This window comes from Bradysia coprophila, assembly GCF_014529535.1.
Source record: "Bradysia coprophila strain Holo2 chromosome X unlocalized genomic scaffold, BU_Bcop_v1 contig_20, whole genome shotgun sequence".
In the NCBI taxonomy this organism is placed as follows: domain Eukaryota; kingdom Metazoa; phylum Arthropoda; class Insecta; order Diptera; family Sciaridae; genus Bradysia; species Bradysia coprophila.
The window spans coordinates 2,807,044-2,951,222 of NW_023503307.1; the positions used below are offsets into that span (position 1 = coordinate 2,807,044).

General features: G+C 34.7%; 4 protein-coding genes across 7 annotated transcripts; 2 read left to right on the plus strand and 2 right to left on the minus strand.

The window, feature by feature from the left end:
- Positions 1 to 41,167: 41,167 nt before the first annotated feature.
- LOC119068650 (protein yellow) lies at positions 41,168 to 53,028 on the plus strand. Its single transcript, XM_037172325.1, has 2 exons — positions 41,168 to 41,564; positions 51,519 to 53,028. Exons 1-2 carry the CDS (start codon positions 41,336 to 41,338, stop codon positions 52,829 to 52,831), a joined length of 1,542 nt encoding a protein of 513 aa, XP_037028220.1. The 5' UTR covers positions 41,168 to 41,335; the 3' UTR covers positions 52,832 to 53,028.
- Positions 53,029 to 54,687: 1,659 nt separating this feature from the next.
- LOC119068937 lies at positions 54,688 to 65,915 on the plus strand. Its single transcript, XM_037172802.1, has 2 exons — positions 54,688 to 54,806; positions 62,348 to 65,915. Exons 1-2 carry the CDS (start codon positions 54,688 to 54,690, stop codon positions 65,913 to 65,915), a joined length of 3,687 nt encoding a protein of 1,228 aa, XP_037028697.1.
- A 7,024-nt stretch (positions 65,916 to 72,939) lies between these two features.
- LOC119068645 (proton channel OtopLc) lies at positions 72,940 to 114,065 on the minus strand. Of its 4 annotated transcripts, none has more exons than XM_037172319.1 (12): positions 112,944 to 114,065; positions 101,413 to 101,590; positions 98,188 to 98,324; positions 97,579 to 97,617; positions 85,803 to 85,987; positions 84,592 to 84,749; positions 82,567 to 82,678; positions 82,341 to 82,501; positions 80,358 to 81,295; positions 80,017 to 80,295; positions 79,587 to 79,935; positions 72,940 to 78,472 (listed from the first exon to the last, which is right to left on the minus strand). In XM_037172319.1, the coding sequence occupies exons 2-12, from the start codon at positions 101,548 to 101,550 to the stop codon at positions 78,332 to 78,334; spliced, it is 2,637 nt and encodes an 878-aa protein (XP_037028214.1). In that variant the 5' UTR covers positions 101,551 to 101,590; positions 112,944 to 114,065; the 3' UTR covers positions 72,940 to 78,331. The 4 variants fall into 4 exon arrangements, with proteins under 4 accessions (XP_037028214.1, XP_037028213.1, XP_037028215.1 ...); XM_037172318.1 differs by having other exon boundaries at positions 101,395 to 101,590; XM_037172320.1 differs by lacking the exon at positions 97,579 to 97,617.
- Positions 114,066 to 131,575: 17,510 nt separating this feature from the next.
- On the minus strand, positions 131,576 to 143,332 carry LOC119068646. The gene is made up of 8 exons (XM_037172322.1): positions 143,224 to 143,332; positions 142,706 to 142,852; positions 137,814 to 138,008; positions 137,556 to 137,729; positions 136,754 to 136,891; positions 136,128 to 136,257; positions 135,877 to 136,062; positions 131,576 to 133,822 (listed from the first exon to the last, which is right to left on the minus strand). The coding sequence occupies exons 4-8, from the start codon at positions 137,595 to 137,597 to the stop codon at positions 131,799 to 131,801; spliced, it is 2,520 nt and encodes an 839-aa protein (XP_037028217.1). The 5' UTR covers positions 137,598 to 137,729; positions 137,814 to 138,008; positions 142,706 to 142,852; positions 143,224 to 143,332; the 3' UTR covers positions 131,576 to 131,798.
- Between the last annotated feature and the right edge of the window lie 847 nt (positions 143,333 to 144,179).

The following is a 144,179-nucleotide window of genomic DNA, read 5'->3' on the forward strand; positions in this document are numbered from 1 at the left end:
AATACCACACCATGTGCCAAACTTTATAGCCATCACGATCATAATCTGACTGACCATCGGTCACTCTTAAAAATTATGATTTTTTTATTCTGTTTATATAAAATACGATGTCCCATCAGCATCAAATCGATTACATCTTGAAAAAATAAATTTTCTTATACCCATCCGATGTGTACATTAAGTAGCTTTTCGGACAGAAGTTTACATAATATTAAATTGAGAGTGCACACATTGAGTAAACACAGTTTTCGGATGGACTTTTTTTTCTTTTTGCATAAAACTGTAAGATACCAAAGCCTCGTATTAAATGATAATGAAATTCCGTCAATTCACCTGTCTGGATTATTATTTATAAACAAATGTAATTTTCACTCAAAACTGTTTCCGCATTTTCTGGATATTTGATTAATTGGTCCTTGAGTTTTAAGCAATCTGAATAGGATCTATATCCAATTTACACATTCCACTTTCACACAGGTACTGGCCCGCAATGAAAGTCCTAAAAACAAATATTGTTGTTGCTGCAAACATATAAAAACGTAAACTATCTCGCCTCGAACAGTTCATGTATAAATACAAAAATTGGCCATATCATTTATCAAACTGCCAAAAAAAGCACCGAAGTAATAATCCATATTTGAAATCCTACATAAAGATGATCAAGATCACTCCACTATACACCGTACCTATGTTATTTTTACCAGTTTTGATAAATACGACGGCCTAATTTCTGGTCTTGCTCTGGAATGATGATTAAGTTATCACAGAAAGAAATTAGTGAATAATGTAATGGTTTGCTATTTATCTTATGCATTAGGCCCCGTGTATCATTAGTTGTACGAGAAATAATTTATCAAAACAAATATTAGGTTTTCGTGTATGTGAATGATGCAGTTGGTTTGAATTAAAAGTGAAATTTATGAATGAAGTTGTTGATGCTGAATAGTAATTAAGGTAATTTGGATGTTTAGAATTTGGTTTAAACGAGATTCGGTTAAAATAGCAATTATCCGATTGAGTGAAGTCAATTTTCTAGTGAGTGTAAGAATATCGTATATAGGGTTTCGGTAAGGATTCTGGGAACGTTTTAAAATTGACGATTCAATTTGGCTTGGATATTGAAATCATTAAATAATCTCTCAGATAACTCGCTCCATACTTTTCAGCACTAGGACACACTTCGAAACCAGCTTTAGTTCTGGAAACAAACTGTTTTGGGAACAAGCTGTTAATTGGTACGACTGATTTGTTGCAAAAATTTGGTTCCAGAGCAAAAGTTGAAGAGTAATCTACTAATTTAGACTGGTTTTGACATGCTGATAGTGAAGAAAAAAAAATCGAGGATGCGCTTTTTTGCTTCACTTACTCATCAACAGTACATTCACGATTCACCGTATCATTTATCAACGCATGTTCGGTATCGTTAGACACTTGAGATGTCTAGAAACTTAATTTAGGGGTAAAATGTTTTCAAATGATCGACTTACAGGGCTTACAGCACTAAAATTGTCACAGGTCTTGAAAAAAATGCATAAAAACCGAATTTTTAAAATACTTCCTAGTCCTTTTTCTCTGTAGTAATTTGTAAGATGTTTAATATTAACCTGTTGCAGACAGCAAGCATATGACCAGTATTATTATCTGGTCTATTACTTCCATCGATGAAAGCATCTTTAATCTGTTGATTTGAAATCTCGTACTTCAATTTTTTCAACATGCATGTTACTATATCAAGGTACCTAGAGCTCGTCATTATTTTTGTCGTAGTTATCGATAACAGATGAATAGCCTTATATGACAAGTTAGCAATAAAGATGTTTTCTATAGGGGTGAGGCCAGCTAAACACCACATAGTCACGGTAGAGCCATGTTGCTAGTGAGGCGGATTCTCTGAACATTTACCATATGTTTGGTCTTATCTCCCTATTGTTCGCCTACACCGAATGGTGCCGTTAGACGAATCGACACAACGCTAAATTGTAGCCTAAATTTGTGCGATTTTTTTTTTTTTTTTTTTCGATGATAACTTCGTATTCTGTCTGGGAAAAGTGGGACCATCGTTTTGTGACAAGAATTGTTGGCTTTGAGTAACAATCATATATGTCTGCGGTGGTCTAGCCCACGAGAAAACTCAGAATTTGTGGCAATTTAAGTAAGGCGCGGATCCACCTATGTGCGGTCGAGGCGGTCGCCGAGAATCAGAAGATTTTTATATGAAAAAAAAAAAATTCAAAACGAAAATCGCCCAGGCTAAAATTTATTGTCTTCCCCTGATTTAAGTAAACTATTGCGTTTTCTTGTAGCATGTTGCACCACCACAAACATATATCATAGTTACTCAAAGCCAACACTTCTTGACACAAAACAATGCTCTCACTTACAGAAAGGACGTGACTACGAACTAATCATCGAAAATATATCATTTTTTCGCACAAATTTAGGCCACAATTTTGCGTTGTGTCGATTCGTCTTAATTCCATTTTTAGTTCTATCAGCGCCAAACATTCGTATAATATTCCAATATTTAAAAATACTTTGACCTTGAGTAACAGTAAACGTCAGTGAAATCTGGACATGAATTTGCTTCAGCTGTTTTCCACTCATACAATCAAAACTGTTTCATACGTCTTTATACTCTTTTGCCGCAACTACGGGCGTGCGTGCAAGTATTTCATCCGTATAATGACGAATAAGAATTTTTTTCATTCAATTAAATCGGCGAACCTTTGTTCCCCAATCACCTGTAGAATTAGCGTTATCACTGTTAAGTGCTAAATTCAGTATGAACAATTAGTACTCTCTCCCAGCAGCACTTTATTTTAGCCTTTATAATAAATTAATGAATAAAAACGTTACCTTTAGCCTTTTATGTCCTTTAATGTTTACGTTTTATTTTCCTTCGTATCGTTCCATTACGTCCCTGTCTGCAGGTGGTTTAGTTGACCCATTTTCTTTGGCGGTTTTCCTTACATTTTCCTGGTGGCAATTATTATTGTCTCTTCTCCATAATACTTTGTATTCGTTGTCATGTCGTGTTCTCGGTGGCTTGTTTTAGTCGATTTTCTTTTTATATTTATTTCTGCTTTATAGTTCACACATAAAAAAACTGGATCAATTACTTAATTTCTTATTTAAGGTTTACGTGAAGGTTTATTAACCTTTTATTTGTTGACCGTTCAACGGTATTTGCATGTTTTGTGGTTTGGAAATTGCAACTGAAATGAACAACAAAAAATAAGAAACATTTCAGACACTTAAATCATCTCTTCTGTCCAGAAATCGTTGTCGGGAGCTACATAAGTGTGGTTTTTTGATTAAATACAAATTTCTGTAATTGATGCAACTGTCAATTAACCTTGATATGTTGATGATATAGAGATGGTGACTCTTGCTTACTTCATTGATATATACAAAATGGCAAAATTAAATCAAATCTACCTGAATTCATCAAAACGAAATATTTGCGGTCACGCAAACATGTGAGTAGGAAAAAAATTTACTGCAAATAAGACATGTAATGAAACTTAAAAACAACATCAAATTTTGACTGACAAGCATAATTTAGATCCACACACAGGACATTTTATTTTGCGCCGTTTTGTAATTACATTTCCCATTACCAATTGTCAATTGATCGTAAAATCAATTGAGAATAGCTTTGTCCTAAAACTTAATGACAATTTTAATGTTCGATCGTTTCATAAATTTGTTACTCCAGGAGTCCCCATTGAGTGTGCGAACATAATTCAGTAAAACCATCAATCTTGAATTACATTGTTGAAATAGCAAAAAAATTACCGTAACGGGTCAGTGTACAAAACTCCTTATGTCGCTACGCATCATAAATACGATTTAATAGACTTTCGAGTTTCGACTGCGTTTCGTCGATTCATTGTTTACCAAAGTTCATTACTTTTATTGTATTCTCGGACACTCTCTTTTGTTGTATTGTATATCCCATTGAAACAAGATGAATAGAGAAAAAAAATTCGTTCATTCAAAACGGCATAGAATATTGTTTGCACTTGAATAGACCGATGATGAGAGTCCTTTAAGGACTTGTTGTGTAGTTTTTTTCTTTCATTATTTTTTCAAGATTTGATTTTTTCCTTCTAATTTTTAACGATCAATTTTTATTCCATTTTAAATTTCGAACTGTAACTTATTTTCGGGTGCAATCAGTGAGCGTGTATAGAAGTGGAAACCATTTTCGGAACAATTTTGTTTTGTAATTTAATGGATTTTCATTGTGTAATATTGGCTGTAGATGAAATTTGCAAGAAATTGCACCAAAAAGGCCTAAGAATAATCTCCATTATTCTGCATAATTCCATTGATTACCGAAGAAAATCGGTAGAGGCATTTTTCCTTTCTGTCAGAATGTCAGAATATAAGTGACAATCGACGATCCGATTTTGCTGGGCATTCTTTTTTAAGAAAAACATCGATACAATCAACAGTTTACTTTTAAGAAAGTTGTACTCCTCCGTGCCAGTAAACATATTTACGCTTCTGTAACACATAAAATGTTTAATCTAAAGTGTTCTCTGAATTATCTCGAATAACAATGCAAAATAAATTTGATGCAACACAAAACCGACAACGAGTATGTGAACGAAGGGAAATAAAATTATGCACTTCTTTGCATGCAGTTTTTTTTTTACTTCGTTTTGAGAAATTTTTTTGGCAGGACAATCAAAAATCTTGTTATATTGTTGTGGGAGTGAACAACTTATTTATTTACTTGCCTTTAAGTGTTTGGCGGTTTGTATAACAGATGTAATAAAAATGGCATATCACGAATAAATAATGCACATTTTGTGTTTGGTTTTATGATATCTTTATCAGAAATAATTTTTTTTCTTCGTTTTCGGTTGTTTATTGTTGGTTAGTTGGTTTCATTTTTCCATACAAGAATTACATTTGATTCATTCACTATACAATATACTTGGCATAGGAGTTAACAAAAAACGGAAAATGTATATTATGCACATACGCCGGATATTGTGAATGAAATTTCATGTTTGAGAAACATATATTTTAAGGGATTTTTATTGTTCGCCGAGGAATCTTTTCCTTATGACATTTTTTCCTCAATTTATATAAAAATGCACATTTGCGGTGGGAACAGTGTCATAACATGGCCAAAACGCAAAATCTCGACACATTAATTTGTTTCAAATATCTGAAAGCCTAAATCCACATTTTATCTCTTTCGATGCAGTGATCATGTCTGGGGAGCTGGTACTAAATAATTGAAGTGAAAAATGTTGTTCTTAAGGCCCGTCATTGGGAAATGACAGGACAGTTTCCCGAAAATGTATGTAAAATTTTATCACAAAAATTCACCGAAAAAATTCAAAGAAACTCACCTATTATGCTTTCCATTGTATTCGGGCATAGTCTCTTTAGGTCGCCAAGGCATATTTGAACACTAAAACAGTTTTTACCCGATGCAAAAACAAAAAGTTTTTTTTGTTTTGTCGCGACAAAAACACAGAAAATATTTCGACACAACTGTGACACTCCGCTACTATAAGTACTAGAATCAATGTTTGCTGTGTTCACATCGGCGGTAAAATATTTTCATTCAAAAAAGTGTCGGACATTTAAAAACAATCATCAAACGGTTGACAAAGGTTAGCGTATACATTTAATAATGCTCATCGACCATTTTTTTAAACTGTACGAGAGCTCAGCGGACATTCTTTCAACGATGGGAGAGCATTTATTAAAAATGTAGCCTCTCGTAAGACTGCGCTGAGCGTAAATAAATGTTCGTTCCTTTTTAGTAAGCTAAGAAGACTTCGCGAAGTCTAATTATGCCACCTCTTTGAATAAAAATATCGGCTGAGTTCTAATAATTCTTCGCTGAGCTTTAACAAACCTCCGCTGAGCTCTAATAATTCTCCGCTGACTAAGGTCTGACGGCCTCTTACTGAAGCCTAGCGGAGAATTATTAGAGCTCATTAGAGGTTTGTCAAAGCTCAGCGGAGAATTATTAGAGCTCAGCGGAGGTTTGTTAAAGCTCAGCGGAGAATTATTCGACCTCAGCCGTTATTTTTGTTCAAAGAGGTGGCATAATTAGACTCAGCGAAGTCTTGTTAGATTACTAAAGAAGTGGGAGAGGTTACAATTTTAATAATTGTCTACCATCGTTGAAGTGTCGGGCACTTTTTTGAATGAAAATATTTTACCGCCGAAGTGAACACAGCAAACATTCATTCTAGTCCTTATAATAGCGGAGTGTCACAGTTGTGTCGAAATATTTTCTGTGTTTTGTCGCGACAAAACAAAAAACAAAATTTTGTTTTTGCATCGAGTAAAAAGAGTTTTAGTGTTTAAATATGCCTTGGGGACCTAAAGAGACGGTGCACGAATACAATGGAAAGCATCATGGGTGAGCTTCTTTGAATCTTTTCGGTGAATTTTTGTGATAAAATTTTCCATACATTTTCGGGAAACTGTCCTGTCATTTCCCAATGACGGGCCTTAACGTTTAAATTAAATTAATACGATGACCGATGACGGAGTAAAAGTCGAAACAATCACTACACACGCGGAACTTTGAAAACCAACACATTTTTCTTTTGTATTGTGGTGAGCTTGAAAATGTCCATACCTGATATGTCTGGCACATGATTTTTTTTGTTATTGATATATTATGTAAAATAGAATTTCAGTCGAGCGAAGTATACTTTTATATCATTTGTTACAGATAGCGACAAAACAAGCGACGAGCTATGTCCAATGTGGTCTTATGTATCCAAATACATGTTTAAACTAATGAAGTAGTAGATTTTGTATTAATCTGTAGAAAATTCTACTAATAGAAATATCAGTCTCGGTAATTATTCTGGTGATATAGTTGCTGTCTTTTATGACAAAGTACATTATCGCTAAGCTGAATCTTAAAACGTTTTTTGGCGTGGGAATAAATATTTGCAGACATTTTGGTTATAAGTAATCAAAGACTCAGTTTGCAAATATGGAATTATCGAATTTGTTAGAACGGTGGACCTTCCCATCGTATAAGGATATTTTATAAATGGTGTATATAATGACGTTCAAAGCATAAACGGTCGTGATTGAATAAAATATGACATGGAAATTGTTTCTGTGACGCTCTGGTATGAAATTCCTTTTTATAATCCATATATATATATATATATATATATATATATATATATATATATATATATATATATATATATAACTAACTACAACAATACTCCTACCGCTTAAAATCTTTTGTCGAAATGATACGTAAATAATATATCACCCGAATAGAAGGGGAAAAAATGATTAATTTTATTCGAACTGCCAAGAAATGTTTTAAAATAAATATTTTTCTTATACAGACATTTTTGTATAAAAATTGATATTTCGCATTGATTTCCATTCCCAAAGAATATTTTAAAATTCTCACCAAATTATCGAACCCTTTCCTCTTTTTATATCAAAAGATTTCGATAACAAAAGGGAACTCTCTTTTTTATATAAAAACCTGTCACCTTTGTATTTTGCTAAAAATTCAATTGTTATTTGTATCCTCTGTCAGTTCTTATATGCGTTATTATTTTATGGATAATGTCGTGTGTATATTTGTACATTTGTACATTTGCAGACAGCATTCAATGCATTCGACCGGCTAAATAGTGGGCACAAATGTGTTAATTTTTTTTTTCGCTTTCAGAATATAAAGCTGGGATGCTCATAATTTTTTCATATTTTGATTTTAAAATTCGTTTAGATTTTTTTTTGCACAAAGAAGAAAGTTGAAGCCATTTGTATAATTCAGTGACAATATATCCATATGTGAGGAAGGGTGAGAGCACATATTTTGATTTTGCGAAAACACACAGGCATCAAATATTTTTCAACCTGGTATTGCGTTCTTCTATCGCTTTATAAGGGCAATTGAACTTGCTATTTAAAAAAAAAATATGAAAAAAATGAAGTTGAAGATTTTGTATCAAACTCTTTGAAAAAGTATCGTTTCTTTCTGTTTTTTCCACTGTTTATTGAACTCACTTTGTTAAGTGAAATAAAACAAAAGTCATTTATTCTATCTCACAAAACTCTGTATATATTTCGATTGCTAAAACATCACAATCATCCTCAGCAGAACATCTGAGACTAAAATTTTGCAACAAATACATCCGAATCAAGAGCAAAGTTAACCAAATCATGTACAGAAAATTTTTATATCACATCCACAGAGGGTAGAATGAGATAGACACATCAACACCATCAACACCACTCTTTGAAAAAGGTTATTTAAACAATGGAAGTAACAGATTTCGTCTAGCTTCACTTTATGCGTGGGTGGAAGAGTTAACAGAAAAGTGTCCATCTCTATCTCTGCCTACCTGTTATATCTGAATCTTCGAGAAGGAGGAATTTTTTAGAGTTAGGGCACTGGCCTTTTTTTTTATTCTTACGTTAGTCCACGTTATTAACATTTGGATCATAAGGTTCATAAAGAGGGATTCTTTTGAATTTCGACTGACCGAAATCGGCGCTATTTATTCCGGAACTTTTTTATATATGCCTAGTTAGGTCTTGGTGCCTAGACCCCAAAACCAGTCTGAGATATTTTTGATCTTCCATACCTGGCTGGTAGTAAGTGGCCAAAAGTCGAAAAATGGGGTTTCGTAGTCCGGATTTCATTTCCGTAAGGTGGCGAGGACACGGGCGTGTATGGGTTCGTTGGAAAGCTGATGTCGAGTACTACCGGGCAAATATTAACTTCAAAAATTTGATGATAAACGGCCGAGAATATGACCTCCAGAAAATTTCTCGGAACCTAGAAAACCTCGGTGAACTTTGATGAGAGCTGTGACTTCACTAATGCAATTATTTGATTAAATTATTACTTATTATGAATATGGAGTACATCAGCTTTACACCGATACCAATATTTAGTAGTTTAGCACGTCACTATGTAACAGTTGAAAACTGTGTGTTTCACTCTGCCAAAATACTACTAAATAGGCGTATCGCTGTAATGCTGGGGTCCTCCACATTCATAACAAGTAATAATTTAATCAAATAATTGCATTAGTGAGGTCACAGCACTCATCAAAGTTAACCGAGTTTACATCGATTTTGAGAAATTTTCCGGAAGTTATATTTTCTGCCGTTTGCCCCAAAAGTATTCGACCTCAGCTTTTCAACGAAACATACACGCTCGTGTCCTCGCCACCTTAAGAAAAAAAAAATTCGGACTACGAAACCTAGTTTTTTGACTTTTGGCCACTTACAACCAGTCAGGTATGGAAGATCAACAATATCTTAGACTGGTTTTGGGACCTAGGCACCAAGGTCTAACTTGATATATATAAAAAAGTCCCGGAATAAATAGCGCCGATTTCGGTCAGTCGAAATTAAAAACAATCCCTCAAAGCAATTTAATATATAGGCACCATTACATGGTCTGCGTAAATGAAATTACCAGATTAACATTTAGATGTGCAAGCAAACTTCAAAGGTGAAAATTTACATGGAGTTTTCATAAATTGTTGACCTTTTACACAGTTTACCTTGTGTCGAAATTATTGTCAATCTAAATATAACTGAACTTATTTAAATTATGATAGAAATCTATCCCGAACTTCAATAAATCTACCAAAACTTCACGAAATTAAAATTGTTGAAACTTAATGTCATTAACATAGGCTCTGATCTTGAGACAGCAATATCTATATCTTCTTAAGGGTAACCAATGCTCCGCTAAAATATCTACATTTGGGCGTTTCTTCACGGACTGCACTTTTGATTATTTTTTTGCTATTATCTTATTACAAAAATCGTTTTTGAAAACTGTAAAAGTGCCTCTTGAGAAAAATGATATGACTAAAATCGAAGAAGAAAAAAACGTATACTACTTCTGCGGCAATCGACTACTACACGCTACATTGTTTTTTTAAAACTGACAACGTGTATCCTGTAAAAGTGTCGAAAGTTGCGGAATCAGTGTGTGTGGTGTCCCGTAATATTACCATTCGAACCGCCTATAGGGTTCGCAAATTACTCATGTAATTAATTTGAACGAAAATTGGAGTATATTTATCGCAATTAAGAAAATGAAATTATTTTACAAAGTCGTATACAAGGAAATGGAAAGAATATTTTTTTTTCTTTAAATAAATTTAAGTAAAATCGGCTTTATTTGATTTAGCAATAAAAAAGAAGCTAAAGCACCAAAGTATTTAATTAAATAATTTCATGACAAAACGAGTTTCCCTTTTCACTTTGTATACAAAATGTCTTGAAGAGTCTTCAAAGGTAAATGAGCTCTATATTATCATTACATCACATATCAAGTCAAAGATTAAACGCTTACAAATTAAAATTATTCCAAAATGTAAATAAGTGTGCTCACTGCTCAAGTGCGCTCACTGCCTTATACATTATACCATATATATAAGATGTTCGTCGATAAAATTCGTTTTGATTATACATATGTGTAACAAGTCATTTTATCGCTGGGCATGTAGCAAAGGAGTTGTAATTACGAAACAACCGAAAAAAAACTGTTATTATCCGAAAAATACACGGAATGCGTTTGCTTATACACGTTCCCAACGCATCGGATGCGTGTTGTTGTAATTTTTCTTTAAAAAAATATATTCTGATCTCCAGCATCCTTGGTAATGAAATTTTTGTCCCCATGTAAATTAAATAGCTCTCATTAAATTTTGTACTCGTCGATCTTTCGTCGTTTACTTCTTATGTTCCATTGAACGACATCGTAATAAAATTATACAAATTTTGTACCTTCCGTGAATTTAGATATGGAAACGCTTATTATTACAGTAGCCATAAGTGTGCACGTGTCTTTGAATCGTTTGCTGGATTTATCTGATTAATATTTATACACAAAGGTACTAAGGACCGAGTAAAATCAATTATTTAAATTACGGTTGACTTCGAGATATAATTTATTGCTCTGCAATTATTACTGATTCGAAATCTTTGCAAGCTGATTTGTGAATTACAACGATAAAAAAAAGCAACAAAGAAGTTGCAGAAGCGCAATGTCCATACATCTTAGCATCTACAATAATGCCAATGATGCAATTAGTTCAATTTTATTTTAATTTAATAATCCTAAGAATTTCTATCGTTACATAATGATGATAAAGTGTTTAGCTTACGCAGACACAGATAGAAGGTCGAAGGATAGAAAAAAGATTTTTTTTAAAGAATTTCAAAGGTTTTTTTTTATTACCAAACATGAATTTCTACCTGTCCATCTAATAGTTTTGGTAATTTTTTTGTTACCTACTTAACGTGTCTTAAATTGAAAATCAATAAAATACATTTTTGCTCTTTAAAAAAATCTTGGTTCTCGAGTGGATTGATTTTTCGAGTTCATTCTTTCAAAGTAATATGACTCAAATTATCTCATTTCATTTGAACCATCATTGTATTGGATGGACATTTCGATTCATTGGTCGAAAATTAGTTTTTTGAAATAAATTACGAAAGTCACTTCTACACAAATAGACATGAATGAAGACCAAAATTAATCCAATAATTTTTTAATCTCAACGAAATGCAGCTAATTTCAAATTTCTCGCAATTTATTGTCTAATTAAATGTTCAATCGAATTCCTTTTGAGAATATGTTCGTATCGAGAGACAACAGACACATTTTTGATCAGAACATTACTCTTATGAACATTGTAACAAGAAAATTTCTGCTCCATCTTTGAGCAAACGATAAAAGTACTCGTGAATTTGTGTCTTTGCTTATTGCTGTTATAAAATGTAATAGTATAATATTATACGAACCGCCGGCAGCTATACAACCGCGGTTGTTATTATACGTATTGAATTTTAATTTAATTTAAATGTCGCAGACTTCAACGATCATTACCAGACTGGTTCAATAAGAAGAATATGTTGACTGTATAATTTTATGGGCTTATTTTATTGGGTAAGTGAGTCTACAGACTTTTATGCCATTAACGCGTTTAATTGGTGAAATGTATTAACTTGCCAATAAAATCTTTTTTTAATGACACCAATAATAGCGCAATTTCTATCTGTTTTGACTGTTGGAATGCTGTGTGTAGCTTTTCGATTTGTTTTCCTCAATTTTGCATTAACGACAAATAATCGTCACATTGATTTAGTTTTCACTCAACACCGGAAATTCTTTCTCGATCGTGCGATTCATATCTAATATTATTAAATTGTTGTATTTAAACTAATGTCAGGTGTAATTAATGAACGATGTGGCCCTACACATATGAATCACAGGTAATTTTTAATTTCTGGTGTTATTATGCCATGAAAAGACATAACCAGATGCTAATTGTACTTTAACACAACATTAGGCCAAAACCGCAATAGATATATATTTCCATGATTCATTCTTCAAGATGTAACTAAAACTGAAATTTTCGGTAGCTGATGATGAATAACAAAATACATGATGGAAGAGCCTATTGCATCTTTGAAATCTTTAGAGGATCAAATCAAAGAGACAATAATTCTGCTCGTACGGTTAATTTGCTTCAGTCCAAAAACGTTGTTGCCAACTCTTTCCTAATTAATTGTTTTTTCGCACTTTGCTACGCCTCGAACCGACAATTTTTATATTATCTACGCAAATATTTCCATTTATACATTTATTAACAAAGGAATATGCTAGTAGCGCCCGCTATATTACGGCGAATATTCAAAATTCGATTTTATTGTGAATACTATTCGTACCCAGGTAGTATATTTTTGACATTCGGCACCTGAACGAATCATTTATTCGATAATAGATAAAATTTCGAATAATAATCTGTTAAATATTCGATAGATATTGTATCGATTATTTGGAAATTTTATCAGTGAACATGCTTAGAACCTAGAACGATTACTTTTTTTAACAAAAGTTCTTCTTTATAGTTCCTTAAAGTTCTTTTATGACATCGACTCCGAAGTACTTTATTAGCCTCTAGATGTGCAATTCATATCATAATTCACATCGTGAGCCTGATCAAGTTCTTCGCACCTAGAGCGATTTAAAGTTCGCAGTTTTGGAACATTATGATCTCGAGTTGCATAAATAACTATTATTCATTTCGCGTGCGAACATATTCATTCGATAGAAGTGTAAATTTGCTGCAGTACATAAAATTTTGCGATGTGTTGTCAACCTTGGCTTCGCCTCGGGTTGACAATTTTCACATTTCTTGCGCATTTCCATTTAGGCACATGTTAGCAAAATAGCTATATAGGGACCGGGTGGTTAAAAAAGCTGACCGGTATTTTTCTTAGAATTATTAAAATATTCATGTACAAATGGATCGCCACAGATATTTTGTATTTTACTATGACATCTCTATATGGCCAGTTCTGTAAAGAAAAGGGAAAAAAATCTATTTTACATTTTAATATTTTCGTCACCATAAGTCATTTTATCGAACAATTTCCTTTTATAAACTATATTTTGTAAACCTAATGTTGACATAAAAAATGACGTTTAAATGACAGTTAGCTAGTCTCCTTATCAGCATAATGTTTCCTTATGTTTTTTTCAAATGTTAAATTTGTTAAATTCGGTTTAAAAACGATGTGGAATTCTTCATATAGGTAAAATATATGTTGGCATTGGTGATACTTAGAAAATGCACACTGTAAACTAATGGTGATATAATCAGCATAAGCAGAGATTTTTAACAATGTGGTATTTTAACGTTAAGTTGCTGTTAACACTAAAATACCACAGAGTCTCAAGAAAATTAATTTTTAATTAGGCCCCAGTGCCGAGTGCTATTGAATGCACAGCCATATGTAATGAAATGAGTTATAAATAAGTAAAAAAATATTTTATAAATTGTGTTAAATGTTTGCAGTATCAAACACATCGGACATGTAAAAATGTAGTCTATGCCCGAAACAGTTTAATTTGTGACAGTTTCGAATTTTGAAAATTTTACTTTTTTTCGTCGAATATGCAATCCATCGTTCGTTACTGTGAACTGTGTACTGTGTACTGTGAACAGTCGCCTGATTTTCCATACTATCTTTTAACCACAACATTGTTTCATTAATAAAATTGTTACACACGTATACGTCGCTTACTCGGGTGACAAATTATTATTTAATACTTTACATTAATGTGATGGTGATTATAATATTATAATTATAGTAATTTTACATTTAAAACAAACCAAATAGAGTGGACGCATAAAAGTCCGTATCAACCACAAGAATTTAAAATGTGACATTATGCATTAGCTTATATATGTTGCCGTAAAGGTATCCAATATTATTGAAAAGATATTTCTTAATTAATAAATAAAAATCCTATAGCTGCAACAAATAGTTGCGTGACGCAAGTCTTATACGACTTTAAACATTTGAAAATCTTCATTTCCGTTTACTTCAAAAATGGTCTTGATCAGGTGGGAAATATTGAACCAACAAAATTTCTGGTTTATCAATGGAATTTTGTCACTTACAAATATTTTTCAGCACTTTACCGTTATGTGACTAAACTTTGACCAATATCTACAAACATCTGGAAAATATAACGGTAACTCTACCAAATATAATGTTAAACATAAAACAGCTTTCGAATATTACCATCTGTTTTCAAAAACTGCTAATGAGTGCTTGTGTGGGAACTACTGGTCATACAACGGAAAGTTTCAGTGACCAGAAATGGGTAGTAAATTTAAGCAGATGAACAGGAAGTAACTGTACATTAAATACTTTTTCTGAGAAACGTCCCCACTTTTTGGCTATACCAATTTCAATCTTTCCACTTGTAATGTAATTTTATAATTTAGAGGATCACATCAAATGATTTCAGAAGAAGGTGCAGCGACTTGCGTCACATTTTCTCACTCAAACAACTTTGATTGATACTCAAGCTCTCTGCGAAAACGATACAAAGTGTAATGGTAATTTCAAAACGAAATTCAAACTCTAATTAAATAACAGAATTTTACAGAATATTACATTTCTTGAACTGGACTACCTACAACTGAATCGGTGGTTATTTTCGATGTTTTCGTACAGAATTTCAATGAACAGGTATCTGCCGATTTCACAACTGATTCTGTTCAACAAAACTATTGAAATTCTAGTGCGGTGTCAGCATTCATTTTGTAGACACACCGTGAACAGACATTGGTGGTTGACTAGAAAAACATATCACGGAATTTAATTGCCGTTGTTTTTTCTGTCGCATTTTCAATATTGCAATTAACATAACAAAGTTCAGCAGATATTTGGTTAGATTCAACGAAATCATTCAATTTTTCGTTTCGATGACTTGCTTCGTATTTTATCATCAGTATTCCATCGGGCTGGTCGACCACCCATATATACTACGAATCCGCTTCGTTTTATTTCATTTATAAAATCGAAACTGTTATACCGCTGAAATATGAGATTTGGTTCTAAATTTTGCCTCCATAAAATTTGTTTTTTTCCCATTTTTGCTGAACAACATAATTTATAATGCTAATGGAAAATTCATAGCAATATCGTAGGTTAAATTTGTCTGGCGCAGTTAAAATTTATTAGAGATAGAGAACATATTGTCGTTGATATTCGTTGTTCAATATTCTTAACATAAAGGTAACATAAAAGTGATTGAAGTGTGACCGTACATGACGTGGTCTCTTATACATATAATATTCATTTTAAAAGAAATATATGCACACATTATAGCTCTTATATTACACTTGAGTGATTCATATCACACGTTAATATGACATGACATGAAATGGACCATTGGCAAAGGAAAACAAAAAGAACTCTGTGCAGGAATTTTGATTGTTCACAAGTGTTATTTATGATTATTCATAGAATTTGATGTATTAGGTAATATTGTTATACATGCACACAACGTTGCCCTCAAATGACATTTATTAATTTGATGTATGCAAAAATATGAAACTGTACAAATTAAGGTTTAACGATTTTATTTGTCATAAATATGGATAAATGTTTCATACAGAACAAATTCATTTCACTAAAATGTCAATTGTTATTCACCGCAACTTAGAATGTGGCTATAAATGGCTTTGACTGGCAATATGGATAAGTTCCGGATTCTTACTAGATTTTTCTGCAATAAGCGGGAGTATGGCGCTGGATCGGAAATTCAAACGTTTTTTTTTTGAACTCATTTCGGACGCCGAAGATATAATTACTGACCGTTAGACACCAAGGCCTTGGTAATTTTAACATTTGTTTATCTAGAGCAGTGCGATCTAAGTAGTGCATAAAAGGATTTTCATATATATATTACCGCACTAGTGCGTAAATTGGCGTCTGTAAAAAATGAGGACCTCACTGCTATTCATAAGATCTTGTTGCTCACGGTGCGGTTGAATGAACTTGTAACTGTCACATACGGCTATTCATCTGTTTTCGATAATGTCGACAAAAATAATAACAAGCTCTAGGTAATGTGGTCCTTCATATAGTAAAATGCATGTACAAAAATATGAAGATCAAGATTTTAAATCAACCGATTAAAAATACTTTGATCGATGGAAGTATTAGACCCAATAATACTGGTCAAATGTTTGCAGTCTGTAACAGGTTGACTAATTAAAGCAACATGTCGAAAGACATATTTAATTTTCTCACAGATCGAAACAGTGGTCAAACGTACCTTCACACATTTATCATTAATTTGTTTCACTCGTTTTCCATCTAGGAAATAATGCAGATAATAATCTTAAAGGCTGAAATAACACAGCTTCCAAACGACGTATGACAGGACTATAAGATTTTGTCTGAAGAGTAAGACTTTGACTTTCTATGTGATGTAAGATTTCGTATTCCACCACTAGTTAACAAAGTACTGAAAGAAAGTCAGAAATAACTGACTATTTGCACCCCCACGTGCAATCTAGTATTCGTACCAAATTGTTTGAACCAAACCAAACTGCAGAAATAAAACGTAGAATTGGTCTCGCATGGGCAGCGTTCGGAAAACTCAGGCTAATTTTCAAAACCAAAATAAACAATAGTCTGAAACGTAAAGTGTTCGATACGAGTGTCGTTTCATAGTGTTCACATAAGGAGCGTAAACGTTACTGTTAACAAAAGCTTCCGCAAATAAATTAAGAGTGGCCCAATGAGTCATGGAACGGAGTATGCTTGGAATTAAGCTCAGAGACAGAATGACGAATCAATACATCCAACAGCAAACAAAAGTCGTTAATGTCATGGAAAGAATAGCATCTTTAAAGTGGAGCTGGATGGGACATACTGCAAGAAGGACGGACGAACGTTGGACCAAAAAGATCATGAACGGGCGACCATCTAAAACACAACCTAGAGAGACGGAATAATGGTATAAATAGAATTGCAGGCACAAATTGGCAACAAGTGGCAACAGATCCTTCGGGAAAATTGGGGAGACCTACGTCCAGCAGTGGATAGAAACAGGCTGAAAAAGAAGAAGAAGAAGGTTGAATCGTTATATGGGTTCGAATAGTACACTCCGGTGCAAACAACTAAGATGCAATTAGTGTTTTTGAGGCTATTTACACCCGGTGGCAAATAGTTACTTTGTTTTTAAATACCTTTCTGAACTACAGCAAAAGACGATAGGAGAATGCGAGAAGATTATAATGTAAGCAAACTGCATTCATAACGATAAACCTTTTTTGTTATGGTGCTCGTAATACGGCAAACGTTTTTTTTCTCCACAACAATCACTTTATGCGTACGGCCTAAAATCAATGTTCATTTAATGTTACAATAATTAATTTTTATGTCATATTAGGTTGGTGTATTGTATAGTGTAGATTTTCGAGATAATTTTTTTTTCGGTAAATAAACGTACCAGTACGTGTAGTTTCAATTATTTGAGAAAAAAAGTCTGGTTTACACGGCCACATAACGCGTAATAACGATTGAGTGTTGTGACAGTTTAGTGTCCGGCTTTTTTTTAATTAGAAAAATCAAAAAGTTTTCGCGAACTTATGATTGAGAAATTCACGGCCTTGCTATTTTTATTGCTTGATCGAAAATATGAATTATAAAAATAAAATTGTAAATAATATTCTTACATTCATTTTTACATTCAGCGGGTTTATTACTGTTTTAAAACATTTTCTTGGGTCACATAATTGTTGTCGATAAAATGCGATTTATTCAATTAATTTGAAAGTATATGAAGACGGCGGAAACCGGGTATATACAAAAGAAAGGAACAATTGCAAGAAATTTAGAAATCGCGTCGCGTGAGATCCACACATTACATTCATTAGGTTTTCAATGTTTTAAAAATGGAATTCGGAAAATTGTCAAAATTATGTTCACTGATTGATACAATATCATTATCACCTTGTTCTTCTTCACTTCTTTGCATCCATTTATGGGATGTAGGTCTCCCCTCTCTCCTTCTATTCGTGGTTGTCAAAATGAATTTATCGAAAACGAAAAACCTGACAAACATCGGCGACGACGGAGACATCAAAATTGGAGATACCACCATAGTTGACAGCATAGAGGTTGACAGTTTTGCATACCTGGATCACAAACTCAAATTGAGTATCGATAATCAAACTGCAGAAATTAGGCGTAGATTAGGCGCAATAATTGGCAACAAGTGGCAATGAAGAATTGTATCCCACACACCCTAGGTTAAGGGATGATAATAAATTGAATTATTTAAAAAGAAGAAGAAGGAGATAGGGGAGGCCTACATCCAGCAGTGGATAAAAGCAGGCTGAAAAAGAAGAAGTAGAAGAATCACAGCAATTCACAAGTACTAATACAACACAAAAATTCTGTCGATAGAATGAAAGAAAATTTTGAGTAGTACTCTACATAGTACTGTTTCTGGTAATTTGGCAGTTTTAAAGTTGATAGTTGATGGTCGTGCCAGAATCTTTCGTTTAGCTAAAAAATGACCCATTTACCACCCCCTTGAAAATCTTGAGTTGTACACTTCCCCTGAATAAGTTGAAAAAAAAGATATTTACGAGGGGGAAACTACTTTGAAAAACTCTGTACCATGATTTTGTGACTTTGTATGAAGCCATGGAACCATGACTTTCCGGAGCAGTTTACCCCCTCTGTCATGCAACAAGAATTTGCTTGCAAGTAACCTCAATTTTTTTTAGATTTTTTCGAATCTTATTGATTTCCTTCCAGCTCCTTCTTTGGGAATTTTTTTTTAGTGTGCAGGTAGGAGGCACTGAGACCTATGGAAACCCGTATAGTCTTGTTCTATTTCAATAACAAAAAATCTTATTGCTCCAAATTGTTTCAGCCCATCAGAACCGGCCTACTCTAAATATAAAAGTTTATTGTTGAGATATCAAAGAAAAACATTTCTTATAGCAGATGGACATAATAGAAAATGAATGCGCGAATCAGTTAGTCAAAAAGTAAATAATGTGAGCAAGTTCGTAATGTGATTTTTTTCTTCATTACTAACCTGTATTCTGTGCAATTGAATTCGAATCCAATTCATTTGAAATTATTTAATAGTTAAAACCAGAATTATGCAGAGCAATTTGCATAACATTTCATTATAATAAATCTCGAAACGAACATACGGAATTTTTTTAATGTTGACATCGAGATCATGGTTATGTTATGGCGGGTGCTGAAAAAAAAAAGTTCAAATAGAATGTTGATTTGATACGTTTTGTTAAAAACATTTTTGGCAACTGGTCCGTTTATTGGCTGGTTTACGAAATGGATAGAAAGTGATATAACTTGGGTATGCAAGTTGTTGATTTATTGAATACTTTTGACAGTCCGCATTGCTCTCTGTCTAGAAGGCATTATCTGAATAATTAATTTGTAATTTTTTTTCCTTCATCGTAAAGAGTTAATGCACTGCACATATTGACATAGTTCAACTAAATTTTGCGCATGTTTTGAGTTTTATTCAAATTATTATCGACTCACTGGACAACCATACTTTTTGTGTGAAAACAAAAAACGTCTGGTCGATCGATTTCAAATACAATCTATCTAGCTAGAGATACACATTTTTATGGTAAGTGAACCACTGCATTCATCTTTTTAATAAGTCATGAAGAATGTTTTATGAAATTTAATTGTTGAGAAACGAGTCGGTTTGATTGAGAATGGATACCTATACCAACAGCAGTATACCAACAAGTATCGGGTATATTTATTTGTTTTTCCATTTGCAGCAACAAGGTAATTCCACATTTCAATAATGAGACTAATGTGACTGTTCGGGTGAAATTTTATAATCTAATTTCTTGCTGCACTTTTTTTTAATAAATTCGAATGTTATTTATCGTACTCCTTCTGTGTATAGTGAGTGAATGTTTGAAACTAGTATTATAAGGAGAGATGTGCAATCATGATCTAACATTGCAATTTGGTTCATTTTTTGCCACGAATATATTTGGCAATGCGACAAAAAAGATAAACTCTCTAAGATCTACATGAAATACCAGGTGGGCGGCTAAATAAATAACAGGAGGAACGCGTGTAAAAACGTGTCGTATGGAACCATTCCTTTTGTTTTAAGAATCATTAAATTAATTCATTGTTTCGTAAACCATAAAGAACAATTCCCACTAACATTCATATTGTTATAGCTACTGTTGTCACTGAATTTAAATTATTGCAACTGTTAGGAAATCGTCGAATCGGAGGTGTATTTTTGAGATCAGCTTTTATCGAAATGTCGTAATTTGTTGAGACATTTAACAGACTCATTGCTTGCTAGTCACAAAGAATTGTTGGGAACAATTTGTTCCTTCTTTTTACAGATTTTAGACAACATAAGACATTCGACCACTGTTTCGATCTGAGAGAAAATTTAAATACGTCTTTCGACGTTTTGCATTAATATGCAGTTCAAAACTACCATTTCTCATCAGGCCATGGCGACAGTGGTACTCGATACAATGCTCTAAGAACACTATGAAATGTGCAATCTATTACTTGATTTTCTTAATTGACCTGAAGCGACTCTGTGATATATGTAGACTAACGTTAAGACAAAATTGTGAAAAAAATTCTTACATTAGGAATAAGGATTGCGGTGACTAGAACTTTTTAGACCAAATTTTCATCGAAAATGTGTTTTACTTTTTATAAGCTTTAATGTTCTTTGTGTATTTATATTGTTTTATTAAATTTTCCCATGTTTTTTAGTATTCCAGACATTATAACAATGGAATGATAATGAATAAATGATTTAAAAAAACACTATACCGATTTGCACACGAACAATCTAGCGAATCATAGTTGAAATGAAGTTTCAACTCATCACCAAACTTGCTAACTCGTGACCAGTCAGTGGTTTCTTTACCAAAAGCCCCCACATATGGGCACGAACCAAAGCAAAGTTTGCACATATGTTTGAACGTGAACAAATGAAAGTTTTTTCAAATCTTCATTAGCCACACACATGCGACTATGGTTGATTCTTCTATAGATACGAGGTGCAATGTATCTACATTTGTTGAATTTTCAACCACCAGATGACTAAGTCATCAATTATATGTGGTTGAATCGAATGCTAAGCATTCAGCACATCAACAACGAATCCGTGCCATTAGACAGCTGAATGCTTAGCATTCGATTCAACCACATATAATTGATGACTTAGTCATCTGGTGGTTGAAAATTCAACAAATGTAGATACATTGCACCTCGTATCTATAGAAGAATCAACCATAGTCGCATGTATGTGGCTAATGAAGGTTTGAAAAAACTTTCATTTGTTCACGTTCAAACATATGTGCGAACTCAGATTTTAGACCTTTTATAATTCTGTACTTCAGACCACGCTGGCCAGTGACCAGTGACCGAGCAATTCTGTCTCCCAAATTCACTTTACGTGACCCGTGGAAGAGTGTGGTGCCCTCGGTCGCATAAAACCTACAACACAACCATCGAACGCACTCATCCAATCATCAAATTAATTCCAATCACCAGCTGCGCCAGATGATTAACTGAATTGTCATTACGTTGTCAAACTCAATTTTGTTTTTGTTGTTAAAACAACTAAATTACGTTTTCTAGTTCAAACCAAACCGTGTATAAATAGCTGGAATTAGTAAATAAATTATTCATTCTCCATTTGGATTCAATCCTAACCACAAGTCTTTCACTTGTAAAGTAGCAGGATCCCATATTGGTGACCCCAAAAACGAACACAAGTTCCTTCGGGTATTTAGTATAAGCAACGAGCTTTCGTACTACAACACAGAAATTCAGTCGACCATCGTCAACTTTACAATTTCTGCTCTCTTAATCACTACTAATTATGGCAAACGAAGACGAACTTCCTTTCCAAAACGCTCAAGATAACGTTCAGCAAAACGGTGAGGCTCAGCAAGATGCTCAGCAAAATGCCCAGCAAAATGTTCAGCCCAACGCTCAGCAAAACAACGCAGTCAATCGCATCCAGGTTAGAGTTCCTCCCTTCTGGAAGCAAAACCCCCAGCTGTGGTTCCGCCAGTTGGAAGCGCAATTTGCGAACTCTAATATAGTCAGTGACCTGACCAAATTTAATACGATTGTCGGCGTTGTTGAGAGCGACATTCTCACCTCGGTTAGCGATATAGTCCTCAACCCACCTGTTGGAAATCTCTACGAAACAATAAAACAGCGGTTGATAAAGGAATTCGAAGACACCGAAAATAAAAAGCTGAAAAATCTTTTCAGTGAAATTGCCATCGGTGAGATGAAACCGTCCAGCTTACTTCGTCGAATGAGGGAACTGTCTTGCGGAAAAGTGGGTGATGACCTATTGAAAACCCTCTGGTTACAAAGATTACCCGTCAATATACAAACAGTTCTTGCCACCAGTAGCGATAATCTAACGCAGTTGTCCGTAACTGCTGACATTATGTTTGATATAACTGAGGCAGCTTCCATTCAGGCCGTCAGTAATAATCAAGTTAATCAAATCAGCGATTTAGTAAACGTCGTTGATCGGCTAGAAGGTAAGATCGAAAGTCTGAAAGAAGAATTTCTCAAACCTGGTAAAAGCAATCAACGATCAGCACGAAATCGCCAAACAACGCCCGTTCGGGCACCTTCTGAAGCGAACAAAGACTTTTGTTTCTACCACAAATCTTTCGGTAACAAAGCAAGGAAGTGCAAAGAACCTTGCTCGTATAACGATTCGAAAACAAACCAAGAATATAGGCCAAATTGCTCAGTGATTAGCCAGGCACCAAACATAAGTCGTTTGTTCGTTTCAGATAGGCACTCTGGGAGAGATTTCCTTATTGACACTGGGGCAGATTTAAGCGTCCTCCCTCCCACTTCTCGTGAAAAAGGTAACGTCCCTTGTCTCTTCAAGTTATATGCCGCAAACGGCTCGCTTATTAAGACATACGGAAGCAAAACAGTCACGTTGAACCTCGGCTTACGCCGCCCCATTCGTTGGGTTTTCATTATCGCAGACGTGCGATCGCCCATCATCGGTTCTGACTTGTTAAAAAAATACGACCTTTTAATCGACGTCAAAAACAACAAATTGGTTGATAACCTGACTAGCATCTCAATCCACGGAAAAATTCCTCAAAACAACTCTGGCACACAGATCAAATCTCTGTCAGGGGAAACTCAGTATCATCAGTTGATTCAGGAATTTCCCGATTTGTTAGATCAATCGGCTATTAAAAAAGTGTCGAAAAAACACAACGTCCAACACAGAATTATAACTAATTGCCAACCAATTTTCTCTAAACCAAGGAGTCTTAACGCCGAAAAACTTAAGCTAGCTAAAGCTGAGTTTGACAAAATGCTCGAACTGGGCATCTGTCGACCATCTGATAGTCCATGGGCTTCTCCTTTACACATAGCACCTAAGCCAAAGGGCGGCTGGAGACCCTGTGGCGACTACAGACGTCTAAACGCTAACACCTTACCAGACCGTTACCCGGTTTCTCACATTCAAGATTTTAACCATTTTTTGGAAGGTCAATCCATCTTCAGCGTGATCGACTTGGTAAGGGCGTATAATCAAATTCCAGTAGCGGAAGAAGACATTCAGAAAACGGCCATCATCACACCCTTCGGTTTATTCGAATTCCCTTCTATGACTTTTGGTTTATGCAACGCTGCACAATCATTCCAGCGTTTTGTTAACTCGATTATCCAGGGACTGGAGTTTTGTTTCGCCTACCTGGATGACATTTTGATAGCATCTAAAAACAAAGAGGAGCATATTGAACACCTTCGCATCCTATTGCAACGCTTGAACGACTACGGCGTCGTAATACAACCAAATAAATGCTCTTTTGGTAAGTCTCAAGTTGAATTTTTAGGCTATCAAATTTCGAAGGATGGCACGAAACCATTGGAATCCAAAGTCATTGCTATTAAGGAATTTAAAGTTCCCGAGACAGTTGACCAGTTAAAACGATTTTTGGGAATGATTAATTACTATCGTCGCTTCATGCCCCATGCAATCGAAACTCAAATTCCTTTGCTAGACTGTACTAAAGGCAACAAGAAGAAAGACAAGTCTCCAATAGATTGGACTCCAGAGAGACTTGATGCCTTTAACAAATGCAAAGAGGCACTGGCCAACGCAACTCTCTTGTCTCATCCATCAGACAACGCCAAAATCTGTCTCATGGTTGATGCGTCAGACACTGCAATAGGCGGAGTAGTTAATCAACTTAAAGATAACGCTTGGCAACCCTTAGCTTTCTTTTCAAAAAGATTATCTTCCGCCGAAAGCAAGTATTCGACATACGACAGGGAACTCTTGTCAATTTACGCTTCAATTAAACACTTCCGTCCGATGCTCGAAGCCAGAGATTTTACCATCTTTACGGATCACAAGCCTCTCGTTTTTGCTTTCAACCAAAAGAACGAAAAAGCTTCTCCTAGGCAACTCCGACATCTCGATTTTATAAGTCAATTTACCACAGATATTCAGCATATCTCGGGCATTGACAATGTAGTCGCTGATACACTATCTAGAATAAATAGTATTTCGCTCTCTAGCTCAGTTGACTATAATCTTATCGCTCAGTCTCAAAAGACGGATAAGGAACTTAAACAACTAAAAAAACAGCGAACAGGACTCAAACTAGTCGAAATAATGTTTCACGAAGTCCTAATAACGTGCGATGTCTCCACTGAAACACCACGACCATTCATTCCTTCGGAATTAAGGAAGACAATCTTTGAACAAGTTCACAATCTCGCTCATGCCGGAACAAAAGCTACGTCCAAACTCATTAAAAAGTCATTCGTTTGGCCCAGCATCGACAAAGACGTTCAGATATTTTGTAAAAGTTGCGTGCCATGCCAAAAAGCTAAAGTCTTCCGGCATAATAAATCCGCTTTCGAACAAATTAAGGCACCTAGTACGCGATTCGAACATGTTCACATAGATTTAGTTGGACCACTCCCAACCTCTGAAGGTTACACTTACTGCCTGACATGCATTGATAGGTTTACTCGCTGGCCTGAAGCCATTCCGATAACCGACATTAAAGCCGAAACAGTGGCAAAGGCATTCTTTCTTAACTGGATCGCTCGTTTTGGTCCAGCTATTCACCTGACGACCGACCAAGGTGTGCAATTCGAATCGGAACTCTTTACCGAACTAAACAAATTAATGGGAACCCGTAGGCTACGTACCACACCTTATCACCCTCAGGCAAATGGCATGATTGAACGTTGGCATCGAACTTTTAAAAATGCCATCAAAGCGCATGCCAACAACCGTTGGACAGAAACTCTTCCGTTAATTCTCCTCGGTTTAAGATCCATAATCTCGGACAACCTCAATGCTTCACCAGCAGAAATGGTGTACGGTACAAACCTACGTTTACCTTATCATTTCTTCAATGAATCTAAACCTAAGCGTAACCAAACCAATCCATCATCCTTCGTTGAACGATTAAAAGAAAACATGAACAAACTACTGCCAATCCCTGCATCTAACCATCACAAACAACAAATTTTCATTCATAAAGGATTAAATTCCTGTACACATGCTTTCGTGCGAACAGATGCCGTAAAAAAATCGCTTCAAAACCCATACGAAGGCCCGTTTGAAATCATTTCTAAACATAAAAAATACTTCACACTGAAAATAAAAGGAAAATTCAAGCAAATCTCAATCGACCGTTTGAAACCAATGTTTACAACCGTAAACGCTGGCAACACCGACGCTGCAATCAGCAAAACGAAAAAACAACTTCGTTTCGCTGAGCAAAAAAATCATTAAACTCATCCGACATGCTTCGTTCTCCATTTTGTTGAAACACCAAAATTCCCGGAATTTTTGCCTATTTAAGGAGAACTAAATGTCAACATCTTTCTTTCTAATCAACGAGTTCAAGCGTAAGCAAGCTCAACAAGAGTTTTTACATTTTCAATCAACCATTTTCTTATAAAAACAAAATGGCACCAAGATCTACGTTTCCAGTACAACCACCGGCATGGTTAGTTGAACTACTGCAGCAAGTGAACCGGATGCTTTCCGACTTAAACCAACAAGACGCAGCAATCCGGGAGCTACGCTCAATTTCACTGGAAACCCAGCATTTACTACGTTCACGATTGAATTCAACGGTAAACTGTTCGGCCGAATCGACAAACAATGTTTCGATCAGGCGTACGCAACACGCCGCATCAATGCCTACCGCACCAATTGCAACTCGACCGGCCAATACCATGCCAACGGCAACATTCACAACCTGTCCGGATAGAATTAATCAACCGCGTGCGCAAAATGGATTTAAAATCAATCGTATGTACAAATTGGCGTTAAACCAGGCTGTTCGAAAGGCAGCAGTCCCGTTACCCAGACCAACATCATCAACCATCAATCGAATCTGTTGGTATCACCGCCAATTTGGCGTGACTTCGGCTAATTGCATCGCACCGTGTTCATTCTCTCCGCCACCGATTCTACAATCCACATCGTCTAATCACACGGTCAACATCAACGGCTCGGCAAACCCGGCAGCACGACGACAAAGAATTCCCGTTAGCCAATCTTCAAACAACCAACCGCTTGCAACAAACAGCTTGGCGGTAAACCAAACAACTTCGGTTCCGGAATTGCTCAATCAACAAAACATCACACCGCAACGGGACATTGCTTCCAACCCTAAACCAATGGTCGAAGACTGGTCAGCAGAAGACGAACTGGACGTTCAATATCCGCAACTGTCAGATTCATCATCATCTTCTGGTTCGGACTCCGAAGACGAAAATCCAAACTGTAACACTTCATCAAAGGGGGAGTAATGTGGTGCCCTCGGTCGCATAAAACCTACAACACAACCATCGAACGCACTCATCCAATCATCAAATTAATTCCAATCACCAGCTGCGCCAGATGATTAACTGAATTGTCATTACGTTGTCAAACTCAATTTTGTTTTTGTTGTTAAAACAACTAAATTACGTTTTCTAGTTCAAACCAAACCGTGTATAAATAGCTGGAATTAGTAAATAAATTATTCATTCTCCATTTGGATTCAATCCTAACCACAAGTCTTTCACTTGTAAAGTAGCAGGATCCCATAAGAGATTTGATTTCTCTGTTTGTTTTTCCTTTTTTCTTTTTCAATTTTCATTTTTGTAATTTTCTATACGCATTTCAGCTGGGAGGTTTTTTAAGGGATTCCAAACGTCCTGTCTAAGAACGCAGCGTTTGAACTACACTGGATCTTCAATCAACTGTTGTTCGAGTTGTTTTTTTTAATTGACTTTTTTACTCTAATAGCCTTGCGCTGCTAGTGAGTTCTACTGTTGCATTCAATCCGTTGCCAGATCGCAACGTTAAAAAACTCGCAATAAATGTCCTTTCGAGTAAAAGAACCTACTATTTCTATTCGCATCACCAGTGTATGTTTTGGAACTTGTGATGCAAGCTGGTATCACCATTCAGCAAATACCACGATACGCCAAAAATATATGGAAAAATGAGAGACATGACAACTCGTGATCTTTGCTCATATCCTAGTTGTATAATATTGCCGGGGTTATTTGAATCGTGATTCATATTCAGTACGAACTAATGTTTAATACGAGCCATCTATCGTAAATTATATGTATTAATTGTATGGACCTTTGAACTGTAACCGAAATTAGAATCATGAATCATTCTGTGTTAAGCAACTAAAGAAACAACAACCAACCAACCAACCTATCTTAACCATCCAACCAAACAATTGTAAAACCGATCAAACCGTTATAATAAAGAAATTTAAAACAAATATTAAAATTCTAGGATTTTAAACATGGTCCTTCGAGCACAAAATTGATAGCCAGTGAATTAAACTAAAACCTAAATACAGTCCACTAATTAAAATAAATCACACAATTCGAACGATAAAATTCAAGAGTTCATTGACCCAAAGTGCAAAGTGTATCAAGCGCGCCAAAGTATATATACGACGCAGTTACAATGGAAGGAAAAATCAAAGTTCAACGAACCAACATCGCTCAATTTTTATCTTATTGTGAGTCCGTAATGCAAGTCGATACACCAACGAAAGGATATTTCGAAGCCAAAATCTCAATAATCGGAAAATTATGGTCTAAAATTGACACAACCAACGATCATATCATGGAAAATGTTACGGGAGAAGATAAAATTACTAATTGTCCAGATTTCATTGCTATTCTTCAATCAGTTCAGCACGATTATGAGCAGGCGTTCATTATGCTCGACAAGGTCACAATTCAAATTTATACTGCAATGGAACGGGCAGACAAATCATCAACGGTAGTGCAGCCTCTACAACTTCCAGAAAATTTGGTCATTCATACGAATAATTCATCTAATATCAAACTCAAACCGATCGAAATACAGCAATTTTCTGGTGATTACGACAAATGGATCACCTTTAAAAATATGTTCGATTCACTCGTACATAACAGCGCAGAATTCAGCAATTTACAGAAAATGCATTATCTGAAGTCATGTTTAACCGGCGAAGCTGAACGATTAATTTCAAAGTTTGACGTAACGGAAGATTCTTACAAATCAGCATACGATGCTTTGACTGAACGGTTTCAGAATGAAGTTATTTTAATCGACACTCACATAATAAATATGTTGTCACAACCGAATCTAACATCTGAAACAGGCGAAGGGGTAAAGGAATTGATGGATGTTACGACGGAAAATTTGAGAGCTCTCGAGAGTCTCAAGGTCAATACAAGCACTTGGGACCCGCTGCTATTGTTATTGCTTGTTCAAAAATTGGATTTCGACACTAGACACTTGTGGGAACAGAAACTGAAACCGAAGATTAGACCAACACTTAAGCAGTTTCTGGAATTTCTCAACGTAAGGTTCCACGCTTTAGTTTGCCAGAAGAAATTCAATTTTTCGATCGAGTCCTTGTCAACTCAAATACGGCACCGCACACATGATGATAACACACAAAATTCATCGCAACGATTATGTCCAATATGTAAGGAAAACCATTCAATTTTTTCTTGTGAACGTTTTCGCAGAGCAAATCAATCTACTCGCATGGGAATGGTGAACGAAACGGGACTTTGCAAAAAATGTTTAAGGCAACACACATCCGAATTCAATCAACAGGAAGGCTGTCGAGTATGTAATGACGACCACCACACATTTCTTCACATCAATTGATATAAAATTAACCAGCCATTGACAGAATCTGAATTAATACACCGAAAATGCAAAGCTTTACCGCAGATAAATCCACGGTTTCGGCACCAAAAAACAAAAAAAAAAAAGAAGAAAATTTCATAATCACATCACTCGAGATGAATTTGTTTAGATCAGAATTCGCAATGTCATTCAATATCGAATCAGCTGATGGTAGTCGATTCGTATCATCGATAATTTTTTGGCGGTTTCGATCCCAGTAAACAAAATTTATAATCGAGTCATTTCAAATAATTTGTTTGAAATATTGAAATATTTCAAGGGTGGCAGTGTATAATATTGCCGGGGTTATTTGAATCGTGATTCATATTCAGTACGAACTAATGTTTAATACGAGCCATCTATCGTAAATTATATGTATTAATTGTATGGACCTTTGAACTGTAACCGAAATTAGAATCATGAATCATTCTGTGTTAAGCAACTAAAGAAACAACAACCAACCAACCAACCTATCTTAACCATCCAACCAAACAATTGTAAAACCGATCAAACCGTTATAATAAAGAAATTTAAAACAAATATTAAAATTCTAGGATTTTAAACACTAGTTTTAATAGAAAAGTGCAGCCCAAGTGCCAATATTATCCACAATCCACAATAAAGTATCGCAATTCGTCTTGCTTTGAGTTCCTCTGAAATCTTTCACTGTTTCAATGGAATTCAAAAGAAGCTTGCAATAACTCTTTACTTTAGGTAAAATAAAAATTTTATGTAAGTCTCATTTTTGTTTAAAATACAAGTTTTTCGCAGAGAGGCGCATGCTCCGCGGCTTCAACATTCTGATAAACGCTGACATTTAATAAAATTTAATTGCCGATATTAAAAATAAAAAATTAAATTTCCATTTTTCATTTATTCAATAAAATCATGATTTAATAAGATGTTAATTGAACGAAAAAGTGCAGTATGAATAATAATTGCAATCATCTGACACAAACCACAAAATAAGAAAATGTGGCATGTGACTAAAACTCCATATAAAAATAAAATTAAGAGGAAATCAACATTCGATCATCTTTCTTTATAAGTAAAATAAATCGCTTCCACGTTGTTAACTGAATAAATTGAAGACGAACTCAGCGAAATTGATACCGGTGAAACGGGTAAGTATAGTGACAAGCTTAAAAATACCAACAAATTAAAACGTCATGTGAATTAATCAAAACAAAATAAAACCGTTTTTACATTAACGAGGAAATTGATGTTTAAGAAAAACAAGCAAATTTTCTTTCACATGAAAGAGAAAAGTCATCCAACTAATATTACAGACAGTTTTGCCTCTATCTTAAATTAATTATTTCACTCTAATTAGTCTATGTACATCCCATGAAATACAATAAATTCGGTGATCAACTGAATCAGTCCGCCTGCTCGCAGATCTAATAATCTATAATGGATACTTTCCATAATTTTTTAAAGAAATTGTTACAATATGGTATTGTTATATCAGGCTTGATAGGGTCGACTCACGTCAGGTTGTATGTGTCAGACATAGTATTTATCGTACCAAGTCAGGAAATGACGATCTTTTTGGGACGTGTGCTGAATAAATCCATTTCCTGTCGAGGTACGAACAACGTTTTGTGCACAGGACAACTGAAATAGACAAAACACATTCGTTTACTTGAAAAAATTCAAAGTTCACATTCACATATTGTTCAATCATACAGTCATGGAAAAATTTATTCAAAACCGTTCTCACGCGATAAATCGTAAAGAAATGAATTTTTTACCGCACGATATATCGTTCGGGAAAAAGTGACATTTCATAACAAAAATTCATTGCAAAATATGTCGTATTTCAGTTGTCCGGTGCACAAAATGTCTTCTTTAGCCTATTTTCGTGGAAATATTTTCTTGAATTTTCGTGAATTTTATCGAAATTCTTTTTGAATTCATCGAAAACCCATGGTAAACAAAATGTTTTAAAGAATGTATCGCCGAAAAAACGAGCCATCAGAACAGTCGGAGCGTTTGCTGCGACTGACCCCCTAAAAACCTGTATATCTATTGCGTACGTGACCCTAGTGCGTCTGTCACCCTACTTTGACCGTAAGCCTATGCGCCGGTTAAAGTAGTTAAAGTAAAATTATTATGTAATGTGTACATCTTAGAAATTGCGCATAGCGCAATTACGAAGCCCCGTACGACGTTCCTTTCAAATAAAACAAAAATTTCAAATAGCCCTAAAATTTTAATTTCTTGAGTATAAATACACATAGGGCCTAGTATCGGCCTCAGTCCGAGGATCCAAATTTAATTTTTTTCAACTACATTCTATTCGGCCTTTGATTACCTTCCAAATGAAACAAAAAATACGGAAAACGGATGAAATTTACTCGAGTTATATGTAAAATACACATAGGGCCCTAGTAGCGGCCTTAGTCCGAGGACCCAAATTTAATTTTTTTTCAACAACATTCTATTCGGCCTTTGATTACCTTCCAAATGAAACAAAAATTACGAAAAACGGATGAAATTTGCTCGAGTTATATGTAAAATACACATAGGGCCCTAGTAGCTTTTCACTTCTAAGGCCATAACTCACGGTCCACTCACCCGATTTTAAAAAACTTTTTTTTTCCTGGATTGGTATTGACAATACCTATCATTTGCCGTGTCATTTACATTTCCATCGTTTATTTTGCCATAAATATCACCAAAAGACCTTAAATCACTTAGGTGGCCCTAACTCACGAAGGGCCGACCCGAATATGCCCATCTTCGAACTTAGCCTCACTATTTTGACTATCTTTCAGGAAAATTTTTTTTTTTTGAAATCGGATTTGATTTACTCAAGATATCGACGTGACAGACAGACGGACAGACGGCCCAAATTTTTTGGCGGATTCGTCATCTATGAACATAGGCAAACACTTTGCCCTTACCGTCTGCTTCGAATTCCATCAATTACACACGGCATCGTAATCCTATAAGCCCCTTCGTACTTCGTACGGGGCTAAAAAGTCCCTAAGTTCTATGGGTCATTCGAGAAAATATTTACTTGGAAATAGGCCCTGTTAATAAGATCAAATTCCATCTCGTCTCAAATAACAGTGTTAAACATCGTGTAACACACAACTAATAAATTCAGTTCATAATCCTTCGTCGATTTAATTACGGGCTCTCTTAAATATCAATTGAATTGAAACTTACAAAATCATACAAAATTTATCAAAACTGTCTCTATTTATGGTTCGATAGCTTTATTATATACGATATTATGTGTTAAATGCATCGACAACATGAAGAGAATATATTTGTTCGGTAGATGCATCAACCATGAGAATGTGCATCAGTTGAACAATTTCTAAATCAAATAAGCGCGCATATGAATTAATTGCCGTGATGAACGGTATTATGTGTTAAATAAATTTATTGTTTGATGGCAGACAGCATGACAGCCATACTAAAGCAGGGGAATGTAAGTAAAGAAAATCATGTTCAGCTTAGTTGGAATTATAATACTTTGGAGATTTATTTTGCGACTCCGCTATCGATCGTTATTAACCCCTTGATCATGATCTTAAATTATAGTTTTAATTAGTGAGGTAGGTACTTGGTGACATTATGTTGCAAGTAGCAGGTGAGTTAGTAGAGCGTTCTGATTCAATGGGCAGAACTGATGTTGGACGACGGTGACGAAATAGGGCAAATTATATTCTTCAGTTTTATTGTACACATAACTGAAGGTGGTGTCAAGTGGTTCGTTTAGCTCTTTCACACTACGCAAAAAAGCATTTCGTACTTTGATGTCGAAAGACAAGTATTTCGAAAAACGCTAGAACTCACTATTGTGGAAAATAGGTATTTCAGCCATCGCGTGATAAATGCTTTTGAGGCCGCTGGCCGTGTCTGAGAGTCCAGATAAGTCGCACTAGTGCGAAAGATCGGTTCATTTCGACGTTTGAAAGGCTGATGTTGCGATATTAAAGTTCAAATAGTTGTTTATTGCAATACACATCATGTGTCTAAAAAAAAGTATTTATCACCGAGTTGCATACAACGTTTATCTCAAGGCAACACAAGTTTCACTTTTCGTCACTTAGTTGAGAAAAAGTTTTTAACGGTAAACAAAAAGTAAAATTAGTGTGGAAAGTGGTCAAGAAAGGAATAAATAAATCGTTTTCGGAATTGAGAGTTGTCAGTTTTTTCTTTCTTGTTATTCGGACTGTGGATATAAAATTCACTGAATTGTTAGAATTTTATTAAATTAGCTGTGCTGAGCAGAATCTGCTCGCTTGCTAAATATACACATCAAAATAATAATGATGTACGATGCGATAAATATATCCAATAACATTTATAAAAGTTTTTTTTTATTTCCTCTCAACTCACGGTGATGATGGTATTACAATAATTAAATTTAATTTGAAGAAAGCTTACTTGTTATGGATGTTATGGATGTCGTTGAAGCTTTGGATTTCCGCAAGCTAAATATAATATTTGAAAAAAGATGATGTGAGTGATAAGGCATGTTTTCATGACTCATAATTGATAGACGGATATATACACTTGGTACAAAGAGTATCTGCGAATTGTATCTAATTTTCCTACCATTTATGAACAATTTCGACTAGTAATGTGCGCACATCTAAAACTCTCTGTGGCGGCTAGCCCAGTGTGGTCCTGTAGCTCCTTTTCGGTCAATTTCGTTCAATATTTTGTTTTTCGAAATTTCATAAAAATTTAAAGTTGACACAGGAATTTTAAGAAACAGTGTCTTCCATCTCTTTACAATAAAAAGATGAAAAGTAGAGTTTTCGTATGAGGCGTAGCCGTGGTCAATAAACAAAAGAAAACGAGACTCTTTCTTTTTAATCAGGGTGTTAGTAATAAGTTAAAATTGTATTACGAGAGCTTATAGGCTGTAGAAACAAGTCCTTACTTACTTACTTAACTGCGGCCATTAACACAAGCGAGTTTTGGCTGACTCCAAGAGGGAATTTCGCAATCTCTAAAAATCCGCGGAAACAACTTTTCAATTACGAATCGCCAGCTCTCGTAGGACCGCTCCAACAATGCAGTCTGGACCGCGGATCATGTACCATCAGATTGGCACATGGTTCATGCGAATCACATGACCGGACCAGCTCATTTTAGTAGCAATGTTTTATTTTTCTTTCAAAACTTTTCAGCCGCTTTCTTAAGGTTTTGATGGTGTAAGTATCAACGCTTCTATAACCAAGGATTTTGTATAGTATATTCCTCCTGAACAGGTGCTCAAATAAAACCTTTCACCGTTCGTTAAGCTTTTCATCCAGATTGTTTGCAGCGTTGATAGACGTGGGTCATGTTTTTTTTTCATTTCTGGATCCCTTATTGGCAGTGGATTGATTCTAATAAAGCGACTGTACTGATCGAGATATTAATTCAGAATAAATTAGATTCACAAAAATGAATTTAGCCGCCTACATGACTCAAAAACATTTAATTGAGAATTCAATGAAACATTGACTCTAACACAACCCCTCAATGGTATCATTGAATTCTTATACAACCCCTCAATGATGACATTGACTAAAAAAGATATTCATATCCGTCATCCTCTTCCTCGGTTGTAATTGAGTTTTCGGATTCAATTATCTTCGGATTCTGAGGTTCTGTTTTCGGTTTATGATTCTTTGCAGCTTCAACAGTTTATTCTCAGATGACCAGATTTCTGACAATAGCTGCAAGTTCTCTGAGCTTGACGTCCGCCATTCGAAATCTTTAGAATTGAACTTTCAGATTCGGAATACCTGAGATGGCTCCATTTCGATTCCGTTTTCTTTTTGTATTCATCGTTCAACTTTCCAACAACGTAAGTAATTGTGAGCTCTTCTTCCGGTCTAGTTTCAAGTGCGGTTATGAGTGAGTCGTATGAGTCTGGCAGACTACGTAGAATCATAGCAACGATTAAATTTTCAGCCAATTCTTGACCTAAACATGCCAGTTGTTCAACCAGATCATTCATCTTGTTTACATGTTCCTCTAAATTATCGTCTTCGTTCATTTTCAGACCGCAAATTCTTTTCAAGAGCGAAATTTTGTTTGTCAGCGTTGGCTTTTCATGTCGATTTTTCAAAATTGATCATGATTCGTTCGATGTTTTCGCCTTTTTGATATGAATAAATTCGCTGTCTTCGACTTGCAAACCAATTATTGCCCTTGCCTTATCGTCTTTTCCTCTCCAAGCTGCAGTAAGGTTTGCGGGTATGTTTTCGTTCACTACATCCCACACTTGGTCCTTGATCAATACCAATTCGATTTTGTATTTCCATAGTTGATAATTTGAGCCGTTTAGTTTTTCAATAGATATCTTGCTTGTATCCATACTTCGACAAATTAGTACTTCTAACCGAGCACTTACGACGTTTGAATTTCGGTAAATTTCTGTGTTAATTTCCAGAGATTCTAACTGATCCCTTATGTGGATATCTGTCTGTATCCGTAAATGATTGTAGTTCTGACTGACCACATAAAATTGTTGGTGTAAATAGTTCTGTCCGACCAAATAGTTCTATCTGACCAATTTGATTCTGCTTGACCAAAATGATTCTGTCTGACTAAATAGTTCTGTCTGACTATTTACTTGTGATGGATGCCCATACCCTATTGGCAGTGGATTGATTCTAATAAAGCGACTGTACTGATCGAGATATTTATTCAGAGTAAATTAGATTCACAAAAATGAATTTAGCCGCCTACATGACTCAAAAACATTTAATTGAGAATTCAATGAAACATTGACTCTAACATCCCTGACTCCTATCGATTTGCTCAGATTTGAATAGACTTTTCACATTATCATTTCAAGCAAATGAAGTTAGCTTTTTCTCATCAGCGCACATCTCTAGTTTCGACGGAAAAAACAAAACAGTGTGGTTTGTATTGATTGCATTAAGATGTCACAACTTATAATGCAAAATGCGTTGCATTTATGGATGTTTTTTTCTTCTTTTTTTAAAAATAAAATCATGGAGAAAACGAAAACGTAAATAAAATAATAAAATATTAAAATGTGGTGTCTATTACAAATTAAATTAATTTCAGTTTAATGCAGATATTATGTGAAATTCATTTTTGATTGGAAATAATTTATTTTACACGTAAATTCATTTTTTAATAAGCATACCGAGCTTCAACTTATAAGGTCAATAAATCAGCTAATTAATTATTATGAACTAAGCTCAAGTGAAATCCATTGCTATTTACCGAAACGAAAAGTATGAATTTCGTCGACTGTGGATCATATTCGAAGTATGTGTGGTGTGTGTGTTAAATGTATTATGCAAATTTTGATTTTAATTGAACTTATTTTTATGCTTCGTAAAACTTGTAGGTTCTATTTAGTCGTTTGCGATAGAATTAGGAAATATCGGTGCATTTTCAACGGTAACGAATAAAACGTGCGTAAATATGATATCGAATGTCACACATTTATTCAGCACAGCTGTAGCCTTACTATTGCTACAAGACAAGCTGTATAAGTAGTATTATGTAATACAAATTAGAACAGCCGTTCATTTAGTTATTAAAATTATTTTTAATTCATATCCACATTCTTCAATCAGAATTTATACCAATTCAAAGTCATACACTCAACACTTTTTATGTTTTTATTACAAACATAAGACTCGGAAGAGGTCGACCTGAAAAGATTCAAAAGACTTACCTGAACCTGGCCTGATTTACCCTTGACCCGATGTGACCTTATCTAAACTGACTTGACTTAAGGTAAATTTTAATTAGACAGTCTGCCGAGTTCTTCAAACGCGAACTCCTCGAAGTCAAATGACTCGATCTTCGATGAATCAGAAGAAGAAGATGATTCAGGATTTAATGGTCCAAAAGAAGAAATGAACTCCGAGAGTGAATCTGCATATGAGATAGTCGATGAAGTCGGCTCTGTAGAAATGACTCAATTCAGAGGAGCTATTCGTGGTGCCTTCAATTGAGTCGTACGTCGCGTCTCGATTCGTGAACGCCTGGAATTCTGTTTGTGAACACCAGAATTTAGGTTTACGTTTCGCAGCCGTCGACGCTTGGGTCATATGTGAAATGGAAAAATTTTACATCAAAAATCTGGTAACCTGAAAACCTGCCGGGTCAGGCTATTATTTTTCAGGTTAAATCAGATTTCAGATTACTTCAGGTCTGGTTAAAATAAGACCAATCAGGTTCAGGTAACAACCTGACCTGATTCGGACACTTTCACATTTTACTTAGAAATATTCTCACATCCCGTAACTGTGGCCTAATGCATCATAACGTTATTTTCTGTACTGGCGGCATGTCCCACGCATCTACCATCCATGCGAATGGATTTAACTTTTTGTTTCTCATTGTTCGATGCGTCAGCTTTGGTAACTAGTAGCTTCAGTAGCTTTTGGTTTAAATAAAAAACAATTGAGCAATCCGAGAAGTTTTTCCAATCCCACGTAAATTTCGTTACATGCTCAGACGCAAGTCAAAAATCTTAAAAAATTATTAGTCATGAATGCAATCACAGGAAGTAATTTAACACCCAATGTGTTAATATCGAACTCTTTGTTTTCATAATTATTATTGTAATTTTTAGCATAAAATTTCCGATTATAAAAATTAGGTGAGATTCGACGAGGAATTTGAAGTCAATAAATTTAAATTACAGTCAAACTTTGTGTTACTAGCTGCCAGAATAATTTAGGGGCAATGATTGATTAATGTTCAAAGCAATAAATCTGTATCAGTCTATCAGTGGATAACGTTAGCTATCCATTTAACTAATAAATTATTTAGATTCGTGTGGCGTTAAATTGTTCAGCCATATAAAACGTGTTGGATAATATTTTAAAGCTCTACATTGTATTTAATGCTTTAAAACAAACGTGCAATATCGAAAACTATAAAACCTAAAATCAAATCAAAGCTAAGGCCACGAACGTAATTACGTTATTGTTTCACTTATAAATGAGCTTGTTCGCCAACATAATGATTTTTATGTTATACTTTTTTGCGCTGCCATATAGACAAACCACCCGAGATCAATTTCATGTGTAATTATAATTTGACAAAACATGAGTTTGTTAAAAAATATTATAAAATGTATACGCAATATCGGTTTAATCGAAATGCTGTCATGACCAACTTATTGAAAATATTGAGACTTGGTTATACAAATTTTTTTTGTCCAATAGAGTAATTATTATCTGGAAAGGCCCTTGACACTCACGATCACTTAAATTCGTACATATATATTGATTTTGGCGAATTGTGTTCATCGATAGTCGCATAGAATTTCGATGTATTGGAAATTTGTTGTTTTTTTTTGCTGGCCTAAGGTGTTTTTTTAATGAACTTTATTATATCTGTGAAAAGTGATCATGAATTTACATACGGAACAATAAAACCCGCTGTTGACCATGTCTAAAAAATTTATTTTCTTTAAAATAAATTTATTAGTGAGAATAACAATAATGCAACCCGAGCCGTGTGTAGCCGCTTAGTCATTTAGAAATGAAGGCATAATATACTTAAACAATTTATACTTTTATAATTCACCTACTGTGCGTTGACGAGAAATGGATATATTATTATTGTGGAGGCATTACATTATTTTCATTCATCAGATAAAATCATTAAGAATATGGCGTTCACGAAATATGGAAAATATATAACAAGTTTTTCGGTCAATAATAGTCTTCGGCTATGTTTGTTTTTCTGTGGCGGGTACATATACATTATTGGTGATTAATGACATTTTTATCCCTAGTTTAATTGAATTCAATTTTATTAAATTATGTCCAATAAATGTTTTGAACCTGTTTGATGTTATTTTCACAATTTGAAATATTAAATTAAACTTGTTGGATTATTATGAAATATAAACGATTTCAATTGCGTTGATGTTGATACATGCAGATATCCACCGGTGAACAAAAAAAAACGAAATACACAGAACCACAGGAGCTTTTCAAATTTTTACTGCTTGGCAGGGCCTATATTAATGAAAATGTTTTCAGGAATTTTGGCGAAAATTCACTTTGTGAAATTTGAAAGTTACGTAAAATTTCACAGATTCGTAAAATATCTCGAAAATTCGCGAAAATATTTTCATTAATATAGGCCCTGCTGCTGGCAATACAATATTAAAACTTAAAAACGACAAAACAACAAATTGTCTACGCAATCGAACGTTTAATCAGGTAAAACATGTAGTTTTTCGTTTGTACCGTTTCAAGCTTTCAGCCATAAAGTCATGAGCCAATATACACTCGCATAAAGATCATTTCCCGTTGTGTGATGCTGTTACAATATTTTATGCTGGCAACTGGCAACTTAAAATTTCTCGATGAGTGTAAATTGAAGCTCTGGATGTAATTGTTGTTTGGGAAACGGTCTGTATGGAAACTGAAAAACGATGAACGACTCGAATGACAGCTGTCAAATAGAGTACCATTTCCTATGAAAAATGTTTCCAGATTGTTTGATACATTTGATGTGTTGTGTTGTTTGATGTGTATTGTTTGACTGAAGTATTGATGTGATCTACACAACCGCCAAACTGTCATCATGTGAGAATGTGAGAAAAAGAAAAATGTTTCTGACTTTTCTCAATTTTCTTTTAAGGAGTCCTATAGTCCAATGATCTTTTATAGTGACACTGGATATTTTACATTTTTCTGTCTTAGATCGTTCATTTGACGTAGGTATGTGAGAATAAACCATCACAAAACCTCTTTCAGATCATTGATTTCGTAATTGTGCTGATAATATTTGTTGACATAAATACACTTAATTACCAGCGAACGATTAAAAAATAATAATTCCTATCGTCGATATCATTGGTATGTTATACCTTGCAAACACATTAAAAATGTTACATTTCTAACTTGTTAAAAATAAAAACTTAATTGTAGATTGTGTTTTCCTACATCGAGCGTCCACAATCCTAACAAGTTTTCTCTTTCATTTTGTGTCCATCAGACGACAGACGATCAAAGAAATTCCAATGCATTTAACAATAACATTGTATAATCGAGAACGTGTATCAATTGTTTAAACGGTACTTGCCAAGCGATAAAGTTTACATAAAAAAAAGTGCAACGGATTTCCAGTTAATAATCGTGTTGAGTTGAGATTCGATACAAAATATAATAAGAAATGATACGAACGTCCATCAACGAGTCTTTGTAATGCACTAAATGAGCAAAATGAGGAAAAAAATGGCATTGCAGCAAAAGAAGTTCAATTCCTCTGTAATACCTTACATTACTTAACCGCTTTACTTGTCTGATTTTGTTTGTTAATGAATATTTTGTTTACATTGGCTATAATAGGAGTAGCTGGTTTTATACAGTGTATGTTGTATATACTCGTAATATTCATAAACGCACAGATTTTGCTACGGTTTTAATACCCGCATTGCTTTGCTTCGGTTTAATACCCAAACTAAGTGGTTTTTGTGTATATAAATTTTGACGTCACTAACAAGAATTAAAATTTTTATTTTGATATTTTTTTCAATCGGTGGTAGGTAACATTCAGGTGGGGACTTAATATAACATGTAGCAGATGCTAATGGCGTGAACAGTCTTATATGTGGTGTCAACTTAGGGATACCGAAGTGAATATTTGATCATAAAAGTTTTAAAAATTAAAATTTCGTCTGTGATCGACGACTAAACAAATAAATAAATCAAAAAACTTAGCGAATTGAAGGAAATAAATTTAGAAACAAAAAAAATGAAGTGCGTATTTATAGTGCTAAGTGTGGCACTATTTGGACTTGCCCATGGAGCGTACAAACTGCAGGAACGTTACAGTTGGACGCAAATGGATTTTGCATTCCCCAGTCTGCAAATGAAGCAACAAGCTATTGCCGCTGGTGACTATATCCCAACCAATGCACTGCCGGTTGGTGTCGAACATTGGGGAAACAAATTGTTCGTAACTGTGCCCCGTTGGAAGGATGGTACGTTCATTTAAATTTATTTTTGTTTTATTTTTTTTCGGCAAATATTATAATTCTGAAATGACGGCATACTGTCTATGATGTCGCTACAATACCAGTTACGGGGCTTGTTAACCGAAACTGTACGGTTGGTCGTTGTGTTATTAATTTTAATAAAATACACTAAGTACACGATAGTAAATCACCACTGAATTAGTGCATCAGATCAGATATGCAAACTGCAAGCTAAATTCGTCATTTATTTAATGGACATAAATAATTTATAATGTCGGTGAAGCATATCATTATTTGCCGTTACGCATTTTAAACTGGTAATTAATCAAAATGGTAAACAATTTTACCATTGAAGATTTTTCATAATTAAGTCGTTCGCTGTGATCACATGTCTTGCATTATTTCTGCTAGTTTATTGTAATTAATTGCAACATTGTAAAACCGAGTGCATTCAGTATTAATATGCGCCAATTTTTCAAGTAGAATCTGGTTTATGCTTTATTCAGTTTAGAATCACTGGCCATAACGACGGAATTATGACAAATTTACCTGAATTCAGACTGTATATATGCGATACATGAAGGACTATTGCAAAAATAGCAGCAATTGTGTACGTTAATTCGATGAAAATTAAATGTTGTGATGCATGTGGTGTGTATTAAGCACTTATGTCATAAGAGTGATTTTCATTTTATTGTTCGTGCTTAACGCATTAAATGGTTAGGCTTTGTAAATTGTCACAATCGTTGTGGATTGATCGACTTAGCAACAAATTCAATTAATGAAATGCGGAAATCTTAGTTCTCACCAAAATTTAATTGCAAATCGATCTCCGTCGCATCAGAAGTCGTGCTTCAGTATATGATCTACTTTCTACTTCAATCTTATCAAAGAACGACATGCTGATGTAACCGACAGAGAATATTTCATTCAGATTTTCCGTTAAAGAATGAATTCTTTACCAAGAAATCACGCGATAAAAATCGTCATAATCTAAAAATATTCCCATCGAATGTGTCGTATTTAAATAATGCGATCTTAAGAACAACAACGTCACTGAAAAAAGAGGCAAAAATGCAGAACAAAACACGTATTTCTTCTGAACGCTTTCAACAAAAAAAACTCGTTTTTTCACCGTAAAGAATCGATACGATAACAATAACCTATTATCATTTCCCTTTCATATCAAAAATGACATTGACGAGGATGTTAATAAAATTCAGTGAAACATTGGAAACAATCAGACCGGTGTATCAATTATGAAAAATTGCATAAACGAAAATTATGAATTTAAGTGCAGTGCCCATAATATTATGTCGTTGTGCATTCTGCATGGGTAGCGAGACGGGCAAGTATACGGTAAATGATGTAATTTCTGATCACTTGAGGAGATACTGACCGGTGAGACGTTATTAAAGGAGTGAAAAGTGAGTTTTAAATCGGCAATCGGTTGTGTTAGCTTAACTTAATTTTTTTTTTGTTTTTGCATTTTCAAAATTTAGCCATTTGTTGAGTTAGTGGTAGCGGATGTGTTAGACAAAATTATTTTTTTTTCCTTTTCAAACTTGTGTTTTTTAAAGTGGTCAGATTTTGCAACAAAAGTAGTAATTGAAAGTGTTTAATAAAATGAAGTGTTGACTGTCCGAGGTAAAATGAGACAACTTATTTTTTTATGGTAATTATATTAAACAATGAACAGTGCAAAAACTTCACAAAGTATTTAATGTGCACCTCTATTTTCGGGCAATTGTATGTAAACCGTTCAGTGTTCGACCTGCAAAAATGTTAAAGAATCTTAAGAATTAGTGAATCGTAAGAATTAGTGACTTTTTTGGCCAAGACATTCTTTAAATCTCATTGTGAAGCCATAATGGCACATTTCTGGCCAATGTAGTAGACAACATGAACTAGATACATTTTTCATTATTAGGCCAAAAATGTGCCATCATGGCTTCACAGTGAAATGTCGATTTAAAGAATGTCTTGCTCAAAACTAAGTCATTCTTAATCAAAAAAAAGTTGGATTAATCGAAATGTTACAACTCCACTTAGTGACCACGTAGTCAGACGCTACATCATTTACCCTATTCGCCAAGTTATTAATTTTCTTCTTCCACCAAAAAAAAACAATTTTCGTCTGCAATAAAATTCATAATTCGAAATGAACAAATTAAATTGATACATTTGTTTAATTGAATGTAGGTATATTGCTTGAATTTCGACTAATTACAGCATACCTACGTGCACATTGGTGTCAAATGAACACCGACATTGAAAATTATATTTATTTGTACGATTCCGTTCTATGATTTTTGGGTCTGGGTGAGATGGTGATAATGTATACTTAACCAATTAACACTGACAAGTGTGGCGCACTGTAATTCGATACACTTTAAATTATGTTTATTTATACGAGGTGGAAAAAAAACGGAATTATTTTTTTTTTTTGCTCACAATATACCGTGAACAGAAGAAAAAAGACAATTTGATTGATAATTCAATTTAATATTTTGTATGGCAACTGGTGAACGCGCATTAGTCGAACAATGGATTCGGTGATTTGACATTTAACAACAATATTTATTCAGATTATGCATAACAATTATACTGGCCTTTAATGCCCTTATTGTTATACATATTGAGAAATCGTCCGGTTTATTGTATTTCCTGTTTGATGAAGAAAAAAAAAACTTATTACAACGAAATTGAAAAAAAGACATAACTCTATAGCACGTCTATAACGAAAGAGTTCAACGCAACTTCAGACGGCGAACCTTTTTTAGCATTACACACACATAATTTCAACACGGAAAGTGAATACAAAAACGTCGTGAATTTAATGCTGTTTTATCTGCATTCTGTATTGCGGTACAAGAATTTACTCTCTTGTGCGCACAAAACGTTAAGGCATTGTGAACGAATACAGAAAAAAATGAAAAATGTTGAAAAATAATTAACGACAAAGCCTTTAAAGTTTTAATTCATAAAACACGATGTGGGCTTTGTTTTACATGATAAATCATTAATCACCGCGTTTAGAGTTCAATGTATACAGTTGAATTAAGGTCTAAATTGAACCGAACCAAATAATTAAAGTCTGCAAGAGTACAACTTATACAATATACATATATATATATTCAGTTGTGTCACAAATTCGATGTTATGGTCAAGGTTGGTAAGAATAATAAATCGTTGAATTGTAATACAACTTGTATGTACAACAACATTAAATTGTTCTATATCTTCGTCTTGGTACAGGTCTATGCGTAATCGGCTAGACGTGATTAATTTTCTTGTTACATGCGGTGTAGATACGGTAGCATTGTTGGCATTGTTTGATTGTTTTTTTTTTGTCTACTTTATTCTATTGCAGGTTTACACCTGAACTTGAACTTTGTGGAAATAGACAAAGCAAAAATTCGAATTAGGAACAATTCTGGCGATTTGCATGCTGTGATCATTCACATGCTGTGAAGTTAATGAAATAATTGTATTGAACTGAGTTCGAACTATAAGTTCGGTCTTATTTTCAATATACTCTATTGGCTAACCAAATTAATCTAATCTACGACACTAATCTTGATTTGAAAAAGTAAAATCGGGTTAGTCTTCCCTTGGCAAGTGGCAAGTGAATTGCATAATCTGCTACTTCACTTGTTTAAAATAACGCACATTATTTGATATGAGATCTTTTTTGAAGTTATTAACAAATCGAGAATTGAAAGACTAGGTGACAAGTCTTCCTTAAAGTATGTGCAATCACACTAAGAGCTAGATAAAATTTTGATATATCAAATCCGATCGATCTGCTCAACATCAACCTTTTAGAAACAGCAAGCGTAATGCCATATATTGCGATCAAATCTGTCTTACTTTCTTTGCGTATCCTCCAGTGTTTGATACAAAATCTTTTACTTCACTGTATAAACAACCAGCGTTACAATAGTACCACTCTTTTAGTTTCACTTTTTTCGTAAATAGATGCATATATGCAGCGTTACAATAGTTTCACTTTTTTCCCTTTAACGGAAAAAAGTGGAACTAAAAGAGTGGTACTATTGTAATGCTGGTGTATAAACACTTCAACTGTAGGTCATCGCTGATTTTCGTCGTATCTGAAAGGCTTACAATACTTTTCTACGTCGAGGAATTTGCAAAGCGTGTAAGTGTGCAGGTACCAAACATGACATGCATTGAGATAAATTCCTACTTCCCTGTAAGACAATGCCTTCGAGTCGACTCAGTAGTGTCTATTTAATCTGTTTGCGTTCTTTTAAATTATTACTTTGTGATGCGGGTGGTATTGAAATGAAGTCATAATTACTGGCTGCAATTTCAATCAAATTTTACTGAACAAGGATACAAACGAGGATACAGATGAGGATACGGAAATTTGTTAATTTAAAATTTTACGGTTAAGATATAATTACATGGACAATTCAAAAGAATTTCATCATGCTGACACATTATTAGACAAGTTTCAGAAGAAGGTGATCAACCTTCAATAGACTTAAAGTAGATTGAAAAATTTCCACTATAAATTCGACCATGAAATGGACAATTTGAAAACTGTCAATCTAACTGAATATCTGTTCCAAAGAATTATTAATCGAAATAATTACCTTTATGTGTTGTATACACGGATTGCGTTGACTCAAAATATTTTTTTTAATTCATTTACTAGACGACACATATAAAAGTGAATTAGATTAATATTTTCGAATAAAATAAATTTGTTGTGTGTACCAAGTACCAATTCATCATATTAATCGATCAAGGTAAACCAAAATATTTTAAATAAATTAATAATTAGATGTAGACATTATATGCGATTTACCGATCCGAATATGCCAACCTTCGAATTATAAAAATTAGAAATATTAGGCACACCATACAAAACAATTAAAATCGACTAAATCAGCCAAATTGAACCACTACTGTGTCGTGGTACTTTCTTCTCAAATATTATTTATAAAAAAAAATTCAATCGAATAACCCGCACAAATCGTGACTCAACAAAAATCAAAGCCGATCCGCCAAAAATGTAAATTTATATTGAACAATACACCACGGTGTCTCATGAAACATTGATATACCCATTTAGCATTAGACGATTTTTTTTACTCGGTTATTGTGTGGTTCGATTTGTCTATTGTCCATTCAAACTGTATCAAAACATTTACTGACAGTTTGGTAGGTATCATTAACCGGTATAATCGTTGGAGAGAAAAAAATATTAAAATTAAAATTAAAAAAAGAAAAACTGCAATTAAACGTCTGGTCAGTAATCTCGTGTTATGAGTTGGTGCAGTAAACAGAATCGAGCAATAAAAGTTGTGTACATGTCATTCAGCTGTGTCATTAATCATATTGTTAAAAAATTATTGATTTGTGAAAAATGGCATAGCAGAAAGATCGGGTGATTAGGTTTTTACGCAATATATGGACATGGACAAAAGTTATGACTTTAATTGAGTAAATTTTACATTGATCTGATCTGGTTGTGGTGATGCATAAATACATGCGAGATCATTTAGCGAGTCAGTTTAACCTGCGCATTAACGGACTTCGTTTTCCACGGTGTCTGTTCATGGTTTTGGTGTAACTTGATTGAAACATATTTTTTTTGCAGATTGTTTGTATGGCCTGAATTATTGTAGGCAGAAAAATGTTTCTTTTATGATTTCATTTAATTTTTTTTTCAATTGCAAAATTCAATTAATGTCTAAGTGACTAATTTACTTTTCTTAAGTCTTTGACAGGAGACAATTTAATTATTTCGTTGTTTTCGTTATACGAATTCTTTTCAACTATCGAACTTCAGATGACCGTATTAGCCACCTCAATTAATTTCAAAGATATTTCGGTCATTTTTCGGCGATTTTTTTATTTAAGTTACGCAACACTTTGTGCACGGGCAATTTTTCTTTCGTTGTACCGCTTACAAAGATATTACCAGATCTAGATCAAGTCGTGTGCCATATTAATAAAGGTTTTCATTTCAAGGTATATTTACCTTTAAGTGGTGCAATTTGAACATATAATTGACAAACGATTTTAAAATACTGATGAAATGGCGAGGTCTACAACATTTCACCTGAAGTCATAATTAGTGTCAATCTAATTTATTATCGATTTTAACAAAAAATTTGAATGAGAGATTTAAATCAAATTACACCGTTAAAACAATATTGATATTGAACTGGCAACCAGATGGTCCGTTGCATTGTCCACTGCATTGTCAGTGTGAAATGCATATTGTGCATTAATCGGTTTGTATTCGTCACACCCACACGCATTCATATAAGGAGCGTAGTTCGATAGACACAAAATTTTATTTTTAAATAATTTGAATAGTTGTTCTGGTAAAATACCATGCAGCCGCCATTTCCAATCAACTTCATTTTGCAATTATCTTCACAAAAGTATCACTTTTTCATGTTTTCCAATTTTATATTACTTTCATTTCACATCGGTTTGGCTATTTTTATACACATGTCCTACCTTATGGATTGGGAAGGTCTCTTGACTGCCGAAGTTATCATAAGATATTGAAACGTTCTTTCATTTTTCTGCAAGACTAAATTCTCTAAATTATTTTTACTGAACTCCTGTGTGTGACGCTGACGCCATTAGAGTTAATACTACTGTTGTACTAGTCTGACCTCGAAAGTTATACAGACAAATTACGATGCTATCAAGCCATCTATCGAATTTGAGGTCGATTTTGTTCATCTGTTAACCAGTTCTCATGAATTTGAATCTTCAATACGGGAAACAATCGAAAATCGGTTCAGAACCACTCGATTTATCGTCCCATCAAAAAAAGACAACAATTCTTTTGGGAGTAACTTCTCCATCACTAGGTCGATACTTCCCATCTACGAACTTGACCCCAAAAATGTATTGCTCATCGATTCTGAATCAAAATTTTGAGAATTGGTTTAAATCCAAATTGCTCAAGTTATCGTATTATCAAAAATCCCTTTGACTCCCATATCATTAGGACGAAGTTGAGCTTAGGACTTCACCGTCAAGGAAATATGGTTCTAACTGGTACATGATGCGAACTATTAGGAGATTTCAAATTGATTATGGAAAAAAATCTTCTCAACGGAAACAACAGTTAACACAACATTTTCTCCCTGTTAAACATGTCGACGATGACGATAAAAATGAAGATGTTTCTATGGAAATTGTTTGAAACAACATAAGTTTCACTTTTTCCCATGCCGCTGTCTGTTTCACTAATATAATTGGTCATAATTACTATTAAGTACACAAATCAATTATGTGAATTACATAATTATTTGCAAGCCGTGCAGAGTGCATTCTTACCTTCGTATACATGTGTATTAAACTGATATGCAATCTGATGTGTAAATTTTCAGTTTGTAAAATCAGAAAATATTTTATGTACGAAATTCCATTCATTGGTCGAATTTTACATAAAATATTTATCATAAATAGAGCAAAATTGTATTGGTGAATAAATATAAAGTAAAAACAAAAAAATAATAAAGTTTCAGATATAGAAAACAATATTACATTCATAAAACAACCGTGATGGTGTAAAATTATTTGTTGTTAAAGACTGTTCAAAGCATCATGTCTTTAATAATCATATTAAAATATGCACGCAACACCATTTTTGCATTCTTTTATTACATTATTTATTTAACATGAGGTACATTTTTCCATCCCAATTTCGGTTTCTGTTTTTATATTATTTCCTTTAAGTCCAATAATAACACGATGTTAAAATGATGAAATATGACATTCGAATCTGATTTATGGTTTTATAAATATTTTTATATGGGTAAACCGGAGTGAGCCCCTCGTACACAATATATTGTACATATATATATAATATATACGTCTAAGTCGGTGCAGTGTTCGGTTGTGTCTTGACTTTATTTACACGTTTTGGAAAGAAAAATCACACCGTCCGATCGAAAATGATTATCGGTGAATCAAGATTTGCGTGCAAGCGCATTGTGTGGGTTTCTGTAAAAGCAAAACGTTTAAATGCTATCAAAATACATCACCAAGACCCGTTATTATTGAATGAGGTGTGAAATTTTGGCACACACTGTGTGTGGTATGTAATTGCATATCGAGAGTTTATTTTTAGTAATTATACCTTCTAAAACACGGAGTAGATCTTTATAATATGTTTGTTAGACAGGAGCAATGATTACGTGTAACCGCAGAAAAGGAACCACCTCTCTATTTCAACAAAATAAAAATAAAATATTTCCAATTTTACAGCAAAAATGAAGTTTGATGAATGTTCAATCGAATTTTTTTATGATTGATAAGTAATCAGAATTGTGCAACACTGTTTTTCCCCATCTATAAAAACTATCAAATTCATTGAGGTCTTTACTTGCACGGAATAATCTTCCGTTACCTGTTATATGCCGTTGTTGTTGGATTTACCTTTTTAGTTTTGCAACATTTAAGAAAACTATGAAACCGTCTTATGAATCGTTATGAATTGGAAATATCGCATTGTTTAGTCACAAGACAAGATTTAAGGACCAAATGACTTAAGAAATATTGTAGTTTGACAGAGCCTATTTTAGTGGAATTTTTCTTACATAACAATAAAGCGAGGTGCCTCCGGTGTTTTTATATGCCTTTTTGGTCGTTTTTTTATGTCTTTGAGCTAAAACGATTACATTTGGATAGTGTCGAAGAGACACCAAAATTCTGAAATTTTAAGCTATTTTTGGGAAACTATTTCCCTTAAACTTGGATAGACTATTTTACTTATTTGTGCAGCATTCGAACAAAGTCCCTTAAATAGGTGAGTTTGAAGCATTAGCAAACTGAGATACTTTGTCTTGGAAAGGTATTTATACAAACAGAGGTCAGCAGCATTTTGAGTTTTGCTTGTTCTAGCAAAGAATGCGAGAAAACCATTTTCGATTGGCGGTATCGGATTGATTGATTGGATCTGTTCAAACCGAATTCCATCCGTTGTTTCCAAAAATCATGTAGCACAAAAGAGGGCACATTTTTTTTGTTTTCGTTTGCTTTAACAATCTTCCCAGACTGGCTTTTGATTTAATTGGACAAGGACAATACTCATGCTCAACCGACTTTTTTTTAATAAAATCCTCAAGTGGTCTTTCATCGATATGATGTGACAATGTGATTGTACTTCAGCAATTGCGATCAACAAATTTCCTTTGAACCGAAGTGAAAAATGATTTAAATTTTTTATCATTCTCAGATTGCCAAAGAAACGAACGAAACATATAAATCGATTTCTTAAAGATCTGGTACCTTTCGATCGTTTATCGTTTCATATCGGTATAAGAGCTAACAGATCGTAAGGAATCAGACCACATTACGTTTCAAGCTGCAGTTTCGTCATTCAGTATCTCGCTTTCAGACCCTAATTTGAATTTTTGATAGCCAGATTTCGTGCACACGTTTAATAGCGAAATTTCCAAAAACGTGTAAGGGTGAAAGGCCCTGAATTACACCTTAGAGCACCGTGCCTTAATAGTTATGAATGAAAAATAAATTTTCTGGCAAAAGATAAAAAACGACTCAATTCATTAAAATCAATTACCTGAAGAGCGGGTCGCCTTTAAAGTATTTATTTTCACACGATTCAAAAACCAGTATGAATATTATGTGTAGAGTATTTTCAAGTAAATAATTTTCAATTGACACTGAAACCGGTGCAGTAGTGCCTGGGGTAATACTGTGCGATCACACAAAGTTATTAGTCGGATTTAATAATAATTGAGATAAATCGTTTAATGAATGAATAAATTCTTGAATGAATCTTTTACTCGATAAGTAAATGGACAGTGTGCATTGAACACTCACTATATTGCGCATTCGATTGACAGACAATGAAATGTCGAGTAGAATTACTTTTAATAGATTTTTAATTTAATGAGATAACGAATGAAAATGTTTTTTTCTAATGTCTTATAGGCATCCCAGCAACATTGACTTACATTAACACCGATCAAACACTCTCCGGTTCACCCGAACTGATTCCATATCCCGATTGGAAAAGCAATGCTGTCGGTGATTGCGAAAATGGTTTGAACACCGTCTACCGTATTAAAGCAGATAAATGTGGCCGCTTGTGGGTTCTTGATACCGGTACCATTGGTATTGGAAACACAACCCAAAACGTTTGCCCATATGCCATCAATGTCTTCGATCTGGCCACAAACACGAAAATCCGTCGCTATGAATTCAGACCGGAAGATACAAACCCTAATACATTCATTGCCAACACAGTCATCGACATTGGAAAATCCTGTGAAGATACATTCGCCTACTTTTCGGACGAATTGGGCTACGGATTGATTGCTTATTCATTCGAACAAAATAAATCGTGGCGTTTCGCTCACAGTTTCTTCTTCCCCGATCCTCTACGTGGCGATTTCAACATTGCCGGTTTGAACTTCCAATGGGGTGAAGAAGGTATCTTTGGAATGGCTCTGTCAGCTATCAAATCAGATGGTTATCGTACAATGTACTTCAGTCCATTGGCTAGCCACAGAGAATTCACTGTGTCCACCCGGATCCTTCGTGACGAATCCCGAGTCGAAGATAGTTTCCACGATTTTGCATACTTGGATGAACGTAGCGCAAATAGTCATACCACTTCTCGTGTATTGAGCGAAGACGGTATTATGCTTTTCAATTTAATCGATCAAAACGCTGTTGGCTGCTGGCATTCGTCTATGCCTTATGGTCCTCAATACCATGGAGTCGTTGATCGCGATGATGTTGGACTCGTGTTTCCTGCCGATGTCAAGATTGACGAAAACAAAGATGTGTGGGTATTGTCCGATCGTATGCCCGTCTTTTTGATCGCCGAATTGGACTACAACGATGTCAACTTCCGAATTTACACAGCACCATTGGCTGACCTTGTTGCCGGTACTGTATGCGATTTATCGGCCAAAACTTACAATCCATACGGTTATACACCAATTGTTACACGACCAACAAAGGCTAAACTTAATACAATTCCAACCGGTCTTGGCGCGTATAAAACAATCAACCGAGCTCCAACAACCAATGGAATCGAACACGCTCAACCCTTAATTCACTACAAAGTACATGAGCACCAATCAACTCCGTATACTACTACCAGAGTTCCTAAAACATTCGTTTATAACAACAACAACGGCATTTCTTATCACTCAAATTCACCACACGATTTCACTAGCAGCGTTCAAGGTGTTCCAAAGGCTTCGGCTTCGTGGTGGTCAAGGCAATTGTGGTAATTCGATTAGAGCATAGCTATAACAATGCTAGGCAAAAGGGTGCTTTTAAGCTTAAATCCAGTGCAATTATAAGCAAAGCAAATTTTAAAAACATAGCAAAAAGATAATTTAAACCAGCACGTAGGAAATTTTGCTCATCTACAATTATTTATTAAAAATCATTCGTTTGTAAATTCAAAGAAAATATAAATAAAATTTGAAAAATAATCACCTGTCTTTGTTATGAAAAAATGAAATGAATGTAAAGGAAACACTTTGGCTGTCTGAAAAGCAAAAAAAAAAGAAACCTGGGAAATTAGTGGTTGTCAATGCCATCGATAATAACTAGGTAGTTACCATATGATTACCATCGATAATAATAATCGAACTAAGACAAATGGATTGGTAAGCGTAAAACAAAAGTAAAGTTCGTTGAGTGTTGGACTATAAAACAACATGATCGTCAAAACACCATTATTCTTCAGTGAAGTTCAAGTGAGCTAATTTCCTCGCCTTTTGTTACGAAATCGAATACACACGATTTATGACATATCGTCCCGTGGGGTTAATATCAACTCAAAATTCTGTCACATAGTTTCTGAAATCAACAGCGATCGATCTTAGTATAGTATACTATGAAATCAAAGTCTTTGCTCTATAGTTTTAGCGTCATTATAAAATCAGACAATCATGCCAATCAATTTAAGACGTCACATAACTTCCGCCTTCCACCAAAATGACCTGTGTTCGATTCTAGAGGAATTTTTCTACCGATTATACAGTTAGAGACACTGAAGTTTCAGTACGAATTTGCTGTTACACACAATCAAAACTGTTTATACGTCATTACTAAGAAGGTTACAACTAAGACGTGCGTATGCGTACGTGTAGCAGCTTAAACCGTTTAAACAGTTTTGATTGTATGTGGGTATCAGCTGAAAAACCACTGAAGCAAATTCATGCTAAAATTTCACTGCCTCTGACCTCTGACTATGCGATACAGTCAGAGGTACCGTTTTAAAGTTCACTCAAGCTTCATAATTTGGATAGTTGCAGAGTGTTTGGTGGCTGCAACGAGTTTACAGACTGAATGAATACTATGACGTAGCCCAAACACAATGAATTTGTGTAAATATATCTAGCTTACATTTAGGCGAGATATCAATTAAGCACCTGGATTTCCTCAGAGGATATCTGTATCTGCATACTTCGGAAGTCAAGTCAGGTCGGTCTCTAAATAAGCAAATCAAACAAACAAAATCCAATTTATGTAAGCTTTCCCGACTTCCTTTATAGCACAGGAGTCAAGTCAAGTCAATAAATTTCTTGAGAGCCTTCTAGTAGGGTTGTGTTAGCTAGGACAATATTTTAGGCTGAGAAGAACTATGAATCAGGTGGTTAACTCGCCGCGATATCAATACCATTTGTGGTATCAATAAAGTATGGTTCATCAGTACGATTTGGTGTTATCAAAATTATCAAAATTATTGAGTACAGTCTGGAAGACCCATGCAGCAGTACTAATTCAGCTTTAAAATTAAATGGTACTCGTCAAAATTGTAATAGTATCCCTGAATAAAAAATCAATTAGTTTGAGTTACGTTAGCGTCCTTTAATACAACAAAAATATTCAGATGGCTCGGGATTTGTTTCCCTATTTGTGTTAGATTTACCTTTAAAAGATTGTTTACTCTATGGTTCAAGAGTTTCTTACTTAACTTCTACCGGAAACGGTAAGGACATGCAGAAAGGATACTTAAACACTGTAATGAAGCCGCATGATGAAGACAACGATAACTTTACATGGAAATGTTACGCCAAAAATGCTTAAAGCCCTGATTTCAGTGCAAAAAATAATAACTCCAATCACTGCATAAATGAGGATATACTTCAAGGCGATGCACAACTACAATCAACTTTCAAGTAATTTCGATTGCATGAAACCAATTTCAATTGATATAATTCGATGTACGACAAGTGTCAGCCAACAACCAAGGTAAGAATGATTGATAAATATCGGTTCCTTAAAACGAACGAGTACATTAAATCGGACAGTAATTGAGTGCAAGTCATGCAAATTCATGTAATTACGGTATTATTTAGTAATGCTATATAAACGAAACACATCGTAAAAATGATATTCTTCAATTATCCTGCTGCAAGACCTGAAAATCGCTTGACCGTCTATAAATAAGTAGCAATTTTAATTTGAAATTTCAATGCTAATTTTGCGCAGACATTAAAAAAACAACAACAACACTGAAACGCTTCTGGTGCAGTTCTGTATCAAATTACCTTTAAATTGTTTTAAATTATTGCTTTTATCCTTCAAAATATGTGGTTGGTATGTTATTGCTGTCTGAATAATTTTTGACAATAAATATCCATAACCATAAAGACCTCCAATTTTAGTCAATTTCTAATACAGCACAACGAATTCAACTTCAGACAAACGCATAACAACCGAAAATATGTTCGTTTATTTAAAACGTAGTAAGTACCCCCGATGGCATTTTATTTCGGAAACAATTGCCCATCATCCATCTCTTCAATATAACCAGCCATGCACCCCAAAACCGAATCCATAAACCATATCTAGTTGCTCGCTTTTATTATTTTCTTATTTTTCAGCTAAACGATTGTTAATCACTATGATTAGCTATATTTAACACTAATTTGAAATCAATTGGCTTGAGGCGTGGCACACACATGTTTTCGTTGGCAATTTTATATGGAAATTAACGCGGTGTTGTCTATTAATTTAGATACATATGTTGGTAAACATGTAGAGTAAAATCTTCTTATTATTAAGCAGATGAACCGACTGTAGACATGGTACTTAAATTATAGTTTCAATTTTTGATTGATTTATCGGCCTTCACAGTCGAAGTGGTCGTGCGCGTTTCTTCTCTTTACAAATAACTCTATCATTTTTATGTGCAGACGAGATGCGTGATTTAAGGGAGTACACTTACAAGGAAATATGTTTGCGCGTAAAAAGATCAAAAATATCAACAGTGGGTTCACCGTCAATAAAGTTTTTTCAGGTTTTCCAGGTTATGATAACAAAGACCCATAATATGTGATTTTGAGCGTGACTTCATTTCAAGTCGATTAAAACCGCCATGTATCGCCTCGCCATGTAACACTTCAATCACATTTTGTAGTATTTAGTCCGGGTTCTTACTTATGTGGGTCTATATTGAGTCAAATTGAGACTATATTCATATATATTCATATTCATTAGTCAAATTTTCATCCAGACCGATCGTACTAGATGAAAATTTAACTAAGCGGCTTGTGAATAAAGGCTCACGCGGGAATGTAGTCAGGAATAATAAAATCAGACAAAAACCTCTTAGAAGAGGAAGGGTGACGCAAGTCCTTTACTTACAAAAGTATTGATATCAGAAAGGGTGACACTCAAGGCTCCGATACGCAAAAATTTAACTTTAACACTAATTCTTTATATTAAAAAAATTACGTCACAAATGGCAGTACCTAGTCCTACCTGTGATACCTAAGTTAAGTCCGCTTGTATTAAGTCGACTGAAAATGAACAATAAATGAATGAATGAATGAAACACTTTTCCAGTTTTGGTCATTTTGCTCGTATTCTACTCCCAAAACTCTGAGACTCTGCCGAAGACCACAATTCTCCATCTTCAACACATTTCGAAAAAAGTCAAAAAACATAAACTTGAAACACTTTTCCAGTTTTGGTCATTTCGCCCGTATTCTACTCCCAAAACTCTGAGACTTTGCCGAAGACACCAATTCTCCATCTGCCACTGTTCCCGAGATAAGTCTAAAAACTGATAGTGACCAAATTTTTCCACTTTTTGTACATACTGCCCTATTCTACTCCCAAAACTCTAAGACTTTGCCGAAGAAACCAACCCTCCATCTGCCACAGTTCCCTAGATCAGTCTAAAAATTGATAATGACCAAATTTTTCCACTTTTTGTACATACTGCCCTATTCTACTCCCAAAACTCTGAGACTTTGCCGACGAAACCAACCTTCCACCTGCCATAGTTCCTGACATAAATCTAAAAACTGATAGTGACCAAATTTTTGCAGTTTTTGCACATACGGCCATTTACTACTCCAAAACTGAAAGTAAATAACCTTCATATCATAACATATCGAGAAACACGTTCATTTTACATGTAAATATATGGGGCTTGTAAGGGAACTTCCGAAAGCCCTAGCTCCTAAACGAGATCATGTCGACCCAAAAGTCTTAGAATCATGCCCAGAAACTACTCCCAAAATTTCAACAAAATCGTAGGCGCCGTTCTCGAGATAAATTCCACAAGCAAGCAAACCTACAAAGGTTGGTAAAATTCATAATTTCAGAATGGGTCAAATCTGACCATTCCCATAGAAAAATGTAGATTTTGAATAGCAATATCTCGGCCAAATCTTAACCTTATGTAACGTGCGTTAGCTCGTTGAACTCGTATTGACGCCCAGAATACGATTATCATACTTTAAGAGTCGTGGGAGCCAAGGGGAAAAGTCAAAAAGTTGCTGTATATATGTTCCTTAGTCCCTAATTTTTTAGCCCCGTACGAAGTACTGGGGGCTTATAAGATTAATATGCCGTTTGTAACACGTTGAATTGGAAGCAGACAGTAAGGGCAAAGCATTTGATTATGTTCATAGATGACGAATCCGCAATAAAACAAGGCATCAGAACAGTCGGAGCGTTTGCTGCGACTTAGCCCCGTACAACCCGTAATCCTATTTCGTCCGCAACCATAATACGTCCGTAGCCCTAATAAGCCCGGAACCCTAATACGTCTACAACCCTCTAATGCGTCTGTTACCAAAATGCATGTCAAGTTGAGCATGGTCAAATTTACTGAAAGTGTTCATTTTTAAAATTGCGCATAGCGCAATTACGAAAGCCCGTACGAAGTACCTTTCAAATAAAACCAACAATTTACGACATTATTTTAGAAACCCAAAATTTTTTGCCATCATTCTATTCGGTATTCAATTATCTCTCAAATGAAACAAAAACTAGCAAAATCGGTTGAGATTTACTCGATTTATGTGCAAAAAACACTTAGGGCCGAGTAACGACCTTTGAGCCCTCCCAACAAGCCCACGTTGCATCTTACCCAAAAACAATGTTCAGCAACTTTGTTCTACTCGTCAATACCTTTCTTACCAAAATGCAAGTCAAGTTGGGCATGGTCAAATTTACTGAAAGTGTTCGTTTTTAAAATTGCGCATAGCGCAATTACGAATGCCCGTACGAAGTACCTCTCAAACAAAACCAACAATTTACGACATTATTTTAGAAACCCAAAATTTTTTGCCAACTTTCCATTGGGTATTCAATTACCTCTCAAATAAAACAAAAATTAGCAAAATCGGATGAGATTTACTCGATTTATGTGCAAAAAACACTTAGGGCCGAGTAGCGGCCTTAGACCATGGGCCCAAATTTAAAACTTTTTTTTCCACCATTCTATTCGGCATTCAATTATCTCTCAAATGAAACAAAAACTAGCAAAATCGGATGAGATTTACTCGATTTATGTGCAAAAAACACTTAGGGCCTAGTAGCGGCCTTAGTCCAAGGGACCAAATTTGAAACGTTTTTCGACACGTTCTTTTCGGTATTCAATTACCTTCCATAAAAAACTAAATCTTGCAAAATCGGATGAGATTTACTCGATTTATGTGCAAAAAGCACTTAGGGCCGAGTAACGACCTTTGAGCCCTCCCAACAAGCCCGCGTTGCATCTTACCCAAAAAAAAAGTTCAGCAACTTTGTTCTACTCGTCAATACCTTTCATTTGATATATCACAAGCAGCTATTGATTGCGTATTTCAGTAGATATCGTCGAAAGACTGAAAAACACCTATAGGGCCCTAGCTCTGGAGGGGCCGACCCTACCATGCCCATTTTCGAACTTGACCTTACTTTTGTCGATACCAATCGGGGAAAAAAGAATTTTGAAAAAAGGTTGTGATTTACTCAAGCTAGAGGGGTCACGGACGGACGGACGGATGGACGGACGGACGGACGGACGGACGGACGGACGGACGGACGGACGGACGGACGGACGGATGGACGGACGGACATTTTTTTTATTGCGGATTCGTCATCTATGAACATAACCAAATGCTTTGCCCTTACTGTCTGCTTCCAATTCGACGTGTTACAAACGGCATATTAATCTTATAAGCCCCCAGTACTTCGTACGGGGCTAAAAAATGTCCGTCCGTCCGTCCGTCCGTCTGTGACCCCTCTAGCTTGAGTAAATCACAACCTTTTTTCAAAATTCTTTTTTTCCCCGATTGGTATCGACAAAAGTAAGGTCAAGTTCGAAAATGGACATGGTAGGGTCGGCCCTTCCAGAGCTAGGGCCCTATAGGTGTTTTTCAATCTTTCGACGATATCTACCGAAATACGCACGCAATAGCTGCTTGTGATATATCAAATGAAAGGTATTGACGAGTAGAACAAAGTTGCTGAACTTTTTTTTTGGGTAAGATGCAACGCGGGCTTGTTGGGAGGGCTCAAAGGTCGTTACTCGGCCCTAAGTGCTTTTTGCACATAAATCGAGTAAATCTCATCCGATTTTGCAAGATTTAGTTTTTTATGGAAGGTAATTGAATACCGAAAAGAACGTGTCGAAAAACGTTTCAAATTTGGTCCCTTGGACTAAGGCCGCTACTAGGCCCTAAGTGTTTTTTGCACATAAATCGAGTAAATCTCATCCGATTTTGCTAGTTTTTGTTTCATTTGAGAGATAATTGAATGCCGAATAGAATGGTGGAAAAAAAAGTTTTAAATTTGGGCCCATGGTCTAAGGCCGCTACTCGGCCCTAAGTGTTTTTTGCACATAAATCGAGTAAATCTCATCCGATTTTGCTAATTTTTGTTTTATTTGAGAGGTAATTGAATACCCAATGGAAAGTTGGCAAAAAATTTTGGGTTTCTAAAATAATGTCGTAAATTGTTGGTTTTGTTTGAGAGGTACTTCGTACGGGCATTCGTAATTGCGCTATGCGCAATTTTAAAAACGAACACTTTCAGTAAATTTGACCATGCCCAACTTGACTTGCATTTTGGTAACATACGCATTAGAGGGTTGTAGACGTATTAGGGTTCCGGGCTTATTAGGGCTACGGACGTATTATGGTTGCGGACAAAATAGGATTACGGGTCGTACGGGGCTAGGTCGCAGCAAACGCTCCGACTATTCTGATGCATTGTTTTATAAATTTTTTGTAGTGTGGACTTGCGTCACGCCTGCTTACTAACGTGCAGGCATGATCTTTGATTTCAGTTATACCTAGTTCTTTCAGAAAATGTCCGATGAATAGGACGCATTTCTTACAATTTTTCAATATTTCCAGTCGTAAACTGGTTTCATTACTTCACAAAATTATTGGTTCGTGGTTACTGATTTCTTGAACTTCGCAATCGAATTTCCATCTATGTGCAAACAAAACGCAAACTTTACAAGTTTTCGAAATGTTCATCTAAATCCTAAAAAGTAAATTTCTTGCGTCAAACAATAAGTGAAACTGGTTATCTGAGGATTCAAGTGCAAAACGATTGCAAAATTTTCCTTATCTAATGTATGTCTACGGTGTACAATGAAAATCGACAAGCAATTTAGGCACGGGAAACGGTTTGCCATGAAGTCATTCTGCAAATCTTCTACGTCGTTCTTCCTTGAATGAAAATTGATAATGCTATGTATGAAAAGCGGAGTCGATTATTTGATTAGCGCTAGCTCCTCGGTTCAATTCGCATGGCATTAAATTATCAACACTTCATAATCGCAAACAGATTGGACATGTGTAAGTTTATCAGTTCAGCTTTTATCAGCGTTTGATAATTTGATAATTTCAAGAGAATAAGAAATACTGTTGCGTTCAACAGATGATACGTGTTTCTGGACGTACAGTAAAATTTGAGTAAAACGAACCCAATTTTGATATATCTTTTTTTTCGTTTTTTAATCACAAATGCTAACGGCATAGTAAACCCAGGCAGGAACAGTTGATTTTGCTAATGTCAAAATGAGGGACATATGAAAATGAATTCGAATGAACACCGACGTAAGTTCTTCATTTTACTTCAAAAAAACATTCGACAACTAGATCAGTCAAGTCACTCGTCGAATCAAGCGCTACTGCCTGGGTTTACTATGACGTGACCATAGATAATGAAAACTACAGGAAAAGAAAAAAATGGTCAAAATCGGATAACGAGATCGAAAGTTAGGATTCACAGAGTAAAGGCAGACTAGGTTACCATACCGTACCACACGATATCGCACATTATTAATGAGTTTAAAAATAATTCCTACGCATTTATTAATTTTTTTCCCGCAATTTGGTTCAGGATTATCCAATTGATGTATGAAAAATAAAAACAATCGTTCAACATTCAGTCATTACGAGAAAACTAAAACTCAATCCCAAAAAACTGCTTTTTAGTGTGGTATCGTGTGGTACGGTATGGTAACCTAGTCTGCCCTGTTAAAAGTTTTTTCCCGTCATAACATTCTAGGAGCAGTTGACTTCAAAGAATGAATTCAAATGAAATTAAAGTGAGAGCAAATTCGGCGCAAAACCGATTTTCAATTGATGACGTAAGTGTTGGAAATGATTCAGGCATTCATTTATGGACTGGAATTTTAATATTGCTGTAAGCAATTTTAGGAAATAGTTTTGAGATGAGTTTTCAGTGCATTATCAAACTTTTTACAAAAAGTCAGCTATTTTATGAATACTATTCGTACGGGGCCCCTTTACATTCTTTTTACTTTAGAAAAGCTGATTAGACTGAGCTCACCAATATTTTATCAATCAAAATGTGTAATTTCTGCGCAACGCATACGAAGAGTGGAATCGAATCATTTTTTTTCGTTTCTCGCCACTACTTTTATTTCTTGGATAAATAATGTGCTGAAAGAATATGGAAAATTATTTTAAAAATCAGGGAAGTGTTGTTGTTGCCGGAACTATCGGAGGAAACGTGACCAACATTAATTAGTGAGTTTTTATTTCAATTCAATTTAATTCAACGAAATCGTTAATCATTTTTATCAATGTGTCGATTTTCACGTGACTTTAACAACCTTTTGAAATGACGGACGGCGGTAATGAGCAAACTTCTGGAAAAATACGAAATTCGTTTGTACTCGATCAGTGAGATCTCAAAGTAAACTCTACACCTAAAATTCGAGTATCTATCGGTGTTTTTTCGTTCTGATCTATTCCTATTGTAAGTTAAATGGAAATGCACTGATGCAAGTGAGACATAAATGTGTGGCATCGTTTCATCTCTCTCGCTCCAATGTTAGTCCCATTTACACTTAAATTGTGAACAGCTCCGGATCCCGACGTCCTAAAAATTGATTTACTAGTGATTTCGAAAAAATGAGGATAGGTTCTCGAACTGCTACATTCAATGTGTACCCCTTGGTCGAATGATAAACACTCACACTTTTTCAAACGGTTGTTTCGGAAGTACAATTTTACTCTCTATTGCAGTGTACATTCTACTACTGAACAAGGACCGCTTTGTTTCGGATATGAGAAACCAGTCGCAGATTTTGTTGGACGACGAACTGAACTAGACCTGCTGAAAAGAGAAACAGTTGAATGTGAACGCGGCAAATCAGCCATAGTTGTCGTTTCGGGATTGGGTGGCATCGGAAAGACTCAACTTGTGAAAAAATTTATTGAGCTAAACCAAAAGTTCTACCACAACGTAATTTGCATCAACTCACAAGATCGCGGTTCAATTGAGACTGAATTAAAAAAATTGGCAGTAAATTTCCTCAACATATCGGCGGTGAACATCAATCGAAAAGAAAAGGATTTCAATTCGTTAACTCACGAAGTGTTCAGTAAGCTGGCCAAGTCGTCAACTTTGATTGTTTTCGATAATGTTGACCGCAGTGAAAACACCACAGAGGTTTTACGGATGGGAACATTAGGCGTTGCACCGCACATTGTGATAACGTCACGTATTCAAGATTGGGGTGATTCAATAAAGCTCATTAAATTGGACTTATTTAGCATGGAAGATGCTCTCGAATATGTTTCCTACAAATTGAATAACTCAGAACAAAATGATTCACTGGAAGATAAGAAAAAGTTGGTGGTAATGTTGCAAAACTTCCCCATAGCTTTGCGACAGGCCACCTCCCATATAAAATACCATAGAAAACAAGAAAATTTCGAGATCATCGACTACATAAACGAGTATAACTCTCGTCGAGAGCAAATTTTGAACTCCACATTCTTCCAAAAAGATGTCTTGAATGAATACACAGAAACAACGTTGACAACTTGGGAAGTCACAATGAACGCAATTGAAAAATGTGGAACAGATGGAAATATCGCAATAAAGATTCTACGCATAATCGCCTACTTCGACCCGGTTCGTATTCTCAGAGAAATCTTCTTCAACCTCAAACATTCGACAAACGGACAGAACATAAGTCAGAGTGACGTGAAATCAGCTGTAGGACTCCTTATCAACTACTCGATGATCGACAGTTATGAAAGACAGAGTGTCTTGAGCATCCACAGATTAGTGCAGCATGTAATTCAGATCCAATTGGAGAAAGTTACATGTGTGGAAGAAGCAACTCTGCGAGAAGCTCTGCAACTAATTGCAGATATGAATGCAAGCGAAAAACCTCACAAATGTTGTAACGAGCACGGCGCATCCGTTTTTGTTTGGGCATTGAAGTTCGACCTGCTCATCAGAGAATTCAGCGCATTTCCCGTTGCGATTTTTGAAAGTTTGAACGATGTTGGGAACTACCTTCGAGCTGAAACCTTTGGAATTGAAACGTTACCATCGTTGACGAAAATATTGGGAGATGAACACTTGCACACGATAAGTGCTAAATCCATGTGTGCCAAATCCTACAGCAATCTGGGTAAATATTCTGAAGCACTTGAAATGTTTGCGGAAGCTTTGGATAAAGGAAAAATCATTCTGGGTGAGAGCCATCCGAACACACTTTTTATTAAGTCTAGCCTAGGTATTGTGTACAGAAATTTGGGAAAATACTCTGAGGCAATTGAGTTGTTTGAAGAGGTCATGGAAAAACAGAAACTAGTTGCAGAAGTAGATCATCCAGATATACTAACACTCAAGTACGAAATAGCGGAATCGTTCAGCCAATCAGGTAAACATTCAGAGGCATTAAAAATGTTCGAAGAAGTTTTGGAGAAACGCGAGACCAGTTTAGGTGTTGATCATCCAGATACTCTCAATACGAAGTACAATTTGGCTAATTTGTACAGAAATTTAGGTGACTATTCTGGAGCACTCGAAGTGTTTGAAGAAGTTTATGAAAAGCAAAAAGTCGTTTTGGTCGAACATCATCCAAACACACTTTCCACTAGGTACGAAATAGCAAATTTGAAAATCAATTTAGGTTCATACTCTGATGCACTCGTAATATTTGAAGATGTGCTAGAAAAAGAGAAATCCATTTTAGGAGCAGACCATCCGAACACACTTAACAGTAGATCGAAAATAGCCAGTTGTTACAGTAGTCTCGGTAAATATGCTGAAGCATTGGAAATGTTTGAAGATGTCTTAGATACACAAAAGATCGTTTTGGGTGAGAGTCATCGTAACACGCTCTTCACTCAGTCGGAAATAGCTAAATTGTGTAGTAATCTGGGGAAATACTCTGACGCACTCAGAGCTTTCGAAGAGATTTTCGAAAAACAAAAGGTCGTGTTAGGGGACGATCATCCGAACACACTTTTTACTAAGTCGGAGATAGCTAACTCGTACAATAATCTTGGCAAATATGCGGAAGGACTTGAAATACTTGGTGAAGTTTTAGACAAAAGTAAAATTGTCTTAGGAGTAGATCATCCAGATACGGTCATTACTAAGTACAACATAGCTGATTTGTATAATAAATGCGGCAAATATTCCGAGTCACTCAAAATGTTTGAAGAAGTTTTGGATAAACTGAGGCTCAGTTTCAGCGAGGATCATGATCACATATTTTTTACCAAATGCAACATAGCTAATTTGTACAATCAATCTGGCAAATATTCTGAGGCATTGAAGATGCTCGAAGAAGTCTTTCAACAATGCAAATCAAATTTAGGTGATGATCATCCAGATACACTCACTATTAAGAACAATATAGGGAATTCATACCGACAATTGGGGAAATATGCTGAGGCACTCGCCATATTTGTTGAAGTTTTCGAGATACGTGACAACATCCTAGGATCTGATCACCCAGATACACTTTCCAGTAAGACGAAAATAGCTGGTTCATACAGTGATCTGGGTAAATATTCTGAAGCCCTGAAAATGTTTGAGGAAATTTTAGAAAAACACATAGCCATTTTGGGTGAAGATCATCCAAGCACATTTTCCACCAAGTCTAACATAGCCATTTCATATATCGAGTTAGGCAGACATTCTGATGCAATCGAAATATTGCAAGAAATTTTAAGGAAACGTGAACACACTTTAGGTGTTGATCATCCAGACACACTAACTACTAAGTACGAAATAGCTATATCGTACAATAAACTGGGCAAGTATTCCGAGGCACTCGAAATGCTGGAGGAAATTTTGACGAAAAGTACCGACTTGGGCAAGTATCATTTGGATACTCTTACTGTCGAGTGCGAAAAAGCCAAAACGTACAATCATTTAAAGAATTATTCTGAGGCATTGGCAATACTTCAAGAAATTTTACTAAAAGAAGTAGACATTTTGGGTGAGGAACACCCGAACACACTCATTACCAAGTCTGACATTTGCGATTCTCTCAGCAGTTTAGGCAAGCATACTGAGGCACTGAAATTATTTGAAGAAATTTTTGAGAAACGCAAAGTCATTTTAGGAGCAGATCATCCCAAAACACTCACTACAAAGTATAAAATAGCGAGCTTATACAGCCGTCTGGGCAAATATTATGAAGCCATTCAAATGTTAGAAGAAGTTTTCGAAAAACAAAAATTCGTGCTGGGCGAAGATCATCCAGACACACTTTGTACGAAGACCACACTTGAATCGTTACTTAAACTGGAGCCTGGATTCTGGGCAAATGTATTTTAGCTCACTTTCAGCGTAATCACAATTTACTTCCTCTCGGAAAACTTCGAATGCTAAACAATTGTAGGTCTGTTGAGTACGTTTATATTATACACAGCGATTTGTGAGCTTAATGAACTTTCATTGTAAGTGTGGTATGATAAGAACTCAATGAAAATGTTATTTGTATAAAGTTAAAAGAAAAATTTGTAAACACCTGTCTTGGAAATCAATAAAGAAAATTGATCAAAGACTGATTGAAGTGTGACGTAATCAGTGTAACATTGTACACAAATTGTACTCCTAATTTTACACAAATCTATCATTTGGGCAGCCATGAAATACGGGGCAATTTCCAGTTATGTCGTAGAACATTTTTCCTTACTCACGTGAGCACACTCATTAACTGCATCGAATATGATTGGAAATTGGAAGAACGAAGCGAACGGGGCAATCGAAAAATCAGCCGCTCAAATGATAAGAACAACAATAAATTGATGTGATTTTTAGGTAAAATTCTGTAGTAACGTAAAATTTTTGAATTGTTCGTTTTATTGACTGCAATTTTTTGTATTTCAATATTATTTATAGCCTGAAGAAGAGGTCAAACAAAGCCTCGAAATATAGCAATCAGAAAGGGTGACGCTCACGGCTCCGATACGCAAAAATGTAACTTTAACACCAATTCTTTATATTAAAAAAATTGCGTCAAATCTGACCATTCCCATAGAAAAATGTAGATTTTGAATAGCAATATCTCGGCCAAATCTTAACCTTATGTAACGTGTGATAGCTCGTTGAACTCGTCTTGACGCCCAGAATACGATTATTATACTTTAAGAGTCGTGGGAGCCAAGGGGAAAAGTCAAAAAGTTGCTGTATATATGTTCCTTAGTCCCTAATTTTTTTTTTTTACATTTTTTGTAGTGTGGACTTGCGTCACGCCTGCTTACTAACGTGCAGGCATGATTTGACGAAATGATTTTATCTCGAAACTGTTTCATATAAAACAGAAAATCAAATAAGAAAACTGCGTGAAAGTGATCGGAGTATACGAGTTTTAGGATAAGTAAAAGGTTGGAGAACTTTGAAATAATAAAAAATCTACCTCGCAGGGATTCCACGCACTCACTTTTTTCAACTATTTTCAACATCTGAAAAAGTGAGAAACTATTTGCTTGATTTCTCACTTTTTTCAACTATTTTCAGACCCTTTACTCACTTTTTCTAAAATCAATTAAAATATAGTAGAAAACATGTTAGCATTGTAAAATTTCGCCTTCGGCTCTAGGAAATTTCTACGTAAAGTTTCTAGAGTAAGATATAGTCCATAGCAAAGACATTTTACCAGTGTATTCTCCGACTTTGGTATTCTCTGAGATGAACGTACGTGTCACCGCTGAGTTATCGCCTTGTATGAATATTTGGAACTAAGGTTTCATCCTTTATGCTTTGAATGCGAAAAATATAGCTCCCAATTGGTCAACCGGCTCAACAGCGTTCAAATCTGTACAGGTAAACGACCTAGGAAAAAGAACCTGACCTGAATAGAGTATGGTTTCGTTCAAACTTCAGGTCAAACTTCAGGTAAACTGAAACATCCATACAAGTTTTCCAGGTAACCTTGAAAAACATCAAGTGAAAGTTAAAGTTCGGGCACCAAAACTCGACTATAAAAACTACCTGAGCTCTGAAAATGGTTAGTTTATTTAAATTTCTTTTAATATGCCGTTTTCGAATCCTTATCAAGTAGGATGAAAATCTTCTATGCAATACATAGGAGAATAGAGAAATCCCTGAAAGAGTTGAAAACTATATAGTGCATCTCTTTTTAATTTTATTAAAAGGATTGCACAAATGACTTAGTCGAAGTTATAAGTTAGCCGCCTATAAGTTTTAAGTCAGGCTCTTAGAAGTTATAGGTAAATTTAAAAAACATCCAAAAACTTTGATCAACATTTTTGATATTTTTTAAAGAGGTTCTGAGGTTTAAAAAGATTCTGAAAACGAAAATTCCGTCGACCTAGCCTCGCACGTGGCGTCTGCACATGTTCTACGATTTCCGCCAGAAATTTTAAATCTACTACGTATTTAAGACAGTAACAAAAATGCAAGAAAAATCAGTCAATTCTATGTACCGATCTGTGTTCAATATTAACCGAATTTGTAGTCTTTGAGTAACGAATTTTTCTGCTTCACATTTTTGTAAACGCTGATCTGTCAGCATATGAGTTGGACGTATCCTCCTGCCTCATCTCCGACGCTTGATAAAAGTCTGAAATTCATTGGATTTCTTTACTCGAAAATATTTTGCCAAGTCGGTAACACTTATTGCGTTAAAATAAAGTTATCTGCAATTCTAATCAGTTATTGTTTCATCCAGGAAAAACTTACTAGTAAAATTATCTTTGACTTCGCGTAAAATAGGGTTCAAACTTTCATAAAAACTCACTTTTTTTACCAGAAACTCAACTATTTCTAGCAACTATTTTCGTTATTTTTACTCACTTTTCCACTTTTTTATTTGAAATTTTGCGTGGAATCCCTGAACCTGCAATCACATCAAAAATACTATAAATTCAGTAAAAATCAGAACAACTTTAATGGAAGTGAGGACCTGCTTCAGCTCTATAATCGGGAGTGAGATGGAGAATAAGAAACGATTGTATTTTATGAACTTACATCAACGCTCCTTAAGAACCTTGTAAATTCCGCAGAAAATAAAACAATGGAATAATACATTGTCATCAGCGAGTTATAAGATTTGGATTGAGATTGGGTCTTTCTCAATGAGGCTCTGAGCGTTCAGTTCAGACACACTACCAAAAAATGAAGAAAAATAGGCCATGTTTAGGTACATACGCCAAACCAAGGAATGAAAACATAAACTCACGTCACGAATAATTGATTTGAACCTTAACTATCAGAACTTTGCTTTCACATTTAGTAATTTAATTGATTTCGACATTGATTTTTCGCGTTTAATTTACTTCTGCAAGGCAAAACAAAATTTCACGATATGTACACTTTCTGTTAATGCAACAACAGTGACGCACAATTAGCTATGTTTAAACGAATGATCACACTATTATAATACAAATTTGGTCTCACTACTTCGAAGTTAGGTTTTGTTTTGTTAAAAACACAATTTTTCTAACACGACGGATATTTTGTTTTGGCTATATTTCTATAGTGGCTAACTGCGATGTTCGAATTTCTATTGCCGTTAAGGATAACATAATAATATTAAGAATAACCACAAGCGTTTCATTCGAATGAAATGAGATGGCGCCATACTATTTGGTTTGTATCAAAGCTGAAGACTCGGAACCTCTGACTTATTTACTCTTTTTGGATGTTTGCTTTCTGCAGTGTTATGCCGTCAATTATTGTACTCTTTATTTTCACACTCGTTTTTAACAAAGTACAGTATGGGCTTATGCAGTTATGTTATATTGGCATCACTTTTGTAGAAATATTCTGTTTTATAAAGGGATTTAAAAATACAATTATTTTTGGATGTTTGTCCACTTCCTACGGTATTATCTCCGAATCTATGCCTTCGACTGTATTGTTTCTTTTAACAGTCATTTTTAACACACGGCACGTCTGGGCTTTTTATTTAATTTGATAAACCCATATTAGTAGGTATAATGCAAAGGCTTGGTATCAGCGTCAAATCTTAGTTAATTCTTAAAAAACAATATTCTGAAGATTTTAATAACTAACTATGTGATAAACTGCTTGCTCTGGTTGTTGTTAGTCCAATGTCTTTTTATCACCTTCTGAATCTCATATATGCCCACTGGTGGCCACTTTAACAATGCATTACATTATTCTAAGCTACGACGCTTCTTTCCATTTCAAAATCAATTTCCCTTCATCGTAATCATATTTCAATTGAACTTGTGCTCCACGATTAATAAAAAGAAGCAATGTTCGTAACCGTCCGTCATCACACTTTAAAATCTTCAGTAAATTTCGCATATGTCACTGTCTGTTATCGATGAAAAACTTTATAAAATAAATCAGTTTCACCTCAGGGTTCTCTCTCTCACTCTACACAGCGCTTAATAATTTCATAAATTACTTTCTTGGACCGTTTGGTTGCAAATAACGCACATTTAATTATAAATATTCATGCAGTTATCCATATGCAATGCAGGTCTACCAAGTCCACCATACGAACGTGCGATATATCTGCCTGTTCGTATAGTGGTAGTCATTACAATGAGTAACAAGAAGTCATCGTATTATTCGTGCAATTTGAAATGACTACGTAAACTGTTATGCACTATATATCCAGAAGTGATGAAGATACAGCATAATGTAAAGTGTGAAAATATCAATTAGCGTGATTACATCTTGATCATTTAACGATTTAACTCTTTATACCCTATCGTTTTATTGAATTTTATTTTTGCATTTTGTTAGTAGGGACTGTGACAGCAGATAATCTTCTTTTGCAAGATGGTCATAGATGTCAGTCAGCAGTCAGTTTTTTTTTGATGGATGAATACGTTCGACCAATTTTATGCAAAATCTTCTACTTCAATTATTTTAACAATCTCTCTATACAGGGATGATTGTGGCAAAGTGACTATCTATGGTCTAGAAGTTCAAGTTGAAGAATCCTAACTTGACCTTGCTTCAATAGAATTGGCTGGGCATCCATTAGTTCCAGCGATTTCTATAACTTTAAAATCCATACCCAGCCCCATTTGCAGTTTCATAAATTCATCACCGACTAATTTTGAGTACCGCGTAGCTTTTCGAACAAATTTTCGGCATATCGTGAACTGTTAAGAGTTGCTCCAACAAACCATCTAAAATTAATGAGAGATATATGTAGTAGACGCATTTTTTCGGATGCCCAACTTTCGCGAATCTTTTCTACGCCATCCATACATCTTTCCCGGAGGCTACATCTCGCTCTATAGGGTCGAAGCTGCTCGGAACAAATCACATTGAGGAAGGCTTGATGAAAGTGGTTATCACAGTGCCATATACGACTTCAATTCACCTCAGAACATCGACATAGAATTTTCTATTTCTCGTAAGACAATACGAAATTTAAACCGTCTGAGAACCGGCCATGGAAAATGGTACGACATGATGTTCAAGTGGAACCAAACTGACGATCCAAGCTGTATCTGTGGAAATCCGCAACAAACAACTGACCACATCCTCGCCGATTGCCCAATATTATCGTACCGAGGTCAGCTCAGAGAAATAAAAAAATTTAAAGATCAATCTCTTGTTTGGCTGGCTGGTTTAGATCTTTGATAATTTGTAAATTTTTTCTCCTTCATTTCGTTTCTATTTTCTGTTTTGTATTTTCTTCTCTTTTTCACCAATCTTTAACTACCTGACTTGTGAAATTTGTGTAAGAAATAAAAACAAGAACAAAACAAAAATAACCCCAACCGACTGTACTTCAAAGGCAATAATTTTATGTCACGAAAATATCATTAAAAAGGAGACTAAAATCAGGGGCGGAGATCAATTTACATTATTATTGGAGGGATTTGAAGGGAATATTTCATCGTATACCGTTGGCATCAAAATTCCGAGAAAAATGAGACCCGATTATTGTTTAACGTATTTTAGCATATATTTTAAGTACTTTTTATTTTTGTACAATAAATATACCGGTACAATGAATTCACAATTTAATATTTTTTTTAAAGTTATTTCAAATTTTAGTGTTTTTTTTGTTTGATATTTAAATTTTTTTAGTTTTTATCTTTTTTTATTTCTTGTAAGTATATATATATAATTTTTAAATATAGTTTTAGTTCAATTATTAATCTTTTGTTTTTGTTAATAATCCATATTTTGTTGTAATTTTTTTTATAAACACACAGTTATACAAAGAATTTATGATTAAAGTTTTCTTATCTTTCTTTTATTCTTTCCATTCTTTTTTTGTTTTGTTGGATTTAAAAATAAACTTAGTTGTAATACTAAAGAAAATAAATAATTTTTTATTGCAAATTTATAAATTATTAATAATATTTTTTTTGTTATTTATGATAATTAAGTAACTCTATTTTATTATTAACTTTAATTAAATCGTCGATTTCTGCAAAGAAACACGTTTCTAAGTTTAGAAAACAAAGAATGAACGAAATGCGTAATTATATATGTTATATCAAACCATTCTAGTATAGATAAAGTACAATATGTACGTATCGTGGTAACTATATTTCGATTGAAAATAAAATGGTTTTGTTTCTGCGATTAAACATCTAGAGCTGTTGGGTGTATATAATAATCGAGAATGTGAGAAAGTGTATCTGAAGAAAAACAAAACATTTCGGTTCTAATCGTAGACCATGTTGATATTGACAAATTGGCGGTTGATTCGATAAAAAAAAACCAATGTCGATCATCATCAACATGGTTCTAAAACAGAATTTACGTTCCTTTTTGCAAATAATTTTCTCGATGGTGTGGTTAAGGGGCCATTCACAAAGCATAGAATATCGAAAATTTCGGAAATGTAAAGGTCGAGTGTCTTCCTTTGTCATGTACATGTAATTTGTGAATCTCCCCCCAAAATTTGTAGTGTTTTACACATGTCCTTTATCTAATTAATCTCTAACGAGAAACACCGATGTGAATTAAGGTGACAAATTAACGACATTGGTGCTAGGTAGTAAAAAAAAATACATTCATAGCGATGGTAAATGTTAAATAACCTCCATACAAACTGCACACACACTCTACGGGGAATAATGATCGAGATGTACGTCAACGTTTTTTTCATTTCATGCGTTAAGGACCACTGTCATATTTTGACGCGCGAAAAATTTGAAGTTTATGTTGGTACTTACTTTTGTTTCGTTAGATTTTTAATTGTATTTGATAAATTGACATGATAAAATAGCTAAATTAGATTTTTAATCTTGGATTTATTTTAAAGTAGATATTCAATTTCTATTATTGCTTTTATGTCATCTTTTCGCGTCCAGTTTTGGGAAATCAATAGCAAATTCAGTAAGAGGGATTTTTTTTGAAAGTGAACCAGGCTCCGTCGGAGCTATTAGCGACGCTTTGTTTACATGCCCAGATTGCCCTTGGCCCCAATAGTCGAAAATCGCAGTCGTTTAATTTTAATATTCTTTATTGGCTGTGGAACTTCCACCAAAAGTCGAAAAAGGGTGTTTTTTGCACGTGATTTACTGACGCTACAGGCTACAAGCCTCATTCGATAGGTACTGTCCAGTAAATATGGGGCAAGCACTTTGTACCCAAAAAAGTATCCTGAACCTGTGACTGAAACATTATTTTTGTCATTTTCTAACAATGGTACAGGAGATGTAAGATATCTGGGCCCACATACATGTATGTCCATAGCCTGTAGCGGCAGTAAATCACGTACAAATCATTTAATAAGAAGTCCGGTCCGCATGAAAACAAAAATAAAATTAGATCCGCAGATACAAAATCACAATTTCTTTATTTTAATGACAGATCGATTATTATTTTAGCGCAGAAACCGATAAATGCGTAAAACATTGAAATGATGACCAGTATATTGATACAATTTAGAATTTTCAGTGACCGGCGTACCGACTTATGCTTTTCTATATATTCCATGTCTTCGAATTCTCCACCGTTATTGCTGGTGTCAATGTTCAATAAACAATTGAAATTACATAAAATTGCAAGAAACATCGAAACAAACAGTACGCTTTAAGAAAATGTGTACCACAAAACTTTACGTTGCAAACATAAACAAAATGTGACACTACAAATTTTACGCAAGTATTGGTCCTTATAAAATATCACAACGCAACGCAACGGACATCTCGATCATTATTCCCCGTAGAGTGTGTGTGCAGTTTGTATGGAGGTTATTTAGTAAATGTATATCGACAAACATGTTTCGAAAAATAAATTGTACAAGTGAAGTTCGGCAGTGTTGTTTCAGATTTATTATTTTTCTCACTTAATTTCCTTAAATTTCTTCTTCAAATTGTTAAAACTTTTTAATCATTTTCGTTTCTCTTTTTCTTTTGTTTTACTAATTTTACAGTAAAAGCCATGTTCTATCTTAAAAGTTAAATAGAAATGTGATCGGTGGAACATTGAAACAATAAATATGGTCTTCATTTACGGACGATAATATTGTTTCTGGTATACAGTTCCAGCGATAATGGATATGAAATGGGAAAGCGTTTCTTTCCGATTTCGTAATGATTAATGAAGAGAGGTTTTCCGATAGAAAATTAATCGGAACAAAGAAAAATCATTCTTTGATTTCGTCGTATGATAAAATGATTTTCATTGTCGAAAAAATGGTCCACAATACGAAAATGATTTTTTTTTCTCTAATAGTTTTGAGTAAATTGGTGGGATTCCAATTTCCATTTTCTAAATTGGTTTCAATTTTTTTTCTATGTTTTTTCGTTTTTAATAATTGGTTTCTTATGACTCTCCAATTTATACAATTTATCATAAAAAAATGGTATTAACAAAAGAAAAAGAAAAGATTTTTTTTACGTTTTGAATAAAGCGATTGAAATTTCAACTATATTTTTGATGCAGTAAAATATTATTCATTTTTTAAACTTTTCCTTTTATTCAAAAATACAAAATGTTGTATACAGGTCACATAAATGTTTGATTCTTCATTTTTAAATTTAAGTTGCATTTTTCTATTACATTTTTTTCGTCTTGTAAATTGAATTTTGAAATTGGAAGTTTAGTCACTAAAATTTATTTTCTATTTGTTTTTATTTAGTAATTTTTTTATTCTTTTTTCGGTTTACTTTTTATTTAACTCATCTCTACCTTTTTCTGGTTCTTTAATAAATATTTGTTTCTGTTTTATTTAAATCTTCATATAGCCATTTAATTTTACTTTTAAGATTATAATATTCTCATCAAAATCGTTTCTTTTTCTTTTAAATTTTAAATTTCTTTTATTTCATTTTAAATTTCGCAATTAATTTTTTTTACCGTCTGTTTGAAATTTTTTTTATTTTCATTTTGTCCCTTAAAATTGGTTTATAAAAATATTACAAAAGTAGATAAAAAGTACAAAATTGCAGTCCAAGGAAAAGCAACTTTTGCTTTAAAATGAGCATCATTTCGGAAATATAAAATTTAAATATTGTGTGATGATGATGTGTATGTGTGTCTAATGTGTGTCGTCATGGATGGTTTTTGTTTTGTTTTGTGTGTGACATAATAATATAAGTTGATGTACGATTCGGTAATGTTGGCCCTTACGATCGAAATGATAGTATAACGAAACAACCACTAATTACTTCCCAGGTGCTGCTGATCTTAGAATTTCTAGAACGGTAACTACGTTCGAAAATAAATAAAAATCGCTACAATAGAGGGAATCTTGATCGGTGATAGTATTTGGTAACAGGAAAGGTTTCAACACACTGACTGATATACTTTCAATATTCAATAAGATATAATGTATCGTGTCAAACCAATAATTTACTTCAACGGATGGGTACTATTATTTATTAATTATTTCTGTAACATCTTAGAAACATTCATCCCGTTACTGAACACAACTTCATTGGTACTGATTACTCCCTAACGTAGCAACAATTTACTATATATCGTTCATTGTCACCGACAGAAAGTCGTTTTACCTAAAATGTAATTCATTTACCCACACTCTTAACCATTCAAATATTATCATCGAATCGTCAAAACGAGATCAAGATTATACAAAGTAATTGCAGAACTGAACTTGATCGATTTGACTTGATTGCAGTGATTCTAAATTGGTCATTTTCTCTATTTATAAAAAAAGGAGTCGAGAAAAATGTTTCGAATTTTGGTAAGACCAGATACAATGAAGATAAACCAAAAATAAAAACGAAATTCCTGATGTTTTGTCGGCGAGTATAGCCACTAATTTGAATAATTATTTAAGGTAAAACAGTGTCGACTCAACAAGTGAATTTCCAATATTATAAAATTGTTAGTCATGCTTCACGTCTAAAAACCATATTAAATGTATATATGAACATGCCAACACGCGAGCATTTAATATTTTATCTATCGGTTTCTCGTTATAAATTCGAATAAACCCAGTCAACGCAACAGTTTTAACCTTATATATGTGTGTAGTTAGTATTTATATTGGTTGTGGTTGCAATATTTGCGGTTTTCATACTCATGGTTGTTTACGTGAAAATGCAAGTCTATTTCACCATTGTAAAATTTTTGTTAATTTTTTTTGTTTATGAGGTGTAAATCCATTCAGGTCATGTTTTGTGTATTTTTTAATTATAGTTGTGTGCGCGTTTACTAGAAAAATTAGTCGTTTTTTATATCGAAAATGAACATGTCGGTTTTTCACTGATTGTGTTTGTTTTTGTAAATTAAATTTGTAATTTTTTTTTCAATTTTTCTTTTTAATTATTCTGAGTTCATAATTACCTCTTAAAATTGTGATGTTTTTTTCTTTCTTATTTAATTTTTTTTTTTCTAGAATTTATCGTATTATCCCGTTTTGTCTTATAATGCATCATTTCTGTTAATATTTTTTTTAATATATAAATTATGTCCTCTACAAACTAACACCTACACATAGATGAGAATAAGAGTTGAATTTGAAATGACGATTTTTTTCCCTTAAACTTTTACTTTTCTCCAATAAATGTTCATTTCGCTTGGATATCTAAGTGGCATCACTGGTATTCCTCTTTCGTAATGCAACACGTAGCAGAATAAGAAACGTTCTCGTTTAGATATTTGTATATTGACGAGAAGGAAGTTTCTCACAATGACCAAATAATTTGAACGGCGTAAAGTGAAAACGGTAAACATACTCAGGTAATCAATTACTTCCGTGTTGTACTCAGAAAAAATACTTATGTTGTTAGTAACACCACCTTCGACAGACTACAATGGGGAGGGCGAAGTTCTATCGATAAAAATGAATATAATCAAGTTGCACATACAGCTAGTATTGACATGAAAACGCGATTTTTCTTTTGTGATTCAGTAAGAAGTCTTTCAGTTTTGATTAATTTTTTTTTCATTCGAGATAGTGAGTTCGAGTCTATCATTAAAAACCGTTTCAGACGTCATTCCGATGATATTCCGAGCAAAATGTTCAATGCAACTTATGATTAGTTAAAATTGAAAGACTTTCTCCTTATCATTTTGTGTGCCAATCAGACTCTTTCGGATGAATGGTCTGTTCATGATATTGATGCAAACGTTTCGCAACCCGAATATCTAATTTTCCGACATTGTTAAAAGTGTTATGGTCACTTGATTACCATGCCACCCTTCGCTAACCCATTGATTGCCTATAGTGATCCACTAATTGCAGGATTTTCTCTGTTTTTAGTGAAACAGGTCCAAGGTCCGTATGATGATAAATATTATGCATCGATTATTATAAATCTTTGTAATAAATAACCTACCAGTAGTGAGTTTTATCTTCCTTCATTTTGAATTTTTTTTTAAATTTAATTTTTTTCATTTACTTCATAAACCATTCATAAAATTGTGTTTTCTTTTTCATCCACATTTATAATATCTGTTCTGCTTTTCCGTTCTTTTGTTTCTTTATATTACTACTATATTATCGCTGTAATCATTTTTCTTCATTTAATTTTTTTGTTTTATTTATAATTATATCTGAAAACTGTTTTTATTATACCTTTTTATCATTTAAATTTAAAAATTTCACAATAATTTGATCATGTCACTCCCGCTATGCGAGTCGAACGACTAATGAACGTTTTCTTTTTATTATTCACTAAACATCTTAACGTCAGAAGTTAGAACACGGGGCTGGAGAAATAGAAGCGCGAAAAAACAATTATTCAAAATTTCATTTGAATTATCCGAATCAAGAAATTCCGACCATCCATCGATTTAGACAGACAAAATTTGTCACCACATTAAATTGTTGAGTTAAATATCATTCACGGTCTGGTAACACCTAATCTGGCATTATATATATGGCAACAGTATAAATAATCATTTGCGATTGTAATCCTAATTTTCCAATGACTTAAAACACTACATCGAGTACTACAATCAGACAAAATGTGCATTTTGCTATGATTTTAATGTGGTGATCTTCCGGTCATCTGTCGAAATTTCTTAAATAAATCAATGGTTATGATAGTAAATGCATGTAAAGCACGTCTACCTGATTTCTTGGTTCAGTGAATCAAATGGGACTTTGATTTTCATTTTTCTCTTTGTTTTGTTCTATTTCTTTCGTTTCAAAAAAAAATTGGGTTCTCATTTGTGCTTTATTCCAACGAATTAAACTGATACGCCGTAATGTAGACATCTTACACAATAAATGAATATTGTATTGGTAGATATATTAGATTGGATTTTATACGTTTTCATTCAAAATATACATTTTTTTTGTGTGTTTGGTTTTTTTGGTTTTCGTTTGGTTGATGCACTTACTTAAATGTATAAATTTATTCTAAACGTGGTTTGTATGTTGTCTTCCATATTTCGGCTAGAGTAACAGCGCTGTGGAATCGATGGAAAATGCATAATGGCAGAGTGACGCGTTGAATGAGAGACCAGGCAATGTTTCCGTAGAAATCAAGTTGAACCTGAGATTTTTTTACAGTAAAGAAAGTTTTATAAATTAACAATTCGACAGGCGAACCAAACGCTTTTCAAAATTTCCAGAATTTAATTCTGTAAAATTCGATAAATTGCTTAAAAGGTTCCTAAAATTTCTTAATTTGTGAAGCTGGAAATTTTGGAATTGTAAGGAGTTTTTACGAAATAGATTCCTAAAAATATGGCATGCTCAACACAAGAATGCCTCCTGGGTTTAGAGTCGCTGAACGTTTTGTATCTCATAACAGTAATCTGACTTTATTGCACTCTTCTCTGTCTCTAAAAAGGAGACGTACCCTATGAACGTCACTTTAAAAATGGTAAATTTGTTCCTTACAAGACTTGCTTGTATACCGACATATTGGTGGAGTTATACACAAGTCTAGGACACTTTGATAGAGAAAACAAATCAGCGAAGCTCACAACCAAATTTACAAAAATACAATGAAGAAACTCAGATATTCATTTCAATCTCTTTCTAGTCTACTTTCAGGCAATAACATAATATGATCTATACTTTCGATTGTGTAGTTTCCCATAATGCCACTTTAATACGATAGAGCTCCTGCATTATGATGAGGGCACCGGTGCAAACAGTTGTAATAAGATTGTACTGATTTCACAGTAGAAATTTAAAGTAAAATGAGACTGATGCTGGTAGTGGTCCAATACTCATTAACCTGTCACATAGGCTGTTCATCTGTTATCGATAACGACAATAAAAGTAATGACAAGTTCCGGGTAATATGGTCCTTTATATGGTAAAATGCATGTTAAAAAAATTGAAGTACAAGATTTAAAATAATTTCATCGATGGAAGTGATAGACCCGATATTAATACTGGTTTTATGTTTGTCGTCTGTAACAGGTTAATACTTCTCTTTTCGACCGATTTTTCATTTTCACAAATTGAAATCAATGAGTTCATTAGGCGGAAACACACGGACTATTTTGCGTTGATGGGATCGACAATTAAGCTGCGTTTTAAATAATCAGATATTCAACACAGGCTAAACAATGGAAAATGCAGAATAATTGTCGATCATGGATCAGGCTTTTACGACACTTTGATCGGACTATCTGTAGAATGATTTTACTTACCGGATTAGCCGAAACTTTCTGCGCCTCAAATGTGTAAATGGCGAACATAGCAATGTTGGAGATCAGCAAGAATGTAACGATTTGTCGTCCCGGTTTACTGCGGTCATGCTCCGGCAAATGAACTCGACGCCGTGACACATCAGCAATGAACAGTAATTGCAATACCACCTGAACCACTGCCAAGATACCGGTGACCATAACCAATAAGTTTGGTTCACTTTCAAACGATTTCAGGCTGCCAGCAATAACGCTAAACACTGAATAGATGAACAAACCGAATGCTGAGATACGTAGAAGGATGTCGTTCAAGTTGCTTTGTTCTTCACAGCGGAATTTCAAAGTCTGAACCCTGTTTTGGATAAACGAACAAAATTTAGAAGGAATGAAGAACAAAAATTCGTAAAAACGTAGCTAGGACAAAAATGTGTACCTTATAAATCCTATGAAAATTGCAAAAACAGCAAATGCCATTATAGCACAGTGCGAAGCGTCAGCTAGATAATATGCCAGTAGTTCAAACTGATCATGACGAACTAATACGAAGAATAGGATCAAACAGATCAAAGATCCAACCAGAAGCAGTAGCCCGAAGAACAATCCTTTCGATGCGCCTACACAATCGACTCGGCCGGAATGTGCCTGAGCCATAGCAACCGCTCGACGAGACAGCATCACTTCCAAACGATGTTCCAAATCTTCTTCGGTGAACCTACAAAAGAAGTTGTTTAGTGAAGTATTCGATAATTGCGGTTGTCATGGCGTCAATATTACTTTGGATATCGTCCGATATGTTTCCACATTACGTAAATGACAACAGCTCCGATCAACGAATATTCGATAATGAATGGATACAGATATGGAGCTGAGTCCTGAACAATTGTGCCCATAATATTATTCTTGCCGCAGCTGTTATTTGCTGTACTAGCTGTGGCGATGAGTGCTTGTGGTATCAATGCATCCAAACTCTCAAACGTACGATCGTTTGGCGCAGTATCATTATGTGCCAAGCCTGAATGTTGATAAGCATTTTCCATGCCTGCGAAAATGTTGTTAAAGATTGATTCTTGGGTGGTTGTTGATGGTGTTGGTGTTGGTGTGGATGAAGCAAAGGTTGAAAATATATCGGCAATAGAACTTGATGGACTCGTTGTTTCGTATCGATCAGCTGTAGATGATTCTACAGTTGATGGAAGAATTGTTGTACTTGTGGTGCTTGAGATAAATTTCTTTAGTTTTGCCCATGGCGTAACTGTGGTTGGGTCTTCAGTGGTGGTGCTGGTTGATGTACTCGGTGTGACTGGCATACGGTATGGAGTCGAAGTAGTGGTCGTTTCAACAGATGCAGCCGTTGTAATTGCTTCAACCACCGCCCGAGTTGTGCTATGAACCATTCGTGACAGAATATTTCCCGGCTTGTGATCTTGTTCCAAGAGTTCATGTGAATTTCCTCGAATGTTCAAATTAAGTGGCTCCCAGTCAGTTTCCGGACCATAATGAGTTCCTAATACTAATCCTGCGTGACGTTGTGAATGTGTACGAATGGTTTCCAGAATTGCACCGTCTTCGGGATTTGGTCCACGTCCTTGGTTGTAGAGGGTGATTTCTTTCAGTGATTCCAGAACCAGTGTACGGATCCAAACACAGATGTTCGTAGCACAAATGTGCATCAAACCGAATCGAGCCAGTACTTTGAAGCGATGAATGTTCAGCTGGAAACAAAATAAATTTCGAAATTTCGTTGTAAGTTTTCAGCGTTGAACGGGAAAAGTTTTAAAGATAAATTCGCAAAATTTATAGAATTCCTTCATGACTACCGCATGAGTGCATGACTGAGGCGAAAAAATGGAAAATATTTTGTTTTTGTTTTGTTGCGGCTTTATTGTTCACCTACCTTTATAATTTCAAGATTCAGCGCAATCCCTGATGTCTGCACAGCCCATACATACATATATATATAATTGACCGAATCACACAGTATCAAACGAACAAAACAAACACAAGACAAACAAAAAAGAAGGAAACAAATGAAAATGTTGTGGAAAAGTTATGCGATTTAACTGAATCCATGAACTTTTATTTTGTTGCAGTACAGTGAAGGGTTGGGAGGGAGAGAGTTTATAATTTTGCATTTTAGCTGCAATTTTTGATGGGTTGTGTCATGAAAAACGTGTACAATGCTTCAATCAAACTTTCGGAAATTTTCATATTTCATGTACGGAGTACAATGTGCACCTACCTTGGTGCGGTAATATATTATGCTGACACAGTGTGAGTGTCTGTGAACCAACGAAAATAGACATTTCAAGAAAAGAAAAATATTTTCCACATCCATCATGTATACGCTCTAGATTGAGGGATTTGGAAATAAAACCATGGCACCACACATTTTACACACAGCATCATATAGCATTTAAATCTAATAAAACTTTCAAAGTAATTACGGTGTGCAGCAGCAAAACTTTATGTGCAATTTAATGATAGCAGGTTGGATACTGAACCTCATTTTAGCCTAATAGTAAACTAATAAAGTTTGCTCATTTATTCAAAATGATGATTTAGATGAATGTTAATAATGCCAATAGTATTGTTATTACAGAAGGAAGTCAATAAAGTACAAAGAGTTTATGACTCCAACGAACTAAGGTTGGGAATATAAGATAAATATAAACAAGGCTAACGCAAACCTACTCATCAAAATCAAACGAAATTATACGGAGAAAATGAAGGAAACCATAAACAATCGAATCGACTTACTCTTGAGTTCATGAAGATGAAATACATTTGCATGAATGTGAAGATCATTTGCAACAATGGATTGACTCCGCGCAGTATTTGATGGCATGGCGATGTGAATGGCGTTTCAAAGAATGTACCGAATTCCAGTCCAACGTAGATCATTGTTCCCAAACCGAATGCTAAAATTTTTGCGATAATTTTTTGACGATTTATTTTTTAATGTCTAAAATTGAGCATAACATACCGATAGCACCAACTCTTAAGAAGAAACTACCATGACTTGGATCGGTATGTGTAGTTTTTCGTTTTCGTATCGTTTTCGGTGTTGCTGCAGTTTCAGCTTCAACCGTCGAATCCTTGAATAATAAGAAATTTACTTTTATTAGACGCAAATTGCAGATATTAACATTTGAACTTTTATTTAACAGCCACGACCGCAGTTAATGGTATAACCTAGCATTCATGAAATTGTTACTCATTCGAGTCAGTACAACAAACATACAAAACGTACACACAAATCAAACCAATCCATTCGCAACAACTCTATCTACAAGATTAGGTCAAGATATAAAATCGAACGATTAATCAACTATTGGGACCGATAAAGTAAGAAAAGGAAAAACACTCCACCCGAAATAAAATTGTCGATTTCTACGACAAGTTTAATAACCAAAACCCATTGCTAATCAAATAGTGTGTACACTAAAAAAAATTAAAATGTATGGAGTGTACCAACGCAAGCAAAAGTGTTTTAAATGACAGCTGCCAAATAACTATTTTATATGAACACATTTTCCAAACTTTTTTACAGTGCCAAAATTTGTTCGATACACTGTCCAGTTTCATCACTCTATTTAGAGTACCAATCATGCTTGAAGTGCAAGACAGCAAACGCACTATTTGAATGACGCCTAATAGTCTTGGCATTAATTTAGAGACGTCAAAACTTGCTACATTAAATTCAATTTTTCAGGGTACTAAACAGGGGCTATTTTCGGTAAAACTTTTTCCTGAAATTTCCAACTTTCAAATCTGACATTATTTCTGTCACCGTTACTATGGTTACGTTTGACTTTTCGAAGCATCGTATTGCTACTATCATAGCACTGCTACTAAAACTCGTATGTCAAACGTCAAAAAGTGTCTGTTTTAAGCGTCTTATATCAAGAAAGTATGTCTCTTGTCTCAACAAAAGAAATACACAGTCCATTATGATATAATCAACCTCGGTTGCCTCAGCATATACTCTTAATAGAATTTTCAATTTCAGTTTTAAAATGCTAGGTTTCTGACTCCATTTACATAAGAACCAGTATTGCTTAGACATCTGCAGTTTTCCCAGGCCTTACAAAATTCCAATCACACACTTTTCTTGCACTCGCCAATTAAACACACAGTCCGGTCTTATGAATTGCGCACATTTATAGTGTGGAACAATCATAATCTTGTACTGTTTTACAAACGTAAAAAATCCCACTTTCGTATCTAAGCTGTTCGTCTTGATTTCTCTGATTTCTCTCATTTTCCATTTGAAATAGCACGGGAAATTAGAGTACCTAGTCAGAGAAACGGAGAGGAACATCAGTAACAGCTTAAATACGAAAGTGCGATTTTTTACGTGGGCAAAGCAGTAAAATCGTATAAAGAATGTCCTCTTGATCAACTTGAGTCAGTTAATTGAGATAATCTTTTGCTCGTTAGTAGTTAGTAAATATCAGCATATTTCACACTCGTTTGTTAGTGTTAATCTGTTTTAAAACAAGCCAAGTGAAATCATAACAAATAAATAAAAGGAAAAAAAATCGAAAAAATTACTCACACTCAAAACGTTTTTTTAAAAATAAATTGAACAGTTAATTGTTTATAATATGTGAAATGTGTGTTTTTATTATGCGATCATCTCAATCTCACCTTCAGCAGTAATTGCTCTCGCACAAGGTCACGTTTCTTTTTAGGTAAAACCTCCTGGAGGGGCATATTGTTAACATGGTGATGGGTTTTTGTATGATTTTTGTTTTGTGGATGTGTGATAGGATGAAATCAAAAATTGAATTAGCAAAATAAAAGCGAAAAAATAAAAATTTTGGTAAAAAAAAATAAACATTAAAAGGGTTACAAAGCTTTAATAGTTCTCGTTACATTTCAATGTACAAAGTATTACGTGTGATGTTGGGACAACATTTAAAAACACTGACTATCCGTAATCATATATTTGTTTTCCTATTTTTATCATTTTTAAATGTTTTAGTATTAATTTATTTGTCCTTACCTGGAAAGGACTTGGTTTTCCACCTTTAGCAACTTCTTTGCCTCCTTTATTATCCTTGCTGTCAGGTTGGTCCGACTTCTTTGGTTTCTTTTCCTTCTTTGGCTTTTTCTCTTTTGGTGGCTTCGGTTGTTTCTTTTCCCCATTGCAACATGTGCTTTCTGAAAAAGAATAGAAACGATCTTTCGTTTAGTCCGAATTTAATCTGATTCAAATATCTGGAATGAATTTTGGCCGACCCGTTCTTATTATTTTGAGAACATAAATTTACGTTCGACTTCTTAGAACCTTTTACAAACAGCCATCGTAACACCACCATTCAATCTGGCATTTAGTCTATAGGCGCAACATCCTAGTCGAAATGTGGAAAAATTATATGAGATAGGCGCCAATATAACCAAAAGGCGCTATCGGGCTTGGCCAGTTCGGGCTTGCCTAGTATGATTAACTCGTTGCTTACAATATCATAATGAACTATTCGCGCCAAAAGGGTTGTTGAAGCTTTTTGTTCTTTGTCTTATTGCGCGACCATATTTTTCAATTTAGTTTTTCGAACGACAAAATATCCTAGAATCGGATTGGATTTGAAGTAAATTTTTTTAGGTACGAACAAGGGTGAGACACGAGCTCACAGCCTTCAACTTGTCGGGCTAATGTTCTACCGATGAGCTACAACGAACACTTTCCTTTCAAATATATGTTGACTGTTGTCTAACAATCAAATTTGAATCTTAATTGAAGTCCCAATATGACCCTGAATGGTTTGACTTATGAGTTTCTACCTAGCCAGCGGAAATTGATTTTTAATATAACCCCCATGAAGAAATGCATTCTCAATGACATAAGAACCCCTGTAGTTATTAAAATGAACACTGCAAGAACACACCAATACGATCAAGATGATGAACTCACAAATTTTCCACCACAAGTCAGTTTCGTTCACTTTTGATTTTTTTTTTAAGTACATGAGACGTCAGTGAAATTAGGACATGAATTTGCTTCAGCTGGGTTTATAGAAATAAAAATGCTGAACTTGTTTGTACGGATGAAACACGCATGCGCGTGGTACTTTGTAAGTAGGAAGTCGTATTAGAAGTTGTGTTTGTATAAGTGGATCAGCTGAAAAACAGCTGAAGCAAGTTCATGGCTAAATATCACTGACGTCTACTGTAACCAAAGGAAAACAAATTTGAATTCAATATCTAAAATCTTACCTTGCAATAAAAAGCAGAACACGTACAGCAAGAATAATATACTGGCCCCGTACAAATAAGTGAAAAATCCTTCGTAATACATAATCGGCAATTGATGCGTGCTGACATCGCTTATTACATATGCTACGCATACAACTATCAGCAGCATTGCATACACCAAACTTGTGATGATAAATAATGATGTTCTGAAATGGTAAACGGTTTGAAATTAATGCACGAATCTTGTTTGGTCTTTGACTCCTTTTCTTAAAACCGATATAACGAAAAACGATTAATTTATTTTTAAATAGAAACTTGTTTATTCTCTAGCGAATATATAAGTGTTTCATCAATCAGTCATTCCACCCAACGACAGGCGAAAAGTATGCATTCATAAAATCAGCCGATGCGAAGTTGACACAGTAACATAATAATTCGTATGTTTCACAAATAAAAAAGTGATTGTAGAACAGTAAGTTGGTATACATTACGTATAGAGATATGTAACAACGACATACAAATGGAATCTATAATGTTAACGATGCATCAATAAAGTTTAACATCATTTAAGTGCTCCATTATAGGTGGATACTCTTTCTATTTTGTTATTGTGCGACATTGATAATGATGTTTTGAATCATATTGGCGATGTTTGGCAAGCACTAAAATAGGATCGTAAAAATCAAAAACAATGAGATGACTACAGAAAATTAATGAGGGTAGTGCGATATTAAAGAGATGCTTTATCCTCCACAATAAACCAAAAATAGACAGGCTTTACTCAAGTGGAATAAACAAGGTTTCGATTGATGTAGCATAGCTGAGTAAACTAAACAAGAAAGTTTATGTTAACATTATTCATGATGAGCCAAACATAATTTCTTCATTGAGGCAGTTAAATCAATAAACAATAAGAATTGAAACACCTACAGCATATCAGGGTCAGAGTTAATGTGACCCAATAGAGTGTTCACTGTTCAATATTGATAAACGAAAATGAATGAAATATTGAAGGAATGAGTACTGGTGGAAATAGATCTTTGTGCATTACATTAGCAGATAGATTACTGAAATACGTATCAATGAATCGTTAAACTGTAGGATAGCGTTAGCAATGTTTGAACAATTTGTGGTTAGGAAAAAAACGAGCCCCAATCAACCACGATTTAAAATTCAAAATACATCCAGCCACACGAAGTTGTCACACGAATCATTGTGTATTTTAGTCTCATGGTAAAAATGAACGGCATGGATTCGGTGTACATAGCACAGCATTCGAGTCTGGAATTTAAATTCATGGGGGGAGAACAATGGAAATGCATTCAATATACCAATTTTTGTGGGATTTTATGCTTACGATTTTTTTTTGTTCGTTTATGCTGAGTGCAGAAGTCAAATAATAATAAAAAAAACCTTTTCTATAAACTCTATTGAATGTACCTCAGCCGAAAAAATAATTCTAATAAAAGAAAAATATTTACTAATGAGTTCCGTCCGCGTGTAATAACTCATTGTGCTAAAATGTGAAGTGTTTGTAAAGCAGATCGAATTATGTTTGGAAAAAACCCCATTCATATTTTTGGAAGAAGGAAGCGTTTTGTGTTATCCAATTTCCAGAAAAGTACGTAAATTAGCTAGCAAATTTAACATTGAAGTAAAATTGTATTCCGATAATGTTTGAATGACAACAATTTTTGTATATTCGAGAGTAATAATCATTCATTCAAAAACTTGAGGTAAAGTTTTGGCTCCGTGTAGTAAAGTTAACTTTACCTCACGTTTTTGAATAAAATAATAAAATTCCTTACTTGACAATGATGGAAATGGTACTTCTTGTGTGTTTGTCAAATTTCACACAAGAAGTACCATTTCCATAATTTGTCCCATTGTTAATTAATGTACTATTAACGATTGATCTAGGTCATGATAACCCCTTCTGAGTAGCGCTGCAATCATGATTATCTGCTGGTAGTGCTGTTTTCAGAGTTAAATATTGACTCTATAATAACTCCCCATAAGAGGGGAAATTAGGAGGTCAGAACATAATTTCGACTTCGTAGAGTTCGTATTTTTGGAGTTAATTAAGATTCAATTGTGATGACAGCCCTGAAAAAGTGTCGAGTAATTTGTAAATGATCACATTGGTTGGGTTGGGTAAATGGTTGAAGTGAATTCTTCATTTACGACACGATTGTGTATCGAAACAAATCTTCGAGTTACAACGTTTATGTCTATAACTAATTACAGAGAATGTAAAAGGTAAAATCTGACCATATAGGCCAGAAATAATTCTAATCAAATGAATATGAAAAAAAAAACTCGCGAACGGGAACATCCGTAAAGGACTGAATCGCGGACGTCCTTCATGAATGTTACCTTCTAATTTTGTTGTTGCATAACACCAGTGTTAAAACTCATAAGAGGCCATCTGACTAATATGTAAGTTGCAAATTCAATTATTGGAAACAAAATTCAACAAAAAATACAAAGCAACAGCTAAATATAACTGACAAAGTACTGTGTCATATTTTCAAAGAACTTCGCTTTAAAAAGCCAATGGCCAAAAGCCAATAGCGACCAATACGTCTGAAATCTAGTACAAATCAACTGTTATCGATAGCGATGACAAAATAATCACAAACTCTATCCCCCACGGTCGTTTATACTATAATATATGTTAAAACAAATGAAGTAATAGATTTGGTTCCACTTTATCGCAAAAACTTCGAAGTAACAGAAATCTGGTGATATGCTTGCACTTCGAAAGAGATAAATAAAGGAAAATTGTATTCCAATAAATATGTTTTAATGAACTGTCTTTCAGTTCGATAACGTTATCTCCAAATTAATGTATGCGATAATCCTTCTCAGCAAAGTCGATTATCTGCTGGTAGTTTATCACCGTTTTCAATGGTCGAAGAGATTTTTTTATTGAAAAACTGCGACAAGGTGCTGGATCAAAAGAAATCAATTATTTAATCACATGAAAAACATTAATGACGATGAGTCTCATTTCAAATGCAATTTGTTTTCTAATTTTCTAAGTCGGAATGTCCTTAAATTATCTCTTCTTAATTTACTTATTTCGTTTGTATTTGATACAATCATAAAACATAGATAGACAGTGACTCAAGGCTTCTTCTGATTGGAAAATTATTTGTACATAGGTCGTCTTATTCAAATTATTTAATTACATTGGATAGCGAATTGTAAGCAATACACTGCCTTATCCAGAAGTCATAATAACTCAATATTGAATTTACACTTATAATGAGAACCGAGGAATCTAGCGGGCATCATTTTTATAACCTTTGATGTTAAGGTACTCATCTCGTATAGTTTACGAGAACTTAAAGAAAATTTACTGCACACCATCAATTTATAAATTGATGTTATTTTATGGACGTTGCGACAATAAAAATTGAACTGAAATGGAAGCCAGTGATTTTATTATCAGATATTTGTGAACGAAGAAATCTTGAACCGAATGCAAACAACAAATTACGAGCCACGCATCCTCAAATACAGCTGACACATTTGTTCTAATTAGTGAAAACACTTCTAAATATAGTTCAACGTCGATGCTAATTGAAATAAAAGGTTCAAATAAAAAGAAAGAAAAACCAATTCTTTACAATGAAATTTTCAAGAGAATATTCACACCTCTCTAACGGTTTGGGCATAACATTTTTTAACTCCATCTCTTTGTTAGCCGCATTATTTTTTTCAGCCGTATCTCCACTGCTACCCGTATGAGCACGAGATACGGGCAAGGTAGCCATATTGTCGCCACTTTCGACATCAACAGTGGAAACTTTTACGTCTGGCCCACCAACCATTGTAATCCGTTATGTGAAGGTGTTTTAAAATGAGTTTTTATTTTTGGTAATTAATTTTATTTGTTCGGTTTTTGAATTATCGAAGATTTTATCACAAATTTAATTTTTAAATTAATTTTTATTAAATTTTGATTTTATTTTTTTTCGTTAAAATTTGTTCACGATTACATTTTCTTAAATTTTAACTAAAACTTTGTCTAAATGTTTCTTTCTCTTTATTTTGTTTGTATTACTTTTGGTCACAACTCTACGATTTTTATGAGTTTAATTGAACATTATGGATTTTCGGACGAATTTTCGTTGTCTGAAACTATAAATAAACATTGCAAAATTCGGCTTAAAATGTCGTGAATAGTTTTGGTTTAATGTTATTGACGAATTATAGCACTTTTTGTTTATCGACTTGGTAAAAAAAAATTATTATTTTCGGATAAATTTGCCGAAGAAAACTGCGCAACGAAATGGTTTTTTGAAAGAAAATTTATAGGGGTGGGGCCGTAGCTGTACGAGAGATGATTGGCCGCCCGGGCGACCTAGTGACCTGCGGCACACATATATAAATACATAAAAATCTTCGTAAGATTAATAATAAAAATGAAAATAAAAACAATTTCGTATAAATAGTTAAATACCGATGAACAAAATAACAAGAAATTTGTTTATAAATCCAATCTAGGTCATGTGACGGTACTTGTTCGTATGAAAATCACATTGGTGTGAAAATGTTTCATACTTGAACGACATGAAAGGATGATTCGGTTTTATTTGAACCGTGTTTTCCATATACATGGCATTTATAAACTGAGGACACTTTAAATTCAAAATCAATAACAAAGCCGAAAATAGCGACTGAATTGTGAATCCAAAAATATTCAACGGCACTTTGTACTGATAGCTAACTCATGCACACAAAATTTTTATCACAAAAAGAGCTGGTGACGCTTCCACCATTAAACATTCTAGCAATAATTAACGTAGTAATCCCGTATCAAATTCATAAAAAAAAAACATTTTTCCGAATTTTACACCCCGCTTTCTCGGATACGTTTAAATTTTATCACCGAACACAACAGAATGTGAACGGATATTGTTTGAAATTCTTTTGATGTTAGCGCTTTGTATCCTTTTTTTGTAACAAAGATTTACACGGACACTACATACAATTTTGCTTGATTCCACCATGGACGGTTGTACGTTTTTCGTTCTAGCAATCGAATTTTACAAAATATACTGAAGAAAATGTTGTATTGCGCGCCCTCAACATTTATAACACTCCGATTTCGATATCGTTTTCAGAGTATACTTTCAGAGAAAATCTCGCTTTTCTCAAATGTACCAACATTCAGCTATATATGTGTGTTTGCGGGACAACAGATGAGTGTAAATGCAAAACAGAGACAACCTAAATTTCAAATATCAAAACACCAACCGAAGGTACACGTTAAATCGAGAATGGTGTACAAAGTCAAGCAAATGGGGGAGTGAAATAGAAATAAAACACAGACCGCTGTAATGGTACTTTTGTATGTGAATAGAATAGGGGATGCTGTATGATCACTGCATCCAGCAATGTAATGAAATAATTTCCTTTGAAAGCACGCAAAACAGGAAACCACTCTTTCGTTTTTGTACATCATACGGTACTGCATGTATTATAACTTCGTGTTGCACCCCTCGTTCGACGAATTCAAATTGCTCTTTATTAAGAGTTTTATTGATCGGATTCAGAAGAGTTCGGAGCACAGACAATTTCGTATGAAACACATACACAATCGTAATTGAGTTCTTATTTGTATTCTATACACTGCAATGTCGTGTTTGTAATTTTTTCATTACACCAACTACGAAAGTTGTAATTTTCGCTTCCCGAATGAGATGCGAAAGTATAAAAATTCAACTCTCAGTTAGCCACGACATCACAAGAGGTGCGAAAATACTTTCGCCTCCCAACAGAGGAGCGAAAGTACTTTCGCCCCTCAAACGAGGATGCGAAAGTAAATGACAGCAACAACATGTGTTCCGTCTGGTGTCGTTGTGATCACTGTGATTGTTGTGATAGAAAAGAACGTTGCCAATAATTTATAAATTTTTCTTTTAACAGGGGGCTGCCGCCCCCTGGACCCCCGCATATTTCAGCTTATTTCGGTAAATTTCATCAGTGGGAAGCTCAAATTACAATTTTCGTAGTTGTTGTAATGAAAAGTTGTGTGGATCACATGGCACGACGTAAAAAAATTCAACCTGTGCGATTGCCGCCCTGGCCTTCGGCCACGGGCTGCAAACTTCGCACACGGTTGAATTTTTTTACTTTCGTCCCTTGTGATCCAAATAACCATTGCACAGTTATTCCCTTTTTTTCCCAGTTTTAGGAAGCAGAGGACATTGTTTTTGCTTTATTGTTGGGGTAACATTTTTTGTGTGATATACACATCAGCAAGCGTGTGCGTGCTTCAATGATGTAATAACGTGTGTTTTGACGCTGCAATTGCTGCATCACTGTAAAGTGCAATGGGAGAGCATTTTGTTTCTCTTTAACATTATAAGTAAATGTGTGAGTGAGTGAATGAACGTAGAATGCTGCAAAAGTGATTACATATGGACCAGATGGGACAGATACACGATACACCATTGTTTGATTAAAATTGTTACACAATTTTGCAATGGACAATAATGGTTAATGCGTATCATAGTATCATACATGAAAGCTAAGAAGTTGCAAATACAACTTTGGTCTGGCATTGCATTTAAGATAGCTTGATTGAGCATTTCATTGAAGGGTTAATGAGAATGGTTTTGGGGGATAAACATAAAACCGAAACCCAGAAGAGCTAGTTGAGTTTCTCGTTTCGTTTAGTTCGTCGTATTTGTGGCCTACATGTTGTTGGTAATTTTTTTTCCGTCAGATCGAAGTTTATTTCTTACATGACGTGTTTGTACTGAATATAGGAGGTTTAATAGACAAGGTCAATCGAATATGACTGCGATATGGTATCAGACAGTTAACTACTTTTGATGATTGTCCAATTGGGAATTAAAAATGGTAGAAATGACCTTTTACGAAGCAAACCCGAGCGAGAAAAAGTGTTCTTGTGAGGGTAGACGTGCCATCAGTTTTTGTATGACAACTTAACGTAGTCTCCATTTGTATGTACGTTAGTCGAAATAAGGGAAAGTATAACCCGACTTTAGAGGGTGTTTAACATGTACCTTCATTTTTATGCATTATTGGAAATTGGTCGAGATGAGGATACGATTAAACTTCATTTGTTTCAGCTCATTCATCCTCATTTGACAATACTTTTTCGCTCAGGAACTATTAGAGATTTCAAAAAGAAAATTCAAGAGATTAGATGTTTAAGATAATATAATTTGAAGTGATAAGATAATGCATGAGTTCGGAGTTACGTGTTTATTACCGCCCTGTGATAGCAACAAAATGAATGAGACACATCAGGTTGTATTCAACCTGAAGCCAGGTTAGCTGAAGTTGACTTGACCGGGACCTGATTCAATCAATTTTGATCTGACCTGATTCAACCTGAAATCTGATTTTACATTTAAATTTCTAATTAAAAAGTTATTCAGGTGAAGTCAAGTTATATCAGGTCGCGTTAGGTTAACGGTAAATCAGGTCAGTTTCAAGTAATTTCATTGAATAAACTTTTCAGATCTACCGTTTCAGGTTCAGGTTCAGGTCATTGTCAACGAGTAGGTTAGCAGGGCTTTATATTGAGCAACGTAACTAAAAAAAACATAGCTAACGCCGACCCGTACGAAACGCCTGATCGTATCAAAAGCCTTTAATGTGAAACTATTCATTTCTCTTAATTCATTTTCTTCTCTACTGAAAGGCCCTTTAAAATCACTTACATTATCCACTCTTTGCCTTGTTATCATATACAAATAAATTTTTGGAGGCAATATAGACAGCCCCGTACGAAGTCAACTTTCATAAATTCCTATTTAAACAGCTTTATACCTCTATATTTACCTATAAATAAACATTTCACAGATAAATATGCTATATCTATATGCCTGTATATAGCTCTATATGCCTGTATATAGCTCTATATGCCTGTATATAGCTCAATATAGCTGTATATAGTTATATATAGATGTCCATATATTAGGGCGTATCGAATTTTGCAAATTTTAAGGACCGCGATAGCCTGTGTGCGGAAAACGTAGATCATCGAAAACTGTGTCCCGGCATGTGGTTGATGAATCCGATGGAGCCATGGAAGAAGTCCCCCCGGGCGGCTTTAAGTTTCCGATGGTCATAATTCGGAAAGTTGAGAGTATTTTTGAAAACAATGTTCTAGCGGGATGTAGAGCTTTGAAAACTGTACAAATCTACCGAAGAAACCGATGGTCCAAAAGGTGCCATTGCCAAGATTGATTAACATCGAAAATGTGACCTTTTGGTTTTTGACTTATATTTCCTGAGAGACAAATGATTTTTTTTAGCCTGTGGTATGAGGTGGTAGAGGAGGTCGAGCACTTCCAGTACACTAGGCATGTCCCGATCGGATATACTCTTGAAATCACTTTTATAACATTTGTGAATGGAATTTTTAAGACACTTTGTACTACAAAATCTGAATAAATTAAATTTATGAGAAAAACGAGAAATAATCGATTTAATTAGTTATTTCACCCACGAATAGTAGTAAGAAGTCGATTTCGTTGCAAATACACAGATTATACATATTTTTCGATATATTTACGAAAAATTGAAGTTCGTAGTATAGTTTTTCAATTCATGTGCCACATCGAAATAACAAATATTTTGTTAAAGAGTTCAGCTACTGTCATGGAATATTATGCATACTTACTGGCCAAGGTGTCCTCGACTCACCAGTACCGGTTGCAGTGTCTGCACTTGCTTCGTGGGCGACGTGGCCACTCTTAAAAATTCCATTCACAAATGTTATAAAAGTGATTTCAAGAGTATATCCGATCGGGACATTCCTAGTGTACTGGTAGTGCTCGACCTCCTCTACCACCTCATACCACAGGCTAAACAAAATCATTTGTCTCTCAGGAAATATAAGTCAAAAACCAAAAGGTCACATTTTCGATGTTAGGCAATCTTGGCAGTGACACCTTTTGGACCATCGGTTTCTTCGGTAGTTTTGTAGAGTTTTCAAAGCTCTACATTCCGCTAGAAAATTGTTTTCAAAAATACTCTCAACTTTCCGAATTATGACATTCGGAAACTTAAAGTCTTCTTCCATGGCTCCATTGGATCCATCAACCACATGCCCGGACACAGTTTTCGATGATATACGTTTTCCGCACACAGGCTATCGCGGTCCTTAAAATTTGCAAAATTCGATATACGCCCTACCATATATGGAATGTCTGCAACACCACACACACATAACCAATTACTTCTACGTTAACAGAAACTATCTAAGTACCATTTTTCCAAAGATATTTAAATTTTTATGGACGACGACAGCCATTTTGTTATGAGACCGGAAATAATACTGACGAATTCGGTCAAAATTTACTCGAGATATTGACAAAATACTCCACGTTCATTGTACGGCCGAGTAGCCGGATAAGAGCTCACTCCAAGAGACCTAGCTCACACTCAGGTGAACCCTAATTTCATAAACTTTTTTTCCTTAATTGGTACGGTCAATACCTATCTAGTAAAGCGAAATCCGTTCAAATTTGGCCGACCTACAAGCAAAAACTGCTTGCCGCCCAGTACGTGGTTCACACCAAGGGCTCCAAGGGCAAAATATATTGACTTTCACAAGTCAAGAAGTTTCAGTAGGGTTGACAATATTTTCAAATTGACTTTTCTCAAAAAAGTATCGTTAACTTTTTTTTAATTATTGATATTAACTCGTCGCATGGTCCTAAATAATTATCCACAAAAAAATTTCATATGCAACGACTTTTTTATTTAGACTTTTTTCAAGCTCACCGTGTCTTCTTAAGGCCCGTCATTGGGAAATGACAGGACAGTTTCCCGAAAATGTATGTAAAATTTTATCACAAAAATTCACCGAAAAAAATCAAAGAAACTCACCTCTTATGCTTTCCATTGTATTCGGGCATAGTCTCTTTAGGTCGCCAAGGCATATTTGAACACTAAAACACTTTTTACTCGATGCAAAAACAAAAAGTTTTTTTTTTGTTTTGTCGCGACAAAAACACAGAAAATATTTCGACACAACTGTGACACTCCGCTACTATAAGTACTAGAAACAATGTTTGCTGTGTTCACTTCGGCGATAAAATATTTTCATTCAAAAAAGTGTCGGACACGTAAAAACAATCATCACGGTTGACAAAGGGTAGCGTATACATTTAATAATGCTCATCGACCATTTTTTGAAGCTTTACGAGAGCTCAGCGGACATTCTCTCAACGATGGGAGAGCATTTATTAAAAATTTAGCCTCTCGTAAGACTGCACTGAACGTAAATAAATGTTCGTTCCTCTTTAGTAAGCTAAGAAGACTTCGCGAAGTCTAATTATGCCACCTCTTTGAATAAATATATTGGCTGAGTTCTAATAATTCTCCGCTGAGCTCTAGTAATTCTTCGCTGAGCTTTAACAAACCTCCGCTGAGCTCTAATAATTCTCCGCTAGGCTTCAGGAAGTGTCCGTTAGGCCTAAGCAAGTTGCAGGAAGGCTTAATGGAGCGAATCGGACACTCAGCGGAGATCTGCCAAAGCTAAGTGGAGTCTTATTAAATCATAGCAACAATTATTAGGTATCCGCTGATGCTTATTGAGTGTTCGCTTAGCTTCATTGCCCAACGTGCTAAGGTCTGACGGACTCTTACTGAAGCCTAGCGGAGAATTATTAGAACTCATTAGAGGTTTGTCAAAGCTCAGCGGAGAATTATTAGAGCTCAGCGGAGGTTTGTTAAAGCTCAGCGGAGAATTATTCGACCTCAGCCGATATTTTTGTTCGAAGAAGTGGCATAATTAGACTCAGCGAAGTCTTGTTAGCTTACTAAAGAAGTGGGAGAGGTTACAATTTTAATAAATGTCTACCATCGTTGAAGTGTCGGACACATTTTTGAATGAAAATATTTTACCGCCGAAGTGAACACAGCAAACATTCATTCTAGTCCTTATAATAGCGTAGTGTCACAGTTGTGTCGAAATATTTTCTGTGTTTTATCGCGACAAAACAAAAAACAAAATTTTGGTTTTTGCATCGAGTAAAAAGTGTTTTAGTGTTTAAATATGCACGAATACAATGGAAAGCATCATGGGTGAGTTTCTTTGAATCTTTTCGGTGAATTTTTGTGATAAAATTTTCCATACATTTTCGGGAAACTGTCCTGTCATTTCCCAATGACGGGCCTTAAGCCAAAAACGGAGTTAGTAGAAGTAGTAACACATAAAATGGCGAGCTCACAAAAGATTAAACTTTCAAATAATGAGCTTATGTTTTGTAATGGCTGCCTGTAGCAATGTAAAAAAAATATATATTTAATTATCAAGAAATTGGTTGCTTCAACAAACTTATTTCCGTTATGCAGAAAGGGGAAGACTTAGATTATAACTAGTAATCACATTTACGACTGAAAAATATATGCAACCCGGTTACCGACCTCAATATGTATACTTTCGTTGAAAATGAAATTAGCATCGTTGTGTAATAACACATAAATTGGTCGATTGAAAGCTTAGTGAAAAAAGCGGTAAAAGTCAGTCATAGAATGTTAGTCTCAATAATAATAAAATTTAAGTGTAAAACATTAAAAACTAAATTAAACAGAAAATAGAAAATACAACACACAAGTTTAGTGTTTCTTTTGTTTTGTTTTTTTGTCGTTACAAATGTGCAGTTAACTATTTTATATAGAGAAAGGGGTTAGATGTGCGTGTTAAACACAGTGGTTAGTTGCTTTTTGTTAGTGCTCTACATTTTAGCGTAATTAAAGGCACTAAATGTTAGTGGTATTGAATGGTATGTCTAACCTTTTTTTCCTTTGGACATAACATCCGTATTCCATTGTGCTGAAATATTTCAAAAATAAATAAAATTTTGATTTTTATCAATTTCTCGGTTAGTTTAATTTTTTTTTTGATTATGAAACCAATCAGTGTTCGTTTAAATTTTATCGTTCGGTCGCTGCAGGTGTCATTTTATTTCGTTTTGTTTCGACGTTGTTTTTTGTTTGTTTGTTTCACATAATAAAAGCAAAATGCAAAATAGGAAAATGCACGAAAACTAAATATTATTTCCAAAACACAGTTAACATAATCCATCGATTCAATTCTTGTCAATTCGAATTGAATTGCAGTTGGTAACTTTGAAATAAGTGGTGCATTTTTTCAGGTTTTTTAACACCACTAATACAAACAAAAGTTCTTTCACTCATTTATACGGGTGAAATAGTTACACGCACGCCAGTGGTAGCGGTAAAACCGTTTCAAGACGTAAACACAATTTTGTTTTGTATGAAACAGCTGAAATAAAATGCGTTACTTATTACAAAGTCTCCCGACTGTAAAAATTAGTTTCATATTTCTTTGCTCACAATTTAAAAAATTTACAAAAATAATTAAATTGAGCTCAAAACTTACTTGGCATTTTTAGGTTTACGCGGATCTAACGGCTCGTCATCAAAATCTAAATTAAAATCTTCTCCCAAATCTCGAGGCACTAACGGTGTTCTTTGATGAGTTGGACTTGTATGCGATCCGTATCCATCTGAGTTTAACTATTGTGTGGTGCATAAATGTCGGTTTAATTATTGGTATTCTTCGGTTTTAACAATTGGAAAATTTTACATGCCAAAAATAATTTAAGGAAAAAATTAGGAAAAAACTTCAACTGTAAAAATGATTCTTAGCTAAATAATTCAACTGTGAAGCTAATAACATTCGGTAGAGCGTTCAACGTAACAGCTTTGTACACTTTTTTTTTCATAAATAACTGTCGCGGAAGGGTGTCTGAATTGGTGTTTAATTGGTGTGCTCAAAAGCGCCATAACAATTTAATTAGAAAATCGCTGCAAGCAACTGCAGAGAATTTATGTTGTTGCTTTGTAGTCCGTTGACTGAAGTTCAAACGGGTTCATACACTAGTTTCGAAAAACTCACCTGTCGCAGGTAACTTTGTCTCCAGGTAATCTACATTATCTGCCACAGCTGTATTTTTTGTATGGGGCAGCTATTGTACCTGGAGACAACGTTACCTGCAACAGCTGAGTCTTTCGAAACTTTTTTGTCAGTGTATAGCGAACGTTAACGCGGTAAATGACGAACGGTTTATCAAGAATCAATATTTTTTTCGATAAATTGAGTTGGTTATTATGGCTCTATCTAGCTCTGGGCTAGATACTAGATATGTGTATCTATGTTCAGTATAAATACGATGCGTTGAACTAAAACACTGAGTTGAGAAGAAATTATTAGCAAAAAAAATTATATTTGTATCGTCCAGCATAGCAGCAATGGTTGCAGATACTCGGAAAATCACAAAATAACTTTTCTGTCATCGACGGGAATGATTTTTTTCACAGAAATCCAGAAACGTTTTATTGAATGAAAATATATCAAAAATCATCGAGTTAGACATCTTCTGCATTCTGCCATATTATTAATAAGAAAATACATGAAAATTTCCGTTGTTATCTATACGTGACATCCTGCTGGACAATCGGAAGCTTTTTATAAAAAAAACGTATTATTCGTAATCAGATGTGTCTGAAACACTCCACCACAGTATACGATAATTTTATCAGAAGGAGTTCGTAAAATCATTCCACAACCAAATCTATAGAAATATTCATTCCGCCAATTCGTTACCGTATTGGAATGTAAAAGTTTTTCGAATGAAAATGTTCTATCGACGACACAATAGACAAAACTTTGATGTTGAATTAAATTATAAGCTGTAGACTGGAAAATTGTCGTGCTTTTTCTACATACAATATTATATGAATTGTCCATGGTAAAATGCTCTGGAAAAGCACATAATTTTTCCTGCTTTTCAAGTATCCATCAGGATGCAGGACACATATGTTCAGACAAAAACAGTAAATCAGGTCTGGAGATGAGCAGACTGCCAGAATTTTTTCGTGCATGGATAAGGTTACGGGGCAGCTTGGAAACAAATTTCTTTTCGGTTTGAACGGGATTACAATCGTCCGACAATTTTGAACTAATAATCTTATTTTCCCATTTAATGCCGTCACTTGCTATTTTTTTTTATATATTTTTTTATCTCAATGTTTATCTTTGTTATGTTTAATTATCGATAGAGAGAGAGTTGAATAGAGTTTGTTAAATCGAAAGGATATTTGTACAAGGTTTTTCCTTTTTGTCCTGTTGAATAAAGTTGAATTGAATTGAATTTTTTATGGATGAATTTTGTATCAATTTTTACAAAGTCTCCAGTCAAAAGGTAAAATCCATCACGTCTTACTATTCGGAACGGAGCTGTTTTTGTGGATTACATATGATACCGTACAATTCGGTAGCAATGGCGAGAACGATGGAAAGAAAGAAACAAAAACAAAAGTGGCTAACTTCAGTGAATTTTCTTCAACCTGACCCAGCCAAAAATATTTTAATTTAAATGTTCTCTATTTACAGATTTACAATGAAGGTTCTTCAGGCTTGAGGATTGTAAGAAGTTGTTCTAGGTGTGGCTTCGAAGGGATAAGAATTTATAGGGTTCAGTTCAAACCAGAGCCTATTCTTGAGAAAATATTTTCTTTTAGCTGAGTTGGGTTGGCATGCCCAGCACTAATCACTTTTTGTTTCAAAATTTAGTTCGACAGCTAACGAAGTGACTATTTGCAGAGTTTTATTTTTTGCTGATTTCACCGTATTTTATGGTCAAATTTGCAATTTAACAAGCTCCATAACAATCTTCGTAGCCTGTTCTACAGACATGGTTAACAATGTCCTGACTTAATCGGCCAATGGATACTGATCGAAAATTCGACATCAAACAATTCGTCGATCAAAAATTTCGTATAGCACATGACACCCGGTTACATCATATAAAATAAATCGCCAGTCAAAGAAGACTTTTAAAATTTGCAAATTTCTATTTTTAATATCAAAGTGTTGGTGATAAATCAAACCATAAATCGACCGACAGAGTATGGAGATTTCAATATAGCGTTTTTGATTGTTATTGATGCTCTATAATATTTTATTATGAACTGTCTATGCCCCGCCATGTGCATGTGGGAAGATGTGTTAACTATTCATATGTTTGACTATATATCTTTGAAAGTTTCGGTTTTCTTGTTTCCGAATAAATTCTAAAATGAATCAATAACTCTGAAGATGAAGATATTTTTTTTAGATTTAATTTTGCATGATTTTACGACCACCTTCCATTTCACAAAAAATATTTCTTTGGATTTTTGTAATAAATGTACTGAATTATATAAATATTTTAAAAAAATTAAAAATCAATTTCAAGTAATAGCATACACATATGAAAAGGATTGTAAGCGCTCTGTTAATTGATGACTGTAGTATATTATGTATAAAGCGATAATGATTTAAAGTGTTTTTCTGTATTAGAGAATGTGCAGACTGATAATTAATAAACGCAAAAATTATTTCAATAACAAAAATTTTCCGAATTTTTTCCTATTAAAATCAACAACAACAAATTTGCTGGAATTTGTGTAATTTTGTGCATGTATCTTTTATTGGGTAAGGGTAAGGCAGATGACTCGTGTTTTACATAATTTTTTTTTTAATGAAAATAAACAAAATTGTAACTTTCGGCGCAACAAAATTGTAAACGAGCATTGCCCCTACCTTGACCACTGTTCCGACCTGATTATGATCCATTATGATATTTTGTTGATTGTCGATGAGTTCTTCTCGTTCAACTGTTTTTAGTGGCATAGACTCATTATTCAATTGGCCAAGCAAACGTTCTCGCATTTCATGGATGTAAGGACAACGCTGCATCCCTTTCTTACAAAGGCGATGATGACTTTACGTGAAAAACCTGTACAATAGAAATGAATTATTTATTAGCATTTTGGATGAAATTTATTCACAGGCGGAGAAAAATCAGAACTTTCTTTATTTATTCCGCATTATTAATGTTGAGACCTTTATTGACGGTCCCATACGAAAATTACCCATTACATGGCAGTTTGCCCCATGCGAAAATGATCCATTACATGAACCAACTCGTATATTATTGAGAATCTCAACACTTGTCACAAAATTGTTACCTCGTGTAATGAATTATTTTCGCAGCGTCCAATGTAATCAACTATTACGTATGTAATGAAAAACATTAATTCGATTATAATCGTTGCAAATGTGACCTCTTCATTTTCTCACACTGTTTTTTAAATATTTTTTTTAAATAATTGGTTCGGAATTCTTTGACGAAGTTCATTATTACTGTTCTGATGTTTCATTAAGTTTAATGAGATTTTACTATGGGAAATACTTCTTTCGAAATGTAGAGACCAAATGACAAAGTAACCGAAATGACAAAACTGTCTTCGCTAAGCTATTTTGGTCTAAACTATGTAGTAAACAGAACTCAAATTAAGTTTTTTTGTGCTTGACGACTGAAATTCGACGAATTTCGACACGTATTCTACGATCGAAAAGTTCAATTTTTCTGTACTTCTCAGAGAGAGGTATTTGCGGCCAAGAAAGTACTTTCTCGGATGCTCTCTCCGGCCGAAAATGGATTTTCATATATATTTTTCCGGACGCGATCAAGTATCCATGCTTTGTTGTTGAAATGTCTGTAGAGGGATTTCTATGTTAATGGTGTTGTGGTTTCGTCTTATTTCAGTTTTCAAGCACAAAAATAGTCGTTTGTGACTCGTGATGAAAGCTGAATTTTTCGGTACACGGCGTAAGCTTGTCCTATTCGGCTCCGCCTCGTTTTGACAAGCTTACGACTAGTACCGAAAAATTCAACTTTTCGTCACTCGTAACAAAATGTACTATTACGTGCTTATCGTTCTGCAGTTTTATTCGTTCCACATCGGTTCCTATGCTTTCAGCAGGAGAAACGCAAGAAGACGTTCATGTCGAAAGGAAGAAATGAAAAGACATACGCTACTGTGAATATAGAACGAATACATCTGTCTGAAGCTTGTAATCATCTAAAAACTAAACTTTCTGAGAAAACTAATGGATATTCAGAGTTAGAAATCTTGATTACTTTAGGGTACTTTAGCCTGTAGACTGAAGTATTGACGATTATCATAAAATTGAGACAATAATTTTGACCTGAAAGTTCAAGCCCCAGGTAAATTTTAGAAAAAACAGTCCGACCTGACATGTCGAGCCTGATTTAAACTGATCGTTTCAGGTTTCAGGTAACCATAAATTTTCAGGTGACCTGTCAAGTGTGATCAGGTCAGATCAGGTTGAAATTGATAGGGCCAAGGTAAAGAATTTAAAGTCAGGTATAAGTAAAGCTGAACAGTCAGGTATAGGTAAAGCTGAACTGTGTTACAAGCTATACCTATAAGCTAAAGTATTGACCAAATTAAAATCGCTCCACTTAGTTAACGAATGTGAAGTCTACGAGTTACAAGAAGCTATTCACTCACGATGGCGAAAAACAAGTAAAGTATTTAGTAACTTCACTACCCAAAAAACAATAAAAAAAAAACTAACAAAAATAAACAACCAGTCACTAACAGTGGTTATCACCTACTAGTCGAGAACATCAGCAATTCTTAATTATTATACAGAACTCATAAATGAAATCTGTACACGTACAACATACAAAAATATGATTTCCGTAAGTACATATTTGATGCCGAACCGAAAATAATGTATATGTGTGTACAGTGTGTACTGTCCAAGAACATATAAAGAAACTTTTCAAAACAACATAAACCACAGACCAGACAGACACATTGCTCCATTTTAAAATCAGAACTTGTCAAACTAATCTGTACTAACATCTTTTGCAATGATAAAAGAACAAGAAAAAAAGACACGAAAATAGGTTTGTCAAAACGGTTTGCTCCATTTTCGAACGTGCAAACAGATGTTTGCAATTCATTGAGAAGTTTCAAATTAAACCGAAACTTTTTTTTTAGATTCTAAATGTTTATATTAAGAATATTATCGAAGGTATAATACACAGAACCACAAACAGCGTAATATAGAACGGTGTGTGACTTTCTCATATAAAATGTGTGTTCACTTTCGCTTTAATTCTAAATATTCATCGTAGATTTTTGCCAAACAGCACAGCTCACAATTTAATTTAAATCTACCGAAACCACCGATTCAAAGTCACCATACCGATGTGTCTAGTAAACAGTGTGTATATAGATAGCTGATGGAAACAGGCAAATTATAAACTGAAATAAAATCTCACAAAAATACGTTTTTCTTTGCAACTTTATTTTGTGTGATGTCGTCAGACATCACAGTGATTATAATCTCATCATCAACTGGCGAGGTCTTCATTATTATTTTTATAGCAAAAAACATTTTCGTATTATAATCGCTCAATCATATTGCAACTATCGCAAATTTAGGAATGTCTTTGTGATCAATGTGAAAGATTTGTTTTGATTGAAAATTCCAAACTCGCACATGCCGCACATTTTTTACTCAAGAATAAACAGTCCTATGAAAATGGTTCGTCTAGTCTTCAACCTAAGACAATAATCAAAATATTTTGGTATATATTCGGTTTGGCATATGGCTTTGTTTCTGTTTATTTACGTTTTTTTTTATGAATATAAACTGGCGCAGTACTATCGACCTTACAAAGAAATCCGAGTTGTTAAGTTTTATGTGCTTTGTCCGTAATTAACGGATTGTTTTTTTTTCATTTGAAGTACATACTAAGACACATCCTTTTATGTATTCCCAAGAATGTTTTATAGCTATGTTGATTCACACATCAAATGGAGATCGAGGTGTTCAAGTAAACTGACACAAATAAAAAAAATCGTTTGTGGTATGTTGTTACCATATACGTGATACGCACAGATTTATTGGGGAAAAAAATCAGATGCAATTTGATGTTGGAGACTGGTGGAAGTCGTCTTAAGTTTACAATATTTTCTTCTATACTCCTGACGAACTAAATTCATTTGCAACGCTTTTTACAGCAAAATTCAGATTCAAAATATCATTAAACAGCGTTTGATGTGGTCGTTACTGGCGGCACTTTATAACTATGTCTATATTCAACAATATAGTTATTAGCGTATCTGTTTTGGACGACTTATCGCAGTGCCTATTTTTGGAAAATTGATTTACTAACTTTTTCCAAAATTTGCTCAAATTTTGTAAAATTTGCAAAACTTTTCCCAAAAAACGTTCAACGTTCCCTGTATTTTGAAAAACAAGTTTTGAAAAGTTGTAGCAAATTTTGCTTGTTGCGACCCGGACGAAAATGTGTAAAATCGCTGGTCCGAAACAGATACTCAATTTTTGCTACGTTCAATGGGACCAAATTTTGAGAAAAAGCCATTCCGGCCCTGATGAAAACTCCTTCATTTTTGGCCTTGAAGCCATTGGACTGAAGCAATAACTTTACAATTATTCTTGATTTGCTCCATTACAGTTCTAGAAATAATGTCAAACGGCCTGAGAGGTTTTATGGGAATTGTATCCATTAAAAATATTTAAAAATCACATGGTGTTCCGTGACCGTCAGAGCCCCCTGATCATTTTCAAAAAGAACTTTGTTGAGCAATTTTTAAGTAGGAGTCACTAACAATAAAATGCAATTTTTTCACATTTTCCATCCAATTTTAAAAACTATTTTGTTGTACCTCATGAAATTGTGAGTTAAATAACGCTCAATTTGACCTAGGTCATGATGAACCATCTGTGTGAAATTGCACTTCAAAGTTGAGCTGGGACCAAAATTTCTACTTTGAAGGGTCGAACGTTTACAAATGTGAATTTTTTCAAATTCTATGTAATATCAAAATAAACTCTGTGCCGTTACCGACAATTTGTGGCTAATCTCATTGTACCCATCGGAAATGTTTCCACACTATAAATGTTTACTCGTAAATAATGCTCTACACAAAAATTGCTCGGCCGGTACCATTAAAACATAAAATTTAAACAAAAGTTCTCCTGGAAAATGATCAGGGGGCTCTGAAGATCATGGAATACGATGTGATTTTTGGATAAAAATCAAAATTTCTTCTAGAAACTGACCTCTGACGGTCATGAAAAACTATGTGATTTTTGGATTTAAAAAAAATCGACGATGCACACCCTAATTAAAAGTTTATTGGGCTAGATTTATATCACACTGTTTTCAAACCTTACTCTGAAAAATGTGCGGAAAAAAGTTCTTTATATCTCTATGTTTCAGGAACCAATTCGTAAAGCTTGCATCTCCTTCAAATGGTGAACACTGAATCGAAAATAGCGCTTACAAGAATACCGACTGTAATTGAATGCACTTAACGCTTTACATCGTATAACGATTATCAACATACATTTCTCGAAAACTTGAAAATAACAATTCGTGCGACATTATTTCGGAGAGAAGTAAGTACTTTGTATACACTATAGATATAAATATAGAGCGCGCTGAGACTACGGTTTTTTTTTTCTTCCTACAACCGAACCGATACGTAACGCTTTCCTTTAGAATACAAACTGTGAGAACAAAAATAAATCGGTGATGCCATAACATGATACCTATTAATAAATATTATTATAACATTTTGAGAATAAAATTTTACGTTTCTCTCTCTTTTAAATATTTTTTTTATCATATCAGCCAGTTACCAGTAATTAGCGTTGATGAAAACTTAATGGATAATCCAGGCCTATGTTATGTAAAATGTGTTTTCTCAAATGGTTTTTTATTGGGCCGGGTTAACGGCATAATATAAACTCTGTTAAATAATATCTTTAGTGTGATGGTTTGAAGTTCAGAAATTAATTAATTGAGTAATTTCGGTTTGATTTTAGTTTTAAAAGATTAGTACCGAAAAATACAGTCTGTTGATATTGAACTTTTCGATCTCCCTTTGTCTGGTAATTCAGATTTTTTTCTCCATATTTTATTAGTTGATTAAGTGTAACTGGATGAGAATTATAAATGGATTTTATTTCTGTATTGAAATTTCAGTCGAAAATAACTGCTCCTCATACTGATCGAAAAAAAAATGTATTTTGAGTCTCATCTGAAAACTTAAAGACTAGTCCATCAATCAAAATAGCAGAAGAATATGTGTCGACAGATTGATTGAAACCAAATTTTAATGAAATACTTGAAATTTTTCCGAATCGGTCCGTTGGTGGCATTAAAAACCAAATGTAAATCGAAGTAATTTAGCAAATATAGGCAATTTAAACTCCTAACGGTAACCGAGGGGGTACTCACTTCAGTAAATCATTTGTAAATCTTGTAAATCACAATGTCATCAAATCTTTCATATTTACCTTAAACAGTGTTAATTAAACGCGAAAATATATTCGTTATTTCACTCTGAAAAGGTGAATCACACAATTAACAATTATCACAGGGGAATAAAGTTCGGAACAGATCACTTTTATCTGATCTGAAACTGAAAAAAGACGATCCGAAATTTTCAAATTCAGTTCAGATTGATTTAAAATTTATCTGATCTGAATCTGAAAATTTCAGATCAAATCTGAATTCAAACTGAAAACTGAAGATCTGAATTTTTGCAATCTGATCTGAAATTTTTCAGATTGATCTGAAAATTTTTGCAATTTCGTGAAATTTTCATACAAATTTTTCAGATAATCAGATCAAATCAGTTTTTATCCGAACTGAATCTGAAATCAAGTGATCTGAAATTTCAGATTCAGATCAGATTCAATTCAATAGTAATCTGATCTGAATCTGAAAATTTCAGATACAATTTTTCAGATTCAGTTCAGATCTGATCTGAAAATTTCTCAATCTGATCTGAAAATTTTCAGATTAATCTGATCTGTTCCGACCTCTACAGGGGAATATTAACTTTAAAACGTCTTATAAATCACTAAATTTAAACTTAGATCTTAAAATTCAATAGATTCTTTGACAAAGAGAGTATTTGGAAGCTACAGTGATTAACATTCTAAAACAAGCCACAGTTTGAAATTGAAATGTTTCAATTTTTGGGGGTACAGTGTTTGAAAAGTCAAGTGTCAAAGATTTATTTTTTGGTTTTTCTACTCATATACAAACGCAAGTGACCGAAGAATATAATGTTGGATTTTGAGTAATCATAATAATCTAGGAATCAGTACATTCGTTTTAGTATGCTGAGACGAATTCCATAAATTAAGTCTTTTGATAATCGTTTACACAAACAGACGTTTACAATAAAGTTTCTTATATTCCGTATGTGATTGGTCTATTTGTCGTTCCTGATACCGTAGAAAACCAAAAAGTTATGGGCCCAGAGAACGCGGGAAATGAGGAAAAAAAGTTTTATTTTGTATGCAAACTTATTTTGTTCGATGTGAATGAACGGCAGAGTATCTGGAAATAAACGATACTGGAATGTTATCATCGGAATGGCACGGTATTGGAAAATAAACCACACTGGAATTGGCACGATCGGAATCAGGAAAACGATTGCTCGGGAAGTCATAACACGGTTGCATGAAAGTAATGAGAATCGAGGAAGTTACGATAGTTACAATCGGTGGAATTGAGAATTGATCATGAAGTCCAGAAACAATCATGGAATTCGAATTGGTTTCGGAATCTGGTATTTGGAATTGATCATGGCAGAACCGAATTGGTGATGGAAACCGAAGTCACCATGGCAGAAAAGAATTGATGAGTTTAATGAGGAATGGCGATGTATCGGTGTCAGCGGTGTCGGGAGTGGCGTTGCCATAGTCCAGCTGATATCCGATTGGAAGCGATAGTACGGAGCTAGAATTGGGTACGAGCTGAAGATTTGGAATAATAATAACAATAATAGCGTATGGTTATTGTTTAGCCGGGAGGACACATTTTAATTTTAAGTGACAGATTCGGCTACCATTTGCTGCTATAGCTAGTGAAGGCACTTTTACATGGTATTGTAATGAGCTAACACTAGGGACCACATGCTTAACGTGAATTCCGAACCACGCCTTCTAAGTATTTTACACTCTGATGGATTTTTGAATATTGCGCCTTAGTGCGCAGTAGGAGTAGAATACCGGTAGCTCCCAACAATGTCTTGACCGGTAAGCCGTGTGACGCTCTACACAACAACCATATCAGATTTTTTTATGAATCGATTCAACCAGCTGTGTATTTGTGTACACGTCTGACAACTGATTTTTTTTCTGGCCTGGTTGAGGCTCGAACCACCGACACTGACAACTCAATCGAATATTAGAAAGCAAACGTGCTAACTATTACGCCATTGAGTCGCTAGAAGATTTGGAAAAGGATTACGGATAAGAAGGAATTGACCACAGGAAAGAGAACGCGGGAGAAGAAATTGGTGACAGGAAATGGAAAACAGAATTGTAAACCTCCGAATTATAAGACTCCCAATTTAATTACATATAGCAACTTTTTCAATGTTATATTAACTCAGCCATGAATTACCCTTAGCCGTGAGTTATCCTTAGTGGTGAGTTTTGAATTATGTGTCAGTGTCATATTGTACTAACATTTTTCGTAAGACAGAAAGATGGAGCTGATCCCTCATTAGTGTGCCATTATTGCGAAATGAAATGAGAAATGAAAAGAATCTATTCACAGTAGACTGTATTTTGCATTGCAAGCATTATACAAACGTTGTGTGAACTCATTTTACCGCAACGTATAACCACTAACCACTACTATTCTTTAATAGAATTATGGGTCATTGGAATGACAATATTATTTCGTTGGGAGTATAAACTCGGAAAACCCAATTTCATTATTTATGGATGACCTCGGTTGACTATATTAAGAAAATAGCTAATATATTAAGCAGGAGATATATAATTAATAAGTCTTAGAGTGAGTTTCTCAAACTGATCAATAATATCCGGAAATATTTTTTGTTGACAGACATTCGGCACTACGAAACCGAATGATTTAAGAAATTTTATTAAAATTTGGTTAAGCAGTTACAGTAAAGAGTAAACTAATATCTTGTTTCAACAAACTCGAAATTGTGCACAAACCGTTCCACAACAAAAATCGATATGAAATTAATATTAATGATCCAAAAGACTTTGATCTCTAAAGCCTAAAGTTGAAAAAAGTCGTGTTAAGACCTACACTTCTTCACACAATCATTTACCCACATTTGTTTTCTCATGTGCCGTCCATGACAATGTAAAAATGTTAAAAAAAAAAAATTAAAACAAAATTGCTACCAATCTACCTTCCATTCATTCATCAATCATTAAAATATCTTTATTTTGGATATGACAATGCAACGTTACAACCACGGTATTCCCACAAACTAAACGCAGCATACTCTCACACATGACGATCAGCATATTTTTCGTTCGCGTTTTAATAATGATAGAGGTAACTCAACCAAATCAAATGACTTCGATATATATTTCGACTATATATGTATTAACAAACAACATTCACTGAATCCACCTAAGTTGACAAAACGCATATTAAATTTTACAACACTCTCTATCGGATTCAGTACACACGAGTGTGTCTATCAGATAGACTCTATCTGCTGGCGTTGCAGCATAACAATTTGTCTTTTTTAATTTTTCTCAACTGACAACAAATTTCAGATTTATACATTTTGAGGGACCTTCAATTCAAATTACATTTACGACTGATTATGTTCAGAATGAAAAAAAAAATTGTTTTCTACACATAACACTACACCTCTTTCATATAGACAAGTTATGGGGGCTGCATCTACTTTGAATGTTCAGATAATCGGGTCGGTGAATAAACAAAACATAAACAATATTTTCATGTTTGAAGCATATATAATAGGGAAAGTGTTGTCGGTTGTTTCCTTGACAACCACCTGTTCTGTATAACATGGGGAGAAGCTATATGTACACACTGTGCAAACCACTCTGTCTATGATGTCGTGCACCGACCCCATCAATGTATTTATAGCCGCGGCAGTTATTTAGAGAATTATTAATACTCGTTACGCCGTGTATTCCACGTTGTACGTACAGAGGTACAAGGGAAAAATAAAAATTTTCTTTTAATACAAATAGGGGATACTTTTGAACTGAAGTTCAAATATTAGTAAAAATTACTGCGTACTCTAATGCTAAAAATAGAGTTGAACGAGGATGAATAGTAATTCAGTTATTATTTTATTATTTACATGTTGATTGTTGATTTTTCCCTGACTTTAACCTGCCTGCTCCATTTACATATTTTCCCCATTTTATTGGGGACAAGTTATTGTAGTTTCTGTAGAAGTATTTTCCATTACAACCAGAAAAAAATGTAAAATTTATGGGTCTTCGTGTTATTTATTCTAACTGAATTACAATGAAAATATTACCAACGTACGACAGCCAAGACCTATTATCAAGAAAGTATTTTCTTGAAGTAAACTTAACTCAAGATAAGTTTTTACTTTTAGTGGGTTTTGTTTTATTCGTTTCACGTGAGTTTTCCATCACATAACAGTAGCGTCTGTATTTTCATTTCTTCCATTCCACACACGTACAAGTAAGTACTACGACTCTTTATGTTTCTTTAACTCTTTGTAAGTTTTGCGAGGAATAAATTTGAAAACTGGTAAACAGGAAAATCGACAGTAGTCGAGCCCTTACGTTCCCACTCGTCAAAATCAGTGGCGCCGAGTATAGGGGGGCGAGGGGGGCGATTGCCCCCCATGACAATGCAAAACTTCTTTAAATTCCTAGGGTTTTTCACAATTTTTTTATCATTTTGTGCTCTTTGCCCCCCATGAGCCCCCCATGAACGAATTCAAAGTCGGCGCCTCTGGTCAAAATAAAAATTTGGAACCTCGGACGTAATGTACTATTAAATCACCAACGGCATCAAAAACGCACACTTAAGAACTTAAGAACTCGCTTAAATTGATGGTCACTGTCTGAATTCTTTATGAAGTCATATGGTAATCGCCGACTCTTTTTATTTCCAAATTACCACACAGTTTGGGAATGTTTGAAAAAAGATATCAATTAATCAACTGAAATGTATATGTTGCAACATCAAAATTATGACCATACCTATCGTCATTAATTAGTAACGCTTGTTTTTGTTCCAGCATTGGAATTACATTTTGGAAACCCACATATCGGTGACTGAAATGATCATTTTTTTTTTGCTTGACCAGGTCAAACTGACCTTCATATTGCGTCTAAATATTCTAAAATATTAAATTCTGTCGTTATGGCTCATTAACAACAAATTAAAATTAGGAGGATTAAACGAATACGGGTGCAAGTATTCGAGAAAAAATCAGTTTTTCATTCAAATCATTTCGTTTTTTACCCAACAAAACAACGGCTTCTCGACCGATAGATATATCAATCACAACAATACTGTGTACAGATGGGCTCCCACTTAGGCATTAGTTCATTTATTTATTTTATCTGCATCCACAGAAGAGTTAGCATCCGAAACGAAAACATTCAATGAATTGTTTACATAAAAAAAAGTTTTCTTTTTGTTCGCTCAAATTATTTTTCAAAGAATTTCTGTGGAGACTCCAGGAATTCAACAAAAGTTACAAATGAATTGGTTTCATTTTCTCGTTCATCGTCACAAATCTTGAACAATAGGAAAGTGGAGATGTCTGTAGCGTTGTACAAAATTTGTTTACACAACAAAGAAATTTACATTTTATAATTAAAGTTTTTTCTCGAATGAAATATTTTTTTGTTGTTAAAACACCCCCACCAAACTATTCACCAAAATTAATAGCTCTTCGGCCGGTAGAAATCTAATTTGAACTAATATTGACCATATTCATTGCAATTAAAATTGTTACAACAATAATAACATTGGGAAACCGAGCGGCAGAATGGATTAAATTTGGAAATGTGTACTGTTAGCATACTACCATGGCTTATAATGGAGATTTAATCTTCGTTTTCATTATTTGTAATGGAAAAATAAAGTTGATGTCTTTATCAACACGAAATTAAACATAATATTTGATCATGTGGGTGCGACAAATGACCCTGTCCATCATCAGTATTATTATGTAAACGAAAATTGACGCAAAATTCCATAATACACCGAAATACCGATTATCGTTGATGAATTAAAGAATTATTTTTTTAATTAATTAAAAAAAAATGCGGAGCGGCCAGCAATTGTTTGTTTTCGTATTGGTCATGTTTAAAGTTTGTCGAAGGAAATCATTAAGAATTGAAGAAGAAAAAAAACGACAAATTGAATAAACTAAATTGAAATTAATGTTAAAACGAAAAATGTTCCATCCACTTACCACGAAAAAAATATTTTAATTAATGAGACATATGTTTATGTTGTCTCCCATCCATAAAATCCACGAAAGATACAAGAAGCTAATCCGGATGTTTATTCGATTATTGTATTGAATTTATGATAATCCAATAAAGAACTAATTACACACCATCCAAACAACAACGAAAATTCAGTCGAAATTTAATGCTTAAGGAAACGGTCTGTATAGAACATATTATATAACACGCATAACAATTCCGTTGGATTATTTTTGTATAGAAAGTATAAACAAAGTGTTAAGTTATTTGAATTGGAGATGCAAGAAAAATCTTTTCTTCCAAAATTTATTTTTTATTATGAAAATTTTTCTTTCTTTTTTTTTTCTTTTTTCACCGTATTATTGTATGAAACAGGGAAAAGCACTTTACGTCTGTCGGCTAGCACATCTATAATGGAATTTATTGTATTGTAGAAAATAGTTTTTAAACGATGTCAATAGACACCCCAGACGTTCAGACTTTTATTTCGGTTAGAAACACACAAAATTAGTTTAAGTGCAATGCGTTTTATACGGTTTTTGAATAGCATTCAGTATGACTACAGTTCACAGACACGCATAATGTTTCGGAATATTTCACGGCACCCAAACAAGAGCACAACACAAGCGATATCAACAAATCTCCGCCGTTCACTAATCCGTTACAACATCATTTGGTTTCTCATTCAAAACAAATTTTTTTTATTTCGTTTTTTTTTTTCAAATCTGTGCAACGATTTAACGATCCTATTATACAACAACACAAAATGTTATAATATACGTTCGTTGACTGGGTACAAGTTGATTCGCACGGGAATTTTTACGTATTTCTTTTTTAATACATTTTTTTTGCTTCACATCGAGAATTATTTTGACTGAGTAAAAAATCTAACGACCGAACAGCTTCTTTGATGCCTAACTATCCATCGACACGAAATATCTAAATATGACACTAGCACATTACTTTAGTCAATGTCCATAACTACACAACAGAATACGATATTTTCGATTTATAATTCCACTTCACAACAATATTGCATGTTGACTAAACTATTCTACAATTCTACAAATACTACGATGGCCCTTTCGTTACAAAGATTATACTTAAATGTGAGTGGGAAAATGTGGAAAATATATCTACGCAAACGATCAGAAACTCAAATTATGTGCTTTAAACAGAGTTTAACGTTGCGATGACGTGAGAATGTATGAGTGTGTGGATGTGTTTTCCATTTGTATTTCGGTACGTTGTATTGGTACAGTTTTTGGATGCGTATATGACATGGGATTCGGGAGAGTTAAAATATTTATCGGTGGTTGAATTTTATGGGAAAACTTTTTTTTCGGTGAAAATGAGAAAATATTGGCAACGGTGGACAAAATATTTTTGCATTATACCAGCTCTGAGAGTACGGTTCGAATAAATGAAACGAGCAAAATGTTGAGTGTGTATGGATGTCTGTGCTTACATTCTAGAATTATGGCACAGTGGCATGAAAAAGAATACTTTAACGTACCGTGTGAGGATTAGATGAAACAATAAAGATTGGGGTGTCTATGAACCTTAGCTTGTGTATTATCAAATAAGATTTTTCTATGGGAAAAAATCTAAAAGAAGAATTACGTGCAAAAAATCCTTCGTAATCGTCGCACAAAGATGCTGAATATAAAAAAGGCAAATTTTTAGAAATCCTAAAATATTTTTAGCACAAATTTCGAAATAAGTTTTCTAATTGAAATTCGTTTCACGAGCTCGTAGAAAATGTGGTAGTACTAACAGTCATGTATACATGTTCAACCGCGTATCCTAAATATCATCCGTGCCATTTTCTTTGTTCCTGTTAGGTTGTACGAGAATTGTTTTTGACTATATCCTTGCTCAAAAGAGAAGGTGGTATTGTTGGGTAAAAATATGTTATGTTCGTTGACCCAAATTTGAAGAGTATAGATAGAAAGTTCATTGGAACGGCATAGCGTATTTACTTTTGTAATGAGAGAACGTTGAAAGCGTTTTTTTTGTGCGGTTTTTTTTTCAGGAAGCCTCGTAATTAATGTTTAAATGCACAACATCCTGTATATCATTATGCAAAGATTATTTTGTGAATGAAATAAAAAAAAATATATTCCTGGTAGCTTTCATAAATTGTCATAGGAGTGGTCTATACAAAGTCAGGAGTGGCTTTTGTAATAAAATTATTGTGACAATTGAGTGAAGGAAGCAAAAATAAACTGGAGATGCTTTATATGAATTCTGCCGGAAGCTTTTATGCTTTAAATTCGTCCCAGTTCTTGAATGCAACATTAGACTCTATTTTAATTAAAACTGAGACAATCGAAAGAGGCTTATGGAAACGGTCGATATTGACAATTTGTTGTTGAACCCGTCTAAAAATACCGACTTTTAGATTACAATTCGCAGTGGTATTACAGAAAGATCTTAACAGAAAAAACGGAAACTACTTGAAGAACGTTCCTCTTTGAACCAGATTCAATTACCAATACTGTGCAAACTATTGTTAAAGTGAAATGAAATTAGTCTCAGATGAACACAAATTACACCGAAATTAAATGTCCCAACCCGATATGGGCCTAAAATTGAATAAATCCTTTCTCGTTCTCATATTTCTTACACCAATTCGCATCAGGACAATTACGTGTCAATGTTGGGCAAGATAGCGATACCACACACTTTACCCCCCAGAGGAGGTATCAATTACTTCACCTACACAGAAGTATATTATAACACAATAACAACAAATCGCACACTTACAGTTCTCCAAATCTAAGCGTTCAGTCACCCCAAACACTATGCGCGATGGTTGCATTGTAATGTCTCTTCGTTTCATTACATAATTCCATGTATAAAATGCGCTTGTGTTCACACACAAAAAAAAATGTTTCCACATTTCATAGTATATATTCGGGAACAAAGAACACAAAGAACAGAAACGCTCTCTTTAAACAAATCGATATGCAACCCGATGCGCAATTTCTTCCAGAAAATGTGTGTGCTTGTGGGTGCGCCGTCATTCGATAAGGATGACTATACAGTGGGCTTGAATAAAAGGGATGGAAACATTGTGGTGGAAATGGAAAGAACGTTAGTTGGCATTGATCTCCCGGATGAGCGATAACACTTCATATTGTAGTATACGAAAATAGTCGGTTAGTTTTGGGAATATGAAACGATGATAGAAATTCAAATATTTATATTTGCTATGGACAGATATTTCAAATAGAAATTTTAGGATGGGCTTTTAAAGTTAATGCTATTTTTATAGCAAAATAAAAATAAAATCTTTGCAGCGGGGTTGAAGGGGACGAACGAAATGTTAAAGAAAAGCCGTCTAGTAAACATAATACAAGGTACACACAGAGTTTTACGTTCATTCATTTATTTTGAGATAAAGTAAAAGAAAAGTGGGGAGTACATTTGAGCAAGGGGATAAAATTTCATTTTTATTCAGAAAAAGAACTGAAAAATACTATAAGCCGACTGGCTCACTAAACATAAACGCTACTGAAATGATGTGGGATTGGAACACATTAATTTTTATCTGGCATATTCAACGCCCTGGACTATTCAGCTCTCTAGTGCAACTATTTCTTGACCGGTATAATCGTAAAAATTGTCTTTCTCTTTTACACACTATCACCATTTCGTCCGCCCTAGACCATGGTCCAACTGGTCTATATGAAAACAGAGGTAGTAGATTTTATTATCTTGATCTGTCCAAATTTTGACCCCTGCGAAATTGATCCATTACATGAACAATATTTTCGAGTAATTTTACATGAATTTCTTTCGCATGGGTAGGTAATAGACCAGAAACATTGGATGTTGCTGCGTATTCATTCGGAAACAACTTTGTGATACTCTCACACTCAGTCGTATTGTTTTTAGCAACTCACTTCGGTAACTGACTGTCGACAAGTGTAGTTGTTTATTTCGCCTTCGGCTCGGATATACAACCTTTAGACCTGTAGAAATGCCAACGAAGCTTTTTGCTAGAAAAACTGTTTCTGAGTTTACTATGATTCGAAAGCTGGTCTATGCAGAATGTGAATTGAATGCAAAGATACTGTCTGCCCTCACCTCACCCGTTGTGGTACAATTTAAAAAATTTCACATAACAGGCGTGTAAACTCGGGTGAAAGAACATAACAACCTATATGAGTGATGTTATTACCGGTAATGACATAACGCAGCATAATATCTCTGGAAAGAGTTAGAGTTTTGGCAACACTGAAATTAACAGACGAAAATTAGTAATAGTACTTACCTCCTGTGCCTCTTTAGACTCGTTAATATATGGCAATGTACCTCAAAACGTATATAAATAGAGAACGCTACTAAGTCGTCTTCAAGTTTTGAGGTTGAGAACGTGACTATTCGGAACAAGTAATTTTTATTTATTTGAAAACAGAAATGGGTCAAACTGCTTTACAATCAAAAACTGCAAAACCGTAAACTACACGTGATGTTAACAAATGTACCGACCATTTAACCGAATAGGACAAACTAAATGTATTATATCGAATCTGAAAATAATGTTGGAAAGAAAATAAACGAGAAAAAGACCTACAAATAATAAACATGACACGCGCTACTGGAAAAGTAGATGTGCAACATATGTAAATTTAATTATTTATTAAAAAAAAGATTTATTATTTATTTACACTGTAGAACACACAGTTTTCTTTCGTGTTTGTATATCTGTCGAATCGGCGAACTCATAACACAGTAATTATAGTTACATTGACTTCGAGCAATTCTAAAATGCATAGTCGCTAATTCCGTTTTGCTAATCAATATTTTCGTAATAATATTTTATGAAATAAATGCATTAACATATCAGTACATATAGTTTCGGCTTCTGTGGAATAGTTGTCTTAAAGAATAAATCCAGTTCCAGAAAATGGTCTGACCTAAGTGGTCGTTTGGGTTATTTTTTACTTTTAACTGCTTGGTAGGTGTATAAGTCTCTCCCGTAGCACTTCTCACATGACATAAATGACCACTTTTGCCTGTATTATCTCTTGGGAAGTAGGTTTTGAGAATCATTTGAATTTTAAGACTATCCTTGATATATCTATTCCGAACATCAATTGAAAATCAGATGTGTTCAAATACAGACGACGTTAGTGAAATTTGAACATGAATTTGGCTCAGCTCTTTTTCAGCTGGACCGCTCATACAAACAAAGCCTGAAAAGCGGCTGAATTTAGTCTAAATTTCCCCTGTTTATAAAGAATTCGATTCACACATTTACATTGTGACTGGTTTTAAACTTTCATCACCAAACCAGTGAAGAAGTGATAACACACTTTTTAGGTACGGTTACAAATGTCTCCAAAGGTCGGTTTCCGGTAATCACTTGATCCAAATCCTGAAACAGTTGTATAAGTGTTGCAAAAAGAAGATTTTGCGACTACTTTTGCAACTATACCGGGTTTTGCCACTATGTTTACTTTGGCAAATATTAGGTCGGCCCAAACTCTCTAGCAAACAAAATACTTTTATTAAGGTGGTGCAAGTGTCAAGAAGCCTTTGGAATTTACATGTAATCAGTCAGACATGTAATCAGTGAGAGTTTGTTTGCTATAGAGAGTATTGGATCCGCCATTTCGAAATTTTATGTTGGCAGCGATTAAAAATGACTTACAATAAGTACCTTGATTAATTATCCATTCATTTTTGTCGAAAGGATCTTGTTAAAAATACAGGGGACATCAGTGAAATTAAGACATGATTTTCACTGGCGTCCCCTGTTTGTGAAGTAAGGGAAATAATTACACACAATCCACCATGACTGTTTAAATATTGTATCTACCTACAGGTAACATGCTTCTTAGACCAAAAATTTACTGTTGAAGACACGATGGGGTAAAGGCTTTAAAAAACTGCCACTAGTCATTGTGAATTTTTGAGACACATGGTGACTTATGTCGGTTGGTGTCACCCAAAGCAACGGCAAATTTAAGAGACGCCTAAACGATTTATCGTTAATGCAATAGTTGATGTAATTTCTTAAAGATTTCTGTTTCGACGAGTTTTAAACCTTCATCACCGAGCCAGTTTGAAAGTTATTGGAAAGGTTAAAAAAACAATCCATCCGTAAATGAGTTTTGCGATATCAGTCCACAGACGCACTTTCGGTACTGTTGCAAATGTACTGTCCAAAGTTCGATTACTGGTAATCAATGCAATACGGTCTTGTTATCTCATAAATGAAAATGTAAATCTATCCATCACACCACACCACTCAAATTATCTTCTTTTTTTCCACGATAAACCGAAGACAGAAAGTATATCAAATCAATCGAATCGTATTAATTTTCAGCCACAAAATGTTCCATTTGAAAATCGCGTTTCAAGTTGCAAACTGAAATGACATTAATTAACTTAACCGCAAGTTACCTTATGCTCATTGCAACCTAATATAATTCCGAAATGTGTGCCAGACCATAAACATATACTATGTATAATTGTAGAAAAATGTGTACAGGTGGGCTATAGCGTATGTTTTAATGGCAACATATATGATAGATCCAAACACATTTATATACCAATCACACCTCATAGCTTAGCTTCATCGAATATCACATGAACATGTAAGTATTTTCAATGGTCATAATGAATCGTGTTGCAAGTAATTTGTAATGTTATTCAAATTTTTGTTGGTTTTATAATGAACAATTTCCGTTCATAGTTAATTGGCTTAGATGTTCACAATCATAAAGAATAATGGGGATTTGATAGTTAATCGCTGGTTTTCTGATAGATGCTTCGGTTGATTCTTATCGAAATTATGTTGTAGTTTCGGTTCTGTAATGCAGCATTAATGCCAGAAATACCGTCAAAGTAGACACCAACAAATCTATGTAAATTGTTGCCTGAGCAGATCGGCGGCGCTCCCGAAGACTTGATAATATTAATGAAATGTTATACCGTACTAAAAGTTCATTGATACTGTTCGATGGTATTCTTAAGAGACTTTGTTGAATTAATAGTGAGAGGGGTTTTACTACAGCGATTCGACACTTGTTCACCTTATATATGTACCTTTCCAACAAAGTTCTAAAATATCCTATCTCATATGTCTGCAGTCTTGATTACAACGAATGGGTGCCGTTGTGAAGTTATTTCAATTTGTTCAAAATTTTTAATCTCGTTTGTCAAAAATAAGATTAAACGATTTTTAAAACAGAAGTTTTCTTTAACTTTAATTACATTCACGGAATTTTCAAAACCGGCACATTTTCTGTATGTTGTTTACTTGAGCTATAGAGATCTCCATTTAAAAATACATGCAAGATCCACAATAAGTCAGTAAACCACAAAACAGACAATGTGTTGGTTTTCAAAATTCCGTTCATGTGTTCTTCTTTCAATTACTTTTTTGACTTTGAATCTACAGAATCTTTTACTTCACTGGTTTTATACTTCACAGATGCGTGTTGCGGAACTATTTGCGAACTAAACACACCACAACGTTGTTTTCGAACCACGCCTCGAAGTATACAAATACTCTCGGAGTAAATGTAGGTGCTTATTTGAAATCTCACTAATTTTTTGACTTATTTCACGGCAGAGTAAAATAAACCAGGCAGTAGCGGTTCATGTTCGAAACGTCAAATAAGTGGCGTAATACACTGTATGAAAATGAACTCAAATGAACACTGACATAATTTGAAAAATTTTGTTCGCAAAAAATATTGGGCTACTAGATTATTCATTGGAATTGTTGTATTGCTTGGCCTGTAATAATTAAATTACTAAATCTTTTGTATTACTTCTATTATATCAACGTCTAATCGAAGCAATACAAAAGATTTAGTAATTTAGATTATTCAGGTCCCTAGTCATATCAGCGCTCCTGCCTGGTTAACTTTACTCTGTCGTGCTTATTTCAAGGCCACATATTAGAATTTTTGGGAATTTAGGGAATTTGAATTCACTAAAGTAGGCCCTGCCACTAAGTCATTCCGTCCAATAAACCTACTAGTGGCTTCCTCCTCGAAGTTTTTTAATTGTTTACGCTAATCTTCGTATTAGACCAACATTTAACATTTAACATGAAGTGCCATAAATAGAATAATTTCATTGTGGATTTCTTGAATCGGCGAATTTTCTATGAGAAATAGAGAAATATAAATTCAATATCCCTAGCTGCTAAGTACAAAAACTTACCATATGCCAAATTTACTGCAAAGTAAGGCAATAATTACATACGTGCAGGAAAATTAGCTTACTCACGAGGGGGATGGTTGTTCCAGAATAAATAAGTAAATTTTCTCGTACATATTATATTTTACGCGCGCGCTGGCATGAAATAGTTATTTATGCAATTCATTGATGGAATTAACAACTTACGCAGCCTGTGTGCAATGTTATATGAACGTATTTGGACACCATTTTGTAATAACCAAGTTTCTACCATTTAAAAAATGTCTTGAAACATGGTTATTGCAAAATGCTGCTGATTTTATCTCACTAGTGCGATAAAGGATTTGCAAAGGACTTTATCGCACTAGTGCGAAAAAAGCCACGTGTTGCTGATGTCAAACTATGAATATCTTCGATATTTATTCGATTTTCTACATTGCATAAAACGTTGTATGCAACACGAATCGTATGCTGGTATATTATCCCACCCGAAGTTTTACCGACCTCGGCTTCGCTGACCTCGGTTGACATCTAGTGCGATAATATATCTTCATACGATTCTTGTTACATAAATTAATATTGCAGAGACTCCGGTATGTTTTTCTTCGATAAAATCATCATTTTCACTAAAACAGTTGGTTTTACTGTTTGGTATTATGCATATTATATTTTCGTTATTTGATTTTTGTACAAATCGTTATAAATGTTATGTTTAGTTACAATTTTTGTTTTTATGGATAAACGACAAGAAGTTTCTTTTATAGATAAATATTGTGGATGACGCATTTTGTATATTTACGATAAAATTTAAAAACGACAATTCAAAGAAAAAATGAATGAAAACATTTTGTATTATATAGCTATCTTCGACGGCATATGTTTTCAACCGAATTTGAAAAAAATGAAGAATGGACTATTATAGAATAAGGGGAATAATTGCAAGTTTACAGCCGAGATCGAATTGTAGTAAATGATCTTGATATATATTACTTTGCAAAGAGACTATAAAAAACAGCGGTGTTTATAAACACATAAAGTGGTTTGCTGTGGAAACTTAGTTTGGAAACGTTTGCCATTGCTACTTAATGAAGCTATACAGTCCTTGCATTCCTAAAATTTATCACATATTAACCTGTATTAGACCAGTCACAACACAAAAGTTCAAATAATATTTAAGGTCATATTGTATAGTCGATTCGACCAGTGGCGAATTAAGCTGTTTGTCGCCGTGGACAATTTTTAAATGAGCGCCAGATGTAAAAGTTGGTGACTCAAAAACCGTTTTTGTTTACTAAGGCGCGATTTTCCTATGGGTGCCAAGGGCAAAAGCTCTTTTTATCCATATGGAAAAATGAGGCAATGGATTCGACTACAATTTTTGAAGGGATGAACAGCACCGAAACGATCTAACACAAGATTTGAGATTTTTACGGTCATGCGTTACGTTTCAAAATCTTTTCAATTTTATACTTTCTCAGCACCCTGATCCCGCCCACTTTGCCTTTCGAGCTAATTCGGCCCGTTTAGCAGCATACGATTTGTTGAACTCGAAAAAAATCGTGGAAAGTCACTTTAAACGATTTTCGGGAGATGTATAACATCCTCATTCGTTCGTATGACTTTATTATGTCAATATTATAATCCAATTGTCAATGTTATAATTGGTCAATTATTGGGTAGTATGCGATAAAATAAATTTAATTTTGTCAATATGAACATGTTTAACATTCGATTTCGTTGATACAAATCACGGTGTGGTTGAATAAAACTTAAAAAGAGTCGCGACCTCACCTCTGATTTTTTTTATATATTCTTATTGAGGGACTCGAGTACTATAAGGAACCACATTCAGTTCGCAAAATTTTCCAGCCGTTTCGGAGAACCGGCACTCATGGCCGTGCGGGACCGACGAGTCAATTTGAATACAGATTGTTATCGCAACGGATAGAGGGACTTTAGCTGGCTGTAGCTACGTGGTCAAGTTGTCGAGGGGAGCCATTTCAATACGAATTAGCTTAGAATTATTCCCTCTATCCGTTGCGATAGCAATCTGTATTCAAATTGACTCGTCGGTCCCGCACGGCCATGAGTGCCGGTTCTCCGAATCGGCTGGAAAATTTTGCGAACTGAATGTGGTTGCTTATAGTACTCGAGTCCCTCAATAAGAATATAAAAAAAATCAGAGGTGGTGTCACGACACTTTTTAAGTTTTGTTCAACCCCACCGTGAAATTCTGATGCACTCATCACAATATAAACTGCAATTAATTGTTTGGTTTCATTGATTTTCACTTTTTTTCTGTTCTTAAAAATTTTTTTTTGTTTGCTTTAACTTTGGTATTAATTTACAATATAATCTTTTATACAAAACAAAATGTTATATATAGTCATTTTAGCAATCGTAGTTTATTTTTATTACATTATCTTAAAGCTAAAAGAATCTCCAAATGTTTGTCTTAGCTCAGATTTATAAATACAAAACACAATAATTTATTATAACAAATAATCTCATTTTTCCTTTTTGGTATTTACTTATCAATACAAAATAATCACTCGCTACTCAATAATATATTGTGTACTGCAATAAATTATATCAGAAGGAAAGCATTATAAAGATGTCTTTATCAGAAGTAATAAAAATGAAAATATTTTCGCCACTAAATGACCTTCACTTCACGCGTGCACGCAGAAAAACGATTTCAATTACTTCAATTACATGGACGTTTACAGAAAGCTTACTGTATATTATTCTATTGAATTGATAAACTACTTGAAGTTTAATTGAAATCGTTTTCCCATTCAATCAGAGTTATATCAATTTCATAGAGTGAATTTTACCATCAAAATACTTGAATCGGATTTGAGTTACATTATCGAGAAATGTTGTTTCAGATAATTCTCTTTAAACATTAGCAGCTATTTTTTCGCTCTCTGTAGACTGTAAATATACTTTTTATAGAAAGGACAATGTCCAACGCAGTGCTCATATTCCTGAAAAAGTTTTTGGCGGTTAGTGCTCAATGAAATAGTAAAGCTTGAACGCATCTTTCTGCGCTAGTATTCAATGGAAGTTTTACATTCGCAAAAATTGAAGATTTCTGCATTTTTGCTTTTAAAATTAATTTTTTTTTTGGATTTCATCTATTTTTAATAGTCTACAACTGTGGGTAAGAGCCTTTCCTACAAGTGCTTCTGGCGAATTTTTTGCGAGAGGTAAAGCCCTGGTTAACAACTCTTTCTTTTTCATTAGCATCTATTTTTTTCGCGTATACATGTGACTAACATTCTAAAATCAATGGAATTTCAATCTTTCAGTGAATTTGAAATGTCAAATGTCAGTAGTTTGTTTATTGTTTATCCTACTCATACGTGATGGCGTATATAACAAGGACAGCCGTATTGTAAAAAATGTGCTTTCACTATTTAGACACACGGTTTCGCAGATTGGCTGGTTTTTAAATGTAAGATGTTGTATGTCTCTCGTAACGTTTTTATCAAATATAACTCGCTTTCCACGGGCAACTCTATGCAATGCACAGTATTCAACACTTTTAAGTGTTTTTCCTGTCGATTTCTCGTTTGACTTGGAAACACACTGAAAATGTACCTAGCATAGAGGCTCAGGTCTCACTATTGGGATTTCGGGCCCTACTATTTAAAACTAAAATTTGTTCAGTGAGCCCCACTATTAAAAAATTTCGGTCTTCAATGATGCCCCTGAGCATAGATTTTGCAAAATGTTTTTAAGACCTTAGGTAAGTGTGGCCCGCGAAATTACATTTCCGTAAGAGACGAAAAACTGAAAAACGTTGATTTTACAGCAGATCTTATTTTAAAGAATTAAATTTGATTCTTTAGAGAATCTCAGAAATTTCTTTTGACATTCAAAATTTTAATTTAATCCTTTAAAATAGACACTGTTTGGCAGTGCGTTTATTTTGCACCAAACAATTCTTGACATACACAATGAAAGTGCGTTAGTGGAATTCACAAAACACGCACGCTCTAGAGGGGAGAGGAGGATGGTCTGACAAAATCGCAAATTTCCATACATTTTTGAAATTTTACGGTTTAAAGGAAGGTCTGGAGCGGCCTAAAATTCGTAATGTGTGCGTAATTTATGAAGATAAAAAAAACTTTGCAAAGTGTTCTAACTATATGCGCTAGCACTTGTTGAGCCAGTCCTTTGCAATCAATAGAACACATTTATTTACAACTAACATTATGCAATTTGGCACGGATTCTAATTCTATATGAAATGCAACATCAGATCCTATTATAAAACAAATTTCGATTTTCTCAACTCAGTGACGAGACGTAAGACATGTTGTGCTTAAATAGTTATTTATGCCACCGAGTGATAAATGCTTTTTTAGATGTGTAAATTGTCAATGAGTTGAGAAATACTTATTTTCATAGCATGTTTTGAAATGGAAATTTCCAGTCTATGAGCATTTTATCACCGAGTTGCATACAACATTTTTCTCAATAATGGCAAAGAAAATTTGACTTTTCGTCACTGAGTTGGGAAAAATTGATTTTTGGTTTCTGAATTCGATTGATGATTAAAAGTTAAGCTAAGGTGGCTTTGTCCGAAGCATTACTAATTTTACAAATATACTTATTTTGACAATGTATTTTGGTTGAATTTTTGGTTTGTTTTCTTTCATTTTGCCTAGATACTAATTTTTGGAATTGTAAATATATTTTTTTTAGAAAACAGTGCAAAAATTGTTGAATTTCTTGTTTCTTTTATAGAAAAGTATAAAAATAATTTACAATTTTTTTTTTAAACTTTTTATTTTGTCTTTGATTTTGTTTAACTGAAATATTGTTTTTTCTAACAAAAATATTCTCTGAGGTTACCGGAAGAGTTTGTAGCTCCCTTCAAAATAGTTTATTGTAAAAATCTTATACGCTATAAGTACTATAAAAAAGATGGGATTCTCTTTTGTCTTTTCATTCCTCGTCTTCTACTTTTTCTTAATTTTTTGATATTTTCTCACAACTCTAAATTTTTTTTTCTCGTATTCAATTTATTGCTTAGTAGTAAAGACCACAATTAGAGCATTACCCCCAATATAAAATAAATTCGTCGATCGCATTTGCTGTTAATATTTCTAATACTAACTATTCTATTTTAAAAAAAGGTCAATGGTTTTCAAAATTGTTACGAACGCAAATACTTTTTAAAATAATACTTTCACTGTGATCTGGAGTCCTTTGTAGAATAGGATATATTGATTTTTTGTTATCTATTTACCGTGGTAGCTTTAGTGGTTATAATCATTGACCGACAGAAAATATTGTTTGACTCCAAAACACTAAACTTCTTTGACACTATTCTTTCGCTGTAACTCCAAAAAATAATATTTTGACAACGGTAAGAGTAAAAGTGATACTACGTTAATACTACCATTAAAATCACCGCAAAATTCCGAAAAATCAATTTTTTCGATTTTTAAAATCTTCAAATTCGATGTCTACGGTACCCTATAAATTCCGATTAAGATTTTTTTCAAAATTAGATCGTCAAAAGACATGCATCAAACATGAAAAGAACGGTTTTCGACGCAAGTAAATTAAATTCGTTGAGTTACCACTAAAGAATGATGTCATTTGAAAGCTAACTGTAGTTCAGGGACGCCGACTTGTGTTTGGGAGTATTGGTGCTCATACAAGCGAATCTGGGAGTAGTGGTGCTCTTTCAAGTAAAACTGGAAAGATGTAGTGGTGCTCATCATTCGAGTAGTGGTGACCGAGCCTCGCTTGTCCTTAGAAGTCGGCGCCCCTGCTGTAGTTACACATAGCAACTCGAGTTTGGCATAAAACTCTTTTGTTTTCAGGACTTTTCCAAAAGCACGTACAGCAGTTAATATTCACTAGCGAACTTTTGACAGTTTTAGTTCATTTCAATCATCAAAATTACAAACTACGTTTTTTGCGCCTGACGATCATAATGAGACGAAACGGACGAAACACAAATTTAAATAAAAATAAATAAAAATGAAAATCACTCTACGGGAAATAAAAATGGCCGTCATGTAAAAATCAATGTTGCACAGAAACCAAATAATCGTAAACGACGCATGAACATTCTAGTTCAATTTTGAGTGTCGACTCCAGGCTACGTAAAATAATTTAGTGTTGCAAAAAAAAGCAAAATGAGCGGATCCGAGACCGAAGACGACTTTTTCGATATTGAGATGGAGGCTGAGATAGTAATTCGGAATCTTTTACCTAAAAAATCAGCACCAATTTACGAAAAAGCGTTTAAGTGATATGCGAAGACATTGCGGACATTGATGAACGAAAGCATGGCCGAGAAATATATCGAGACATCGATCAACAACAAACGAAAAATTGCAGGACATATCCTGGGTATCCGACCCACATCAACAGTCAGTTCCGTTGATGTAAGTGATGCGTCCACATCTTCTGCGAGCAACATGATTTCTGTCGACACTGCTGTAGTCGATTCGGTGGTTGGACAAATGGATGAAGTTGAGCCAGTCAATTATGTCGATGGTGATCGAGTGAATTCGGCGATTGCAGTTCCACCAGTCAATTCGGATATTACAGTTCCTCCGGTCAGTTCGGTACATGCAATTGCTCCATTCAACTCGGTGATTCGAGCAACTGCACGATAAATATTTACCAAAAGTAAACTAAATGCTCGACTTTGTGTACGCTGTATTATAATTTGCGAGAATAAACGTTGAAATTACTTTGAAATTCTGAGAATCATCTCTTGCGTCCGAAAAAGTTACTTTTACGGACGCAATCAATGGCCGTAAAAGTTACTTTTTCGGACGCGGCCATCTTGGTGTGAGCAGTACCGAAAAAACGCACATTTCATCATTAGAGTGAGTGACGAAAAGCGTCAAATTATGATCGTCAGGCGCAAGAAAGAATTTTAAAACTCGCGTTGCTATGTAAACGTACAGTAATGTACGAGAAAATTTTGCAGTGATTTGGGGGGCTTTGGGGTTATCTGAATTGATTTTGTCGAAAAGGCCCCGAAATAGCAATAAATTGAGGCTCTCAAACTTTACCTCGGCGAATCGTCTTCTAAGAAGTTTTTTTTTTTAAATTAGTTTGTTGTTTCTAAGTTTCGGGCTAAGACAAAGACACCCGATTTCTATTTTTTTTTATTTCTGGCTGCATTACAGCCTACAATTTTTTTTGTTTATAAAGCGAACCAGCTGTGTCGTAAACCCAATCGCTTTTGATTCGAATGACAGTACATTTACGAAAATTGTTTCACTGTTGTTTGTTGAACGTTAACGCTTAATAGTTGAGGTTAAATGTTTATATAGCGTTATCCAAGACCGAAATCATTGTCATACAGTAAATGTAATGTAGTAGTTAAACTTCAATTACATTTTATCTAAAACTTTGAATCAAAAAAAGAAGTGAAAAAGGGCTTCGATCCATTCATAAGCTGTACTTTCAATTGTGTATAGAACGACGACCACGAAACGAACTTTCATCACCGATGAAATTCAGGTTATAATCCACTTTGTATGCATGAATAATTGCCGACATGTCAACTTTAACGACTGTATAATGTTGACAAACGAAATTGAAGTGGAACGAATTACAGATAAAACGCAAAAGAACGGTCTAAGTCATTTTGTAGCAAGTGTAAACGCTGAACAGTCCTCTGGTATAATGTACATGTTAATGGAGCTGCAGGTGTTGATGACTTGATGATTTTATTGTTTGACGAACAGCTTCATAAATTATGGATCAAAGGGAAAACCCTTATCAATGTTAGATGGTAAAATTAGACTGATGAGAACAAAAACGATGGAAATTCGTTTGCAGATAACATTCTTTTGAGCTTGTATGAAAATGAAAGGGATGTATATGTGGATGTATATACCTAAGGTATAATTGAGCACAAAATGCATTCACCAACGGTTGACTGGATAAATAGCACTTTTATCGGTTTTATTTGATCATGCATCGATACTGCACATCCAAGGCGATTTCGGGGGCGCTGTCTTTGACTTGCGAATTGTAGTAAAATGTTCCGGAAAAATGATTTGTAGAAGTAAAAACGAAATGACTTATAACCACTCGAAAAACTACTTCGACCTTCTATTGTGTACATTCTACATTCTATGCTAAATTTCAAGTGAATTTGTTGTGGACCATGTTGTACTTTTGATTATTTTGATTATACATTTCGACTGTGGACATTTGCTTTCCAAAGTCAGGAATTTGTTTTTATCCTTTCGTGAAATGGACCATTAGAAAATGTTCTACAGTTTTATCTAATTTACATCTGAGTTACATTTTCGATTTAGCTGTAAATATGATTTTAAAAAAATTGATTTTATTTATTTATAAAAAAATCTTACTCATGCGCTTGTTTTGAGGACATTGTCGATTTAAGAAAAAAATATGAAATTTGTACATATACTCCTTTATATACACAAATCTACGAATAAGAAGTATATAATGGAACACAATAGAGGAAACAATTTATTGTTTGGTTAAAAATAAAGTTTTCAGTTTAATTTTTCGGATTGAGTCAAAATTTCGAGTGACAAACAATCTTTGCACTAACGTTCCTTTTACAATATCATGGCTAATTATAAAGTTTGCAAAGTTTTGTGTCCATTATTTATATCGACCCGCGGATCATTTTATTAAACTGCGAAGAAAAATATCACTCTGAAAACCAACAATACCACACTGCGAGCCCAGGGGCCCATTTTATTAATCCGGGGAGAATTACATCACTCCGCAAAACAATAATGTCGCTCATCGGCCAAATACATCATACCGCGGACCATTATATCACTCATCGGAAATTTATAGTATACTACATTGCCATATCATCGCTTTCCGGACGAATAAATCAATCCGCGGAGATATATAACACCTTATAGGGAGATGCTGTCGCTTCTCGGACCGATATTATCATACCCTAGACCATTATGTCACGTCGCGGGCAATTATGTTACTCCGCAGATCAGTTATATCGCTTTCCGGACCAATAAATTAATGCGCGGAGATTTATAACATCTTGTAGAGCGATGCTGTGGCTTCTGGGACAGAAATTATCATATCCTAGACCATTATGTCACGTTGCGGGCAATTATGGTACACCGCAGATCAGTTATATCGCTTTCCGGACCAATAAATTAATGCGCGGAGATTTATAACATCTTGTAGAGCGATGCTGTGGCTTCTGGGACCGAAATTATCATATCCTAGACCATTATGTCACGTTGCGGGCAATTATGTTACACCGCAGATCAGTTATATCGCTTTCCGGACCAATAAATAAATGCGCGGAGATTTATAACATCTTGTAGAGCGATGCTGTCGCTTCTCGGACCGAAATTATCATATCCTAGACCATTATGTCACGTTGCGGGCAATTATGTTACTTCGCAGATCAATAATATGGCACCTCGGACCAATAAATCAATCCGCTGAGATTTGTAGCATACCGGAGAGCTATGTTGTCGCCATTATGTCACGTTGCGGGCAATTGTGTTACACCGCAGATCAGTTATATCGCTTTCCGGACCAATAAATTAATCCGCGAAGATCTGTACCATACCGCAGAGCTAATTTGTCGCCTCTCGGACCGATATTATCATACCCTAGACCATTATGTCACGATGCGGGCAATTATGTTACTTCGCAGATCAATAATATGGCACCTCGGACCAATAAATCAATCCGCTGGGATTTGTAGCATACCGGAGAGCTATGTTGTCGCCATTATGTCACGTTGCGGGCAATTGTGTTACACCGCAGATCAGTTATATCGCTTTCCGGACCAATAAATTAATCCGCGAAGATCTGTACCATACCACAGAGCTAATTTGTCGCCTCTCGGACCGATATTATCATACCCTAGACCATTATGTCACGTCGCGGGCAATTATGTTACTTCGCAGATCAATAATATGGCACCTCGGACCAATAAATCAATCCGCTGAGATTTGTAGCATACCGGAGAGCTATGTTGTCGCCATTATGTCACGTTGCGGGCAATTGTGTTACACCGCAGATCAGTTATATCGCTTTCCGGACCAATAAATTAATCCGCGAAGATCTGTACCATACCGCAGAGCTAATTTGTCGCCTCTCGGACCGATATTATCATACCCTAGACCATTATGTCACGTCGCGGGCAATAATGTTACTTCGCAGATCAATAATATGGCACCTCGGACCAATAAATCAATCCGCTGAGATTTGTAGCATACCGGAGAGCTATGTTGTCGCCTCTCTGATATTATCATACCCTAGACACAATGACACAGTTTAAGTATGATTTACACTCATCAAAAAGTCAAGTGAACAAAGCAAAAATTGAAAAAATTCAATTTTGTCTCCCACACTGAGCACTTTTTTGGTAAGTGGAAATCAAGCATTATACTATATACAAATACCCTATGTTCACTGAGGCTCCCCAGTAAACTCAGTAACTCAGTAAAAATACAACATTTCCTCATCACTTTTACTGCAACCGTTTAAATCTGTTAACTTTCATCACAAAATACATCTTTGCCACTGCGATAAATCAAGCGTTTTGGGATTTACTTACCTTGTACTGTAGAACGTTTCTCAGAACTTACAATTTACAAAACAAGAGGCATAATTTTAATCAATTTATTTGTGGTTCGAATCTCTTGAATTTTAGTGGTTTGCCGAACTCTTGTCGGTAGTCGAAATCTGGAAGGAAGTGTTCGTATTGATTTTTCTACCGGCTCCGGATTTCTTTTCAGGTCGTTCTTTTCCTTTGACTTTCACGCGTTTTCGTACGGATTTTTCAGGTTGTTTGGCTCCTTCAGTTCTCATGCATTTTTGACGGGCTGAAAGCGCGGATATTGCGGATCCGACTGAGTTTTTTGTAGAGCGCTCCTTTCCTTCCTTTTTTATACGTTTCCCGCCCGCTTTTTCTCCTCCTTCCGATCCCATGCGTTTTTGACCGATCTGACGGGCCGACTTAGAACCATTGACTAACAATTTTCGAGGCTGGACTTTTTCGTTTACTTTCCGTTTTAGACTTGATGGTGTTACAGCAATTTTGTTCTTATTTGCACTCCCACGCTTCTTCGGAACGACACGAAGAGCTGGATTAAGCATAGTTATATCTTCACTTTCACTGTCAGAATCGCTGTCACTAACATCATCCTCGTCTTGCACATTTCCTTGTGCTGCCAAAAGGAGCTCGACTATCTTGACAATTTCCCGATCGACTGTATTGTGTCGGTAATTTTCACGATGAACGGATTCACGATGGCCCATGAATTTAGCAACCTCGCCCACCATGTCATCGTTAAGCTCCTTAGCCATGCACGCGGTCGCAAAATGTTTTCGTAGATTGGTTCCTCTCAAAGTTGACGGATCTTTGGCGCCACACAATGTTGACAGCGTTGCTAGCACTTTGCATGAATTGATGACTCTTATTCTCTTTTCGCCTGGAGGAGATGGTAATGCAAACAAATACGGATTATGCGATGGAATTCCAGCTTCCAGACGGTGGGACAACAGCAGTTTAATGCAAGATGTGACATCGGCTTGCAATAAAACGCTCACATTGATAACGCCTTTTTTCCCACGTACTTTCATCCGGCTGAAAAGTCTAACTACTTCCTTCGCTTTCTCCGATAAAGATGTAAATAATGCTTCGTTCGATGTTTCGTTGACTGATTCACAATGATTGAAGTCACACACGTGAATGTTCTGTGATTCACCTGTTCTGCGTCTATTGAACACTATAATGGAGGCTATTGTCAACTCCGATAGCTTAACCCAATTTTTCAGGGAATAATTTGCAGATAGCTCTTTTAGGTATTTTTCTCTCTCACGATTCACATACAAGGAGAAGAGACGCACATCTTCGTTCGATGGTATTTTATGGTCTTTCATACGTTTCTTCACCAATTGACTCTCTTTGACTCGTTTGTTAATGATTGAAGTGTATTGGGATTCCATCAGGAACAGAAAATCGTCAGTCCTTTTCACATGTTCGGACTTCTCACGTTGAATGTACTCGCATTTGAGAACGGAGCCAATTTGCTTTACTGACGTGATGGCACTCGCACTGGTCGCAGGGGCGCCGAATTCATTCGTAGCTGGATTAAATTTACCGACAGCGTTAATCGCTTCGATCAATGTTTTGTAATGTTTTGGATAAAATATTGATGCGAAATTAGTCACTTCGGGGTTGATCTTTTTAAATGCATGTAGCACACGGCCAGCCAATCGTAACTTCGCTCTTATCATGTTTTGTTGGAAATGGAAGCTGTATTTCATACACAATATGTTCCCATACGCGATCAAAAGCCAATCATAGCGAATCAAACGGACGATTTCGTCCTCTTTCATTACGGGAATTACTTCTTTTAGTTGTTCACTAGCTTCATTACTCAAGCGTCCTTCGACTGCTCTTGCGAGTATCTTTATGTTTCGTGTTCCTTTCATTTTACCATTTGTGCAACGCGTGAAGTGGTTTCTGAGGTTGGTGATCGAGTGAAAACTGGTACAATTCGGACATATCAAGAAATCGGTCGCCATTCTGTTCAGGCTGGGATGTGGCCGACGGGGAACAATCAGAATTCCAGACGTATTTATGGTTCGGTCAGTATTCCACCTCAAAAGTCCAGCTGTTTGAATTGCATTCTGTATGTTCCACCTCTCTTTATTAAACTCTCCACCTAAAAAAAGAATAAAAGAAAAACATAAGAGAGACACGCCGATAAAAATCTGAATAAACAGGCTAATTGTTTCAAATTCCTTTGAACCGATTTCACAGTGGACACAGACTGACGAACATTTGTTTTATTTCAGATTAGGATCTAGGATCTTCGAAAGACGTTTTGTTTGAATTTTCAATGTTATCGTAAGCGTAAACGCTGTCTTTACATTAGAATATTCACGCAATACATTTTCGAAATTTGAAAGTCGAAGTTGAATTTGGTAAAAATTTTGCGAGTAGCGTTCGCTAATGCCTACTAATAATTTTGCTAATTTTCGCTTACCTCAGCAGATTTTTCGCGGGTCAATCTACATAAAATTTGTTTGATTATTGAATTGAAAATATAAAAGACTTTCTCAAACACCGAATTTGAATCGATTTCGCAAATTCACCTATATGTACAGTTCCACGACAAAAGAAATGATTTGGTATATAAATGTACCGATTTCAAAGTTCATAGTTTTAACGTTTCGCAAAATGTTGACTGATCCTTCGCATTTTTGTAGAAAGCAACCTATATCAATTGTTACAACGGACGAGAACGACGCATTTACCAGGCTCATGGAACTTCTCAAAATTGTTAGATTTTTTTAGAGTGACAAAGCCGTTCTTTGCGTTCTCATGCGTAAAAAAATACTAAGAGTGGCCTAATATTTGCAAAATCTATTTTCATGCCTTGGGCATAAATTTCAGAATTTATCTCAATCTCGTAATATACTGCCGTATTTGCATAAGAAACTAGCAAAAATATCAGTGACAATATGTACTTGTCTAAAAATGACAACAAATAATTTGCAAAAGAAACTACTTTTATATGAAAATTTTTCCAAGTTTTTTTTTATACAAACTGTTTGCAAGAAAATTTCTTTTGCAAATGATTTATTGGCATCTTTGATCAAGTAGTTTCTTATTCTTATGAAATAGAAAATTGCTAAAAAATAAATGGAAATGTACTGTTACGTTTTTCTTATGTATTACGGTACTTATGTATGTATAATTACGGCAGTAAAGTCAATGAAGTATAAATCAGGTATGGTCTGTTCATACAAACTTCATGAGAGGTGAGTTTGTTTATATGAAATCGCTATGTGACATAGCTTATGTCCTCCGCTACATAGAAAGTTTGACATTCGACCATACCTTGTGTTGACGTTCATTGAGTATAGTGCCTCTGCATGAAAAGTCAGAGGCAGTAAATTTTCAACATGAATTTGCTTCAGCTGTTTTTCAGTTGATGCACACACAATCAACTATTTATTCTTGTATATGGTTGAAGGTGCTACTGCTACACGCACTCGCGTGGTAGTGGTAGAGGCATATAAACAGATTTGATTGTTTTTATGGATCAGCTGAAAATTAGAGGCAGTGAATTACTGTATACGTATATGTTGTGTTGCGGTTGATCTTATGCACATCCGCGCTTTGTAGCCCGAACGAAGTGATACCCACCACAGATACGTACATAACTAATTATTTTACACACTAATCTTGAGTATACCTTTTTCTTCAATTTTTACTGTTAAAATATATGGAGGATTAGCGTTCGCTAGTCTTACTTCTTACTTATTGCTAGATGAGCGCAATTTTTTGTTCAGTTAGCGAAACAATAGTAATATTTACGTATTTTAGCGTTAGCTCCGCTAAAAAGTTCGAATACAAACATTCTTAATGTATAAATCTCAGAATAGCGAGTTTAAAAAATTGTGCATCGTCAACTTATTTAAAGCGGATGGACAGTATAACGTGAAGTTTATACACAGCATATACTTCATTTATGCAAAACACCGTCACATTCAGGCTTTGTGGACGAGTGAGAATCATCAATTCCTTGTCTAAAAATGAAAAGGCCTACGACTATTACGCGGCATCTTTCGATTACAGATTTTATACTTCCTAATCCGAATAACATTTTCTATCCGCAGACTAATGAGGGATATGGTAGTTTTGCTGTTGCACAATGTCTTAGTACATGTAAAAATCTGTTCAAAAATACCGACAGCCAAGTAAAATTACCTTGCGGGATAGCAACCAACTTTTGAACTTGTTCCTCGTCTTTGTGAATTGTTGTTACGTGTCGTGACAATTTGCAAACGAGTTTCCAGCAGAAGGGGCAGCACAGTTTTTTTCCTTTCTGGTCAGACGTTTGCACAAACATCTTAGTGTTATCACTAGATCCAATTAGACGTATAGTACTCAGATCTGAAAAACATTGTGCAACGCCATTACAAAATACGATGGGTCCGGAAACTTAACAACAAACTCACCTAAACGGTTTGCTGATTCTGCAGGTGATGATTTGCACCTTTCCGCACATTCGTTATTTGACAATAAATTGATATCGTGGGATGTTCGTTCGGCAAGTGTTTCAATAATAGATGGTAAATTAATCTGCCCCTATCGAATATTTTAACATTATTCAACTTAACTTTAGTAGAAATACAAACATAATATTGATATGACGAGTTACACTCACGGAATTTTGAAAACAGACACATTTTCTGTTTCGTGGTTTACTTGTTTTTTGTGAATTTTGCATGTATTTTTATATGGAGAAATCAGAAACTCAAGTAAAACACAGAAACAGAAAATGTGTCGATTTTCAAAATTCCGCGTGTGCACGTCACGTTTTTTCAGTACTGTCAGTGTACCCTTCCCCAAATAAATCCTCATGCTTGTCGAGTTATAAAATATGTTACTCTGCTGACAACACAGAAAAAACGTGACCTCAATTGTGAGCGACCCCTAATTGTAATTGTAGGTTCTGAAATCTTTGATAAACTGCTTTGAGATGGCATTTTTCTTGGTATTTTTTAATGCAGGCCGGCTATCATCAACTTATAACCAAACACAATATGATTCTACAACTAATTTTAAAGCGGATAATAAGTACCCCGGACGAATAGTCGACAATCTCCAGATCGTCACTTTCCATGCAACTTTGAAACACCTCTTCGTCATAGTCATCGGTTTCTTCACTCATATTCGCTTTAACAAAATTATGTTGTTCATTTTCAGCGGGTGTGCCAACCTAAACATTTTTTAATTTATTAATGTATTGGAGAATTTTGGAAGAAGTTTATCGATTCTTGTTAACACAATTAAAAATGATCAACGAGATTTAAAAAAAAATGCATTCGATTCAATGTCATTCTGCTTTGATGCGTTTAAGAATGAAACGCTAGGTGGACATAATCGCAAGCAAAACTTTATATGTGGGGCCATTCATAAATTATGCCACACTCTGAAAAATATTTGCTTGACGATCCATACAATTTTTGGAATTTTGCATACATTTTTGTATGACAGAGGGAGAGGGAGTTGGACTGGTCTGAATACCCACTACTACTGACAACTGGCTCTTCGGGCATCGACCGAATAGGGCCTTCCGGTCCTGAAAAGGAGTCTAATAAAACGATTTTAGCGTAGCATTCTTTATACACTGAAGCAAATTCCGCAAAATGGTTATCTACAAATTCCAAGCGCTACAAATGATACATTGAACTTATTAGCCAAGACTTTGTACGTTTACGATCGCTTACGATTATTAAGAGGTTCTTCAGAATGTGAAGTTCAGATAGAAAAACTTTGAAGATGTTTCACTTTAATTATGAGAGAAAATATGATAAATGACTCCTCCCAAGGTTTCTAACAGTTAAATCGATCGAAATCATGTGTCTAAGTATATAACTCACCTTGTCATGCTCCAATCTTGACGTTCCACTTTGACCGCTCATATTTTCCACAGCGACAGTATTCGCCTCCGATATTGGTAACGTTGCAGCATTTAAGTCGATATCATCAGTCCGACTCAGTCCAATAGAGTGGTCATCACGATGAGTTCCCTGTGTTTCTTGAATTTTTTGATGCTAGGAATAAGTACAGTAGAGAGTTTGAATCTAAAATTGCCTAGATCGATGTACAGAGAACCATATGGTAATTCCTTTACATACCTGGCATCTTACTAGCTCACTTTTGCAGCACTCGCTATTGTCAATTTGTACTGTAGTAATGACAGCGCCCGAAGAACGCTGCGATATTGGAACGCTGCCAATGTCCTCAATCCAACTGATTTCAATCAAGTCATCAGTCAGCGTCGGTGTTGCTTCCGCTCGTCGGTAAGCCAATGTTTCTTGAGTTTTTTGATGCTAGAAATAAATTTTCAGAAAAATAAATTGAATGTTTTGTAAAATCTTCAAAATCACTGATGGGGATTCTTTTAAAAAACCACCTGCCGTAATCGGATCACAAACACGGCATATGAGATATCAATGGAAAGCTTAGATAACGTACGTTACAGAGATCGTGTTAGTTGCACAGACCTGTCATAAATTTCCCATGAATTGGAAAACGTTTATCAAACTAGGCATGCCTGAAAGTACTTGGCCTCAGCTTTCCAACAAACCGACTCATATTCTCAATCCTTAGGGGCCGACATTTGAAGACCTGCTACTAGCAACCAAGGGCGGCTAGAGACTATCTGTGGCTTGTTTTGAATTCCCCAGACCAAGACCTTAAAACGCGATATAAATAGGTCCTATTTCGACAGGTGGTTTTCCAGAGAATCCATCTAATGTGATATTTGCACGATCTGACGTGATAGAGGCACGAGTAATAACAAAATTCATTTTTAATAGTTTCACTAAACATTAGCATGACTTTTAATATGACCTGTTATTGCACTGTCGTTAAACTACGAACAAATCTACCGCCGGTAGTCAATGTTTCTTGAATTTTTTGACGCTGTAAACACAGCCCACAATTATTACACATAAATAATAGGCATTTCGTTTCTAGTGTTCGTATGGAGTTCAACAAAAAACTTTTCTGCAACTGCGCTGCGAAAATTGAACTTTTTCATGCGTGATCTGGGTGGCGTTCGAAGGGTCTTTTTTTCTCTGGTTTTCTATGTTTTACTTTTCACCACTAGTGGTGAAATGGATTTACTTTCACTACTCCTTCTGAACATCTGAACCATTAAACGTAAATAAATATAGCTAACGCCGACCCGTACGAAACACCTATTCGTACCTAATGTGGACCTAACCATTTCTATTACTATATTTTCTTCTCTACTGAAAAGCTATTCGTCCCTTAAAATCACTTACATTATCCACTCTTTGTCTTGTTATCATATACAAATAAATTGCCGGAGGCAATATAGACAGCCCCATACGAAGTCAACTTTCATAAATTCCTATTTAAACAGCTTTATACCGCTATATTTACCTATATTCACCTATAAATAAACATTTCACAGATGAATATGCTATTATATAGCTCTATATGCCTGTATATAGCTCAATATAGCTGTATATAGTTAAATATAGATGTCCATATATGGAATGCCTGAAACACCCTACACACATAACCAATTACTTCTACGTTAACAAAAACAATCTAAGTACCATTTTTCCAAAGATATATCACTTTTAATAAAATCCAATATTGTTAGTAGACCGGAAGTTGTACTGATGTTTTACTTTTCAAAAAAAGTACTTCGTACGGGTCTAAAAGTTCTGCCCTGACCGAATTTCGAACCACCGACACCAAAACCCAATGCTTATCGAGCAACACCTCTAACCATTCGGCTATTGAGATATATAATCGCAGTGAACCAATTTTTGAAGCGTACATAAATGCAGTCTACTTGATCGTTCATACAGTAGAATTGATGTTAATGGTAGAGTTATGTTTTGCATTTCAAAAGTTCATTTTCGCGCCTGGTTGCAGAAACCGTTGTATGCAACACGTTGCGAAAGTTGTAGTTTTTGTCACAAGATGTGGTTAGTTGCATATATTACTATTTCACAGCTCAGCGTCAAGAACCGAAACTTTCGTTGGTTTTTTTGGAAAAACGTTGTATGCAACTCGATGAAAATAGTATTTTCGCTTCGCTCGTTTGATAACATCACATCTAGTGACAAAAACTACCACTTTCCGTAGCTAGTTGCATAAATTATTATTTCATTAAAAGTGATGGAAATTCTGCACCACCATAAACAAAAATATCACTCTGCAAACTCTACAACAATTTCATCAACTATCATGCACACTCAGGGAATGTGGGTCCATTGTCGACTGGAGAGAGCGTCCGTGAAAGTTACTTTTATGGCTGCAAATACGTCTCTCTGAGAAGTACTGAAAAATTGAATTTTTCGATCGTAGGTGTAGTGACGAAAAGCGTCGAATTTCAGTCTTCAAGCACAAAAATAATTCTTTGTTTCTCATTTCCGCCTATTTTGATTTGTTGTAATGCGGCAGACGATTTTTTATTTAATCTCGAAAAAACGTTGTATCTACCACGGTATATCGAGGGGTAATCACTGATTTACTAGCTCAGTAAATCACGGTAAATCACAGTAAATCACAGTAAATCAAGTAAATCAAAATGAAGTTTCTACTAAATTTGAATCTATTTACTTCAATTTGTATTAGTTCATGAAATTTATCCTATATGTTTACGGCCACGATACTTCGAAATGTAATCCAGTGACAATTAAAAAATTTGTGATTTACCGTGATTTACTGATTTACTAGTGATTACCCCCTTGCGGTATATATACCGGTATTTTTTCGCACTAGATGTCGATTGTCGACCCGAGACAAAAATACCGGCATACCTACCTTGGTAGATAAATAACTATTTACACATTCATTTGACAGTATAAGCTTGTGGAAAGTCCAACTAAATACGTCCTAGTAACATGGATGGTCATTGGACCGAGCTAATATGTGTATATCTACTGTCATATTCTCATCGATTCGAGATTCAATATTGAATGTTTCAGAAAGATATTCTAACATAAACATTGACCAGTTACACATTTTGAATGAAAATACAGTGAATTTTAGTAAATACAGAGAATTTCAGCTCGATCTACAAAATGTTAGTCGATCAGTGTTAGTGTCCATCCATGTGAAAATATATTCTATTACCCGTCCCTAGTTGACTTTTCCATTAGCTCCAAATTTATGATTCATTGGTTGTCAAAAGCAAATAAACAGACTGTGATAAAATTCTCTGAGATTCCTCTTGTTAGATTTTTTTTGGTTTTGGTAGAAATCCTAACCAATTTAATGTTAATCTAAACTCTCACTGGAGATAAGTGATATTCGAGGAAAATCCATCAAAATCACAATGATTGTTCAAAACAAACAGAAAATCTGAAATATGAATGTTACACAATGTTGGCCAAGACCGGTTTTCATCATTACACAAACGGAATTTTGAAAACCGACACATTTTCTGTTTTGGGCTTTACTGACTTTTTCTGAATTTTGCATCTTTTATATGGAGAAATCAAAAAACTCAAGTAAAACACAGAAACAGAAAATGTGTTGATTTTCAAAATTCAGTTTGTATACGTTCACAAACAATCTTGTTTTTTGTTTTGTGGATCGACAAATACTGAATAACAGTCTAGTTTCAAACACAACTGAAAATCTGTTAGTCAGGTCAGTTCTGTTTTACGAATCTTACGACATGATATTGGAAAACCATAAGTTGGAATAGTTATTTATGAACCGAACGATAAATATTTCTTTAGGTACTAGATGTGTAGATTGTCACTCGAGGTCGCAGGCTGAATGTAACAAGATATAGTGTGTACCTAAAAAAGTATCATCGAGTTCCCGAGTTGGGAAAATTTTATTGTAAATTTAGAAAATCAGAAAAACTTGGGTGGTCAACGATTCGTTGATAATAAAAAATAGATCGATAATTTTTTGCAGCCATCGTTGAGTGGTCTTATCATTATTTGATGATGTAGTAGAGGGCCATTTGGTTTCTAGCCATCCTAAATTATTAGCGAAAATGTTTTTATGGGATTATTTTGAGTATTATTAGTAGTCAAAAAAACACTAGTTACAAATTTTTTTAGGTCGCGAATCCGACAAGGTTTTTTTAACAAACAAAATTTCGACCGCCAATATAAAATCAGCGGTCAATCCGTTTCTTCGGCGACATACCATGATTTTCAACAGAGATTGTATAAAAAATAAAAAATAACTTAAATACGGCGACACTTACGTGGAATCATCACCGAAATATTAGCGTTCGCGAACTTTGTTAACGTAAGTACAAGATGCACTAAATGACGATTCTTCTTCTTCTTCTATACGTCGGTTCTTCATTCATGCGTTCATTTGTACAAACGAATAAAGAACCGACATATGGAAGAAGAAGAAGAATCGTCTTTTTCGCATCTGGTACCTACGGTCCGCGAAAGTTCAATTTTCGATGATGATTCCACGTAAATGTCGTGTTGTTTAATTAATTTTATATTTTATTAGAATCTCCGTTGAAAATAATGGTAAGTTGCCGAAGAAATGAAATGTTTACATTGTCCCGCTGATTTTATATTGGCGGTTGAAATTTTGTTTGTTAAAAAAGCCTTGTTGATCCGTGACCTTGAATTTTTCTAATTAGTGTTTTTTTGACTACTAATAATACTCAAAATAATCCCATAAAAACATTTTTTTCTAAAATCCATAGGAAGGCAAATCAGTTTTTTTGACGAAATGCCCCCCTACTGATGATATGATAGCTAAACTAGAACTAATTCCATTGTGCTCATTTTTCCTTATTATTCCTTTGAGGGAATGATTTGCAGTTTCTAATAATTTTAAGGGCGGAAATCTACTCTTCACTTAATCCCTCAAATCTATTTTATACCATTTCCCCAATTCCATTCCCGTCGTACAAAAACATGAATTTAATATGAAAATTAAAGTAAACAAGAAAAAGCTGTAGAGATTAGCACGCGAAGTAAGTAATTTCGAAGATATTTGTTGTCGATCTTGCCTTCAATGTTTGTTAAGATTCGGCTTAAAGTTTACTCACATGAAATACAATACTTCGTAATATACGCTCCGTGTTATATTCATCTTCCAAATTGGGAATGAGAGCGTTGAAGTCTTCGGACTTATTCCTTGCATTGTCTTTGTTACCATCGCTGCTTATCCCTGAGCAGCAACTGTCTCCGTTGACCTGATAATTGAATAATGTTGGAATGAGATGATTATCAGCTACATTGGATGGTTCATTTCACATGCTCTACTCAATTCAATGTCAATGTAAGTTGAACTGAATATCGAACAGTATAGGTTTGTTCCAAATAGCTGTAAACACGAACTTTGACAACCCGAACCACGATGATTTGATCCATAGCAACATCGCCTACGTGATGTTTCATACAAATATGGCAACGTCGCCTACGAGATTTACACACAAATATTTTTGAGGTTATGGTTCTATGGATCAAATTTGACAATTCATACAGCCTTGGAACAAACCTATCTGCATTTGTGATTTTCATTTACGATGAAGTGTTAAGATTGAAGATTAAAACTTTCACTTACATAACGTGCGCCCAACACAACTTCCTGTCCGAAATTACAGCTACTTGTACTTGTGTCGCACGGCACCTTAGAAAACACACACCAGTAGTAGCAGATACTACGTATTTTTGTATAAAAATACTTACTGTGATATCCTTTACGACAGCCTCAAACTGCGAAAATAATCTTTTTAATTTTTCCAACTTTTCTTCTGTTGACTCCATTTTTAATTTAAACTGAAAGTAGATATTGGAATGTACGCGGCCTACTACAATCGATATTCGAAGATGCGTTCACTTTGATGTGAATGTGTTACGAAAATAAGTCGAACTACAAAGGAGCGTGTTATTTTTTTTAAATGATTTTAAATAGTTATTTAAAAAGAAAATATTAATATTATCAACCATCACAACAATCAGACATAAAAAACAACAACCCTTTGAATTATTCGTCATCAGTATGTATCAACTTTGTATGTTAAACATTAATCAGAGCACTGGCGCACGGTTTGTTCAATATTGATTGACATCTTGACAAGATTTGACTTTCACATAATGTACATCGATTTTCGCATTATATACATAGACTTTCGCATTATGTTTTAACCGATATCGATACATATCTCGCTTTTTTTTTACTTTCGCTTCCCGTTTGGGAACGAAAATTACAATTTTCGCAGTTCGTGTGATGAAATGGTTATTTGGATCACAAGGACGAAAGTAAAAAAATTCAACCTGTGCGAAGTTTTGCAGCCTGTGGCCGAAGGCCAGGGCGGCAATCGCACAGGTTGAATTTTTTTACTTTCGTCCCTTGTGATCCACAAAAGAAAAATTAATAAATCAATGGCATAGTTTTTTTTATTTGTTTTGGACGATTGTTTTTAGGCAATTTCGCGAGTTGTACAGTGTACATGCAAAGTGCCTAAAATCAATCGTCCAAAACAGATACTCAAAAAATTTCATGTAAGGGGTCGAAAA

Excerpts from the sequence above, each read along its gene's own strand:
- LOC119068650 (XM_037172325.1), top strand. The coding sequence starts at position 41,336 with ATGAAGTGCGTATTTATAGTGCTAAGTGTGGCACTATTTGGACTTGCC. Across the intron at positions 41,565-51,518 it reads TGTGCCCCGTTGGAAGGATG|GCATCCCAGCAACATTGACT; the intron begins GTACGTTCATTT and ends AATGTCTTATAG.
- LOC119068645 (XM_037172318.1), bottom strand. The coding sequence starts at position 101,550 with ATGCAGCGTTGTCCTTACATCCATGAAATGCGAGAACGTTTGCTTGGC. Across the intron at positions 98,325-101,394 it reads AGGTCGGAACAGTGGTCAAG|TTAAACTCAGATGGATACGG; the intron begins GTAGGGGCAATG and ends ACCACACAATAG. Across the intron at positions 78,473-79,586 it reads AGAAAGTTTCGGCTAATCCG|GTTCAACTTGATTTCTACGG; the intron begins GTAAGTAAAATC and ends AAAAAATCTCAG.
- LOC119068646 (XM_037172322.1), bottom strand. The coding sequence starts at position 137,597 with ATGAGCGGTCAAAGTGGAACGTCAAGATTGGAGCATGACAAG. Across the intron at positions 136,258-136,753 it reads TTGTCGACTATTCGTCCGGG|GGGCAGATTAATTTACCATC; the intron begins GTACTTATTATC and ends AATATTCGATAG. Across the intron at positions 136,063-136,127 it reads AGAATCAGCAAACCGTTTAG|ATCTGAGTACTATACGTCTA; the intron begins GTGAGTTTGTTG and ends AATGTTTTTCAG.
- LOC119068937 (XM_037172802.1), top strand. The coding sequence starts at position 54,688 with ATGAGGATATACTTCAAGGCGATGCACAACTACAATCAACTTTCAAGT. Across the intron at positions 54,807-62,347 it reads AGTGTCAGCCAACAACCAAG|TGTACATTCTACTACTGAAC; the intron begins GTAAGAATGATT and ends TCTCTATTGCAG.